Source organism: Rosa chinensis, chromosome 2, assembly GCF_002994745.2.
Source record: "Rosa chinensis cultivar Old Blush chromosome 2, RchiOBHm-V2, whole genome shotgun sequence".
Lineage (NCBI taxonomy): Eukaryota > Viridiplantae > Streptophyta > Magnoliopsida > Rosales > Rosaceae > Rosa > Rosa chinensis.
This window is the reverse complement of record NC_037089.1, coordinates 16,096,416-16,235,698: the sequence shown is the minus strand read 5'-3', so window position 1 is coordinate 16,235,698 and position 139,283 is coordinate 16,096,416. Positions and strand designations below refer to the sequence as shown.

At 39.1% G+C, this 139,283-nt stretch overlaps 12 protein-coding genes, 2 long non-coding RNA genes and 1 pseudogene across 21 annotated transcripts; 5 read left to right on the top strand and 10 right to left on the bottom strand.

The window, feature by feature from the left end:
- Positions 1-16,151: 16,151 nt before the first annotated feature.
- LOC112187107 (CDPK-related kinase 5) lies at positions 16,152-20,315 on the bottom strand. Its single transcript, XM_024325758.2, has 11 exons — positions 19,465-20,315; positions 19,129-19,259; positions 18,977-19,018; positions 18,744-18,852; positions 18,199-18,277; positions 17,805-18,101; positions 17,607-17,719; positions 17,291-17,398; positions 17,148-17,210; positions 16,895-17,062; positions 16,152-16,716 (listed from the first exon to the last, which is right to left on the bottom strand). Exons 1-11 carry the CDS (start codon positions 20,044-20,046, stop codon positions 16,576-16,578), a joined length of 1,833 nt encoding a protein of 610 aa, XP_024181526.1. The 5' UTR covers positions 20,047-20,315; the 3' UTR covers positions 16,152-16,575.
- A 7,944-nt stretch (positions 20,316-28,259) lies between these two features.
- LOC112183480 (phosphoglycerate mutase-like protein 4) lies at positions 28,260-30,755 on the bottom strand. Of its 2 annotated transcripts, none has more exons than XM_024321858.2 (7): positions 30,598-30,755; positions 30,419-30,491; positions 29,954-30,004; positions 29,743-29,853; positions 29,404-29,535; positions 29,018-29,093; positions 28,260-28,683 (listed from the first exon to the last, which is right to left on the bottom strand). In XM_024321858.2, the coding sequence occupies exons 1-7, from the start codon at positions 30,621-30,623 to the stop codon at positions 28,460-28,462; spliced, it is 693 nt and encodes a 230-aa protein (XP_024177626.1). In that variant the 5' UTR covers positions 30,624-30,755; the 3' UTR covers positions 28,260-28,459. The 2 variants fall into 2 exon arrangements, with proteins under 2 accessions (XP_024177626.1, XP_024177627.1); XM_024321859.2 differs by having other exon boundaries at positions 30,419-30,494; positions 30,613-30,730.
- An 11,372-nt stretch (positions 30,756-42,127) lies between these two features.
- On the top strand, positions 42,128-44,319 carry LOC112188924 (patatin-like protein 2). Of its 2 annotated transcripts, none has more exons than XM_024328161.2 (6): positions 42,128-42,363; positions 42,466-42,647; positions 42,818-43,010; positions 43,088-43,249; positions 43,476-43,763; positions 43,917-44,319. In XM_024328161.2, exons 1-6 carry the CDS (start codon positions 42,250-42,252, stop codon positions 44,139-44,141), a joined length of 1,164 nt encoding a protein of 387 aa, XP_024183929.1. In that variant the 5' UTR covers positions 42,128-42,249; the 3' UTR covers positions 44,142-44,319. The 2 variants fall into 2 exon arrangements, with proteins under 2 accessions (XP_024183929.1, XP_024183930.1); XM_024328162.2 differs by having other exon boundaries at positions 43,892-44,020.
- An 18,280-nt stretch (positions 44,320-62,599) lies between these two features.
- On the top strand, positions 62,600-64,909 carry LOC112183792 (patatin-like protein 2; the record flags this gene model as incomplete). The annotated part of the gene is made up of 6 exons (XM_024322127.2): positions 62,600-62,823; positions 62,914-63,095; positions 63,278-63,417; positions 64,263-64,327; positions 64,408-64,569; positions 64,760-64,909. Coding segments are annotated over exons 1-6 (813 nt in total), but the record flags the coding sequence as incomplete, so codon positions are not given.
- Positions 64,910-65,126: 217 nt separating this feature from the next.
- On the top strand, positions 65,127-67,505 carry LOC112189888 (patatin-like protein 2). Its single transcript, XM_024329270.2, has 6 exons — positions 65,127-65,415; positions 65,496-65,677; positions 65,889-66,075; positions 66,192-66,353; positions 66,540-66,827; positions 67,086-67,505. The coding sequence occupies exons 1-6, from the start codon at positions 65,302-65,304 to the stop codon at positions 67,308-67,310; spliced, it is 1,158 nt and encodes a 385-aa protein (XP_024185038.1). The 5' UTR covers positions 65,127-65,301; the 3' UTR covers positions 67,311-67,505.
- Positions 67,506-67,902: 397 nt separating this feature from the next.
- On the top strand, positions 67,903-70,274 carry LOC112190652 (patatin-like protein 2). Its single transcript, XM_024330098.2, is given in 6 exon segments — positions 67,903-68,236; positions 68,317-68,498; positions 68,709-68,901; positions 69,025-69,186; positions 69,376-69,663; positions 69,924-70,274. Coding segments are annotated over 6 exon segments (1,164 nt in total). The 5' UTR covers positions 67,903-68,122; the 3' UTR covers positions 70,149-70,274.
- Positions 70,275-73,332: 3,058 nt separating this feature from the next.
- Positions 73,333-77,213, bottom strand: LOC112190650 (peptidyl-prolyl cis-trans isomerase CYP40). Its single transcript, XM_024330097.2, has 10 exons — positions 76,570-77,213; positions 75,952-76,464; positions 75,751-75,838; positions 75,623-75,675; positions 74,692-74,796; positions 74,536-74,611; positions 74,196-74,233; positions 74,040-74,109; positions 73,841-73,942; positions 73,333-73,595 (listed from the first exon to the last, which is right to left on the bottom strand). The coding sequence occupies exons 1-8, from the start codon at positions 76,738-76,740 to the stop codon at positions 74,053-74,055; spliced, it is 1,101 nt and encodes a 366-aa protein (XP_024185865.1). The 5' UTR covers positions 76,741-77,213; the 3' UTR covers positions 73,333-73,595; positions 73,841-73,942; positions 74,040-74,052.
- A 1,401-nt stretch (positions 77,214-78,614) lies between these two features.
- LOC112190322 lies at positions 78,615-80,739 on the top strand. The gene is made up of 3 exons (XR_002932352.2): positions 78,615-78,745; positions 79,341-79,402; positions 80,544-80,739. It is a non-coding gene; the product is annotated as an uncharacterized LOC112190322 (long non-coding RNA).
- Positions 80,740-91,308: 10,569 nt separating this feature from the next.
- Positions 91,309-93,655, bottom strand: LOC112189005 (peroxidase 10). Of its 3 annotated transcripts, none has more exons than XR_002931685.2 (5): positions 93,350-93,654; positions 92,788-92,979; positions 92,535-92,700; positions 91,775-92,277; positions 91,309-91,648 (listed from the first exon to the last, which is right to left on the bottom strand). XR_002931685.2 is itself a non-coding variant. In XM_040515304.1 (5 exons), the coding sequence occupies exons 1-4, from the start codon at positions 93,569-93,571 to the stop codon at positions 91,868-91,870; spliced, it is 990 nt and encodes a 329-aa protein (XP_040371238.1). In that variant the 5' UTR covers positions 93,572-93,655; the 3' UTR covers positions 91,309-91,711; positions 91,838-91,867. The 3 variants fall into 3 exon arrangements, 2 of the variants coding, with proteins under 2 accessions (XP_040371238.1, XP_024184026.1); XM_040515304.1 differs by having other exon boundaries at positions 91,309-91,711; positions 91,838-92,277; positions 93,350-93,655; XM_024328258.2 differs by having other exon boundaries at positions 91,309-92,277.
- A 14,948-nt stretch (positions 93,656-108,603) lies between these two features.
- Positions 108,604-109,848, bottom strand: LOC112183791 (peroxidase 10). Its single transcript, XM_024322126.2, has 4 exons — positions 109,831-109,848; positions 109,484-109,675; positions 109,175-109,349; positions 108,604-109,015 (listed from the first exon to the last, which is right to left on the bottom strand). Exons 1-4 carry the CDS (start codon positions 109,846-109,848, stop codon positions 108,606-108,608), a joined length of 795 nt encoding a protein of 264 aa, XP_024177894.1. The 3' UTR covers positions 108,604-108,605.
- Positions 109,849-111,510: 1,662 nt separating this feature from the next.
- On the bottom strand, positions 111,511-112,111 carry LOC112190647. The gene is made up of 2 exons (XR_002932484.2): positions 111,869-112,111; positions 111,511-111,745 (listed from the first exon to the last, which is right to left on the bottom strand). It is a non-coding gene; the product is annotated as an uncharacterized LOC112190647 (long non-coding RNA).
- A 2,156-nt stretch (positions 112,112-114,267) lies between these two features.
- Positions 114,268-117,046, bottom strand: LOC112185492 (mitogen-activated protein kinase kinase kinase 5). 2 transcript variants are annotated; one of them, XM_024323746.2, is made up of 8 exons: positions 116,350-117,044; positions 116,173-116,251; positions 115,940-116,002; positions 115,674-115,837; positions 115,432-115,507; positions 115,253-115,318; positions 115,057-115,161; positions 114,268-114,741 (listed from the first exon to the last, which is right to left on the bottom strand). In XM_024323746.2, exons 1-8 carry the CDS (start codon positions 116,889-116,891, stop codon positions 114,565-114,567), a joined length of 1,272 nt encoding a protein of 423 aa, XP_024179514.1. In that variant the 5' UTR covers positions 116,892-117,044; the 3' UTR covers positions 114,268-114,564. The 2 variants fall into 2 exon arrangements, with proteins under 2 accessions (XP_024179514.1, XP_024179515.1); XM_024323747.2 differs by having other exon boundaries at positions 114,600-114,741; positions 115,057-115,103; positions 116,350-117,046.
- Positions 117,047-117,218: 172 nt separating this feature from the next.
- On the bottom strand, positions 117,219-122,337 carry LOC112185491 (annotated as a pseudogene).
- A 164-nt stretch (positions 122,338-122,501) lies between these two features.
- Positions 122,502-126,990, bottom strand: LOC112185490 (mitogen-activated protein kinase kinase kinase 5). 3 transcript variants are annotated; one of them, XM_024323744.2, is made up of 11 exons: positions 126,292-126,981; positions 125,419-125,967; positions 125,247-125,334; positions 124,830-124,892; positions 124,569-124,732; positions 124,292-124,367; positions 124,056-124,115; positions 123,847-123,972; positions 123,350-123,562; positions 123,140-123,244; positions 122,502-122,980 (listed from the first exon to the last, which is right to left on the bottom strand). In XM_024323744.2, the coding sequence occupies exons 1-10, from the start codon at positions 126,618-126,620 to the stop codon at positions 123,143-123,145; spliced, it is 1,770 nt and encodes a 589-aa protein (XP_024179512.1). In that variant the 5' UTR covers positions 126,621-126,981; the 3' UTR covers positions 122,502-122,980; positions 123,140-123,142. The 3 variants fall into 3 exon arrangements, with proteins under 3 accessions (XP_024179512.1, XP_024179511.1, XP_024179513.1); XM_024323743.2 differs by having other exon boundaries at positions 122,502-123,244; positions 126,292-126,976; XM_024323745.2 differs by lacking the exon at positions 122,502-122,980 and having other exon boundaries at positions 123,121-123,262; positions 126,292-126,990.
- Positions 126,991-127,827: 837 nt separating this feature from the next.
- Positions 127,828-129,791, bottom strand: LOC112185493 (50S ribosomal protein L25). Its single transcript, XM_024323748.2, has 3 exons — positions 129,333-129,791; positions 129,118-129,247; positions 127,828-128,274 (listed from the first exon to the last, which is right to left on the bottom strand). Exons 1-3 carry the CDS (start codon positions 129,729-129,731, stop codon positions 128,048-128,050), a joined length of 756 nt encoding a protein of 251 aa, XP_024179516.1. The 5' UTR covers positions 129,732-129,791; the 3' UTR covers positions 127,828-128,047.
- Positions 129,792-139,283: the final 9,492 nt, after the last annotated feature.

Below are 139,283 nucleotides of genomic sequence, written 5' to 3'. Positions count from 1 at the left end.
ACTCTTTTTTCTCTATTTTTTTAATTTTTTCTCTTTTTTTTTTCCTACTCTTTTTTCTCTTTTTTTTTAATTGGTTCTTTTTTATTCCTACTTTTTTTTAAACTCTTTTTCTCTATTTTTTTTTAATTTGTTCTCTTTTTTTTTTCCTACTCTTTTTTCTCTATTTTTTAAATTTGTTCTCTTTTTTTTTCCTACTCTTTTTTCTTTATTTTTTAGTTGGTTCTTTTTTATTCCTACTTTTTTTTAAACTCTTTTTTCTCTATTTTTTAATTTGTTCACTTTTTTTTTCCTACTCTTTTTTCTCTCTTTTTTTAACTCTGTCTTCTCTTTTTTTTTTATTTGTTCTCTTTTTTTAACACTCTTTTCTCTTTTTTTATTTTATTTGTTCTCTCTCTCTCTCTCTTTTTTTTTTTTTTTTATATATTTCTTTCTCTTTTCTATTTACCTCTTCTTCCTCTTCGTCCTCTCTGCTCTTCGGCCTTCCCTGATCGCAGCTCCAATTTTCGGCCACGCTTGGAAGCCGGAATGGTCGGGTTCTCTTCCCTTCAGATTCCGGCCCCTTCGTGGTGTCGGAGCTATATCAGAAGCTTTCTCTCGACGTCAATAACGTTTCTTTGGTGTTGGTTTGCTGAGATGATGAGCCAATAGAGATTCGAAGAGGATAAGATATTTTAGTTTTCCTGCGAGTTTCCATGTTTTGGTCTATTTAGCTGTTTTTGATAGTAACTTTAGAGAGAAATGTTTGAACTGTTTTGGCACCGAAGAAAGGGAGGTGGAACATGAATTGATTTGATTTGGGTGTGCTCCGATTTGGTTTGGAACCGCTGTATGGAGAGGGGTGATTAGGAGAGGTGGTGATGCTTGCTGGCATGACGGGGATGATGGATGGATGGTGGAATGGCCAGCACTTGCTTGGAACGGTGGGCACGCCAACGGTGATTAGGAGAGGTGGTGATGCTCGCCGAAAACTGGAGCTACGATCAAGGAGGAGGAAAAGAAGGCCGAAGAGCAGAGAGGAGGAAGAGGAAGAAGAGGTAAACAGAAAAGAGAAAGAAATAAAAAAGGGCTAATTACTGTTTAGTACCCTGTGGTTTTAGTCCAACATCAATTCAGTCCCTCGACTTTCAATTTCATCAAAAACACCCCTGCAATATCATTTTCTCGTCCAATAGGTCCCTCCGTCAGAATTCCGTCAATTTCAGCCGTTAATTGCTGACGTGGCAGTCCAACTCAGCAAAGGTGGGACCCACATGAAAGTCAAATACCGAAAATGACCCTGGCCAATCAGATATGGAAAAATCCAAAATAAACTCCAAATTTTGAGGTTTGGGAGACTCGAACCCACACCACCATGCATGCATAGCAAAGCCCCAACCACCATGCCACTTGCACAACATTAATATATGTCAAACAACATAATATATATATCTGTATACCAAACAAAATCTGGGAAAATCCGAAATAAAACCCAAATTTTGGAGTTAGGGAGATTCGAACCCAGACCACTATGCATGCAAAGCAAAGCCCCAACCACCATGCTACTTGCACAACATTGATAAATGTTGAACAATATAATATATATATATATCTGTATATGTCAACAAAATCTGGGATTTATTTTATATATTATGTCAATATATATATATACTATATTATATATATATTATGTCAATATATATATAATATATATTATATATATATTAATTATATAATATTATATATATATATATGTTGGCATAATATATTGACATAATATATTATATATATATATATATGTTGACATAATATATAATATATTAATTATATAATATATTTTATATATATATATATATGTTGCCATAATATATAATATATAATATACAATATAATATATATATTATATATATATATATATTGACATAATATATAAAATAAATCCCAGATTTTGTTGACATATACAGATATATATATTATGTTGTTCGACATATATCAATGTAGTGCAAATGGCATGGTGGTTGGGGCTTTGCTTTGCATGCATAGTGGTCTGGGTTCGAATCTCCCTAACTCCAAAATTTGGGTTTTATTTCGGATTTTCCCAAATTTTGTTTGGTATACAGATATATATATTATGTTGTTTGACATATATCAATGTTGTGCAAGTGGCATGGTGGTTTGGGCTTTGCTATGCATGCATGGTGGTGTGGGTTCGAGTCTCCCAAACCTCAAAACTTGGAGTTTATTTTGGATTTTCCATATCTGGTCGGCCAGGGTCATTTTCGGTATTTGACTTTCATGTGGGTCCCACCTTTGCTGAGTTGGACTGCCACGTCAGCAATTAACGGCTGAAATTGACGGAATTCTGACGGAGGGACCTATTGGACGAGAAAATGATATTGCAGGGGTGTTTTTGATGAAATTGAAAGTCGAGGGACTGAATTGATGTTGGACTAAAACCACAGGGTACTAAACAGTAATTAGCCCAATAAAAAAATAAAAAATAAAAAATAAAAAATAAAAATAAAAAACAAAAGAGAGAGAGAACAAATAAAAAAAGAGAGGAAAAAAGTTAAAAAAAAAAAGAGTAGGAAAAAAAAAAGAGAAAAGAGGGTTAAAAAAAAAAAAAGAGAACAAATAAATAAAAAAAGAGAAAAGAGGGTTAAAAAAAAAAAAAGAGAGAACAAATAAATAAATAAATAAAAGAGAAAAGAGAGTTAAAAAAAGGGGAAATGATCATTTACCCGATTTTAGGCTAAAAATTGCCCACTTGCTCCATCAACTGTTTTTTAACCCCATTTACCCAAAATACTCTAAGGGATTATTTCCCCTTTACCCAATTAATTCTTTTTTATTTATTTTTGGGACTTTTTTGCCCTCTCCTTCTTTCTCACTTAGAGAGAGAAATCATCCTCCACCTTGCTGTGCTCCGGTGACCAATGGCCGGTCGCCGACTCCGACGACCTGTGACCGGACTCCGGCTACCGGTCACCGGAATCCGACAACCGATGACCGGAATCCGGTCACCAGTAATCATATTATTGCCCCCCAGTAAGCATATTATTGCCCCCCAATACAAAGTCCAACGTCTCTACTGCCCCCCAATAGACCACCAAAAATGCACCATTTTATAAGATTCACAGATAATTTGACTTTAATACACAAACAACAACAGGTAACTTATCAAAACACCACACTATAGTGATCCCTGTTCCTCATATCGAAGTCTACTGGGGGCCAATAATGTGTCTACTGCCCCCAGTAGACCATCAAACAAACCCCACAGTTACATTGCAATTCCTTCCTCATTCTGGGAGTTCACAGTGTACAAAAAAAAAAAAAAAAAAAAAAGTGCTTCTGGCACCCAGAAATTGCTCTGGGCACCGGATTTGAAGGACCAGGGACGGAGGCACCGGCGCACGATTTGCTGAGAATAGGGACGGAGGCACCGGCGCACGATTTGTTAGCTTTGATTGCCTGAGAATAGGGTCTCAAGGCAGCCGGAGACTTATCTGTTTTTATAGCCTCCTTGATTCGAGCCTTAGTCCATAGCCGACTTTAGATCTCTGGCGAGCGAGGAGTACCAGATCCGCCGATTCTTGCCTGAAAGCTTTTATCCATCTCCAGAACCACATCCGCCTCAAGACCGCCGATCCCACACCCAAATCACCCAAATCATCGGATTCTTCGACCTCGTCGCCGAAACCGGAATCAGACCACACATCTCTCTCTGGAATCGAAACTGGAATCCTCCGGTGAAAGGTGCTTGTGCTGGACATCGAAGTCCTTGTGCCAGTGGTTCCATTTTCAATCTCTAGCTATCGGAGGCGATGCCAACCAGAACTGGAATCGGATTTTGGAAGAGAGAGAGAGAGAGAGACGCAAATGAGAACCTGAGAGTAGAAGAGAAAGATAGCTTGTAATTTGTTAATTATTTGGGGGTGCAATTTGTCTTTTGGTCTTAAATTGGGTAAATGGGAGTAAAAAACTCTTAGTGGAGTAAGTGGGCAATTTTTAGGCTAAAATTGGGTAAGTGGTCACAGCCCCTAAAAAAAAAAAGAGAAAAAAGAGTAAAAAAAAAAGAGAACAAATTAAAAAAATAGAGAAAAAAGAGTAAATTTTTTTTTGGGGGGTCAATAAGGGTAAAATAGTCATTTTACTGTTGAAATAGTGCCACGTCAGCAAGATAACAGATTTTTTAACAGAAAATTGACGGCAGGGACTTTTTAAATGAAATTGGAAAGTTCAGGGACTTTTTAGGTGAAATTGAAACGTCAGGGACTGAAACGTCGAGACCCTATAAGTATAGGGAGTAAACAGTATTTTGTCCTAACATCTTACATATACCAAGCATCATCATCATCTCAAATCTTGACGAAGGAGTTCAAGGAAGAAGCTAGAGCACAAGAGGATCTACCATATCATCTCATGACAAAGTTTCCATGATTAACCATTTCATCATCCTTCACTTGTGATCATCCTAGTCATTTATAAACTTTATTCTTTGATAGCTTAATGTTTTCCATTATGTTGATTGTAATACCTGGGAAATTCGTTATTATATTTTTGGAAATTTCATAAATTAATAAAGTGTTCATTAGTAGGATTTCGTGGTTCGAAGGTGGAACAAAATTATTTCGGACAATTATTCTTTCAAAATGCTTCGATTCAAGGTTGACTTTTCATATGTTAGGATTCTCTAAAAACTTCATTCACAAAAAGTCGTAGAGCGCGTCGATACGAGTTCGTGAACATAAGGGACGTAAGAATCGGAGTTTGTATGAAGAAATTATTGCCATCGGAAAAAGTTTCCATTTTGGTTAGATAGGAAAAAAAAATCAGAAAACCAAGTTTCCAAAAAGGGAAACTTTTTCTCTCTCCTCGGTCCCGACCCCAGATCATCCAGCCATTTTCCCCAGCCGAATTCTTCCTCCTCTGTTCACCGTTGGCCACGCCACTTGTTCCATTCTCTTTTCCTCACTCCCCTCTCCAAGTATGTGGAAGCTTTGCCGCTTGGGTCGGGATGTGGACGGCGCTACAACGGCTGGAAGTGGTATGGTGGAACTCTCAATTCTGGCCACCATAGCCGGCGATTCTTGGGGGCTTTTGGAGTCCAGAGGACATAGAAGCTTTCTCCAAAGGCAGCTTGCAACTATTCAACTCGTGGTGATCGAATTTTGAAGATTGGGAATCTATGCTTCTTCGGATTTCAAATCTTTCAAGGTAAATTCTGACCAAATGGCTTTGATTCAGACTTTATGCTAGTTATGAATGTTGATGTACAAGTTGAGAGGAAGAGTTTCGCATTGGTCTCGCCGCCTAATCCGGAGGTTGGCGGCAGCTCTGCCACTTTATGTGGTGGCATTTTACGGTGGCTTCCAGCCACCTCTGGGGCAGTTTCTGGCCATCATTGTGATCTACTCATCGATATGAGCATTTTGATAGATAGTTTGTAATTTTTGGAAATTGTATGAGCAAGTTATGATTTTTAAGGTTTTAGGGTTTTCAAATCGTTTTGGTTTTCAATCCGTGAGGATCCGGCAGTCCGATCAGCTTATAGTTTTGATATATTGATTGTATAAGTATTTCAGAGACCTCAAGTGATCTCAGATGAAGTTTCGCCTCGATTGACATTACTTTCGGGATTTTAGTGCAAACGGGGGTTTGGAACTTAATCGTTTTTGATTCGTGTACTAAGTTGTGACGTACATTCCTTAGGTGATTGACGGAGAGTAGTCGATACCTTATCTTTGTGGTGAGAGAAGACGCAGCGGGATTTTGAGGTGAGTAAATTTTACGTGGTTCATTTACGAACGAATTTACTTATTATTCGGAATTATGTGATAAATTGTAAAACATTTTCAGAAATGAATATTTGTTTTAAATTATATGAACTCGATCGATTACGGTTCATAGGACTGCGGTTCACAGGTATGGAAAATGAGTTTTAAAGTATAAAAATGAATTTCTCGATTTTCGTGATGTGTGAACTATAGTTGGTATTAGTAGGCATTCATGAGTGGATGACTACGTATATATATATTTACGTGAAATATATATCTGGATGGTGTGGCATTGTGATATATAGATTTTTGGTGATTTTATTCAGATTAATGAATTGAACATTTACTTATGTCGGAAACATATATGTATTGGTGGAATTGTTGTGATGCAAAGAATATTTGTGAGTGAGTTCATATATTGTTTTGGGGTATGACTTTTGGGGAAGCAATATGTCGCGAGAAATGGTATTTCTATTGTTTTGAAAAGTGTTTGAAGATGTGGGAGTCACAGGTTGTGATTTCTCCTTTTGGTGATTTGAGTAACGTTTTGGGTTCAGTGCGACTCGTTTAAATGTTTTGATCTAAGGTTCAGGTTGACCTAAGGATCTGGGGTTGAGGTTGTGACCTCAGGCAATATATCGAGAATCACGCCTTTGGCTGGGTGAGTGGTTACAATCAGTTAGAGCTCTAGTCTTCTGCCAACGACGTGTCCAAGTTGGACCGGATTTTTCATATTGATTTGTTAGGTTAACATTTCCTATGATTTTGTCATGGGGTGACTTGTAATTGTCCTTTTGGTAAAAAGGTGTTGAGTTTTGGAAGGGTTCATTAGCGTGAGTTGTTGATTTCTTTAATTAATTTCCTATTTCATTTCTATTGTTTGATTTCTTTATTTCTTTTTCTTTTTCACTTCTATTGTTGATTTGTAAGTAATCTCCTGCACTAAGCTATATGCAGGGATTACTATAATTTATATTTATTGATTTTAATGTAGTCTCTTGAACTAACTTTATGCAGGGATTGCTTTTTAATTGTGTGCTTTTTGGGTGATCTCCTGAACTAAGTTTCTATGCAGGGATTGCTGATTTTACTTAATTCATATATTGAGTATAGTTGTGGTTTGAGATCTGTAGTGAGTATGAAATGGGTTGCGATGTCATATTTTTGGAAAATGCTTATGTTGAGAGGAAATGAGTGGGATTTCATAGTTGTGTTGTTGAGACAAATGAAGGATGATCTAGTAGATTGTGGTAATTTAAAATGTTTAATTGAAGTCGTACAAAATTAGATACATGAATTGAGAGACAGAGCATGTGGGTTTAGTTTGAGTTAATTTACCTGAGCATGATATTATAGGATATGACCTTCATGTTTTTGTTGTGATAATTGCATATTGATTTTGTTAGACTGAGATGTTTTAAGCATGTGTTACATGATTATTTAGGTTTACTCATACCGGCTTGCAAAAGTTTATCGGGTTTGTTATTTCAACCCGGTGCACTATTCCATGGTGTAGTGGTTATTGTGCAGGTCGGAGTTACAGTCGTCGAAGTTGAAGTTTTATAGTTGTGTAGCTTGGAAGTAGAAGTGTATTGGTTTTGGTCTTCCGCTGTGTAGAGAGTTGGTGAGCGTGTTTACTTATTAAATTGTTATTCAGTTTAATTTGTAAACTCTTTGTAATGTAATATGTGACTCTAAAGAACGAGTCTGTATTGCTGTTGGTGAGCTCGATCGCTTTATGGGTTAGTTTAAAATGAAAAATTTTCTATGTGTTTTCTTGTGCTCGTTAAGTTTCATGTTTCTGATTCGAATTTTTTTATTCAAAATTCTGGGCGTGACAGTTTGGTATCAGATTGTAAGGTACATGTTTGGTGATAGTCAGTACTACTCGAGTGATGACCCGTGTGTAGCGGATCCCCATCATATACTCTTCGGTATTGATGTTATCATTGGGTATGTGGGAGTGTTAGGTGTCGTCTAGAACGTTAAGCCGTCAGAGCATAGGTCGGCTTTGTAAGTGAAGGGTGGGAGCTCTGTGTAGCTTCTTTTGAGTTTTAATCTTTTGAGGAATGAGAACCTCTAGATTGAAACTCTTGCTAGACTTGGAAGATTTTGCTTGCGGATGTGTATCTTCCTTATATTAGTGTCTTGGTTAATATGGTATTTGTTTTCGACTTATACTTGTGTTTAAGTTTTATACATGTATTAACCAAGCGTGTTATGCTCCATAGGTGATGGATCCTCCTAGAGGGAGGTAGGCCTTGAGGAGGGGGAAGAGCTAGGGGTAGAGGCAGGGTTCCTCCTGTGGAGGAGTTCTATAAGGAGGAGGTGGAGATGTCTTATGTTGTGTATGTTCCACCTATTGTGGATGTGATTGATGTCATTCCGCTAGTGAGATTGGTGAAGGAGATTACTAGGCTTGGAGCAGTCCATTTTCTGGGGGGTACAGACCACATGTTGGCTAATCAGTGGATCAGGAACATGGAGAACTACTTCCGGATGGTCGTCTGCACCGACCTTGAGAAGAGGGAGATAGTGATCTATTTGTTCCAGGATGAGGCACGAGTATAGTGGGAGGGCAAAGAGAGGGCTAGGGATGTGACTACCATGACTTGGGTGGATTTTGGGAGACTCTTCAGGGAGAAATACTTCCCGGCTTCAGTGTTGGAGCAGTTGGAGGTAGAGTTCCTCACTCTAGTTCAGGGAACTAAGAGTGTTAGGGATTATAAGGCGAAGTTCTCGTGGTTGTATAGTTTTGTGAGACCGTGGGATGCTCTGAGTTTGGCTAAGAAGTTTCAGCGGGGGCTGAATGCTTCTCTCAGGCATGATGTGGTACCTCTGGAGTTGCCTACTATGGCACTCATCTTGGCTAAGGCCATGGAACTTGAGCAGGATACCCAGCTTCACCAGATTGAGTTGGCGGCTTCGACAGATTCCCAGGGAAGGGCGAAGGCAGTGGCGGAGAGCAGTGGTTCGATGGGTCATCGAGAAGGGTCCTGGAAAAGACAACGGACCCATCAGTAAGCTCCAGCCGCAGAACCTATTAGGGTTATGCCTATCAGACAGGTAGCACCCTTGAGATGTTTTAACTGCAACGAGATGAGCCATACTTCCAGGGATTGCAAGAGGCCAAGGAACTTCATATGCTTTAGATGTGGCCAAGTAGGGCATTAATCCAAGGATTGTACCCAGGCACAGGGTAGAGGACCAGAGAATCAGCAGAGATAGTTGCCTCCTGGGCCAGGCTAGAGTGGTTGCTACTTGTTAGTGAAGTTCAGGTATGGAAGGTGCCTTATCAACATTAGATTCATGTTAGTGTAATGTCAGATTTTGGTGTACCTCTTTCTGTTCTGTTTGTTTGGTGTTGAGTTTTACCTAATGTCTGTGGTTAAACTCTTGTGTGTGATTTCTTGTTCAGTGTGTTGTTGTGAGTGGTAGGTTGCTTGATGCATTCCTTGTGTTGTAATTTTGAGAAATGATGATTGTGAAAGAATGTTGTGTTGTTGATTTGAGTTGAAATGAAGGTTTCATTTTGCAATTCTTGTTATGCTAGGGTTGCATTTTGGTGAAAGGATGCAGTTACTGTTGTGATAACAGGATTCTGGACTCTTGTGTAGTCTATGCATAGAGCTGTAATTTTGCAGATTTATTACAATTTTGGTAAAGTTGGAGATTCGATGTTTAGGTTAGCCATATCTCCAAGATTTCCTGTGGGGCAGTATTTTTCTTTGCGCCTAAGTTGAAGAAGAAGTCTATGATGGATCCAGTATGGTCGGTCGTAGTATAGTTGAAGTAGAATTGTTTTGACCATCGTTAGTATTCGGATTGTATTCTGTATGAACTACAGGAACCTTGATCGGGGGAAATTGACTTGTTCAATATCTTGTGGAGGCTTAATGACGAGAGCATTACTTGTAGGAGAGCAATGACTGGATTTGTGAATGAGTTGGTTGTACCTGATTGTTGGGTAAATGCGCTTAAATTTCGGGATGAAATTCCTTTAAGGGGGGTAGAATGTAATACCCGAAAAATTTGTTATTATATTCTTGGAATTTCCTGAAATTAATAAAGTGTTCGTTAGTAGGATTTCATGGTTCGAAGGTGGAACAAAATTATTTTGGACAATTATTCGTTCGAAGTGCTTCGATTCAAGGGTTGACTTTTTATACGTTAGGATTCTCTAAAAACTTCCTTCAGGAAAGTCGTAGAGCGTGTCGATACGAGTCCGTAGACATACGGAACGAGAGAATCGGAGTTCGTATGAAGCAGTTATAGACATCGGAAAAAGTTTTCATTTTGGTTAAATAGGAAAAATCCGGAAAAAAAAAATCAGAAAAACCAAGTTTCCAAAAAGGGAAACTTTTTCTCTCTCTTCAGTCCCGACCCCAGATTGCCCAGCCATTTTCGCCGTTTCTTCCTCCTCCGGCCACCATTGGCCACTTCACTTGTTCCATTCTCTTCGTCTCACTCCCCTCTCCAAGTCTGTGGAAGCTTTGCCGCCTGGATAGGGCTGTGGACGACACTACAACGGCTGGAAGTGGTGGCGGTGCTGCAATCGGCTACCTCGTTGGAACTCTCAACTTCGGTCACCATAGCCGGTGATTCTTGGGGGCTTTTGGAGCCCAGAGGACGTAGAAGCTTTCTCCCAAGGTAGCTTGCAATGATTCAACTTGTAGTGATCGAATTTTGAAGATTGGGAGTTTAGGGTTCTTCATATTTCAAATCTTTTGAGGTAAGTTCTGGCCAAATGGCTTTGATTCAGACTTTGTGCTAGTTATGAATGTTGATGTACATGTTGAGAGGAAGAGTTTAGTATAGGTCTCGCCACCTAATCTAGAGATCGGCGGCGGCTCTGTCACTTTCTGTGGCGCAGTTTTCTGGCAGCTTTCGGCCACCTCTAGGGCAGTTTTTGCTCCTTATTGTGATCTACTCGTCGATACGAGCATTTCGATATATAGTTTGTAATTTTTAGAAATCGTATGAGCAAGTTATGATTTATAGTGTTTTAGGGTTTTCGAATCGTTTCTGTTTTTGATCCGTGAGGATTCGGCCATCCGATCGACTTATAGTTTTGATATATTGATCGTAAAAGTATTCCGGAGACCTCGGGTGGTGTCGGATGAACTTTCACCTCGATTGGCATTACTTTCAGGATTTTAGTGCAAACGGGGGTTTGAAACTTAATCGTTTTTGATTCGTGTACTAAGTTGTGACGTAAATTCCTTAGGTGATTGACGGAGAGTAGTCGATACCTTATCTCTGCGGTAAGAGAAGACGCAGCGGGATTTTGAGGTGAGTAAATCTAACGTGGTCCATTAACGAACGAATTTACTTATTATTCGGAATTATGTGATAAATTGTAAATCATTTTTGGAAATGAATATTTATTTTAAATAATATGAACTCGATCGATTACGGTTCATAGGACTACGGTTCACAGGTATGGAAAATGAGTTTTTAAGTATAAAAATGAATTTCTCGATTTTCATGATGTGTGAACTATAGTTGTTATTAGTAGGCATTCCAGAGTGGATGACTACGTATATATGTATATTTACGTGAAATATATATCTGGATGATGTGGCATTGTGATATATAGATTTTTGGTGATTTTATTCAGATTATTGAATTGAACATTTACTTATGTCGGAAACATATATGTATTGGTGGAATTGTTGTGATGCAAACAATATTTGTGAGTGAGTTCATATATTGTTTTAGGGTATGACTTTTGGGGAAGCAATATGTCGTGAGAAATGGTATTTCTATTGTTTTGAAAAGTGTTTGAAGATGTGGGAGTCACAGGTTGTGATTTCTCCTTTTGGTGATTTGAGTAAAGTTTTGGGTCTAGTGTGACTCGTTTAAATGTTTTGATCTAAGGGTCAGGTTGACCTAACGATCCGAGGTTGAGGTTGTGACCTCAGGCAATATATCGAGAATCACGCCTTTGGCCGGGTGAGTGGTTACAATCAGTTAGAGCTCTAGTCTTCTGCCAACGTGTCCAGGTTGGACCGGATTTTTCATATTGATTTGTTAGGGTAACATTTCCTATGATTTTGTCATGGGGTTACTTGTAATTGTCCTTTTGGTAAAAAGATGTTGAGTTTTGGAAGGGTTCATTAGCGGGAGTTGGTGATTTCTTTAATTAATTTCCTTTTTCATTTATATTGTTTGATTTCTTTATTTCTTTTTCTTTTTCACTTCTATTGTTGATTTTTAAGTAATCTCCTGAACTAAGCTATATGCAGGGATTACTATAATGTGTATTTATTGTTTTTAATGTAGTCTCCTTAACTAAACTTTATGCAGGGATTAGTATGATTTCTATTTTGAATTGTGTGCTTTTGGGTGATCTCCTGAACTATGTTTCTTTGCAGGGATTGCTGATTTTACTTAATTCATATTGTGAGTATAGTTGAGGTTTGAGATCTGTAGTGAGTATGAAATGGGTTGCGATGTCATATTTTTGGCAAATGCTTATGTTGAGAGGAAATGAGTGGGATTTCATAGTTGTGTCGTTGAGACAAATGAAGGATGATCTGGTAGATTATGGTGATTTAAAATGTTTAATAGTTGCTTGGCTCATATTTTGAACCTCGTAGTTAGATCCGATCGACTTGTCTATTATGGATAAGTCGGTTGATTCAATTAGAAATGCAGTGAGGTATGTGAGGTCTTCTTCTTCTAGGCTCGATGAATTCAAGTTGTGTGTTGAGAAGGAAATTTTGGATTCCAACGGAGTTTGCATTCTTGATGTTCTGACTAGGTGGAACTCCACATTTCTAATGTTGGACACAACAATTGCATTGAAAAAGTCCTTTGTTCAGTTAGGTGAAGAGAATGTGCATCAATATAATGGATATTTCGATGAAGAAGATGTGATAGATGAAGATTTAGAAGTGGTGGAGGAAGTGAAGTCCAAAACTAGTAGGAAGAGGGTCGGACCACCTAATGATGACGATTGGGAAAGGGCTGCCATTTTCTGCCAGTTTTTATTAGTTTTCTACGACGTTACGTTGAGATTGATGGGCAACTTTGAAGCCTACTGCCCATTCAGCTTTCCATGACATTGTGGCAATAGAGGGTGAGATTGATGGACTGTGGCAGCCTGGAATGGCTTATGAGAATGAAACGGCATCGTTGATGGGTCGGATGGCAGTGAGGATGAAGAATAAGTTTCAAAAATATTTTGGCAACATCGATGATGTCAATCAGCTTCTTTTGGTTGCCTTAGTTCTTGATCCTAGGTATAAACTTCAAAATTTCACTCATATTTTCCAGACGGAGTTGGGCATGGATGATGGTGAAGCTAAAGAGAGGGAAGCAAAGGTCAAAGATCTGCTAGTAACCTTGACTGAAACATATGCAGCTTCAATGAATTCAGCCTCAAACCAAAAGGAGAAGGTCACCAATGGATCAAGGTATTCTGGTACGAGAGGTGCTAGTGGCAAGATGGCCGAAATGATGGATAATTGGGCGAAAGAACTTGAGAACAGCGATGAAATTGTGGTGGAGTGTGAAGTTGATCGATACATTATTGATCCCTTCGAGAGGCCTAAAGTGGGGGAAACCTTTGAAATTTTAACTTGGTGGAAGCACAGTGAATCGAAATATCCCAACTTGCAAGCTGTGGCAAAAGATGTGCTAGCCATTCAAGTCTCAACAGTAGCTTCTGAGTCATGCTTCAGCACAGGCAAGCGAGTAATCGATCCACACAAGAGTTCCTTAACTCCTAGGAGTGTTGAAACCCTTATATGCTTGAAAAATTGGCTTAAGAGTCCGGGAATAATGGGTCTAGTGTATGTTCCAACCATCAAGGAGGTGCTACTCTATGAAGACATTGAGAAAGGTCAGTTTTTAATTATTCAATTACTGCTGTTCATTATCTACACAACTTATTCAGTTGGTAACCGTTTGTATTTCTTTTAACTTGCAGAATATCAAGACAAAACCTCAACTCAGGCACCGTCTACAAGTACTGCTGCAAAGCTTCCAAAATCTGCAAAGTCTACTTCTAAAGGTGTGATTTGGTATTCGTGTTACTGATTGATTTGATTACTGATGGTGATAATTCGTGTTCTTTTGTTACTCATTTGGACATTTGGTTACTGATGGTTATAGTGTAAATGTGGTGTGATTTTGTTACTGATTTGGTGTGAGTGTGCTACTGTTAATCTACTCAAATTGATTTGGTTACTGATGGTGATAGCTAATGTGTAAATGTGGTGTGATTTTGTTACTGATTTGGTGTGAGTGTGCTACTGTTAATCTACTCAAAATGATTTGGTTACTGATGGTGATAACTAATATGTAAATGTGGTGTGATTTTGTTACTGATTTGGTGTGTGTGCTACTATTAATCTGCTGTTTTAGTGTGTAACTTGCAGTTCAGAAAATCAGAAATTAGCTTATGTGTGATACTAGTTGCTGCCTACTGCCATGCTGGTTTTGAAGTTGGGGTGGCTGTTTGGAGATGGAGCTCAACTGCAATTTGGAGATGAGGTTGTTATTTGTTAAGTTTGGTTTGGTTGGAACTCGGAAAAATGGAACATTTGTTTTGTTTGGAGTTTGGACAGTTTGGTTCTGATGTTGGAAGTTGGAGACTTGGAACATTAGAGATGTGATTGTGATTTGTTAAGTTGAATGTGATTGTGATTTGTTAAGTTGATTCGATGACATTAAGCCATCAATGTTATTTGATTATTTATGGCTTTTTCTAGAAGTTTTTACTGCTTTGTGATAGGATTTAACAGTGCAAGTTTTGTTGAGAAACAAGTTCTCCATGATTAGCAAGAAAACATACTTTCAGGCTTTTTTTTTCCAGAAATTCATATTTGGGCCCGAAAAGCCTGAAGGACCGGCCCATTTGTTAACGGTCCGGGCCTTCTCGATCTCTGGATGTTGAAAACTTAATATGGGCCCGGCCCAAATTGTTCGGGCTCGGTCCCGGGCCCAGTGAAATACGAAACGGGATCGGCCCGTGCTCAAGCCTTGTAAATTTTAACTTAGAGAATGAAGATGAAGAACCATCAACAAAGGTTCAGCAAAGTATCCTCCAATACCTTAGTTTTAGTATCCTCCAATACCTTATGAGAAAGTAAACCAACTAGTCTAAAAGAAAAGTTAAACATCTACCCCCCAAATAAAATTACAATAAAAGTAAATGGTTTTATTGTGAAGTTAAACGCATAGTTCATGATTTATGTTCAAAATTCAAAAACAGCCATAAATCACAATTATGCACCACAAATTGTACTATTGTTGCATTCAATGAAAATGGATCCACAGGCATTGCAATTGCATGCAACTTGCAACAAAGAGAAATTGGGAGGTATGTTTTAGTATTTTGTCATCAAGGATTAAAACAATTGCTCGTTTAAGGGCATACTGATAATGTGACTACACAACTTCTCAAACTCTTTGCAAATAAATATTGTAGTATTTGCAGCAACCACCCACCATCAACAAAATCAAACCTGCATACTTTCGTGGTTATCACTTATCCCTGACCTCGAAGCTTGGCATTCTTAATAGTTCAATCAACTTTCTCTTGTCTGTAATACCATAAAATTTAACCACTAACATATATTAACAAGGAATCCCAAATTATATATGAAGAGTAAAATGTCTGACATCACAGGCTATAGGTGTTTGATGCCAATAATATATATATATATCACAGGCTATAGGTGTTTGATGCCAATAATACAGTCCGGCTACGGTGCGGACGTCTGTACCGTGCGGATGGTACGAATTTCAAGTTTTCCCCCACTTTTCGATCACATTTTCACATCTTAATCGTTCAGTTTTTAGGTCCTAATGTATAGATCACTTCTGCAAAATTTCATCCAATTGGGTGATCGTTAAGGCATCCAAACTGCAAATTACAACAATGTACACGAACGGTTCCAGTTCGACAGATTTGGTTCGTTAGTGAAAATTGCAGTTTTCGATGCCTTAACGATCACCAAATTGGCTGAAATTTTGCAGAGATGATCTATACATTAGGACCTAAAAACTGAACGGTTAAGATTAAAATATGTGATCGGAAAGTGGGTGAAAACCGAAACCAAATCAATTACACAGAGAAGGATCGAAGTTGAATTGCATTGCACTCCGATGAAATTGCTCGTGTTGCAATAGTCCACTTTAAATCTCAGGCTCAATTTCACAACTCAGCTCAATGCCTCAAAGTGTGCCTAATCGGACTGAATCAAACCGACCAAAAACTCTTCTATTCTTCGAATTACACGGGAAATACAAATAAAATGATTTTCTTTTGACAAACCAAACAAGACCTTATCAAATGTCAAGCAAAGGAATTCAAATGCAACTTACTAGGGAAATATATAATCACATGTATGATATAAAAAACAGAGAATGAAGACTAGTGAGTGAGTTGGAATCACAATTATGTTGATATAAGCCTGTCAAACGTAGCTGGAATCATAGAAAGAGAGATACAGAGATAGAGAGAAATGATACAGGTAATAGCATGTCCTGCCAAGTCTATTATGTCAGAAACATGGTCTGTGATCGTCTAGTAAAACAGTTGGAGCACTATTCTATCTGCAACTAAACACACTAACTAAAACTACAAGATTTACAGTGGAAAAAAAAAAACCACAACTACGCTTCAACTCTGCTCCCAGTGTACACAAGCCGAAGCTTTTCATCAAATGATCGTGTTGGCTTACAGCCGTGAAAATCAAGACTATCAGGTCCAGGAAATTTCTTATTTAACCACCTCACTCTAACCATTGTTTTATTGGTCAAGACAGCATGGCCAATCTATACTTCTTGAACCTCATCGACACTGTCATTGAGCTTTTGCAACAACCCGGCCAGATACGCCATGCAACAATTTCACAAATCCAAGGAAACTCAGCTTCCCGTCGGTGTGCCTAATCCAATCATGAAGAACCGCATGAACAGGGACAGAAGGGCCAAGACCAAGTTCCTGAAACACACAATACCATAGATCAGGGTAAATTCATGCATATAGAAATTTTGACTCAGCTCAGAACTATTATTTATGATACTGCATGAGGCAGTGGCCATGGGAATCTAGTAGAAGCAGAGGCAATCTGATAGTAGAAGGATTCAAGAAAAGGTAGAAGAAAGATGCAACCACATACCGAAGCCAGTTCCTCAATGACAATAGCCCTGTTGCCTTCCTTGTCAAAAAGTTCATATGCACAACGAGCATGTTGCTCCCAATGGTCCAGAGCCTCAAGTTGGTGGACACTTAGTGCAGCTGTACAAAATTCCTCAAAATCCATCCTTCTGTATTGCAATGCATTAAGCTGCCAAAAAGAAGTATAATGTTGTAATAAGAATCAAGAACATGTCAATGTGAAAAACTGCCACTACCATAGTCAAAGCACCTACCGATGCTAGAAAATCAGCAATTCGTGCCTCCTTCATTGCATCAGTTGCATTTTTCATCAAGGCCTGAGAATATTAGGATGTTCAAGAGCATTAGCATTACTAACCACAAATCTCTAAGTCAAGATATTCTGAAGGAAACTGACCGTTTTGATGTTTTCTAAGCTTATTGTGCCATTTTTGTTTGGTTCTAAAAGCGCAAACTGCTCCTTCAAATAGCAAAGCTCATCAACAGTCAATGTCTTGGAAAGAGCCTGCAAAATGTCAATGTTGTGAGAACAAGATAGGCTACTAGAGGCTACGAAAAATTTGAGGAAATAAAAATAAACTGGTATTTGAAATACAGGAAAAAAAAAAAAAAAAAAAGTTTGCAATAAGAAACTTTAAGGGATAATAACCATCAATAGTTATAGCAGCAATACTAATATATACTTTCAACTGAAAATGGCAACATATACCCACCCTTAAAGCAGTTTTGCGGAGAGGTGATGAGCGCATATAAACCTTCATGAGCTTGAATATTAATATGTCCAGAGGAATTTTAACAGTGCTATAATTTTTAAGCCAGGGATGACCTGCAAGAGAAGGCAGTGAGTGACAGTTTCTGAAGTTAATCATGAGTTCATGACCAAGCATTTTGAGAGTGGATAAGGCACTCACTTAACGCTTGTGCAGCTGTCATTCTTTTCCGTGGGTCTTTATTCAATAGGCGCTTGACAAAATCTTTTGCCTCTGTAGAGAGAGTTGGCCAAGGTGTTTCATCAAAACTTGGATCAGCTTTTAGAACTGCCCGAAAAATGCCAGACTCAGTTCGAGCCCAAAATGGACGGCTGCCACACAATAGAATGTATGCAATCACACCTACGCTCCAGACATCAGCCTCTGTACCATAAGCCCTATGTAACACTTCGGGGGCTACATAGTATGCACTACCAACAATGTCGTTAAGCCTTTCATCTGCAAAGATTATTCACTCATCAGGAAACACTGACCAAATAGCTTTTACTAAAAGATCAAGTAATTGTGAGGATTATAAATAGAAGTATTGACCAACCTGGTTTCACAAAATCTGAAAGGCCAAAGTCTATAGCCTTCAACTGTGAATCTTCATCATTCGATGTAAACAGAAAATTCTGGTCCAGATATTAAGAACACTTAATGAGTACATAAAGGAAGAGAAATGGAAAGTGGCAACAACCAAATGCTGGGAGAGAAATTGCAACTATGTTACATAAATGAACAGCTAAAATATAAAGTTGGTCAGATTTTTCTGCTAAGCTTAGAACTTTTTGATCCGATAATGCATTCGTTAACTAATTATATTACCAATATGGATTCTTGCACAACTGCCCTTGTTACATTTTCTCATCACATAGTATTCTTCCAAATGGCAAAGAGAACAAAGGAATCGATAGCATGAATGAAATGACATCTTTTGAAATGGAGGTAAACATAGATGCCATATTACTTGAAGAGACAGAGGGCACTCTTACAAAAGCTACGACAGGGAAAGTAATAACATTGGACAAAGAATCTCAAGGGAATTTTAGATAGTGATGCATTGCAGCAAGTTTTGTAATCATCTAGAGGACAGCATACCTCTGGCTTAAGATCTCGATGGACCACGCCCTGGAGGTGGCAAAACGCGACAACATTTAATATTTGTATCATCACAGTCCTTGCATCTTCCTCTGTATATTTCCCACCCCTGCAGAAAAGAAATACTTAATGACTTGCAACCATTGTTTCCCATGACTTCACTACTTTGTAGTTCATCAAGAGCAACCAAAACATAACAGGTTCAATTCAAATCTAGAAGGCACAAAATATACCTTGCAAGTATCCTATCTAAGAGCTCCCCTCCTTCGCACAGTCTGAAATATGAAAATCAAACCAAGTCAGTTAACACTAAACTCCATAAAAAATGGTCACCCGAAATCACTGAATCACATAAATCAAACAAAACAAAGCAATCAGTGCTTACTCCATAACTATGTAGACATTATCATGGTCTTCGTATGCATCATAAAACTGAACTAGATTGCTATGCCCGGTCAAAGCTTTCAATATCTTGACTTCCCTTCTCACATCCTCAATGGCAATTGCAGTAGTCATCTGACAATAAAATCATCCATCACAATCAGCCAATAGTACACAAACACGATAAAAAAACATTTCTATATTTTTGTAATGATTACACATCAGAGATCATGTATATGCCAACAGATCCAATTCAAACAATGGAGTATCAACAACTGACTCGAAACAAACCCGAAAACGAGGCAGCAATTCAGTTAAAACTACGAAATTTTTTGCAAACCTTGACTTTGGGGATTACTTTGACAGCAACCTGCTGGCCCTTGAGCTCTCCCTTCTTGAAGGTAGCTTTGCAAGTATACCCAAAATGCCCTCGGCCAACCTCTTCACCGAGCTCATACTTGTTACTCAAATGCTTAGAGAACCCAAAGCTCTTATCAAGCCCAGTCACACCTCCCTCAACCTCACTCCCCTCCGGAATCGCCTCGTTCGGCTTCACCGTCCCGTGCCGCCGCGCCAGCAGCGCCCTTATGTGCTTCGCCGGCGACGGCGGCGGGAACGGCCGCTTGAAGAACCGGCTCGGCGTCGACTTCGCGCTGGCATTCGCCGGAGATCTCGCCGGAGACTTCTTCGAGGAGAAGAAGTAGTGCGCCGGACTCGGACTGTAGAACGGAAAAAAAGGCGACTTCTTGACGGCGATCACAGTCTCCTCCTCGACCTTCTCTCCGTTCTGCTCATTTCTAGGGTTTTCGACATCGCCGGAGCTCGAATTGACCTTCACCGGATCTTTCCCGACCTGAGAATCGGACTGCGGAGACGAAGTGATGGAGTTGGGGAACGAGGGTTTGGAGGTGCAGAGACCCATTTTGGTAAATTCACAACTCTCCTATATCCCCAAACAGACCAAGTCTGGGGATTTCAGCTCCAAAATTCCAGCGTCAGAGCATTAGATCAAAAACCAAGACCAGACTCCGACTCCGGAAACTTATCCGAACCTTGTGAATTCGAATTTCAAATTTTTCGAAGCCAATTTGAGGTTTTGGGTTTTCTGAAAAATTTGAGCAAAATGAAGACAGGGCTGGATAGAGAGAAGAAGGGAGGGATCCGAAGAAAGCGATAAAAAGGAGAAACGACGAAGCGTTTGCTTTATTATATTCTTTCCCCAACTAAAATATAAAGTTATTTAATTTTTAATTTTTATTTTTATTTTTAATCAGGGAGAATCTCCATTAAGTTAACAATAACCGACACATTCACTCAGTCTCGATTAAGATTCACAATAAATTAGTGAGTGAGTAACATATTCATTTAGTTAGTATTCAGACCGAGATTTATAAAGATATCCCAACAATATCAGACTAATTTCTGTCTCAAACGCACAAATCAGAAGACCCTTCAAATTTACTTGCCAAAAAATGGTAGGAGTGGAAATAAATTTAAATAAGTTTGATTCCAGATTAAGCATGGTATTTAAGTGAAAATTATTGTTTGCTTATGGTGGGAGTGGTCCCGTGGGTCCAGGCTGTACATTGATTAAGCCACGTGGCACGCACCAGGGTCGGTTGTATTCATTAATGGATATATAGTTTGGAATTTAATAAATAAAATTACCGATTGACCAATCAGCGACTAGATTGGGATAGGTAATTCTTAATTTTTTTTTTTTGGTTTCCGCTTGTAAAAAAAACAAAAGTAGAATATGGACGATTTAGATGAGGTAAAGTCAAAACAACGCCGTTTGTAGGGGTTTCTTCTTGGACAAGATACCTTTCGCCAAAATATTCGTGTTGTTTTTCAATAATAGCAAAAATGTTCGAATAAGATAAGTGAGGTTTGTCTTTAGAGATAAAAAGAGTTGAGGTTTTGTCTTGTAATAGAAAAGAAAGGGGCATTTGTCTACCAACATAGACGTATAAAGTGGAGGATGAAAATGTAGATACCTTGTCTATTACTTAAGAACCAAGTGATGCTAAAATACGTACACAATGTTCCATGTGTTGTGCATGGTTTTCATCTAAAACTTTCCATTACATGCTTGAGGTACAAGAATTTAGTGGATTTTCAAATCGATACTAGTAATGTCTTAAACAATATTTATGTCTTAATGATAACATATCTTCTTACCTGTAAGTTAACAGACTTAGTAGTTGAGGAATGACTAACAAACAACAGAAAGAGCATGGCTATTGAACCGATTCATCATGATAATACAATATTACTAATCAGTTTTTGAATAGATTTTTTTTTTTTTTTTTTTGTAAAAAAGTTAACCCTTTATTCGACGTGAATGTTGTCGTGGTATGTGTTGTTACTTGAAGCTAGTGCAATCAAATTTGATCCACAAGTCTTGGAACAACAATGTTGTACATCATCACCCAACTTTCGCAAGATTTTCGGTCTATATTCAATTCACCCGTAATTGTACAATGAAAAACAAGATAACAAGCATATGAACTTCCCGCATCAATATAGAAACCTTTTGGTATAAGATCGAGCTTTAAGTATTAAATGAGCCGTCAATTTGGAAATGAACTTTATACATATAATTGCACGAGGATTGTGACTAATATTACGCAATACGTACCACTTGATCCTCTGTCATCACAAACTTACTTGCCAAGAAAAGCATACTTGTGTGAAAATGGAAGCTGCGAGTTGAGGCTAAGATTGGACTTTGGAACCTTCGTATATAATTCACATGAAATTGATGAATGAGATGGAAGCTTCATTTTGGCTTTGTCTCCAAACAATTTGACAAATCTTATTACTCTTTATCTTTTAATAACTAACAGAGATTTAGTCAACTATTCTCATACTGATTAATTTGATCGATAGCAAAAGGTGAAAAGAGAAAAATAAACATGATTAGGACAAGGAAGGGTGTAATGAACTTGCTGGTCCTATAGGGTTCATCATTTTGGTTAAACTTGGGGGTAATGTCGAGTTGTCGTCTTATGTTTTGGAGGGTAAAGCACGTTCGTGTTAACGAAATGCTTAATACCATCATAAACCAGATGACTATATGTAAATCGAGTGAGTGAAGATTAATTATTGTCTAGAATGAAGAGGACTGAACAAAAGAAATAGGAAGGAGTACAAAAAGATCCATTTTATTGTTTGGTTCGCGAGTGAAATTGTGATGTAGGACGAGATTTTAGCCAATTTCAACAAAGAATCTCGAAAAGAAAGAAGCGTCTTCACATTAAGAAATAATTTGGATATTGGAAATTGGTATTCAAATAGGCTTTTTAATGTTTCCAATATAGTTATAGTCAATAAACCCTATGACGCTCTCTCTCTTTCTCTCCCAAGAGTAACCCTAAGGCCGTCATCGATCTTGCTTGATGGTGGTGCTGCAAACTTTCTGACTCTCAACAGAGAGGTTTCCCACCCACGTAGTGACTCGGGCTCTTGGAATTGGAAGGGGGGTAGCGCTTCTCTTTCTACTTCCCTCCTCGGCGGTGACCGAGATTGGTTTCGCCGGTGCTCCTTGAATTCATGTGTGGATCGGCTTCATCTTCTTGGCAGACCGAAGCCTTAGCTGGTGGTCTTGGCCGGGTTGTAGCAAGTCTCCTCGCCTCCATGGTTCGGCAGAGTAGGGACTTTTGGTGCCCGATCTGTCTTGCCGTGGGTGACAAAGAATTGGAAGCTGCTTAGCGCAAGGCTGGCTTCTTTACCGAGCTTGGTTTCTGCCGGCAGTGGCGGAGACGAATTAGTGTAGGCAGCTAACTATGGTGGTGTCGGTGCCGGAATGCACATAGGTTGCCCAACACTGAGGTGGAAATTTTCTTCTCCCCCAGGGTTTGCTCTCGTTGGGTTGGTTGGGCCTTGCATTGGGCTGCCTATTCATTGTGGGCCTTGGATTGGAGGATCTGCTGCATGGGCTTCCTTTTGGGCTAAGGTGGATTGGAGGTTTTATATTTGGGAAGTTCTGATGAATGAAGAGGGTGTGGATGGTGACACGTCATCCTCTACTCCACATGTTGCTTGATTTTTGATCTTGGTCGCAAAGACCAGTTGCTCTAAGGGTCATTTTTACTTTATTGCTTCGGAGTTTCTAGGTTTTTGTTTAAAATAATGGTGCGTAGACTTTCTAAAAAGTGGGTGTTCTGGGAGTATTTTGGGTTCTTGTTCTTGTTTAGAATAGGAGTTTTAGGGTACTCTAAAGAACGATTCTTTCTATTAACCCTATAGGGGTGTTTCGTTTTTGTACTGCTTGCTGAATCTATATAATCGGCTGACCTCTTTTGATAAAAAAAAAAAAAAAGAAGGCTTTTTAAGGCTATGTGCCCTATATAAGACACCTCTTAGATTGCAATTTTGATTGAAGTTATCAATAAAAAATCAAATATTAGAGAAGTTTCTCTATGTTTTTTACGGTTGTGTCTGTAATTACTAGTGGATTATAGCTCATCTCATATGACTTTCGACACTTGACGGAACCTCTTACTATCGTGTTCGCGCTTCCCACATCAAATTGCACGTCTTGTATCCCATGTCGCGCATTAGGATCGTTGAGCTAGAGCATGGGATCCAAAATTCAAATCTCAAATCTTAATGTGAGGATAAAGGTGTTTTTATTTTTGGTGAACCTCGATGAAACAAGGATAATTTGTTTGAATAAAAGAGAAACAAATTACAAAGAGGGGAGACTATACCAAATCTCTCGACAACATCAACATAAGTGAAAATTAGGAAGATCCATTCGGTCTTAATTACAAAAAGTATGAATAATAGGCGGAGCCAAATCCCATCATGACTAAACTTGAAAAAGTAGTTCTAAAATTTGCTAATGCATCCACGACTTGATTTTCTTCATGAACTATATGAGGCTCATAAAAGTGTTGAAATTAGAGAGTTTTGGATATGAAAACTGAAAAGTGACACAAGGCTCATGAAGTAATATATAGAGAGGGATTGTTTACTAATTATTAGGGCCAAATTGAGCCACCTTTGGATAGTGGCTAGCTAGTGTGGTGATGTTCGGGGCAATATCGCCATTATAGGGGGCAAAATGAACCATGCTTTTGCGTTGATTAATGAAAGTTTTTTTTATTTTTTTTAGAACAAAAAATAACCATTAATCTCAACAAATCTTACAATTGGGTTGGGGGGGGGGACATGAACCAAAATCCTAAGAAACCGCGGTTATAAAGACCATTAGGCCAAAGGGCCCAAACTCTAACCACCAGATGCCCATTTCCAAGGCTACTTTGAACATATGAACCCGAAAATTCCAGTAAAACCTCGTAATCAACCTCAAAGAAGGCAGCGTCCTCTTCAACACCGTGTCCGAAGGTACTAGACCATGTGTAAAGGATTGCTTACTACCAAATCGACAACAAAAGTAAACCAGAGTCGAACAAAATCATCCTCGTCCTCGGGAATGACACCATTTACATGGCATAACACCTAGACCAAATCCTATCTCAACAGAGTAGGAAACCCACCCTAGCTCAGAAGAGTAGCGACTTATTAAACCTAAACAAACTAAACAGAAAACCCTAATGAAAGCACAACTAAAACCAAAACAATTGGAAACCATGCAGCACCAGCAAGGCCCAAAAACAGAGGCCCAGCCCAACACCCACTTCCCCCAACAATAATCCAATAATGCAGCAAACCATTCCCGCCGCAGGCGAGCACCATCAACACCACCCTGTGGCCTCACCGCATCCTGATACAGCCCCTCCACCTTGCCAAAAAGCAAGCAGATTCTACACCCAGTTGACGACCTCATCCAGATCCAGAACCATAACAGAAACAGATCCCAACAGGGATCCCTTCTGCCGTGATTTGACCGCATCCACCATAAGCCAAATCGCCTAGTCAATGACACCATAACCCACCGCCGGGAAGAAAGAATTTGCCACAGCCCTAGAATCGCCGTAGCTCCCGATCCCAGAGGGACAGATCGAGATCTATCTGCCCAACCCAAGGTCGAGAGCCCACCCTCCTCCCCTGAACCACATTTATCTGCCCAACCAGCAACGACATCCCCTCCCAGGCCGGAACGCAATGGCGGGATCACCAGTAGCGTTCGGCCGAGAGAGAACGAACAAACTGCGGGTTTACCTTTTCTTCTTCGCTCGTGGCCGGGCGCTTTCTAAAGTGAATAATAGTTAAAGTTTTAGAACCCGCGTCTTAGGTACCAGGTTCCTTAAGGTCCAATGCAAGTTGAACATAAACTCAGGGTTTCTGACTGAGTAGATTGTGGGAATAAAATGTATTTTCCCAACTTTGGTTAAGGAATATCCACTCCATTGCTTCAGCAGATAAAAATGCCTTTTCTCATTCTAATGTGTAAACCCAACCTTGCAAATTTGCAATGGGGTCATTTGACTCTCTCTCTTTTTTTTTTTGATACGAATGGATTATTAATTTCCTTCAGTACTCCTTCAAATTTCAACTAACCATTTTTAATACCATCAATTTCAAATAAAATGCAATTGTCGTGCATACAAACCACTAAAAATTCATGAAGCAAGGGTTTTTCAAGAATCCCCCAGAGGCCACTTGGTTCCCCACTGAAAACCCTAAACTTCATCCAGGCTGAAAAAAAACATGAATTGATCATAAATCTTGCTACGCACCTAACATTAAGGTCATGATTCAGCCCCCCACTGATCCATACATTAAACATTTTCATATCCTATCATCCAAATTAAAGTGATGTACCTTATTGGTCCTTAGATCATGTTCCTAATATGATTTGAGATTTTTTTTTTTCCCCGCAATGGAGGTTCCTTAATGATGATGAATTTGTTGGAATTGTACAGCTTGATGCAAGTCAAGAACGTAAAAAAGAAAAAAAAATTGATAATTAAGCATTTCTTGACAATTTAAGAAACTGTATGAGTTTTATGATTTGATGCAAAAAGATAATTCGTCAAAAAAAAAAAAAAAATCTAACAGTACAAAGGAGATAATAATAGTTTACGGTATATACAAGTGGGTGATTCAGTACTAATAGAATCAATTCCTTATGAGATAAAATCATACACGAAAGATTTACTGGACTTTACATTATTCTATGTAATAGTGAACCTAGATGATTAAGGGGAGCACAATATGAAGTAATACCAATCGTTGCAAGTCACGCGACTTTTCCAACATGTATGGTAATAAGAAATTCATACTATTGACTAGAAACAATTTATTTATATTCCGAATTTTATGGATTATAGTTTTTTTTTCGATACAATTATATATATATATATATATATATATATATATATTATAGTTATACGTTTCTCCATACAAGACTCTTTCTTTTTACATTCTTTACTCCGTATTCGGCCACAAAAACTGCTAACACATACTAAACATTGAACCGTAACTATAATAATGAAGATCATGATGGTGATGATGAACTAGTCTAGTCTCAATCCACCTTCTTATGGGATTGGCGCCAAATTGAGGGTGACATTGTGATTTGTGACTCCTGTATCAAAATTGGCATGTACATTGTACCACATGTCCATGTTGAGCCCTCAGAAAAAATTGGGATTTGCCTCAAGATATGATGATGGACTTGGTTGAATACACCATTAAACTAAATACAATGATCGAGCTCATTCTCAAACGTTCAAGTTAAACTATTTTATAGTTGACTATCAAAAAGGAAATGAGGTATCATTATAGGTATAAATTAGGAATGGAATAGTTCCATGTTTGTTTTCCAAGTCAAAAGGGGGATGGATCATCCTTGAGCACAAGTCAAAAGGACCTCTCAATTGGAAAGTGAAAAGAGGAAAACACAAGGAAACCTGAAGATCCCAACTGCAAATTATAGTTTTCTCCACGTTCGGATAGCTCCAGAACTCATTTCATAATTCTGTGACGCGCATGCTTACCTTATCATGAGATTATAGGAAACAATAAGAAAAGTGAGGATGTTTATCATTGCCATTGAATCATTCTTCATCCAATTTCTTTTTGTGTAAGGTCAATGTGTTTATGATGCTGTCGAATTTCGAATTCTCTGCTCAGATTTTTGTATAGTTATGGTCAAAACTAGAATACGTACGTATAGTTGTGGTCTAACTACGTTACGTTGTTTCAAACTTCTGTCTACTTGTATTTTTTAAAAGAAACTCAAATTTCGAAACGCTTCATTTTAAATTATAGATGATGACCACGAGCTCTAATTCTAGGATTAAGCTTTGAAAGGCAAAAATGTTATCTGATTGCATGAATCTAGGTTTTACTTGTACGCGATGAGGAGTTAGGCCGTGAGGAGTTTCCGGATACCTAAGCACAAAGATCTCATATATGGAGAAACAAATTTGACAATGCACATCTGTTTGTGGTCACTATGACCTGGATTTTAAGCCAAGCCGGCACTCTCACCTGTGTCGTGAATAATTTCAACAAGTTTAGCTTTGATAGAGATTTGTCACTGATCTGATCTCAACAATCAGTCAGAACACAATTTGAACGATCTACTTGACAATCACCTAGTACCTACAAAGATGACACATATGGAGAAACAAATTTGAAATGCACATCTACTTGTGGTCACTACAGCCTGGATTTTAAGCTATGTCCGGCACTCCCACCTGTGTCATGAATAATTTCAACAAGTTTAGCTCTGATAGAGATTTGTCACTAATCTGATCTCAACAATCAGTCAGAAGACCCAGAACACAATTAGGATGATCTACTTGACAATCACCTAGTACCGACTTCACAGTTTCATAAACCAAGCCAGCAAATAATGACAAAAACCAACGGCCAAGGAGCAATTGACAATGGGAGCTACAACTGCTTTAAAAAAGCACAAGCATCCAAAAGAATTTTCATCTCAGAACACAACTGCATTCCAGTTTGGGAAATAGTTCCAGCTGCCATGAAGTTTCCTAACCGATATGGGGATCGATAGACTGCACCAGTTTCGTGATATATGACCTTTTAGTCATATCTGATGCTTGAACTTCCTCCAGTCGAAGCAAGGTGGTCCAGATGGTAAGTCAGCAGCATTTGAGCAACTTGATTTGCGGATGCAGGTAGGTCAAGCAGTTTACAAATAAATAGGAAGTAGTTGTGAAGGGTGAAGTTATAAATGAAGATACATCATTAAGAGACATATAGATCATTCACAAATTCGGACTCCTCAACTAAGCAGTTTGTATTTTGAGGAAATGTACAACTACACAGGGCACACCCATAAACATATAAGTCAATTCATCATATGGCTTTCACGAATCTGTTACTCAATCGTGTAAATTCCATTATTCTATTGATTCCTACAAATTGCAAGAGCACCTAAGCACGAACTAACCAGAAGTTGCGTCCCCTCCGAAACCTGATTCCAGATAATCTGTTTCCTTCAGATGACTAATATCACCCCAGGATTTTATGGTCCATTTGTCCTCATCATACAAGTGAAATGTGTTGATCGATGTATTGGCCACTTTCCCTAAGGAACTGCCATTTGGGCAAGCCCTCTGGTACAGTGATCTGATGACACCCCCATGAGTGACCACAACTACTCGCTCTCCTGCATTTAAACAAGCCAGAATATAAGCATTCAGATTGCAAGTCATGTGACTTTTGATCTAAACGTAAAATTGTTATTCTGGCTAAGTTAGACTTTGAGAGGCAAACATATTCAAAAGAATAGTTTATACAGAGATTGCATCATAATTGCAACTGAAAATAATGCTACATTTGACAACATAGTTGAACTGCAGTTTTCTTAAGTGCTCATCTGAATCTCAACAATTGAAAATAATATGGGGCCATTAAGTCTCACAAAATAACCAACACTTGATTAAACAGGGACTCTGCAAACTTCCATTATGGTAAAGAATATAAACCAGGAGACTCCATACCTTTGTGCTTACCGCCAATTCTCTCCAATGCAGATGTGCAGCGGTCATAAAGTTGATCAAGACTTTCTCCGCCACCCTGTGTGTAATATAGCAGAATATAAGTGAATTCCAACACTTCTATTGTAATCACTACTGCTAAAAATCATGCCTGTGATGTCTATAGGGTGTCTGTTATTTGTTATTACATTTTGGAAGATTATTCACCCTTTTAACATATATCACATGCTATGTAACACTAGTCCCTTACCGCAAAAACAGCAGAGCTGATATGCAAAAACACAGGTCATAAAACTTTACAATGGAGTACTTGTGCTATGTGACTTTTACCAACAGAGTTGAAATTCTGATTATGAGCTTGCGGCCCAAAGAACAAACAGATTGCTTACTGGAATATCTTGACATGTGCGGTGAGAAGTAAAGGCCTGGTAGGCCTTAGAACTAAGTTTGGCCGCTTCTCTAAATACAAGGCCTTGAAGATCGCCCAAGTGTCTTTCTCGTAAATCAGGATCTGTTACAACCTGAAATTTAATTCAACATTTCTCTTACATTATTTAATAGAAAAAACACTCTTAGCTAAATTACGGATTTGGCAGCAAAAGAAAAGAATTTGCTTGAATCCAACCCCAGTGTTTTGGCAGAATTTAAATGAGTTGATTACCAAAACACAGTAAACAAATCTTCTTTAATAGAAGCAACAGGGAGCGACTTCAAAACAAGTTACCTACATTTAGCCCACCGCACCTGGCTGCGATTATTTGAGCAGTCTCATAAGCTCGTTTCAAGTCAGACGAGTATACAAGAGAGATTTTAGGATCCTTGGATAATTTATTGCCCACCTTCAGGAAGTAAAACACAAATTGTCAGACATCAACAGGCAAAGTGTAGACTCAAAATCCTTCACATTTTTTCCTCAAACAGCTAGAATTAGCAACTTACTACCGCTGCTTGCTGCCTCCCAGCATCATTCAATTCAACATCCAGATGTCCCTGTTCAAAGAAACTAACTTTCAGTTTTCTTCTAATGAAACAAACGGTGAAATGCACATACAAACCCCGATCTTCCACTCATCTCTCACTCCGATTCTCAGATTACAACCGGCCTTGCACTTTAACTACATTCAATCATCTCAACTAATCCTCTGAATTCATGCACCTAACTACCGATTAAGCGTAATTTTGCCACTCCATAACCAACCTAAGCACCTCAAACTTTCCTTCTATAAATTTCGAAACATTTTTAGTTTGTTATAGCAGCCAATTAACCTCAACAATATAAGCAACTCTATACTCTATACTCCACTAATCAATCAACTTGCACGAACCAAAATAGTCAACAGAGTCGACAAAATCAAATGCATAATGCATAGAAAACTAACAGAAACCTCAAGTGAGAGAAACAACCTGGATTCTACCATCGGCGTTCCAGGCCGTTTCGCCATGACGCACTACCATGATCTCTGCATAATCTGCACCTCTGCATTGCATTCACCACACGAAATTTGAATTGCAATCCATTTATCTTCAATTGGATACGAAGACTTGAGATTGAAGAGAGTATTAGAGTGTTGAAGAGATCGGACCTGGAATCGGAGTCGGAATCGGCCATGTTGACTCTGCCGTTGCTATTCCGAGCGAAGTCGGAAAGAAGCAGAGGATTTGTGGTGAGCTTGGAGTATCCGAATCAACTGGAATTGAATTGAAGGGACTTGTACGTTGTTGTTTCTTACAGGCCGATCAGGTGGAATGTACAATTGGGCTGGCCTGGCCCGGCCCAAATACGAACGACGACGTCATCAAGAAAGCTCAATTTTTCAGAAGCCTTATTAAACTCTATGATCGATCAAGTCCTAGCTAATCTTGTAACCATTCATCAAAATCCAAACAAGTGTGGCATTTTCTGTATCTGAAAACGGTGTTTATGAGAATATAATGAAAGTTTGGTCCAATTAGGGCGTCATTTGTTACGAAGCAACATGTAGATGCCATTGGTAATGAAAGAGTGTTCACGTAGCTAGCTAGGGTGTTACCGTTATTTGAAAAAAGAAGAAAGCTAAAATCACACCCAGCAGCCGCTCTCGGTGGAGCAGCTGGTGGTACAACCTCCATGCCATTAATTTCTGGATGTGATCAATGCCATGATGTCTCGACTTAATTATGTGTATTTTGATGGGGTATTTACTTAATTGTATGATCATTTTCAATGTCATTAATTAAGAATATTAGTGTGTTCTAACCTACATGTATGATGATTAAGAATTGAAAGATTTGACGTGTAATGAAATATTGATTTCACCGATTTCTATCAAATTCTATGTTAGTTTATAACATTTCACTTTTATGAATATGGCTTTAGCTAGTGCTTCATTCAAACTAGAGGTGGCAAACGAGCCGCTAAACACGAGTAAAGCACGAGCCCGGCACGCTTAAAAGCGGTCCGGCACGGCCCAAGCCCGTTACTGGCCCGACACGACCCAAACACGTTAGAATAACAGGTCGGGTTGGGCCCGAGCATGGCATATTGTGGGCCGGCCCGTTACAAACACAAAATTTAATTTTGTTTTTAAAATATTAAAAAACTACAATGATGAGATTTGAATATGAGACCTCTTTATTTAAAATCTCATGACAATTTCACCAATGTTATTTATTTTATATTGTCAAAATAGTGAAACAAAACATTATATCCTTGTTTTGACATAAGTATTTTTTCTAAATATTAAATATTGTTTAAGTAAATCTCTATTCTGTGTCTGACCCAAACTCTAGGTTAATTGACCTAGTGGTAATAAGGTTACGTTAGAAGGATCTAGATTCCTATTCAATGTATGATTATTTTCCTTGTATGATTTGGATTCTATGCATTGTAATTCTCTATATAAAGAGTCCCCTATTATCAATGAGAATACACATCAAATTTCTCTCAATTACCGTTTCTCTAAAACACGTTATCAGCACAAAGCCCTAACCCTAAAACCCTAAAATTGTAGCCTTCAAAAACCCTAGCAACTACTGCCCGCAGCATCCCCGTAGCGGCCCGCAGCAGCTTAGTAGCATCCCTACAGTAGCCCCCACGTCGCAACTCAACACTAACCCTACCAAGTTAGTCTCGCTGCCCTTGCAGCGTCCGCGAACGCTCTCCTGCTCTCATGCTCGCTCGCCTGGGACCCCGCGATAACGAAGACCTCGCGACCTTGCGACACCACGACCCCGCGACACCGCGACCTTGCGACCTCCCAACTCCGCGACCTCAAGACTCTGCGACCTCTCGACTCCGCGACCTCGCGACTCACGGACCTCCGGACTCCGCGATGCAGCGACTCCATGACCACGCTGCAATCCTACAAGTCTGCGTGCTGGCACTCGGACTGAAGCTCGTCTCCAATCCTATGACAAGGACCAAATAAGTTCTGCAATCCTAAGAGGTATGTTTTACTAGAAGTTCCCGATTTTGAGTTTTTCCTCTTTTTTCTCTTCTTTGTCTCGGGGACTTGCAAACTCCCTTCTTCTACCCCCCTTTCTTCACCATAGAGGAGACCTAATTAAGCCGAACTGTGGGGGTTTGTGCTCACTCCAAGCTTGGAGCTTGTTGAGATCTCCAAACTTAGAGTTTATAGAGAATTTAGGATCGACCACTTACGCCATTGTTTCGATTTAATCCAATACCTTTTGGAATTGAATTTCTTGGAAGCAATTACGCTCAGAAATTCCTAATTTCTTGGAAGCGACTACGCTCAGAAATTTTATATGTTTTCGTGGTAGCTTTTTCCGCTCCGAAACTAACCCTTTTTCTTGTTCTCTTTTAGGATGAGTAACCTGAACAAATTGGACTTTGCTCCATTGGGAACAACTGACTCTGGATATCACAGGTGGGTTCGTGATGTCTGCCATCATCTCAAGGCCGATGGAATCTTGGATGCGATTCTCGATCCTAGCTAGGACGTGTTAACTGTTGAGCAAGCTCAAACTTTGGAAGCAAATAGAGCAGCCTTAGAAGCAAATAAGGTGAAAGCCATCTTCCTAATGACTCGTCATATGGATGATTCGCTCCAGTATGAGTGTATGAATGAAGAAGACCCCAGAAGGCTGTGGGTCTCACTCGAAGAAAAATTTGTCAATGTCCATGACTCCCTGCTTCCTAACCTAGAAGTGAGATGGCATAGCCTCCGCTTCTGTGATTTCAAGTCAGTTCTTGACTACAACTCGGAAGCACTTAGCATTAAATCCTTAATGGAATTCTGTGGTAAAGAGATCTCACAGATGCGATGTTGATTGAGAAGACTCTCTCTACCTTCCCCGTCTTTACATTGATGGTTACAGAACTATCAAATCGATGTTACTGCAAGGCGGATCACAAAGTTTCATGAGCTCATTGGAGCTATGAATGTCCCTGAAAAGCATGACAACATCCTTATGAAGAACTATAATTCAAGATCCGTGGAAACATAGTATATTCCAGAATCCAATTATAGTCACGCCCTTAAGAGAGGGCGCAAAGAGCGAAACCCTAATCTTAGGGATACTTCTGGATGTTCTGGTCCATATAATCGCTCTACTTGAGAAGGCAACCACCAAAATAGGTGAACACGGAACCGAAGAGGTCAACGTGGAAAGAGAGAGGGAGGCAATGTCTCTGGCCATGTTGGTGGCGTCACCAACACTAAGAGCCATCTAAATAACGCTTTCAAAGCGCCTCAATTAATGGAGTCTGAGCAAAGAGATGTATGTTCTCGATGTGGGGTATCTGATCATTGGGCACACATTTGTAGAGCTCGTGATGAAATTGTCACCGCCTACAAAGTATATTGTGAAACAAGAGAAGCTCACTATGTGGAACAAGAAGATCAAGATGATGATCTAGAGTGAAGGATTAAAGACTATAAATTTGGCTGGGATCAATAGATTGCCAATTTTGGCTAAGTCTTTATTTTTCCAAGAGATGTAATAGGCAATTGCCATATATTTTTGTAGTAAATGCCAATGGTTTAGTCTTTCTTCAAAGTAGGCTCACCCAAAGTAAGTGTGATGTCTAGGAAGGTTTTGAGATTAGTGGTACTTAAGCTAGCCTTGCTCCACCGACATCTCTCTACTCACCTGGTCACATTTATTTTGGAATTACCGAAAAAAGTTAGACGACTACCATTATTTTGCATTAGCTAGCATTTTGGATTAGATTTTCTTTGGTCAAAGAGACAATGATGTAACTCCGTTGGCTGATGAATCAAAATTTAAAATTTCTTTTTCTTATGACTCCATTTTGATTATGAGCATAGTACCTTTGTGACTACGATGGCTGGGCTATCAGTATTAATTCAAGGACATGGAATAGCCCAAGTTCCCCTGGCCAAATGACACCTTGATTACTGTCACATAAACTCTCTACGCTCCTAGGGCAAATCGCACCTATGAATAGCCAACGGATTCCATGCGAAAACGCATATGGAGAACGGAAATGAGTTCCTTTGCAATGCCTCTAACGATTGCGAACAAAGAGCATCTTAGAGACGTTTATGTGTCTCTCTAGTGGACTCTATGTCACTATTCGAGCTATTAAATCCAATGAAGTTATGAGAGAAGATCTCTTGGATTTAGACACATATTGGGTTTGTCACGACCGGATAGGTCATCTTGGTCCTGATATGATGATCCGTCTACTAAAGACTTCATATGGACATCATTCTCTCGAGCGAAACGAAGCATGAATCAAAAATTGATTCCTGGACTAAGTGTGACTACCGCTGCAGTCCACCACCAACCTAGGGCTGGCATAGTCCTTATCCATGACAGCATGCATGCCGTACATCATGGTGATGGCGCCCTAGGTGATGCTGCAATCACCAACTTTGCTTCAAATAGCATTTCAGATGCTCAGGTCTGACCAAAATCCTCAATGGTTGATTCTAAGGCCTTTAGCTCGTTTTATAAAGCCTGTTCCTTAGGGAAATTAGGACTGAGACCATCCTATGCAAAGGATATGAAAATACTCATTATGTTCTTACATAGAATCAGTGGGGATTCTATGGACTAGTTCAACCAACTTGCAGATGTTTAAATATCTCATGATGTTGGTTGACACGCAAACATGCTGGTCACGTGTTGTGCCATTGTTCAACTGTAAATGTTACTTATGCTACACTTCTAGCACATATCATATGACAACGGGCTCACTCCCCGGATCATCCTATTCCGTCAATTGGACTTAACAATGCTAGATAGTTTACATCGAAGACTTTCGATGGTTATTGCATTGGGACTGATGTTGGACATCATATTCCCATGAACACACCCAAATGGTCTCGCAGAAACGACTATGGTAGTCCGGAAATTGGTAATGTGCACCAATCTCACATCCGCTTGGGGTGATGCAATATCACATGCAGCTATGCTAATTCGTCTACGACCCACTGCCACTCAAACTATCTCTGCATTACAGCTAGTGACTGGGTACAAGTATCATACTTACTCATATTTGAGTGTGCCATTTATGTGCCAATTGCGCCGCCACAGCACCCTATGATGGGTCCTTACAAATGAATGGGCAACTACGTGGATTTGAAATTTCAACAATCGTCCACCACTTAATGCCCTTGCTAGGGGATCTCCTTACCGCTAGATTTGCTGATGTCACTTTGATGAGGCAGTCTTCCAGTCGTTAGGGGGAGATAAGAACACAGATGTTCAACAGGAACGACAGGAATTGTCGTGGTCTATCCCCACTATGTCTCATCTCGATCCCTATTAAAGTGACGAGATCACACATCTGCTGCAAATATGCCTGCAAGGAAGGACGTCCCTACCAGAGGACGTAGCGCCACCCTACACAGAGGTTGGCATGACGCCAATGCCAAAGAGAGTGGCACTTTGGCGTTACAGGCCATGGCCCCAGCTAAGATGCATGGGAGGCCCGTGGATTTGAAGGATACTTTGACACAACTCAATCCTTGAATCATCAACACTCAAAATCAGTCTCATGAGTATCTTCCGGGTTATGGTTATCATTGGGGGACGCCTCAACGTTAGTACCTATTCCTGAGAATATAGAGCTCTATGAAAATTACACTAGTGTACATGAGACGTGGGTTAGAAACTCCATCATAATTGATGATGTAGTCACGCATTTCGTTGCGCATGAGTTTATTGAGTCTGATGATATCGAACCACGCTCCATTGATGAATGAATACCAACATAAAGAAATTTGGCCTAAATGGAAAGATGCGATCCAGGTTAAGATGGATTTTCTAACGAAGATGAAGGTTTTCGAGCCAGTGATGCCAACACCTCCTAACATAAAACCTATTGACTAATAGGTCTTCGTTAGAAAGCGTGATGAGAAAAAGAGATGGCAATCTCGCCTTATGGTGCAAGGCTTCTCACAAAACGCCCTGAAATCGACTACGATGAGACATATTCTCTCGTAATAGATCTCATTGCACTCCACTACCTTGTCAGTTTGGTAGTTTCCAAATAACTGAACATGCAGCTTACAAATGTGGTCACTACGTATCTCTATGGGGATCTAGATACAGAATGTATATGAAGGTTCATGGTGAACTTCATTTACCCAAGTCAAGTGGCTTTAGACCACGGAGCTCGTTTACAATAAGGTTGAAACGCTCACTAAAGTGACTACTTGATTGGGAAGGGATATGCCCGCGCGTTTCCATAACAAGTTTCGGATTCTATCGTGATTCATGTTGGACATGATCTTCATTGGAAGCCCTTCAAGAGTTAAGGGAAACCACTAAATACTTGAAATCCGAGTTTGAGATGAAGGATTTTGGGAGAACATGATTATATCTCTGTTTGGAACTTGAGCATCGTGTTGATAGATGCTTAGGCATTTTGACAAGGTCAAACCTTCAAGCACTCCCATGATCTTTCGTAGTCTTGATCCTGAAAAGGATCCTCTTCGTCTGAAGGATGATGATGAAGATGTGCTAGAGGCAGAAGTTAGTACTTAGCTCAATGCACAAGACCGGACATCTCATTTGCAGTGAACTTGTTAGCTAAGGTATAGCTCTGAGCCAATGCGCCGCCATTGGATTGGTGTAAAAGATATCCTTCGGTACTTGAGATGTATGATTGATATGGGTTTGTTCTATCCCTATAGAGAGACGATGGATTCGGACCCATCCCACACCAGGAACGCCGCCAACATTGGCCTGCCTCACAAAGGTCGTTCCCAAATGGGTTATGTGTTCATTATGGGTAAAGACTGTGATATCTTGGAGGTCTATAGAATAGACCATAGTCGCTATATCTTCGAACAATGCAGAGATTATTGCTCTTCACGAAGTGGTTCGTGAATGTATATGGATTGGATCCATAATTATGCATGTTCGAACAATTGTGGTTTGAAGTCTACCACAGATGACCCTATGAGCATTTAGGATAATGTTGCTTGCTTTGAACAAATGAAGCAAATGCTACATCAAAAGCGACAACACCAACCATAATCAGCAACAACAGACTCTCCTCAAGATCAAGATGAACTAGGTTCGATCTGAGGACAGTATGGCAGACTTGCTCACTAAGTCATTGCCTAAATTCCACTTTCGAGAAACATGTTGGTAGCATCGTTTACGAAAGTTATCCGAACTCTCATGACCGTAGTCATCAGGGGGAGATGCAGACACTAGGGAGAGATGTCTATATGTATGGTCTCGAAACGTGAAGGGTGTGTTGTGTTTTTTTTCCCCTTCGACCGAGGTTATTTTTATCCCATTGGGTTTTTGTTACTGGGTAAGGTTTTTAGCAAGGCAACGAGAGAAGCACCGCATTTGGGCGACACAAGGGGGAGTGTTTAAGTAAATCTCTATTCTGTGTCTGGCCCAAACTCTAGGTTACTTGACCTAGTGGTAATAGAGTTACGTTAGAAGGATCTAAATTCCTATTCAATGTATGATTACTTTCCTTGTATGATTTGGATTCTATGCATTATAATCCTCTATATAAAGAGGCCCCTATTATCAATAAGAATACACATCAAATTCCTCTCAATTATCGTTTCTCTAAAACAAATATATGTTTTTTAATAAAGACTAACCTCATAATAATACCAACTATAGAACGAAGGAAAAAATAATATGATGCTAAATATTCATTATATTAATGAAGATTAATCTCACAATAATATACTAAAAAACAATATATTTTGAGTTATTTTTTTTTCTTTCTTTCTTATAGTGGAATATAAAAAATTATTAGAAAACTAATCTTAGAAAGCTAAGATTAAGAAAAACGTTGTAGAACTTAATTTATTTTAATTTTCTAAATAGTTAAATAAAATTAATGTTTATTTGTTCAAATTAAGATTTTAAAATCATTATTTATAGTGGGTAGGCACGAGCACGACCCGTTTATTGACCCGGCACGAGCATGGTCCAGCACGATATGGGCTTGGGCCATGGGCCGGACCGGGCTTAATGTTTAAGTAAATGGGCCGGCACGATAATAAATGGGCCGGCCCAAGCAAGGCACGAAGCACGACTAGGCCCGCTTAGAATGGGCCGGGCCGCCCGTTTGCCACCTCTAATTCAAAGTGAAAAACTGAAAGAAGCTCTCAAATGTGAATATAATTACAAACAGTAAGCAACTAGCTTATTACCAAACAAGAACGAGAAATTGCATGTATCATCGAGCATTGGGTCTCAATCCAACGAGGAATAATTGGGTGCTTTTTCTTCCAACATTGACATTCCCAGTTCTATAGCAGCGGAGGTTTTGGCAGTTATAACTGCTATTGAGTTTGTTTGGGTTTGTGATTGGAAACACATTTGGTTGGAGGTTGACTCGTCACTTGTGCTAGACTACCTACGCTCTCCTTTGCTTGTACCTTGGCAACTTCGTGTTCGTTGACTTAATTGTTTAAGTTGCATCGCAAATATGACATTTCGATCTTCTCATATTTTTCGTGAAGGGAATAAAGTTGCAGATGCCACCACAACAAATGTGGGCAACAGCCACATTTGTATTGCCACGAGCTGAAGGAAATGTGTAAATTGGAGTAGTTGGTGTCCATATCTCCCACGTACAAACACAAAGTGTGGGTATGTTTTATTTTATAATTGTTAAAATTTTCCTTCCTGCAAACCCGTACACGACATGGTCCTAACTTTATATATTTTCATTTTTTATTCATGAGTGGGAAACATAACCTGATATTTTCATTTTTTATATTAAAGTTAATGGGAAACATAACATGATATTCGTTTCTCATCTCTCTTATCTATTCTCTCATCTTCTTCCCTTCTCCTTGAACTCACTGAAATCATCAGTCCTTCTCTCAATCTTCTTTATTCTCTCATCTCTTCCCTTTAGTTACAGAGTTAAGTGCTGGAAATTAAATGGGTTTCTTCTTTTCCCTTGCTTTTTAATTACTTTGTTTTGGTTGTTAGTAAGGAAGTGGGTGGATTCAACACGGAGGTAGCCGCCATGTATTGTATTCCCTGCCTCCTAGATCTGGGACAACTCAACAGTAAAACTATTGTTCTTAGCTGTATGATATCAAATTTGGGAAGTCTCTTGTACAGATTAGATTCTTTGCTCTATATATGTATTCAGTTTGCTTTGATGTTAATACAACACCTGTTTGATTTTGAAGGTCACAGGTGGAGGCCTAGCTTGTGGAACTCCTCATATGATCAGTGCTACGATTGAAGGCCTTGCTTGTTGGCTTATGAGTTCTCTGACCTTGTTTTCAATTGCTAGCAATTTGCTACGATTAAAGTTCATTTCATTTAAAATTCCTTTTAGATCTGAACAATTGCTTTGGTGCGTTGTCATTTTCTGCTTTTCTTCTTTCTGGTGTTTGTCGTGTTCAGTCTCGGTATAGGTAAGTTTAATCCGAGTTTGGATCTGGCTCGAGCTGGTAGTGGTATACTTCCTTTGTGGGTGAGAGCTGCGGCCTTGCCTGTCTCGTTGGTGAGAAGTTGATGGGGCTAAGAAATTCTGGCTGATCTGCTGGTCGGTGGAGGTGGAGGTGGAGGTGGAGGTGGCCTTCGTCGGAGACTTGTGGGATTGGGTATAAAGGTGAGGCCCTCCTCATATGTTGTTGGGTGATGGTGATGGTGATGTTGAGGATGAGCTTGTTTCTTTAAAGCCACGGAGGAGGGAAATGGTTCTCGATTTGGGTGCGATTGTTGGTGGTGCGAATGGCAGCGGCATGGGTTTGGCTGACTAGATCGACCTTATCAGAATATGATTTCAGTGTTTGAATAAAGTATGGATCTACGCCTATCATCTCTAATCCAAGATCTCAAATTTCATCACTGAGTAGAGGCTGAAACCATGGCAATGAGCCAGTGACTGAATCCAAGCCGATCATCATTGAACCCATTCATCCCCAGAAAGATGAAATAAAATGATTATGATCAAGATATTAGCCGTCCATCCCAGGAATACTCGATATTGGACCAGAAGCAATTAAAAAATAAAAAACAATTATAATTAGATTCTTACCCACCGTTGTTGTTAGTGGACCCAATGTGTCAGAGTTTCTTCAGAAAAACCACAGACAAGTAAATCGAGACTATTTAAGGGGAAAACAACCCCTCTACAGAGCACTGACCCTGTTAAAAGTGGCTGTAGTGTGGCAATGGCTGTTAGACACACACATGTGTGTCCTTTGAGGTCTTTTTGTCACGCAAGCTGTGTGTGGCCTTTCCTCATAATTGTAGTAGTGTGCATTGGCTAATCATGGTACGTCCTTAACTCAACTGGTGTGGTGGGATGTGCCTCCTTTTATTTTGTCCTATTATAATAGTGACATTATGGGTCTTCCTCAGTTTTGGTTTAGCTAGTTTTGCTTCATTATTAGTTTGCTTCGAGAGGTTTTGGTTTTGTTCCCCTCTCTTGTTATCTACTTTTTCTTTGATTAATTCAATAGAGTGTTAGGGGAGGTTACTCCTCTCTTTCACTCATCTTTCAGCCAAAAAAAAATAAATCGATCGATGTTTATCCTTTCGACGTCACTGGAAATTTTTAAATGTGGAACATTTCTACCTATGAAACTATGTTTTCAATAAAAGATTAAAAAGATAAAATTAAGGTACAAATAAAAACATTTTAAATGAGCAAATTGAAGTGTGAAAACATTCATGCATGCATTTTCTATTTTTTCTGGTCCAAATCCATATTTTAAAAAAAATTAAAGAAGTGGTCAAATTATGGGCTTCCTGACTCCTCTCCAAGTACGTTAAAATAAACTTGAACCTTATGATATATACGCAGAACCTCCTCGTCTGCCAAGAACCAATACATTATTCAATTCATGGTGATATGTACCTAGAATTTTCTTGGTGTTGTGCTTAACTATATATCAAAGAACGTCATCATGAATTCATGATAGGTTTACACTACTTAACTAATCTGGTATAAGCATGTTTAGTACGTAGAAACTAGAACATGATTATATTTTTTCCGATCTAATGCTGGCAACCAAGTAACGTTTAGGAAGAGCCGAAGAGATTAACATGCATCGCGTTAAATTAAGAATATATTAGTTGCTCGATCCCTATCAGTACGTCTGAAGTTTGGTCTTCGAGTAGATAGTTAATTAAGGGCTTACTAATTAATTATACATGAATGTTAAGAATTCATTAACATTAATTAGTGGCTGTGGGTGGATAAGGTAGCCAACTAGCTAGCTTTCCTGGAAAAGAGACCTACTCCGGCTAGCTTTTCGTGGTTTCTTGGAAGCTATTATAATGGAATATGCTTTCTCTGCATTTGATATGAGCTAGCTACACTACACAGTATAAACCAAATATCACATTCTTGAACACCAACTAACATTTCATCGATCATGAGGTTGACGACGTAGTCCATGAAGTAGTATTGAATAAGTATAATAACCTTACTGATCTACATACCCAGGCAATTACTTTGATTAAAACTAAGACCTAGCAGATAGCGTAGAAGACTTGACTCAATCATTGAATTGAAAGAGGTGCCTAGGGTTAGCCGCCTCGGACCTAATATTATGGGTCATCATAAGCAGCAGGCCAGCAGCCAAGTCAATAAGATATCATAGGCTTTGTCTATTCTTCTTTTTTTCTGAAAAGTTGGTTGGGTTCTTGCTAGCTATAAATATCATAATGGTTTTGGAGTATGCTTCATAATTCATTCACAAACATACTACTTTCACAATCACGTAATCATTTATCCAAGTCACTACTATTGATATCGTTTTTCTGGAAATCAAGCTAGAAAACTAGGTTTTTTTGTTTTGAAAATGTCTACTGGTTTGGCAAAGAGAAAGATGGTGACAGTGTTAAGCATTGACGGAGGTGGTATTAGAGGCATCATCCCTGGCACTATCCTCGGCTTTCTCGAATCCAAGCTTCAGGTACTTGCATAATCTTCCATACTCCACAAAAATAACCATTCACTACTTGTCTACTTCCATATTTTACTTATTGTATCTGTCATCTGTATATTAATGATGTAGGATTTGGATGGCCCGAGTGCAAGACTTGCAGATTATTTTGATATAATCGCCGGAACTAGCACAGGTGGATTGGTCACCACCATGCTTACAGCTCCCAACAAGGACAATCGACCCATGTATGAAGCAAAGGACATCAATAACTTCTACTTGGAACAAACACCTAAGATTTTCCCCCAGAAGAGGTCAGTTGAGTTAACAAACTAGCATATATAGTATGTACACATGCAATATTTTGCCAATGAACATGATTCGGTGAATATCTTTGATCCTCTTTATTAAAAGAAAAAGATGATTCGGTGAATATTGTAGCGTACGTTATTCTTATTTATTCTTTATCTACATTGATATGCAGTCGAAAGAACTTCTTGACATCAATTCAAAGTTTGGTTGGAGCGGTGACCGGACCAAAATACGACGGGAATTACCTGCGCACATTGACGACCGGGCTGCTTGGCGACCTCACAATAAAAGAAACTCTAACCAATGTCATCATCCCAACGTTCGATATCAAACACCTTCAGCCTGTGATTTTCTCAACCATTGATGTAAGACAAACCATTAAGGCACTAATGCACTCTTCAATCTTCATATACATATTTGGGACTAATTTCTCTAACTACAGGCAAAAGAAAGTTCTTTGAAAAATGCAAAGCTTTCAGATATCTGCATCAGTACCTCTGCAGCTCCAACTTTTCTCCCCGCACACTACTTTGAGGTTACAGACAAACAGGGAAGAACTCGTTCTTTTGATCTCGTTGATGGTGGGGTCGCTGCAAATAATCCTGTAAGTAATCTATGCTTGTGATTCACTACTTTTGTCCGATAATATGAGGTGTTACGTTAATTGTTAAATTGTCAATTTGAATCTTAAATTTCATCACTTTACGTGAACTTTGTTTTATGTTGTGACATATATGCTAACGACGTACCACGCATTTATCTACCCATTGAACATATACCAAGTACCCTACTTATCTAATCGATCCATCGTAACTGTATAATATCTACAGACAATGATGGCCATAAGCCACATAAACAGAGAGATGTTGAAGCACGACTCAGAGCCATTGGATGCCACTCGGTTACTAGTGCTCTCATTGGGCACCGGCTCCGCCAAGTCTGAAGGGAAGTACACCGCAGCCGAGGCCTCAAAATGGGGTTTGATCAATTGGTTGTTTAACAATGGGAGCACACCTTTGGTTGACATGTTTGGCGATGCGAGTGCTGATATGGTTGACATTCATGTCTCCACTCTGTTCCAGTCCCTCAATTGCAACGATAACTACATACGCATTCAGGTGAACAGAGTTTGTCAACATAGTGCATGCATGTTTGCAATGCTTCTGTACGAACTACGAAGTGCTTTTAGTTCCAGAAGCACTTACTATGATTAATTATAGGATATATCAGGCTAATTAATATATAGTTTTATGATGTTGTGAAAATTATAGGATGATAATTTGATCGGTGAGGAGGCATCAGTGGACATTGCAACAGAGAAGAATCTGAAGAGGCTTGTCGAGATCGGAAATGCGCTGTTGAAGAAGCGATTGTCAAGGGTAAATCTCGATACTGGGAGGTACGAGGAATCTGAGGGAGAAGGTACCTACGAAGAAGCACTGGTCGATTTTGCCAAACGGCTCGCGGAGGGAAGGAAGCTCAGGCAAAAGAATTGAGAGATGGTCCCATGCATAAAGATGATGTTCTAGCTAGTGAACCACAATGTTGTTGTTTCATTTGAGGCTTCCCAATTTTCAGTTTCGTTAGGTTCACTTTTTTCTTGTATTTGTCATTTGTTTTCTTTTTGGTTGCTTTTTCTCAACGATTTGGTTTTATGTCCCCTTTATTCTTGTATTTTTTTCCTTTTTTTTTTCTTCAGAATAAAATTTAATAGGAGATGAGCTGGGATACTCCAAGCTATTCATTTGTTTATTGAAAAGAAAAGAAAAAAAAACCAGAATGCTATTGCGTGTATTCAATTATATGTGTCTTAAAAAACTCAATGGATTCTATTATTTGATTGGGAGAATTCCACAAATGGTCACTCAACTATCATTCATTCGACACTTTGGTCACTGAAGTTTCAAATATATCAATTTGGTCACTCAACTATTACACTGTCAATCACTTAAGTCACTTTGTTAATCTTTTTCATAAAAAAAAAATTATAAAAGATACTCTTTTAGTGACTGAAGTGATTGACAGTGTAATAGTTGAGTGACCAAAGTGATATATTTGAAACTTCAGTGACCAAAGTGTCGAATGAGTCATAGTTGAGTGACCATTTGTGAAATTTTTCCTATTTGATTTTAATTGATTTGCTACATTGGAAGAATTATTTAATTAAGGATAAACATCTGTTCGTTGATTTCTTTTGTTTCATCATTTTTCTCCAAATTGTCCATAACAATTGAAAGATACACATGCACACACACACATATATATAACAAAGCACCAATATTGAAGAGTTTTAATGAATATATTGTTGGACTTGCTCCTAGTATTTAATTACATACCTAATTGTTGGAGTGTCGAGAGTGGAGATGACTCTAGGGTGCCCATGAGTTTGGGTGCCCTAATCATATTCACATGGATTTGGGCTTTTGTCAAAACTACTTTAGCGGACTTGATTTGGGTCTTGGGCCGAATTTGGATCTGGATTTGGGATCCTGGTCGCTTAGAAATACGGATCTTGGATCCGAGATAGCTGCTCATATTGATCTGGTATTGGTTCTGGTTCTTAGGAGTTCATTTGCTAATTTTCGAATTTTTGACACCCTCGGTTACTTTCGAACTCATGGTGAGTGAATCACCTCTCCTAGGTGATCATTTCGCCGGTTATGGTTACTATTACATTTACACTGCTTTCGTGACATATGCAGTGCAGCGCTGGCGTTCGACATCAAGTCACATCCTGGTTACCTTTCATTCTAGATGCGTATGTGCATCTTATTATCATTTATTGTTTTTTCTTTATTATGGATGTGTTTGTGTATCTCGTTATGTTTTATTGCTTTCTTTCGATGCTTTTGCATCGCTCCATGTAACCTCTGTTATCATTTAATATAGTTTGTCATATTTCCTTTCAAAAAAAGAGAGAAAAGAATCTAGCAAACTAATATTCAAACTTTTATTCGTAGCTGCTGTTGTAACATTTTAATATTTTATTTATTATTGAAATTAATTTTGGGTGAATTTATTTTGTGTTTAAATTCAGAATTTATTTTAAATTTTATTTTATAACTCATGGTGTTTTATTTTGATTTTGATTTATTTTGGGTTTTAATTCTTGTAACCTATGGCTTTTGGTTACTACCTTATTAATGGTGGGGAGTGTCCTAAGAGCCTATAAATAGCACTATTTGTTGCATGCTCAAACACATCATTGCTTTTACGTAATACTATTACAATACACTACTATTCACCCATCAACTTTCTTTCCAAAAATTCCCCAAAGTGTCTTGTGTGTTTTTTGGCCAAAGAAAGGTGTTCTTTTGGTGGAGTTTTGGGTTCCTTCAATTTGTGCAGATTGGTGGGAGCCACACAACTTGTTGTTGGGCTGTTGTATCCTGGAGGGGACAAGTCAAGAGATTTCTGGTGCACCGACATTGTTCCGCAGAGGGCTTGAATCTCCTTAAAGAGAGCGAGATACCCGCGCCTCAGCCTTTTGTCAACGAGTTTCTCATATAGAAATTATAATTTTATTGTAGTTTCACCAACAATTTTAAGGAGATTCAACAACATGGAGCATGCACAAGAGAAACCGTTCGACAATATGGGAAATCTCAACGTGAGAAAGATGAGTATAACTATTTTTTTTTATCTCTTGACTTATTTCTCATATAATGTTTATGATTATAATGAACTACTCATTGTTATTCAAAGAAATATTGAGAAGTTTGGTAGATTAACTTGGAGAGAGTTCCAAAAATCCATGCGTCACAAACAAAAGAAGATTTTCTTGGAGACCTTGATCACTCGCTTCTGCGTTGAGGAGGAAGGAAGATGTCAAGATGTTCTTATGCAATATACAAACAATGACACCTCCAAGGTAAATTTAGCATCCTCCAATAATAATATGCCCAATGGTCATTTTCATAAAAATTCTCTTATGCAGCCAAAGAAGAAAAATATGAAAAAAGTTGGTAAGCCTCACCAACAGAATAAAGGCAAACCAAGCTATGTGAATAAGAACCAATATCCTCCTTCAGAAAACAAGCAACAATATACTTGTTGTTATGTTTGTGGCAAAAGTGGGCATATTGCTCGAAATTGCACTTATAAAAAACGTAAGGCTGTTCCTCAAGCTCACGTCACTGAAGAACCATATGTGGCAATGATAACTGATGTAAATATGGTTCAAAGTGTTGAAGGATGGTGGGCAGATTGTGGTGCTAATAGGCAAATCTGCTATGTTAAAGATTGGTTCAAGAAATACACTCCTTTTTAGGAGCCCAAAACAGTTATGCTTGGAGATTCACATACTACTCATGTGCTTGGAACTGGTGAGGTGGAACTCAAATTTACTTCTGGTAGGGTGATAACTTTGAAAGATGTGTTGCATACACCCTCCATGAAGAACAATTTGATGTCTAGTTATATTCTTAATAAGGCTGGTTTTAAACAAACTATGGAATCTGACCAATATGTGATCACCAAAAAAGGTGTATTTGTGGGCAAATGTTATGCTTGTGAAGGCATGTTCAAATTGAATGTTGAGAATAATAATAAAGCATCTACTTCAGTTTATATGCTCTCTTCTTTGAATTTTTGGCATGCACGTTTATGTCATATAAATAGTAGATATGTGGGAATCATGAGTAGCTTGGGTTTAATTCCTTCACTGCAAAAAGATTTTGAAAAATGTGAGACTTGCAGTAAAGCAAAAATTACTAGAAGGCCTCACAAAAATGTTGAAAGGAATACCGAGCTATTGGAATGAATTCATACAGACTTGTGTGAATTAGAGAGAATTTTAACTCGTGGAGGTAACATGTATTTTATCACTTTTATTGATGATTGTTCTAAATATGCTCGTGTCTATTTGTTGAAAAATAAAGTGATGCTTTTGCCAAAATAAAGAGTTCTTCCTTGAGGTTGAAAATCAATTCGGTAGAAAAATTAAAAGACTCCGAAGTGATAGAGGGAGAGAATATGATTCTTCTGAATTCAATACTTTTGTTCAATCTTTAGGAGTGATTCATGAAGTTACTCCACCTTATTCACCTACATCTAATGGTGTGGCAAAAAGAAAAAATAGAACTTTGATTGAGTTAACAAATGCCATGTTGATTGATTTAGGTGCTCCCTCTAATCTTTGGGGTGAAGCAGTTTTAACTGCTTGTTATGTGTTGAATAGAGTGCCACATAAAAATACAAAAATTACACCTTTTGATGTGTGGAAGGGGCATAAACCAAATTTGGGTTATCTTAGAGTTTGGGGTTGTCTAGCCTTTGTGAGGTTAACTGACCCTAAAAGACCAAAATTGGGCGCTAGAGCTACTACTTGTGTTTTCGTTGGATATGTTTTAAAAAGTACAGCCTATAGATTTCTTGATGTTGAAAATCATGTTGTGATTGAATCTGGTGATGCAATTTTTCATGAAGAAAAATTTCCTTTTAAATCAAAAAATAGTGGGGGTCAAGAATCTAGAGAAAATATTTTTTCCCAACCTAGTTCTTCTTCTTCTAATTTGCATATACAAGAAACTAATGAAAATGAACCTAGAAGAAGTAAGAGAGCTAGAGTTGAAATTTTTTTTGGCCCTAACTATTATGTTTATAATGTTGAGGAAAATCCTATTTCTTTACATGAAGTTTTATCATCACCAGATGCAAATTTCTGGAAAGAGGCTGTGAATGATGAAATTGAGTCTCTAATTTCTAATAATACTCGGAAATTAGTAGATTTACCAACAGGTTTTAAAACCATTGGGTGTAAATGAGTCCTTAGAAAAAAGCTCAAACTGGATGGAAGTGTAGACAAATATAAAGCTAGACTTGTTGCTAAAGGCTTTAAGCAAAAACATGATCTAGACTTTTTTGATACTTTTTCTCCGGTTACAAGGATTACATCCATTAGATTATTGATTGCTATTGCTGCAATTCATGATTTGATTATTCATCAAATGGATGTGAAAACAGCTTTTCTAAATGGTGATTTAGATGAAGAGATCTATATGGACCAACCAGAAGGTTTTATAGAACCTGGTCAAGAGCATAAGGTATGTAAGTTATCTAAATCCCTTTATGGTTTAAATCAGGCTCCTAAACAGTGGCATGAAAAATTTGATTCCTGCATGATTGAAAATGGTTATAAATCAAATGAATGTGACAAGTGCATATATTATAAATCTTGGAAAAATTCACATGTTATTATTAGTCTCTATGTGGATGATCTGTTAATTTTTGGCTCAAATTTGCATGTAATTGATGAGAAAAAAACTATGCTTAAGAGCAATTTTGATATGAAAGATCTTGGTGAGGCTAATGTTATTTTGAGCATGAAAATAACAAAAACATGTGATGGTATTTTTCTTGATCAGTCACATTATATTGAGAAAATTTTGAAGAAATATGATTATGTTGGCCACAAGCATGTGTCTACTCCTTTTGATTCTAGTGTTCACTTATTTCCTTTTGAAAGTGAAAATGATGTGATTAATCAAAAGGAATATGCTAGTATATTTGGCAATTTGCGCTATGCAACTGACTGCACTAAACCTGACATTGCATATGCAGTTGGAGTACTTAGCAGGTTCACAAGTAAACCAGGTAAAGAACATTGGCATGCAATTGAGCGTGTTGTGAAATATTTGCTTGGTAATAAAAATTATGGATTATTTTATAAAAAAATTTCCTGCTGTACTTGAAGGCTTTTGTGATCCGATTGGAATACTCTGTCAGGTGATTCTCTCTCTACCACTGGTTATATTTTTATAATAGGTTGTTGTGCTATTTGTTGGAAATCAAAGAAGCAAACAATAATATCTAATTCAACCATGGAAGCTGAACTTATTGCTCTAGCTTCAGCAAGTGAAGAAGCAAATTGGTTGAGAGATTTATTGCATGAAATTCCCTTGTGGGAAAAACCTATTCCACCTATATTGATTCATTGTAATAGCACTGCAGCTATTGGTAGAGTAAATAACCGTTATTATAACGGTAAATCTAGACCTATAAGAAGAAAACACAGTACTGTGAGATCATATTTGAGTGATGGAATTATTAATGTGAATTATGTTAAATCATGTGATAATCTTGCAGATCCTTTAACTAAGGGCTTGGCAAGAGAAAAGGTCTGGAATACATCGAGGGGGATGGGATTGAAGCCCATATCATCATGAGCCATATATGAGGACACCCAACCCGGTGATTAGAGATCCTAAAAACTGGGTTCAATGGGAAAAACGAATCATAAGGTGGCCGTAAGAAAAATGCACTATATTTTCTTACTCATCCCTATGATGTAAGTGCATTAATCTTGTAACGTATATGAAGGTTGACTTTACTTAAAACTCTTAATAAAATCTGTAGCTCATATGAGTGGGATGTTATAGTTACAAGAGCATCCTTAACGGATTTTATCTATATGAGTATGAGAGTGGGGCCGCTCTCTATGAGAATTGGGCTTATTCTTGAAATATACTCATGAAAACCGGGATAAGCACAAGGCCGTAATGTGGTGGCTAATAAAGCTCATATTAACACCTGGATTATTATGTGTGAGCAGTAGTTCTTATTTTTCCTTAAACAGTTGTAGTTCAAGTCGGAGACCACTATCAACTCTGAAGTAGGGACTGCTGTTTCACTAAGTGAAGGTTCAATGCAGAGCACACCTTCATGATGCATAATGGTTCGTCTTTGGCCGGTAACTTTGGTTTATATTTTTTTTTAAATATTAAAATGAGTGGGGGAATGTTGTAACATTTTAATATTTTATTTATTATTGAAATTAATTTTGGGTGAATTTATTTTGTGTTTAAATTCAGAATTTATTTTGAATTTTATTTTGTAACTCATGGTGTTTTATTTTGATTTTGATTTATTTTGGGTTTTAATTCTTGTAACCTATAGCTTTTGGTTACTATTTTATTAATGGTGGAGAGTGTCCTAAGAGCCTATAAATAGCACTATTTGTTGTATGCTCAAACACATCATTGCTTTTACTTAATACTATTACGATACACTACTATTCACCCATCAACTTTCTTTCCAAAAATTCCCCAAAGTGTCTTGTGTGTTTTTTGGGGAAAGAAAGGTGTTCTTTTGGTGGAGTTTTGGGTTCCTTCAATTTGTGCAGATTGGTGGGAGCCACACAACTTGTTGTTGGGCTGTTGTATCCTGGAGGGGACAAGTCAAGAGATTTCTGGTGCACCAGCATTGTTCCGCAGAGAGCTTGAATCTCCTTAAAGAGAGCGAGATACCCGCGCCTCAACCTTTCGTCAACGAGTTTCTCATATAGAAATTATAATTTTATTGTAATTTCACCAACAGCTGCTTAATGAGATGATCAAAAACGAGAAATTGCATGCATGAGGATTAATTAGGCTTAGTCCAATTAAGGACCAATTGAAGATGGATCTATGTTTATCCTTTCGCCCTCATTGTACCTAAGAAACTATGATTTCAACAAAGATAAGAAACAATTAATAAAACATTTGAATTGTTTTTTGGTAGTTTTTTTGCTTGATTGTTTGGTCAGATGTCTTTCGACTTTCTTACTTGAGAGGTTAGGTTCATAACCCCCCCCCCCCCCCCCCCCCCCCAAAAAAAAGTTTTTTTATTTTTTATTTTTTATTTTTTTTATCGGGTTAGTTGTTAGTAACTCACACACCCATGCAGTGGTATCCCAGCATCAGGACACCTACACCGACATTGCGGCGAAAGCCAGGCAAAGACAAACTAATCCACTGCACTGCAGACGTACGAACCCGAAGGGTCCCTCAAATCTGCTGGCCACGGGATGGAGCTGGGATTCGAACGCTAGACCTGGGGGGTTCCAGACTAGGCCATTCGACCAACACACCACACAACGTGGTTAAAAAAAAAAAAAAAATCAGTTAGTCATTTTTGTTAAAGTAAAATTGAGATTGGAATTTGTCTCCTCATTTCATTTCATAGTCCCTTTATATAGGGATAGAATTGCAACGGAAATATCAATTACATTAAATACATTGAATACTGATTGATCTATAATTGTGCTGATTGATGGTAATCACTGATTCCTTGATTTCCTCTCCGTCAGTCGCTTTGACGAAGGCACACAATGTGTTTTTCCTTTAACACTCCCCCTTGTGTCAAGTCAAAGACGAAATGGTGCATGAGTTGTTGCCTCCCTAAAAACCTTGCCAAGTAACAATAAAAACCCTGTGGGACAAAAAATACACCTTGGTCGAAGGAAAAGAGCACAACGCACCTTTTACATTTGAGGATGACATGTGTGTGTTAGACTCCCCTTAACGTCAACACCTCCCCCTGATCCTTACATTAATCAAGGGAGCTTGGAAAGTCTTCACATTCCTATGTTTTTCACATGTTTCTCAAATATGGCCTTAGGCAATGATTTGGCGAACAAATCTGCCACATTCTCCTCAGACCTTACTTGATTCACTTGAATCTTGAGGAGGGCCTGTTGTTGCTGATTGTAGAAAAACTTGGGTGATATGTGTTTTGTATTATCACCCTTGATATGCCCTAGCTTCATCTATTCGATGCAAGCTGCATTATCTTTATTAATGCAAGAAGGCTCTTCAGTGGTAGAACTCAAACCACTAGTCCCTCGAATATGTGTGATGATAGCTCTTAACCAAACACACTCATGAACCGCCTCATGTAGAGAAATGATCTCTGAGTGGTTCGAGGAGGTAGCCACAAGGGTTTGCTTGGTTGATCTCCAAGATATAGTCGTGTTCCCACTGGTAAATACATAACCAGTTTGGGAACGACCTTTATGTGGGTCAGAGAGATACCCAATATCAGCAAAACCAACCAAAACGTCATTTGGCCTTTCAGTGTAGTGAATGGCGCTTTCGCCATCAACATTTCCTTTAGGGATTGCAGTTCCATCTGCGGTCCCTCTTGTCTCTCTGTAGGGAAAGAACAGCCCCAAGTCAATGGTTCCTTTTAGGTATCGAAAATGTTCTTGATACCATTCCAGTGACGCTGCGTTAGCGCTGAGCTAAATCTAGCTAACAAGTTCACTGAGAATGCAATGTCTGGTCGAGTACATTGGGCTAAGTACAATAATGAGCCTATTGCACTTTGATAGGGAATTTCAGCTCCCAACACCTCTTCGTCATCTTCCTTTGGACGAAATGGATCTTTCCTTGCATCCAAGCTTTGACCAATCATGGGAGTGCTAGCAGGATGCGCTTTGTCCATGTTATCGCCTGACTTTTGGACATACGCAAACTGGTGGATTAGTATTCTACAAACTCGGTGTTCTAGTTCAAGGCCTAGATAGAATCGAGTTTTCCCAAGATCCTTCATCTCAAATTCGGATTTCAAGTGGCTCGCGGTTTCTCTTATTTCATCAAGAGTACCTATTATGTTCATATCATCGACATATACAGCTACAATTGCAAATTCGGAACTTGTTTTCTTTATGAATGCGCAGGGGCATACTTCATCGTTCTTATATCCCTTCCCAATTAAGTAGTCACTTAGACGGGTATACCACATCCGGCCGGATTGTTTCATTCCGTAAAGTGAGTGTTTCAACTTAATTGCAAACACACTTCGTGGTTTAAAGTCACTTGATTTGGGTAATGTAAGGTCATCAGGCACTTTCATATATATCTCTAAATCTAGATCCCTATAGAGATATGTAGTAACCACATTCATGAGCTGCATTTCCAGTCCTTCAGAAATTACTACTCTAACTAAGTAGCGGAATGTTATAACGTCCATTACGGGAGAGTATGTCTTCTCGTAGTCAATTCCAGGGCGTTGTGAGAAACCTTGCGCCACAAGGTGAGCCTTGTACCTCAGGACTTCATTCTTCTCATTATGCTTTCTGACAAAGACCTATTTATGTCTTACAGGCTTTACACTTGGTGGGGTTAACACTACCGGACCAAATACCTGTCTCTTTGTTAGAGAATCTAATTCTGCTTGGATTGTTTCTTTCCATTTAGGCCAATCTGCTCTTTGTTGACATTTTGCAACAGAGCGTGGTTCGATATCATCGTGCTCTATGATTCCTTAAGCAACAGTATATATGATCAATGTGTATGGAAGATCTTTCTATCAACTCATATGCACTCTCATAATCCTTTGAGATTTCTTTGTTCTCTGGAATCATTTTAAACATCGAAGCGTCCTCCAGTATTGATTCATGGATATAACTATAATCAGAGACAATCTCATGAGAGGGGTTCTCTACATTGATGATTCATGGTTTGTGCCTTACTCGCCCTCTTCTTCCTTGGGTGAGTGTCAATCGAACCAAGTGGCCTCCCCCTCTTCTTTTGGGGAGCCACTGCCTCAACCACACCTCCACTAAGTGTGGTTGCAATGCCTCTATCTGCGGCACCGTGCCCCTTATTGGGGACTTCTAACCTTGCAGGCACATTTGCAGCTGGTATATATGATCTCGTCACTTTTGCGATATTAGTAAACGCATCAGGCATCTAATCTGCTACGTTCTGATGATCGATCTTTTCACTTCACTTTGACATTGTGAAGTGCGGGGATCAAAATGAGACAGAGTGGGGATAAACCACGACAATTCCTGTCGTTCCCTGGGAAAATCCTTTTTCCTATCTTCCCCTAACGACGGGAAGACTGTCTCATCAAAGTGATAATCCGCAAGTCTAGCGGTAAAGAGATCGCCTGTCAAGGGTTCCAAGTAGCGGATAATTGTTGGGGATTCGTATCCAACATAAATACTTAATCGTCTCTGAGGACCCATTTTGGTGCGCTGTGGGGGCGCAATTGGCACATATACTGCGCAACCAAATATGCGTAAGTATGAAATGTCAGGCTCATATCCAGTTACCAACTGGTATGCAGAAAATGGTTGGCTAGTTATGGGTTTGAAATGAATAAGTAAAGTTGCGTGCAATATTGCATAACCCCATGCAGATATAGCCAGGTTGGTGCACATAACCAATGCCCTAGCCACCATCTGTAGCCTTTTGATGGTGGCTTCTGCGAGACCATTTTGTGTATGCACACGGGGTACATGATGCTCTACGTCGATCCCAATTGACATGCAACAATCATCAAATGCTTTTAATGTAAACTCTCTAGCGTTATCAAGCCTTATAGACTTGATAGGGTGATCAGGGTGGTGAGCCCTTAAACGTATAATCTGTGCTAGGAGTTTTGCAAATGCAGCATTTCTTGTGGACAATAAAATGACATGTGACCAGTGTGTCGAACTATCCACCAGAACCATAAAGTACTTAGAATGGTCCGCATTCTAGATGGATAGGTCCACAGATATCTCCTTGTATCCTTTGTAAGAATGGAATGTTTTATTTTATATCTTTAGCATAGGAAGGTCTCGATCCTTTTTTTGCTAAAGAGCTGGCGTTGCAAAACGAGTGATGTGCCTTTGAAATAGTTAATAAGGCATAATGGGAGGGAGGTAATGCTTTTGGTACTTCAGAAGGCAATGACTGCATTTGAGCAGTACTAGAACCGACACCTTGCAGTGTGACGGATTTTTGTCCCATTTTATTTTTCACTCGAAAGAAGGGATGTCCATATGAGTTCGTTAAAATACAGATCATCATGTCACGACCGGGGTGCCCTAGGCGGTCATGCCAAAGCCTATATGTGTCAGTGTCCCACATTTCATTGTTGGTGACAGCATAGGATTCAATGATCCAAATCGTAGTGAGGTACAGTCCACTAGATTGACTCATAAGTTTCTCTAAAATGTGTTTCCTTCCACATTCATTAGAGGTAATATAAAGGTATTCAGTTCCATTCTCACAGTGTGTTTTTACATGATAACCATTGGCATGAATATCTTTGATATTTAACAAGGTTCGATTAGCTCTTGGTGCATACAGAGCGTCTTTGACTTTAAATATATCTCATAGTCTTTAGAGTATTTCTATTTTAGTAGAATGATAATCTTTTCATTCTAATAATTTTTTTTCTAGATGTATTGCTTTACATCTTTATAGTGCTATTTCGAACCATGTAAATATGTGTAGTAAATAAAATCGAATAAACTCAGTGCTTCAGAATAAAATTTGAAATTTATTTATAAGCCAACGATAATCAAATCAAGGTCTTGTTCTAATTCATCAAACCATTATTGAAATAAACTTTAAGACCAAACAATAGTCTAATTAAAAATGAGGCATTATGCCTTCACAACTGTTTTTGGAAAATAAAATAAATAAAGCAGATCAGTCAAAGTTTGGGGCATCAGTTGACTGAGCAAGTTCCTTGTTGCCATTAAAGTCTGCAATTGTGAGGTTGACGTCTGGGTCATGGCCTCCTTCTTCCATATAGTGAGCCTCTTGTTCTTTAGATTCCCTATACCTCTTATAATTGGCTGCTACTTTATTGCTTGCTTGGCAGTTCTTGTACCAATGCCCAATGACTCCACATGTGACGTCCCGAACCCGAATTCACCGGGTTACTAGTCATTTGGACGGTAAACAACTTTTACTTTCACTTTTACTGTCGTTTCAATGCTTTTAGGGGGCCCTAAAAGTTGACTTTTTGTTCGGGTCAAAATTTGAGAAAATTTCCTTCATGAAAGTTGTAGAGGACGTTAAACCGAGCGCGTGCATATGTGGTGCGTAAAAATTGGACTTAGTATGTGAGAGTTATGGCCAAAAATGTAGAATTTACTGTTCATGGTAAGTTGTATTTATATATGGAAATTACTGTTGGTAGATTTCCATTTTTGGAAAATCTACCTAGCCCCCGGTAACTTTCTCTTCTCTCTCCCCGACCCTTCCTCCCTTTCGGCCGATCTCTTCCCCCTCCGATTTCTTCCTCCTCCGGCCGACCCAGAACGTAATCCGGCCACCCCCAAGCTCGGTTTCTTCCCCTTATCACGTCTGTGGAGGTATATTACGGTGATTTGGCCGGAGATGCTCGATTTGGAGCGGAGGAAGCTACGGTGGCAGTTAGCCATTTTTGCCGATCTCCGGCGATTCCGGCCACCTCTGGTCACCATTTTGCCGTCGAAGGTTTGGTTTTCCACGGAGATCATTTCGCCCCTAGCCTCGAATCAAGATTTGAAGTGTAGAGGCAGAATTGAAAATCTAGGGTTCTTGATTTTCTGGGTTTTCTTCACCGGTTGAATTCGACTGTTTAAAGGTAAAATTGGGATGTGTTGTAGTTGAGAAAATTGATCAGTGTGTTGTGTAGGTGCTGCTGTCAAAATATGGTGGCCATCGGAGGTGGTTGCCGCTTGCGCGTGGGTCCCACGCGCCGCCACTGTGGGTGGCGCGTGGAGGCGTGTTGGGCTGTGTTTTAATTCCAGTTTTGAGCCCATTAAATCCTTTAAATATTGTAGAGCTTATATATGAAATTTGGTGAATTTTGGAGAAGCTTGGAATTAATTATGAATTTTTGAAGTTTAGGGTTTCGATTATCGAATTACGAGAATCCGGCCGTCGGATATCTCTCGGTTCTGCCTTGGAACCTTTAAATTAACGAAATGGTATTAGTGGTATAATTTGGGTTGCATCCGAGGAGAAGTGGAGATGTAATTATGAGGATTTGATTTTGAGAATCGTATTTAATTGTTGAATAGTTATTCACGGAATATAATTGTGTACAGGGCGATGTACCGAGCTATTGCTCGACGAAGGAACTCGTATGCATGGTCGCCTAAATAGTACTGTGAGTGGACATTTGTTTTTAAATTAATTCCGCATGCAGTATTATTATTATTTTTCTTCCAATTGAGATTTAATTATGTTTTGAATATTTGAGATTTAGTTTATCGAGATTTATTTATGGATTACGAGATTAGTATTGAAATTCCTTCCCGAGGGCTTTTAGTAGATTTTTGAGATGGTCATTCATGAGTTATTGAATTGAGGAATGATTTTCGGGAAGTGACTGATTCAGAAAATATTATGAGAATTTTGGATTTCGAATATCGGTTTTTATGAGGATTCACGAGTATGAATGTTTCATCGAATTTTTGAGCATGATTGAATTATCGAGATTTATTGAGCTTTGAGCTCCGTACTTATCAGCCTTGAAGTTAGATTGAGTTTCTTTCCGAAAGCATTTATTGATTTACAAAGTATTTGATTTTATGCTTTCGAGGATGCTTTCGAGATTTTGAGGTTATTTTCAGTTTCTTGAGGAGGCTATTCAGTTTATTAAGGAGGCCAGTTTTGGCGCATGCGTATCTTACCTAGTTGGCAGTCCCTTCTAGGTAATGGTCTGGTTGGCAGTCCCTTCCAGACTACAGCTCGGTTGGCAGTCCCATCCGATGCGTCACCTGGTTGGCAGTCCCTTCCAGATGACATGAGGTAGTTGGTCGGCAGTCCCGTCTACTACCTGTGGTTAGTCGGCAGTCCCGTCTACCACATGTGGCTAGTTGGCAGTCCCATCTATCCACCGCCTCCTATTCCGGTTGGCAGTCCCTTCCGATGCGTCATCTGGGTGGCAGTCCCTCCTAGATGGCATGAGATGACCAGACAGCAGTCCTTTCTAGTCATCAAACGAGCCTCATGAAAATGATGTTTTTATAAGGATTGAGGATGAGATTTTAAGAGACTTCAAGATGTTCTTGTTACGTGATTGAGATTTCAGTAAAGAGGATGATTAAGAGTGTGTTCAAGATTGTTACTGCATGCGAGGTTTTAGAGAATAACTTGGGAAAGCATTAAGTTTTACTTATTCATTTGAAATTACTTATTTTTCGTCCACTCACTCTAACGGATTTTAAATGTTTTCCCCTGGGCCCTTCGGTTTTTAATGCCCAGTTTGCAGGCCAGTTTAGCTTGAGGTCGAGCGTACTTGGGGTTGAGGCATAGCTGTCATAGCTTCCGCATTATAAAAGTATTGGTCGTTTATCTTGTATTCTACCTTCTTGTACGCCTGAGAAATAGATTGCTCTGATATCTCTTGAGATTAATATTCTTAAGTTTCAGAATTGTTTTGTGATATGAGAGATGTTGTGATATAGAGAGCAGGGTGGCTCCAGGAGAATAAGGATGGATGATTTAGAAGTGTAATTGTTTGTTTACAGGTTTTGGGTTGTCCATTTTTAGGGGAAGTTCTGTCAAATTTTTTGGTAGAATTTCTTCTAAGGTGGGCCCCGCAGGGCCTTTTCGGATTTCAGGGTGAAATCCGGGGCGGGTCCTGTCAACCTATAGCATGGTTCATTTCCAACTCTATCTTGTTTGACTGAAGGGTTCTTAGGTGCCCTTTGCACCTTGTTTCCATGACCACTAGGGCCAGCACCACCATATCTGCGCCATACATTGGGAGGGCCTCCACGGCCCATATCACGACCCCCATGTCCCTTGCCACGTGGTGCATTATTGCCACTTGGGTAGGGATCAGCACGTCCAATCCCCTTTGCATTGAGGTTCTTTCCACCTTTCACTTTGCCATAATTAGCCTCAGGAATTTTTTTTATCCCAACAGGCCTGACATTGTTGTTCAAAAGAACCTCATTATACCTCTCAGCCACTTGCAGTAGGTTGATTAGCTTATTGAATGTTGTGATTTTTTTGTTGTCATAATCCAGCCTATACTGGTTCGCTAGTATAATTGCTGAAGTAGGAAAAGTAGAAAGAGTCTTCTGGATCATATCATCTTCTGTGAGTTCATTTCCACAGAAATTTAGACGTGCCTTTAGGCGCAACATATCCTTGTTGAAGTCATTGACCTTTTTATAGTCAAGCAAGCGGATTTCATTCCACTGAACGGTTAGTTCTGGGAGTAAAGTGTCATGAATGTTCCCAAAACGTCCCTTAAGGGCATCCCACAGTTCTTTAGGTGTCTTGAACTGAAGGTACTCCCAGCGTAGGCTAGGATCAATATGTTGCCTCAGAAATATTAAGGCATTTGCTTTCACCTTGTCAGACGGTCCACCGTCTTTGGGGTCAGTGGAAATTCTGATGGTGGCAGTGTAGTCTTTTGCCACGAAGGCAGTTTCTACATCGGAAACCTAACGGTGGTACTCAAGTCCGTCTGAGTCCAAAATATCAAATTCAGGTTGAGTTGTATCAGCCATCTACATAAACAAGAGGGAAGATATAAATTACGCAGTCATAAAGACATCCACGTGAATTATTTTCCAAAAAATATGAATTAGAGTTCAAGACCAAGATTAGTAATGGTCACATTTTTTCTTCGATGCTATGTGAAAATGCTTTATCACGGTAAGTGTGTGCGCATGAATTTTCTTTATCATGACAAAATGGAGTTTATATGTTGCATTCTAAATAAGGAATAATCATAGCATGTAATAAAGAATAAAACATAGCATATATAAAAATAAATGCTTTGGCATGCTCAAATTGCACAAATATACAACAAAATATATACTAAATATATCACGCGTAAAAATAAAATATAAACAATAGTCTTTATGCGTGGGAATAATTATATAAGCGTAAAAAAAAACATGCTCAAAATTTCATAATAAAGCATAAACAATAAAATATATAATCATGCTTTAAAGCTAATCATATAAAACATAAATAACAAAGCATGCTTTAAGAGGATCAATATTATCTAACTAAACATGCTCAAAAGTTCATGATGAAAACATAAACAATAAAACATAAAGCATGCTCAAGAAAATAAATAATTAAATATATCATAGTATGAAATTAAATAAATTAAAGAGAACATACTTGGTTTCGAAAAAAAATAAAACAATGATCCCAGCAGCAGGTGACCAGTGATTGGGGCTGCTGGGATCTGGGCCGAGGCTGGAGGGGTGATCAAACCGCGGGGCCGAGGCTGGAGGGAGCGCGCTGGGCAGAGGCAGCAGCGACGAGATCGAGATCGAGGCTGTGCAGGCGCGGGTGGGCGGGGCTATGCATCTGAGGCGTGCTGCTGGGATCGGTGCTCCGTGCGATTCAGGTGGGCTATGCGTGCTGGGCAAGAGGCCGGTGGTGTGCTGCAGGCGGGGTGAGGCCAGTGTGTTGCAGGCGGCAAGGTTGTAGGCTAGGTGAGACCGGTCTGGACGAGCAGGGCTGGAGCGCGCTGGGCTAGGCGGTGTAGCAGTGAGGTGGGCTAGGCTGGAAGCCGGTGGGACGTGCAAGGCAGAGGTGCTGCTTGGTGAGAGCAGCTGGGATCAAGTGCTGCTGGGATAGAGGCCGATCGACTACAAGGGAGGTCGATCTGCTTCTGGAGAGAGATTTTTTTTTTTTGGTTGCGGCGGAAAAGAAGAAATACTTTTTCTTCTTAGGGTTTTGGTTTTTTTTTTTTTTTTTTCTCGATAGAAAGAAACTAGAAAACTAGAGTTTTTTTTCTTTGCTAATGGCTCTGAGCGTGCTGATAACGTGTTAAAGTACAATTGAGATTGGAATTGGTCTCCTCATCATTTCATTTCATAGTCCCTTTATATAGGGATAGAATTACAACGGAAATATCAATAACATTAAATACATTGAATGCTGATTGATCTATAATTGTGCTGATTGATGGTAATCGATGATTCCTTGATTTCCTCTTCGTCAGTCGCTTTGACGAAGGCACACAATGTGTTTTTCCTTTAACAATTTTTTCTTTCTTCTTTTTTTAATAAATTTGGGGGAATTAATTTGTCCTCAAAAAGAAAAAAAAGAAAAGAGACCGACAAGTAATAAAACATTGTAAATGATCGAACATATTGAATTGTATTCATCGGAAACATTCATGCATATGCAATCTCCATTTTCTCCAGTCCAAACCCTATATTTAAGAATATATCTATACTATTATTAAGAGAAGAGAGTTTGTCAGCCAAAACAGAAAAATTTTACCAATATATCCCTCAAATATTAAAAAACATTTCACAAATGGTCAATTCAGTTTTGCAGAAAAAATAGATTAACTGGTAGTTATTGGAGAGAGAAAATAGTGGGAGAAAAAAGTGGAGATTGCATGTGGAATAATTTCTTTTTAATTTACTTAAATTTTAGGTGGTTTAACAAATTTTTTGTCTAGCTACTTCCTCTCGAAATATTAACTTCTTTCCTACAAGATTAAAACTAGTACATAATACATGAGTTGAATGACTTAAATCACATATAACCCAAATCCCAAAACATACTATTTGTATACCCTCACTCAGAAAATATACAAGAAGCTAGGGGAGGAAGGAAGGAAGGAAAGCTCAGGCAAAGGAATTGCGAGTCCCACGAAGATGATGTTCTGGCCAGTGTACCAGAATGTTACAGTATCCAATAATATGCCAATCAAATAAACTCGTGGATTCATATTATTTCTATTTTAAAATGGAAGAATTAATATTAATCTTCTAAATAAGAATATCCAATCTGTTAGTTGACTATATATCTTGTTTCATCATTGAAACAAATTATCTCCAAATTGTTCATCATGACAACTTGAAATATGAAAGAAAGCACCAGTACGTACTAGCAAACGTAAATTAAATAGTGTATGTGCATGTGAATAGTATATACATATATATAACTGGATCGAAAATTTTCTTGACCATACCAAGGCATCGTGCATAGTTGGCGATCTCCTAACATATATAACTTGTTAATTTGTTATACATTATTAGCTCATTATTTTACAATAAATTAATTTTCTAAAATCTGTAATTAAAACATCTGATATAAAAAATAAGTTGGTTGTGCCATACGGGAAATCTTGACACAACAGCCACGAAAAATTAAAAATTTAGTGGATAATTTAGTCAGAAAATTTTGTCTAGGAATCTAACAAAATGTCCAGAAGCTCGAGGGGTTGTTACAGATAACTTAATCCGAAAGTGATTAATCTATGTTTTCTTGCACCATGCAACCCCTACTCTCATTATTTAGGTTGAAATGATTCATAATCGATCATGTTCAAATATCTAAGAAAAATATCCATAACGTTGAAGATTGGAACTTAATTAATTAATTGGAATATCATGAGGTTGGCAATGATTTTTTTTTTCCTTCCATTTTTTATAAAAGACTTGTGAGGACTACTATCAATTGATCAAGTAAGTTATTATAAACATCACAAGTGATCTGGGTTTTCATATTCAAAACTCACATCTGCAAAGGTTGCACTCATCAAACATCATAGTCTTGATTTAGGATCTATATCACAAACTAAACTAACGTCATGCCGACTAGCTTGGAAAAAAGAAAGATGGTGACAGTGCTAAGCATTGATGGAGGTGGAATTAAAGGAATCATACCCGGCACCCTTATTGCCTTTCTTGAAACCAAGCTTCAGGTGTCCTATATATTAACATTCACTTCCATCTTTTATATGTGTTTTGGTTGCTCATTTATAACTTGGTTTCTCTCTGTACATCAAATGCAGGATTTGGATGGTCCGAGTGCAAGACTTGCAGATTATTTTGATATAATTGCCGGAATAAGCACAGGGGGGTTGGTCACTACCATGCTTACAGCTCCCAACAAGGACAATCGACCCATGTATGAAGCAAAGGACATCAACAACTTCTACTTTGAACAGACACCCAAGATCTTCCCTCAAAATAGGTCAGTACGTAGAATGATCTAGATCTATCAACTAGCTAGAAGAAGTAATTTTGTGTAATATGTACTAAAGTTACACTGACTAAATAATGTGGGATCAGTATCACATACGGCTACCAAAATTAAGTAAATAAAATTTGGCGAGTATAACGGTATATTAATTCTTTATCTGCATCGATATGTAGTCAAAAAAACTTCTTGACATCGATTCAAAGTGCGGTTGGTGCCGTGATGGGCCCAAAATACGATGGGAAGTACCTGCGCACAATGACGAACAAGCTGCTCGGTGACCTTACTCTCAAGCAAACTCTAACCAATGTGATCAGTGGCGGACGCAGAAATTTTTGTGAGTGGGGGCAAAAAAAAAGGTTGAACAAATAAATATAAAATACTACAATGAATGAAGCATAATTTTTCAATCTTTTGATAATATTTTCAATGAATACATATTTTAACTTCCTAGCAGATAAAATGACTTTAAATTAATATATTTCTTGATACATAATTTTTTTTTTTTAAATCAAATAAGGGACACATAATTTATTTCCATCTATTTACTGTAAAATACACTCGCTATATTTCGTAACCAAAGAAAAAAAAATACAAAATCAGCGTGCATTAAAAAGAAACACACTGGACACAAGTAATCCAATCTTCTTGTATAAAAACCAAACAATGTAAGAGATTTTTTTTTTTTTTTGAGAATAGTAAAAGATATTTCAAAGTAATTCAAACTAGTCATGAAGATTGGATTGCTCGTGTAAGTTTCCATAGGTATCAGGCTAGCACGTATTCTAAGCTAGCTAGCTAGCCTAGTCCTTGATGAAGTTTCTTTTTCATTTGTTGTTGGAAAAGGCGTGCCTTGTGGAGTTGTGGGTATTAATCTAATGCTTTGTTCAATTTGAACTTGGAAATGCAGAAAGAGCAGCTAACTTTCCCGTGTAAGATTATAAAAGCTAAATGCTTGAACACATTTACAAGTGTAATTAAGTTTCTTTAGTTTAATCGTTGTGAGGCAGTAGATTACACTTCCTCTGGGGGCAGGGCAGCATTATCTCTGGGGGCAAACCAATGAACATAACATATATATATATATATGAAGCTGCTGCGCAAATGAAAAAAATCCACTGGGGGCAGCTGCCCCCACTCGTCCCAACGTGCGTCCGCCAGTGAATGTGATCATCCCAGCCTTTGATATCAAACACCTTCAGCCTGTGATTTTCTCAACCATCGATGTAAGATAACCATAAATTAAGCCATTAATCAATGTAGATTGATTTTGAATGGTACTCAAGACTAAATTCTGTAAGTACAGGCAAAAGAAAGTTCTCTGAAAAATCCAAAGCTTTCGGATATCTGTATCAGTACCTCTGCAGCTCCAACTTTTCTCCCCGCACACTACTTCGAGGTCAAGGACAGCCAGGGAACAACCCGTACTTTTGATCTCGTCGATGGTGGGGTTGCCGCAAACAACCCTGTAAGAATTTTAGGTTTGTAAAAGTATCATTTTCGTCCAACAATTAATTGTGTCAATCAGATTGTCATCTTGAATTATATATCACATCACGTGTGACATACTAACAAGATGATAACATAGCATCTTAGATATCTAGCAATATCGCCCTATATGTATCTAGTCTATTGTAATGGCGGCATAATATCTACAGACAATGATGGCCATAAGCCACATAAACAGAGAGATGTTGAAGCACGGCTCAGAACCAATGGATGCTAATCGGTTGCTAGTGCTATCATTGGGCACAGGCACTGCCAAGTTCGAAGGGAAGTACAGTGCAACCAAGGCCTCAAAATGGGGTTTGATCAAAATATCAAACAAAAGAAAAACCGAAAAAGGAAAGAGGAAAAAGAATAAAGAAAAAGAGCATCCACTTGTACACTTGTACACACAATACAGTGAAGATTGGAACTTAATTAGTTGAAATGTCTTGACTTGATTAATTATTGAGGTTGACGACGATAAAGAAAGACTTATGAGGGCCGCCATGAGTCCATGACTGCACTTTCAATTGATTAAGTTATTATATTCTCTGTGTTCCTTCCTGCTAGCTATAAACTTCACAACTGATCTGGCAGGGTTTCAGAATCAAATACCACATCTATGTGACTTGGAATTTTCAAAAATTAAGGAGTTTAAGTACATTCAGTTTCATCAGCAAGCTCTTTGATTTGGAAACAGAGTTGGCATATAATGTCGATTGGTTTGGCAAAGAGAAAGATGGTGACAGTTCTGAGCATTGATGGAGGGGGCATTAGAGGCATAATTCCCAGCACCATCCTCGGCTTTCTCGAATCTAAGCTTCAGGTAGACAGTTTGATTCTCAATCTTTCGTGTATATGCATGTATATTTTCTTATAACCAATATCTAATTTGGTATATGGTAGGATTTGGATGGAGCAAATGCAAGAATTGCAGATTACTTTGACATAATCGCCGGAACTAGCACTGGTGGGTTGGTCACCACCATGCTTACAGCTCCCAACAAGAACAATCGACCCATGTATGAGGCAAAGGACATCAACAACTTTTATTTAGAACACTGTCCCCAGATTTTCCCTCAAAAAAGGTCAGTTGATCATCTAGAGCAACTCTAATAACTTTATGGCATCATATATATTGGTTAATTAGTCCTACTTATTGTTTATCCCATAAGTTGCGACCAAATTTGCTCAGCAAATAAGATTTGAATAATTGAAACACTACTAATATGTAATGTACGTACAACCTTAGGGAGTGTAGGAGTACTACTAATTTATCTTGATCTGAAATCTGTATAGTCGGAAAAACTTCTTCACATCGATCACAAATGCAACGAAACCGGGCCCAAAATACGATGGGAAGTATCTGCGCTCATTGACAAACGGGCTGCTTGGTGACCTCACTCTCAAGCAGACTTTAACCAATGTGGTCATTCCAACTTTTGATATCAAACACCTTCAGCCTGTGGTTTTCACAACCATTGACGTAAGACAATTCACTTCATATGATTTAGAATTCATTGCTAATACATGTACTAATTTGTAGCTAAGTAGCCAGTTATACATATTAATACGCTAGAGGTTAAATTTATGGTAGTACAGGCAAAAGAAAATTCATTGAAGAACGCAAAGCTTTCAGATGTCTGCATCAGTACCTCTGCAGCTCCATCTTATCTCCCCCCACACTACTTTGAAGTCAAGGATGATCAGGGAAATATCCGCACGTTTGATCTTGTCGATGGTGGGGTTGCTGCAAACAACCCTGTAAGTAATTCTGTTTGCCAACACAATCTACATGTTATGTTGTCACGTTATCAATATGAGCTCAAACGAGTCCTTGTTTTAATCTTTGGTACCAGTTTATCGGTTTGAGGACATATTGCAATTTCTCGGTAATTTACCATAGTGCTGGAACTAAGGATCTAATGGGTGTATTACATGAATGAACAGACAATGATGGCCATAAGCCACATAAACAGAGAGATGTTGAAGAACAACTCAGAACCGATGGATGCGACTCGGTTGCAAGTGCTGTCATTGGGCACCGGTGCTGCCAAGTATGCAGAGAAGTACAGTGCAGTCGACGCATCAAAATGGGGTTTGGTGAATTGGATGTTTCATAATGGGAGCACACCTTTGCTGGACATTTTTGGCGATGCAAGTTCTGATATGGTTGACTTTCATGTCTCCACTCTCTTCCAGTCCCTCAATGTCAAGGACAATTACCTAAGAATTCAGGTACCTAAAATCACAGACATAACATGTGTTACTGCGCTGTTGCTTACTAGACAAGTTTATCCTGAATCATATGTTTAAACAAATACTGATTACCTGACCAATTGTTGTAGTAAACCCAAATAATTTCCTAATGGGGGTTGGAAAATTGCCAGTGCCCTTGTTAACAGATTGAGCACATAAGATAGGTTGTGCGAGTACTTTTAATTTTGTGGCTGCTAGCATGAGGCTAATAGTTTCTTGATGTTCTGAAAATTATAGGATGACACATTGAGCGGTGAAGAATCATCAGTGGATATTGCAACCGAGAAGAATCTGGAAAGCCTTGTGGTGATCGGAAACGGGTTGCTAAAGAAGCCAGTGTCAAGGGTGAATATGGATACAGGGAGGTATGAGAAATGTGAGGGAGAAGCCACCTATGAAGAAGCACTAGTCCATTTTGCCATACAGCTCTCGGAGGAAAGGAAGCTCAGACAAACCAATTGAAAAGCAACACATACCTTCATTGATTAATTGCTTTCCAAACACATGTGGAGTTAGATTTCTAAGCTCACATGTTCAATAACATCATAAATTTTATTTGAATAAGGTCTCAAGGTCAAACAAATAAAAATGAGAATGTTACTATAAAATATGAGGTGCACCGAGAGTGTTACTAATTAAGCTTTTGGACAATCACCTCGATCGCATCATATTAGAATCTCAATTAGTACATATCCTTTCCTAGATAACACCGTTAAAAGAAGTAGAAAAAGAAATTAGATCGGTGCCCGGTCGACCATAAAATCTTTAGTCATGGTGTAGGAATCTGGCAAAATGTGTACAAGCTATCTATAGAGTGTTCGTTGCACGAATTAATTTGGAGTAAACTAGTTCATTATTTATAGTATATGCTTCATTTTCATCATGTTCTCCCAGCATTAATTTGCACCAAAATTTCAAATAAAAGAAAAAGGAAAAAGAACAAAGAATAAAGAAAAAAGAGCATCAACACACAATACAGTGAAGATTGGAACTTAATTAGTTGGAATGTCTTGACTTGATTACGAGGTTGACGACGATAAAAAAAGACTTCTGAGAGCCGGCCGCCATGACTGCTCTGTCAATTTATCAAGTTATTATATTCTTTGTGTTCCATCCTGCTAGCTGTAAACTTCACAACTGATCTGGCTGGGTTTCAGCATCAAATACCACATCAATGTGACTTGGAGTGTAATTTCAAACTAAAGAGTTTTAACTTTTAACTACATTCAATTTCATCAACAAGGTCTTTGATTTAGAAACAGAGTTGGTATATAATGTCCATTGGTTTGGCAAAGAGAAAGATGGTGACAGTTCTGAGCATTGATGGAGGTGGCATTAGAGGCATAATTCCCGGCACCATCCTCGGCTTTCTCGAATCTAAGCTTCAGGTAGACAATATGATTCTCAATCTTTCGTGTATATGCATGTAAATTTTCTTATAATTATGATCTAATTTGGTATATGGTAGGATTGGGATGGAGAAAATGCAAGAATTGCAGATTATTTTGACATAATCGCCGGAACTAGCACCGGGGGATTGGTCACCACCATGCTTACAGCTCCCAGTAAGAACAACCGGCCATTGTATGAAGCAAAGGACATCAACAACTTTTATTTAGAACACTAACCCCAGATTTTCCCTCAAAAAAGGTATGTTGATCATCTAGAGCAACTCTACTAATTAGCTTTATGCATGGCATCATACATAATAGTTAATCAGTCCTACTTTATGTTTATCCCATAAATTTGTTCGGCAATAAGATTTGAATAAATGAAGCACTTGCGTAACATGTAATGTACAACTTTAGGGACTGTAGCAGTACTAACTTTTCTAGTTTTCTTGATCTGAAATCTATACAGTAGGAAAAAGAAAAACTTCTTCGCATCGATAACAAATGCGATGAAGCGGGGGCCAAAATACGATGGGATGTATCTGCGCTCATTGATAAACGGGCTCCTTGGTGATCTCACTCTCAAGCAGACTTTAACCAATGTGGTCATTCCAAGTTTTGATATCAAACACCTTCAGCCTGTGGTTTTCTCAACCATCGATGTAAGACATTTCACTCTTCACATATGATTTGGGATTCATTGCTAATACATGCACTAGTTTCTAGCTTAAATAGCCGGTTATGCATATTAATACGTTATTATAGGTTTTTTTATGGTAGTACAGGCAAAAGAAAATTCATTGAAGAACGCAAAGCTTTCAGATGTCTGCATCAGTACCTCTGCAGCTCCATATTATCTCCCTCCACACTACTTCGAAGTCAAGGATGACCAGGGAAATATCCGCAAATTTGATCTTGTCGATGGTGGGGTTGCTGCAAATAATCCTGTTAGTAGTTTTGTTTGAAAACATTCTAATATGTTATGTTGTCACATTATCAAAATGAGCTTAGACGAGTCCTTGTTATATATATTTTTTTGTATCTGATTAACGGTTTGATAACATATTGCAATTTCTCAGTAATTTACCAAAGTGCTGCAATTAAGGAACTAATGGATTTTATTCCATGAATGAAAGACAATGTTGGCCATAAGCCACATAAACAGAGAGATGTTGAAGAACAACTCAGAACCAATAAATGCGAATCGCTTGCAAGTGCTGTCATTGGGCACTGGCGCTGCCAAGTTTGAGGAGAAGTACAGTGCAGTCGAGGCATCAAAATGGGGTTTGGTGAATTGGATGTTTAATAATGGGAGCACACCTTTGCTGGACATTTTTGGGGATGCAAGTTCTGATATGGTTGGCTTTCATGTCTCCACTCTCTTCCAGTCCCTCCATCTCAAGGACAATTACCTACGAATTCAGGTACCTATAGTTACACACAAAAATGTAAAACTGCGCTGTGCATACTAGACAAGGTCAACCTGAATTATATGTTTAAACAAATACTGATTACCTGACCAATTGTTCAGTACGTAGTAAACCCAATGAATTTCCTAATGGGGGTGGGAAAATTGTCAGTGCCCCTTCTTAACAGATTGAGCTCATAAGATAGGTTGTTTGACTTTCAAGTTTGAGGTGGCTCGCATGAGTCTAGTAGTTTCATGATGTTCTGAAAATTATAGGATGACACACTGAGCGGAGATGAATCATCAGTGGATATTGCAACCGAGAAGAATCTGAAAAGCCTTGTGGAGATCGGAAATGTGTTGCTGAAGAAGCCAGTGTCAAGGGTAAATCTCGATACTGGGAGGTACGAGGAATCTGAGGGAGACGGTACCTACGAAGAAGCACTGGTCGATTTTGCCAAAGGGCTCGCGGAGGGAAAGAAGCTCGGGCAAAAGAATTGAAAAGCAACACATACCTTCATTGATTAATTGCTTTCCAAACTCATGTTGAGTTAGATTTCTAAACTCATATGTTCAATAACATCATAAATTTTAGTTGAATAAGGTCTCAAGTTCAAATTCCCATTTCTCTCCGGATCCTGTCCTTGGAGCCCAAAAATCAATACCCTATCAAACTGGAGGGCTGGCTTCAGCAAATGAATAAAATGAACCGGGATAGACTGTCAATATCGATATTGACAAATTTATAGTAGGTAAGTGATGACGAGGGCTTTATAGTATATAAGACAGATGACAAGATATGCCAATTATTAGCACATTATGCCGCACCACTTTCATGAGCACATACAGTGACCAGCTCGTTAACAACAAAGCACACTTTGGAATATGGTCTGCCATAGTAAGGATTGGTTGGAATTCTCACCAAACAAAACGTTGCCAACTAAAAAAAGGTTGCCATAAAAAATAAAGCACAAGCAAGAAGCTAGTTAAAGAACAAAACAAGAAGAGGATGCTTTAAAAGTAGACAATCAGTGCAGAGGAAAGGCAGAACTTCCCAGAACTCCATTAATGCAAAGAAAAAATTGAATGGAATCATCATATGATGAGTCAAGATCACCCCACTTGAAGTACAAACCGAGCAAGTGGGACGAAAGCCAAGACAAGCCAGTGGGGTCTAAGATGGCAGAACTGATCAAAACCAAGGCAGAGCTCAAGAAAGCTAGAGAGAGCACCATGCAGCTATGGCTAGACTCCAAGCCTCTCATCGACGAGCTTGAAATGCTGAAATCTGGCCTTGCAAGAGCTGAAAACCAGTGCGCCACGCCCAATACTACTATGATCTCCGAGCTGAAATCACAGCTGGATGAAACCCACGCATCCATCAAGGCCAAAAAGGAGGACGAACTAAAGGCGGGAAACATGATCGATGAAACAAATCAGGCTTTGGATCAAACACGTCGAGAGATTGTAAGCATCAACTTGGAGACAGATGAAGAACGGAAAGCAATAGCAAGAATGACACAAGACATGCAGCTGAGGAGACAGACTCTACGAACGCTGCATCTTACACTTCGAGCTGTAAGAATCGAAAAGGATGCTATTGCCGCATCAGCAGCAGAAGCTCTTCAGTACATGAACTATTCAGAAATGGATAATTCTAGAGTCAACATCAGCCACGAAGAGTACCCTGGCTTGATGAAAAGAGCTCAAGACGAAAACTCTCTTTCAGACTGGCGTATTGTGGTTTGTACAGAACAGAAGCTTACAGCTGAGGCAAGCCGAGACAAAGCTTCGGCAAAACTAAACGAATTGTACTCTCAGCTAACATTAAGAGTAGGAGAAATCAAAGAAGAAGAATATTATGGAGGTGGGCAGACCCCGAGAATTGAGAACGAAGACCAGATGATCACAACGGAGAATCAGCGAAGAGTATTACCAAAGCCAACTCCAAGACATCCAAGACAACAGCGGAGAATAAGGCGTGAGAACTACATGAAGCTGGCTGCAAAAGTGAAACCATCTTATTTGCAACAAATAAAACTCTTTTTTGGAGGCGTTTGCCTCAGACCCAACAAGTAAGAAGCATAAAAAAACTGTTCAGATGATTTCATACAAATTCGGAAAGTAGAAATCCAGTTGTGAACAAGAATAAAGTACTATAGTGGTGAATGCACTTCAGAACAAAATTTGATTGAAAGTCGAATATTCTGATTTTCTCCCTCAAATAAATTGGGCTTGTTTTCTTGCCCTTCCTATGAAACAGAACAAGTCCTGCGAAGATGCCAACATTTTCTAACAAAGACAATCTTATACTCAATCGGAAACAATCAAAACAACAAGGTCAGGGAAGGAGGGACGCTAACAAGCCAAAGTACTTAGCCAGGCTAATGATTAAGTACTAGTGCACCATATCTATGCCAAAGGATTGTGAATGCCTGCACGTACTTGTTTAGTAGTAGTTATACTAATGCCTCTGCTCATTATTTAACCGTGAATGCAAGAAAAATATCCCTGTAGGGGAACAGTGGTAATTCTTTGTTACATGCACAAAAATATGGACTGTACTTGAATACGGACAATCAAAAACAAAGAATGCAAAAGAAACAAGCTAACTCTCACTTAATCAGACAGGAGGATCAGTCTTAGTCTAAATATTCCAACACTGCTGGCAGCAAGTGCGCAGCAAGGGGAACTTCGAGCAAAGTATCCTTCCTCAAGTTTCCCTCAATACTGAATTGAAGATGAATTTGGTTACCAAATGTTTCACCTGGAAGTTATAAAGGGAGTCTTCACAGGAGGACAGAAAAAAATTAAAGAGGTATTGGGTACCTCCCAGTTGAGGAGATAAAGAATTTCAGATACACCGACGTTTGTTGTGTAGGGACGACAAAACTTCCAAATACACCAACAAGCTTCTTGATTTCAGCAAAGCACTCTGAAACACTATACAACTGCTCATGAAGATTGTTCATTTCTGTCCTTTTCTTTTGGTACGGAAAATCGGAAATGATGCGTCCTCACTTGGACATCGACTCCAAAATCTTGGGTATCAGCTGCACCATTGAGTCATCACTAGACTCCAAGCCTCTCAACGACCGCTCGAGAGGCGGACACCCAGCCTTGCATGCTCTAGAAGCTTGAATTACAGCTCAAGACAACCAACACATGCATTTTTTTTGGATGGTAACCAACACATGCATTGAGACCAAAGGGAAACAACTTAAGGCACTAATCATTAATGAAATTAATCACATTTTGGATTATATGGGGCAGATGAAGAACGAATAGTCGTGCGTCTGAGGAGATTCTACAAACCCAGCAACTTATCCTTGGAGGTATATGAATTGGAAAGGTATATGAAATGGGAGTACTACCCAACCTAAACAGAAAAGGCTGAAAATTGAAATTCTTTCAGTCTGGCATGTTCTGCCTTCCACCAAACGAAGTCGCGATGAGGCAAGCCAAATCAACACTTTTGTGAATGTATTCTTAGAGAAGATCAAGAGTAAGGAAATTATAGAAGATAACAGAGATGAACACAGTTCAGAACAAGGTAATAGCAAACACCAGATCCTAGAATTGGGGTGGTAGGCCAAGTGAACACCAGACAAAATATGCTAACCAGAGTTCAGAACAAGGTAATAGCTAGGCCAAGTCGGACAGAAGAAGGGAAATACTAAGAAGCTGGCAGCAAAAAGGAAACTATCCGTTTTGCAACAAATAAGCTATCCGTTCTGCAACAAATACGAATTTTCCAGAAAATAAGAAAACTGTTTAAATAGTTTAATATAAATTCAGAAAGTAGAAATTCAGTTTTAACTGCATTTAAGTGCTACAGACTAGTCTAAGAAAAGGTCAAAGTACTTGAACAAAATTTGATTGAAGCTTGAGTGTTTCTGATATTTCCCCTCAAGTCTTCTGATTGTTTCCTTGCACTTCCTACAAAGCCTGAAAATAGAACGAACTCCATCAAATGTCAAAAATAGATATTTACATATATTATAACATACGGCATGATATCACTATCTTAACTATAGAGACCAACATATGATCAGAGTGACGTAATTAACAATGTTAAATTAGTTATGATAAGAACAAAGATATTTTATATGAATATCCCTGACCAACAATAAAGACCTACATACAAAAGTCCAGCCATAGATAATCTAATAACAGGACACACATATTGATACCTGGTATTTCATAGTGCCGATTAAGACTGCAGAAGGAACCAGTTGACTATGTAATTTAGCAAGTGCAAAAGGAATCAAAGTCCATCCATACATGTGCAGCCTCTACATAGCATGAAGTCAGGAACAAACAGTCAGCCCCAGAATTTTGATAGTCACATAGCAGTACTAATGAAAATAAGAACATAAAAACGAAACTCACCTTATGACTGCCATCATTGGTTAAACATTCGAGAATATGCTCTCTTTTCTCTCTCACTCCTATCAGCTACCTGTAAAAAAATGCTCAACCTTCAAATCACTCACTGGAAGAAAATACCAACTGTCAGGAATCTAAAAACACATGAAGCTCCCTCACCTTCTTTTTAGCAACCAGAAGCTCTTTCTTAATTCCCCCTGCAATAAGAAACTTGATGAGAGGACAGGAATTTATCACTGCTAAGCTGACTTCTAGTCATCAACTATAAACGCACCAAGTTTTAATAAATTAACCTATTCAATAAAAAAAACTGGCAACCTGATCCTGAAATCACTTCCCACTACATTGGTTTGATATTGGGAAACTTGCGCTACTTAAGTTTAACTAACTTCAGAAGAAACATAATTATTACATAGGATTCCTAACTTCTTTGGGGTAACTTCTATGAGAAATTCTTTAACAGGTCTGGGAGTTATGTAAAATATCTAGCGCTACTGACCATCATTTGGTTCCAATTCCAGTGCCTTCTTGAAGCTTTCAACCGCAGAGTCGATGTCATTTAGTGCCATATATGTCTGCATCCAGCAAGATGCAAAAAGAGTTGGATGATAAACAGCCAAGCGAGCATTATTAAATCAATTGAAGATTATTTTACCTGGCCTTGGCGAAACAACGCCTTCACATTGTCCTCCCAATCACGCAATGCAAAGTCTGTATCCAACAATGCTCCTTCTAGGTCTCCTAATTTCAATCTACAAGCCTGAAAACATAAATTCATGAGTTAATCAATTAGAAATAGGGATATGTGTCTACTTTAAGCTTCTGAACACTACCAAGTTAATCTTCAGAAAGTATTAACAGCTAAAAACACCTATTACAATTATATTTGTAGTTAGCCACTCATCACACCCAAGACTTCTACACCTTATCTACTACAAGGGTGACTTCAAAGGCTTTCATTAACGTCATCACTTGATATACTAGAGTTATAATAGAACATGCAACAAGGTTGAGGTGGTGGTGTGGTACACCCGTAGTCATTTCATTAGGACCCCCAGATATCATGTCATTCAACTATACTTCTGCATGTAGTTCCCATGACACTTGAAGAAGGTGGAATTCCATTCTAATAGAGAAGAACCGTGAGCTAAGAAAGTCACCACCTTTGTGTGTACTCAATATGCAGTCCAAGATTCAAAAGATATCAAAACGCAGCCTCAAGCGAACTTCTGCTTAATATATGTAAGCATGCCCCTAATGTCAGCTATAACTAAATCTTAAAGATCACTTCAGAACTCAAAGTGATTAATTAAACAGACAGGCCTCCAGCTTGAAAACCTTCAGTAGTGACCAGTAGCTAAAGGTTTCCTAGGAAAAATAGTAAATAAGACCTCCCACAGAATGGTTTTGCACCAAAGTCCCTTTACCAACAATAAAGCTATCAAATTACTCTAAAAAGAAAACAAAACAATGAATTGCATCGCTTGAAGTTGCAAAACTAAGAACACTACAAATGCAAAGCAGAGTACATCTTATTAGTTACTCGTCAAAAGTACACTTATTTTAGCTTCAAGAAGGTATCTTACTGAGCTATTAGTAAATATCTGAGACTTTGTCTGCCGCAGAGAGGAGCTGTTCTCTGCACAATCACAAACACAAAGTCATCAGACACTGAAAGTACGGGATACTCTAAGGAAAAAGGCAAATGGCTCACCTTCATTGATATCTTCCAACTCCCAGCACAAATCCAAGTATCGCAAAGCCTTGCGATACTTTCTCAGGGCCATCTTATAGTCTTGCTTCTGTAAAAGGGTCGGACACAAACAGATTATATATCATACCAATGTGACTGAACAAAAAGTACCACAAACTTAAAAGCACAAAACCATCCCAGCAAATCCGCGAAACAATATACCTTGAACTGCTCATTTCCAAGTGCCTTGATCACATTCACAGCACTAACCCACCAAGATATCTCCTCATGTTTCGCATCAAGATCAACGGGCCAATCAGGATAAACATCCCCATCCTTAAAAAAATTACACACCCCATCATCAGCCCCCTCAGCAAGTTCCCCACAATCCGCAATCAAAACCTCCTGAGTGGGAAAATGCTCCCCATCATCTTTAGTACTCACATGCTCAATGGACCTGGCCACCCCCATTCCCTTAATCACCCTCCCAAACACAACATGCTTCCCATCCAGATGGGGAGTCCGAGTAGTGGAAATAAAGAACTGTGAGCCATTACTATCCGGCCCAGTATTCGCCATGGACACCATCCCCTTCCTCTCATGCTTAATCTCAAAATTCTCATCCTCGAATTTCGAGCCGTAAATCGACTCTCCCCCACTCCCACTCCCATTCCCAGCTGAGATGTCTCCCCCTTGTATCATAAACCCTTTGATAATGCGGTGGAAACCAACCCCCTACAACACCAACACCAAAATTGCAAAATTAAATTGGAAAAACCAAATTCGAAAATTTTTAAAAATTAAACCTTTAGTAGTAGTAGGTTAAAAGAGCCCGCCCACCTTGAAATGAAGAGGGACGCCGGTGTTGGGAGCAATGCCCTTCTCACCGGTGCACAGCGCTCTGAAATTCTCCGCGGTTTTCGGAACGACGTCGTTGTAGAGCTCAATGACGATTCTTCCTTCCGGTTCTCCTCCTATGGTTACGTCAAGGTAACATCTTGGTCTCACCATCTTCTCTGTTTTCGAAACCAGTAGAGAGACTAAAAAAGACTGAGAATTGTAAAACCCTAATCCCGCTTTTTATAAAAATTTGAACTGGGTGGGTCTGGGTTCTGGGTTCTGGGTCTGACTAGCAGGGGCGACTCAGTGTGACTCGGACCCGGGTGGGTTGGCTCGAGTAGAGTAATAAAAGCAGGCAGAGAGGCGTGCCGAATGTCTCTGTCTGGCTGCTAAAGTCCGCGGTGTGTTTTTTTACTACTTGCCCCGATGACGGGGGTTGGGTTAGGGTGCGGCGCGGGTGTACGGGAAGGGACGCTGATTCCTAGGCGGCCGTGGAGTTGGGAATGTCGCCAGGTGGTAGAGGTGGGTTTTGGTCCAATTGCGCTAGTTTGGTTTATAATTGAGGGTGGGACGAGTTTTTGGTCCAGTAGAGGAGATAGAAACAGAGCAGGGCAAAGACACTATTTCTGCAGTGTTTGATGATGATTCAGGGTGTGCAGAAAAAGAGTAGCTTTAAGTACGGTGGTTCAAATCATGAATTTTCATTGGTGGATCAAGATGGGGATTTTGATTACAATTGGGGGGCATGACCATATTGTCTACTTGAAATATTACCAACCTTTCTAGGGCAATTTTTTTTTTTTTTGGCCTTTAATCGTTTTCAGTTTTTGGTTCATCTCGGTAGGTAATTTTAATAATACAAAAATTGTGGGCAGTTCGTTAAAGATTATGTGTGTAAAAATCAAACAAAATTCAAGACCGTAACTTTTGAGGAGATAGAACTTTTAATATAACTTAATTCTAACTCAAATATCTGTTTGAGAGTTTCTATTAAGCCATCTCCAATCCAAAGGGTTAAAGGGTCAAATGGCTAAATTTTAACAATTTTCATCTCCAACCCAAATAGTTAAGGGTTAAAGGGCTATTTTTTAGGGCTAAAATGCAAGTTAGGGCAACTCCAATCATAGGCTCGATTTGGGGGTGTTATTCTCATTTTAGCACCCCCTTGTTGTACTATTCGTATAGGACTCAATTCTCATCTTCAACCATGATGTGCTATATGGGAGTGTTATTTTCACTATTCTTGACTAAAATATAATATGAGTATAATTTTGATAAATATTATATTAAAAATATGTTAATTTAATAACTTCTTTACTGTGTCTCCAAGAATCCCCTCTTGAAGCCATTTTTTACAAGACAAAATATATATATATATATATATATATATATATATATATAAGAACAAGAAGATGGGTTAATGAATGAAAAATTGTGAAGGAGCTGGAGGATATTTGGTGTGAGGAAATAGAAAAGAATGGGTTGGTATTTATAGAATTTCTTACAATTTACTGTTCCAACGGGTATGTTTTTTTCCCTCAATTTTCTTGTAATTTTTTTAATTTTTTTGGAACAAAAAGGAAATAATAACTCTTCAATTAATAAGAGCCGTTGATAAGTTTTTTCCCCTCAAATCTGAGTCATCAGATTGAAAATGGATATGTTGAGTAAAAAAAAAAAAAAAAGGGGCACATTGGACCGTCTATATTTAAACCTGATCAATCAGGACCGCTGATGTAACGTCTCGTATCTTAATTTATCCGTTTACTAGTCATTTGGACGGTAAACGACAACTATTTTCACTTTTACTATGGTTTCGGTACTTTTAGTGGCCCTAAAAGTTGATTTTTTGTTTGGGTTAAAATTTGAGAAAATTTCCTTCATGAAAGTTGTAGGAGACGTTAAACCGAGCGCGTGCATATGTGGTACGTAAAAATCGGAGTTCGTATGCCAAAGTTATGAGTATTTTCGTGTGAGGGGTATTTTGGTCATTTCAGCACACATTAATTATAAGGGGCATCAGCCCCATTACCCCCATCCTTTACGACAGAAACCAGAAAGAAAGAAAAAAAGAGAGAGAGAAGGAAGGAAGAGAGAGAGAAAGAGAGAGAAAGAAAGAAGGAAAGAAAGAAAGGGAGATCCGTCCAAACCGTCGACATTTTGGAGAAACCTCAAGGTATAAAGTTTTTCTTTACCTCATGATCTTTCTTTTGAGTATAATTTTGCATATATATCGAAGGATTTTAGAGATTGCAAATCCGGCACTATTCACAATTTGGGGTTTACTGTTTTCTTAATTGTTGAGGTAGTTCTAGTTGTTTTCTGAGCTTGGTGTAGTTGAGAAAAATGCTAGGAAGGTTGAGATGAAGCTGCTGCCAAAATTTGGTGACCATCGGAGAAGTTGGCCGCCTCATGAACAGTGGCGCCGCGTGAATAGTGCAGCGCGTGAATAGTGACTTAAATTCTGTGTTTAGCTAATTAAATCACATAATTAAGGTAGAGTTTGTATGTGTGATTTTGGTGAAGATTGGAGAAGTTTTGAATCGATTATAAATTTCTGAAATTTAGAATTTCGATTATCGATTTACGAGAATCCGACCGTTGGAATTCTCTCGAATTTGCCCTAGAACTTGTAAATTAATGGAATGTTGTTAGTGGTAAAGTTTGGGTTGGATCGGAGAAGGAAATAGAGATGTTGGCTTGTGAGGAATTGATTTTAGGAATCGTATTAAATTATTGAAGAATTATTCACAGAATATAATTGTGTACAGGACGACGTACCGAGTTATTGCTCGACAAAGGAACTCGTATGCGTGATCGCCTATATAGTACTGTGAGTGGACCTTCGCTTTAAATAAGGATGCATGCAATTGTTTTTCCCATATTAATTATTTAGTTATTTAATTCCATGTGATTATATTTTGTTTGCAGAAAATTATTATTAATTTGTCTTGTTTTGATTTGGGAACTGAAGTAGTGACTTAAACTATTGTTTTAATTTATCGAGCATATTAAACGGATTTAAATATTTTATTACTATGTCAATGGGATTTTTGAATCAAAGTTTATTATGCTCGATTTGGAGAATATGATTATTACATGGTTTCCAGCGATTTGTTTTCCGAGGAATTTTCGGGATCAAATATATATATATTTTTTATCGCCGACTTTGGATTTCTAGAAGACTTTCGAGATGAGTTTTCGATGGAGTTGGATTTCTCATTTATTTATTGACTTTCGGTTTTGGCATTGGGAATGCCTAATTAATGATTTTTGGATTTGGCTTGTTTCTTGGAGTTTTTGAGAGATTTTTGGAATTGGGATTTGCTTATACTAATTTCCGGTTTTGGTTACGGATTTGAGAATACTTTGGCGTGCGGGGTCACGTCATTGGAATATATATATTTTCTCGTGAGAGATTGGGGGAAGTCTTTCGGATTTTATGGATTTTGAATGTTTTCCTCACCATACTCGGGTTATTCGTTTAGGTCTCCTCCTCACTTACTTTGTGTTTGTGAGTGGCAGTTGAGGTAGCTTATTCTCCTCCTCACTTACTTTGTGTTTGTGAGTGGCAGTCGAGGTGATTTATTCTCCTCCTCACGTGAGTGGTAGTCGAGGTTATTAGTCTCCTCCTCACACAATCTATGTGTGGGTGGCAGTCGAGGTTAGGGGTTCCTTTACCCATATGGTGACATCCCTTCCCTATATCTTTTATTTGTTACTTTACTTGACTAGCGGGGCTAGTCCGATTCTTTTAGCCAGCGGGGACTGGTATGTTTTCACGAGACTTTGAGTTTTAAAGACATACGTTTTATAAACGTTGCATGCATCGAAGTTTTACGAATTTAAATTCGTGGGGAAGTAATACAACTTCTTTTCTTTTAAATTATTTATTTAGTCGTTTATTTTTGTCCACTCACTCTAACGTGTTTTTCAATTACTTTCCCCTGGGCCATTCGGTTTCAAATGCCCAGTTTGCAGGCGAAATTAGTTGAGGTCGGGCGTACATTGGAGTTGAGGCATAGTCAACAACATGGCTTCCGCATTTTTATTTGATATAGGTGTTCCTTGATTACCTTTCCTTGCTGTTAGAATTGCTCTGATTACCTGAGGAAATTAATGTTATTTAAGTTCTGATTTGTGTTATGTGATTTATGGTTGATGTTGTAATTTGGGGAGCATGGTGGCTCCAGGAGAATAAGGATGGATGATTTAGAAGTGTAAATGTTTTCCTACAGGTTTTTGGTAGCCTACTTTTAGGGGAAGTTCCGCCAAATTTTTGGTAGAATTTCTTCTAAGGTGGGCCCCGCAGGGCCACTTCGGATTTAAGGGTGAAATCCGGGGCAGGTCCTGTCAGCTGACAGAAAATGCTCGCGGGCCCCACGTCTGCGCAGATGAAAAAGCCCCTCACTTTCTCTCTCCAGCTCCTTGGCGCGCGTGTTGACCTTCTTCCCTTCAAATGGCGCGCGAGTCTCCTTCCTTCTCTACCCCTAGCGCGTTCCTCCCTCTTTTGGGCTGAGACAGCCCACATGTTGGCCCCCATGAACAGTGTCGAGTCCTGGTCTTGGAAATGCCTCAAATATGAGACTACAAATGAGCCCAAGTCTCATATTTATATGACCAGAACCAAAAACTCATGGTTGGAGAAGCAAAGTCTTATATAATTGGCAAAAAAATAATTTGGCACCCAATGGTTGGAGTTGCCCTTAAAGAGCTAAATATAACCCTTGATTTAGCCCTATAGCCCTTTAAAGTTAAAGTGCAAGTTGCCCAAATAAATTGTTATAATTGTTCAAGTAAATCTCTATTTTGTGTTTAGCTCAAACTCTAGGTTACTTGACCTAGTGGTAATAGGGTTTAGAAGGATCTAGATATTTCTATTCAATGTATGATTACCTTTCCTTGTACGATTTAGGTTCTATGCATTGTAATCCTCTATATAAAGATGCCCCTATTGTCAATGAGAATACACAACAATTTTCTCTCAATTTCTGATTTCCTAAAACACATTATCAGCACAAGCCATAACCCTAGCCTTAAAAACCGAAACCCTAAAATCGTAGCCTTCAAAACCCTAGCAACTACCGCCCGCAGTATCCCCGCAACATCCCCGCAACATCCTCGCAGCAACCCCGCAGCAGATCCCACGTCGCAACTCAATGCTAACTCCACCACGTTAGCCTCGCTGCCCCTGCAGAGCTCGCGAATGTTTGCCTGCTCTCACTCTCGCTCGCCCGTGAGCCCTCGCGACCCCGCTACACTTAGTCCCTGTGAGAGGGCCCTGCATCCGCTGCCCCCGCAGCCCTATACTAGCTCGCTTGTTGCCCCCGCAGCCCTACGCTCGCTCACTACCCCCACAGCTCCTACGGGCCCCTGCGCTCGCTGCTCCCCGCGTGCATACCCTGCATCTGCTGCCCTAGCAGCCCCGCAGACCCAGCCGCCTACCCCCGCAGCTCCCGCGTTCAGCTAGCCTCGCCCAAGGCTCGCCTGCCTCTCACATCCCCGCAGCCTGTTTTCCAACACGCGTGTGTTCTCAAGCCTCGTATCAAAAAGTAAGTTTTTAAGATTAAAGTTCCCGTTTTTGAAGTTTTTCATTCTTTTCTTCTTTTCTTCGGGGACTTGCAACCTCCCTTTCTTCTTCATAGGGGAGACCAAAAAGCCGAACTGTGGGGGTTCGTGCTCACTCCAAGCTTGGAGCTTGTAGAGTCCTCCAAACTTAGAGCTCGTTGAGATAAAAATGATCGACCACAAACATCATTGTTTCGATCTAATCTAACCCCTCTTGGAATAGAATTTCTTGGAAGCGACTACGCTCGGAAATTCCCAATTTCTTGGAAGCGACTACTCTCATAAATTTTTATTGTTTTCGTGGTAACCTATTTTGCTGCGAAACTAACCCTATTTTCTTGTTGTTTTTCAGGATGAGTAACCTGAACAAGTTGAGCTTTGCTCCACTAGAGACAACAGGCACAGGATACCACAAGTGGGTCTGTGATGTGCGCCAGCATCTTAAGGATGATGGGATCCTAAGTACGATCCAAGAGCCAAGTCAGGACGTGCTTACTCCTCAACAAGCTGCTACTTTTGAAGCAAATAGAGCTATGAGAGAGGCGAATGAAGCTAAAGCCATCATTCTCATGACAAGGCACATGAATGACACGCTCCAGAATGAATACCTCAATGAGGAAGACCTAAGAAAACTATGGGTAGAACTCGAGCAGCGTTTTGGCAACGTCTGTGATTCCCTGCTTCCAGACTTAGAAGTGAGATGGCATAGCCTCCGCTTATGTGATTTCAAGTCTGTACTTGACTACAATTCGGAAGCACTTCGTATCAAGTCTTTGATGGAATTCTGTGGGCAGAAAATCACTGATACGATGTTGATCGAGAAGACTCTCTCTACCTTCCCCGTCTCTGCATTGATGGTAACCAAGAACTATCAGATTGATGTCAATGCTAGACGCATCACAAGATTTCATGAGCTTATTGGTGCCATGAACGTGGCTGAAAAGCACGATAACATACTTGTGAAGAACTATAACTCTAGACCCGTGGGAGCCAAGTCAGTTCCGGAGTCTAATTATAGTCACGCCCCTAAGAGAGGTCGCAAGGAGCGAAACCCTAAGGATAGGGATAATTCTCGCCCTAAAGAGGAAGGAAACCGCTAAGATAGGCGTGCACGGAACCGTGGTGGTAAACGTGTGAAGAAAGAGAGGCCAAGCCTCCGGTTATGGTAGTAAAGCTACTGTTTGGCTCCAGTTTTCCTTGAGCTGGTCAACAGTCTCTTTTCTTGCGCGGGCGTGCCAGCACCTTTCGGGTGCAGTCGTCAGGGGTGTCTCTTGACCTGACTTCTTTCAAGCGATTGTGGAAGAGGAGAGCACCAACCTCGTAGTGGGAATCTTTGTGCCTCGTGGCGAGGACTTTTGCTGAGCTTCTTCAAAATCACAATCGATACTCGATGTTGTAGATCGAGCAGAGCGAGAACTACTAGGAAGTGAGGAGAACTTGCTAAAGCGTGACTTTAGCTTGGCTGGAAGGTTTGGTGGCACTAACAGTCGGCTCTTGAGGAGACTAGGACTGGAGTGTGACTACCGGTAAGAGAAGGAGAGGGTTGCTCTAGAGAGGCTTGGATAATCTTAGAGATTATTGTTGTGAATTGTGTGTTGAAGTGTTTCATTGTAACCTCTATTTATAGACTACCATGCCAAAGCGTTTATTCTTAAACAAATGATAGTAGAGATAAGAAATGATGATTTTTGGAGATAAGGAAGCATAATTAGAGATAAAGAATGATGAATTTCGGAGATAAGGAGATAAGGAAGCATAATTGGAGATAAGGAATGATGAATTTTGGAGATAAGGAAGCACTTTCGGATCCTTTATTCCTTCAATTATATATCCATCAAGAATTCAGATTTTGACCGTGACTTCTTCATAACAAATATTCCACTATGAGTGTAGATCATCCTGGTAAAATTTCAGAGCTTTTGGTATAGTGGTTGGGCCGGAAACTCTGTTGGACCTCTTACAGGTCCAGTTTTCCAGTTTTGCTTCTGCAGAAAATTGGACTGATTGTTTGAAGGCTTTCCACTCAAAAATAGCTCTGGAACTCTTCATAAGAAATGATCCTTGGGCTTTCTAGATTTAATCTGGACAATTTTAGCTCATTTGGATTTCATTTGATTAATCTTCCGCCCCTCCTTCCTTGTTTAGCTCGGTTTCTCCTAGTCGAAGTAGGAAAAAGTGCTAAAGTTGACTTTTCATGCTTCCATGCTTCCATAGTAGGCTTTATTTAGCCTCTAAATATATATTTTGAACTTGTCGACAATATATAGCTTGAGCCACTGACATTGGCTCAATTTCTCCAAGACGTGCCTTGTCAGGCCAAAATGCTCATTTTGGATCCAAACAGCTACCAAGGAAAGAAACCGTCCCCAAAACGCTTCTAAAGCTCCTCGATCAAGGGAACCTAACCATAAAGATGCTTGTCTTAGATGTGGACTACCTGGACATTGGGCAAGGGCGTGTAAAGCATCCCAAAATGTTGCAAACGCATACAAGATGTATTGTGAAGCAAGGGAGCCAAATTACATTGAACAAGAAGATCAAGATGGCGATCTCGATCTAAGGGTGGAAGAGTTTAGTCTTTCTTCAAAGTAGGCGTACTCAATACAAATGTGATGTCTAGGAAGGTTTTGAGATTAGTGGTACGTAAGAGAGTCTTGCTCCACCAACATCTCTTTACTCAACTGGTCTCATTTGCGTTGGAATTACTGAAAGAAGTTAGACGACTGCCATTGTTTTGCATTAGCTAGTTTTTGGATTAGATTTTCTCTAGTGAAAGAGACAATGATGTAATCTCGTTGGCTTATTAATAAAAGTTGAGTTCTTTTCTTCATGACTCCTTTTTAATTACGAGCTTTTACTTTTAGGAATGGATTCTGGAGAACTACAATGTCTTGTGGATAGTGCGACTACGCACACGATTCTACACCATAGGCAATTATTCTTAGAGATGTTGCCTACACATTCCTCTGTGACTACGATGGCTGGGCCATCAAGTTTAGTTCAAGGACATGGAATGACCCAATTCCTATTGTCAAATGACACCTTGATTAAAGTCGCAGAAGCTCTCTACGCTCCTAAGGCAAATCGAACCTTATTGAGCTTTAAAGATATAAGAGCCAACAGATTCCATGCGGAAACGCATACTGAAAAAGGAAAAGAGTTCCTTTGCATTACCTCTAATGATTGCGGACGTAAGCGCATCTTAGAGAAGCTTATGTGTCAATCTAGTGGACTTTATGTCACTGCAATTCGACCAATTGAATCCAATAATGTCATAAGAGAAGATCTCTTGGATTCAGACACATATTGGCTTTAGCATGACCGATTAGGACATCCTGGTCATGATATAATGATCCGTACACTAAAGACTTCACACGAACATCCATTTTTCAGAATGAGAAGAAGCAAGAATCGAAAATTGATTCCAGGACTTAGTGAGACAGTAGCCACTGCAGCTCTCTGGGGAAGCCATAGGGCTGCCCAAGTCCCATGTGACAACGCCATAAATGGCGCTACCCATGGCCATGACGCCATGGATGTCCCTCCCCATGGTCAAGACGCCATGGATGCCACTTTCCATGGTTTTAACACCATGATGGGTGATGTAGTCACACATTTTGTTTCTAATAGCGCTACAGACTCTCAAGCCCAACCAAAATCCTCATTGATTGCTTCTAAGGCCCCTCTCTCATTTTGCAAAGCCTGTTCATATCGGAAATTAGGACCGAGACCGTCCTACGCAAAGGATCCCAAAATACTCATTCCGTTCTTACAAAGAATCTAAGGGGATATCTGTGGACAAATTCAACCATCATGCAGACCTTTTAAATACTTTATGGTATTGGTTGATGCATCAACACGCTGGTCACATGTCGCGTTGTTGTCCACTCGAAATGCTGCTTATGCTAAACTCCTCGCCCAGATTATCTGTCTACCGGCTCACTACCCTGACCATTCAATTAAGTCAATTCTACTTGATAATGCTGGGGAGTTTACATTGAAAACGTTCGATGATTATTGCATGTCACTGGGGATTGATGTAGAGCATCCAGTTCCCCATATTCATACCAAAAATGGTCTTGCAGAAGCCGCTATCAAACGACTACAGATGATAGCACGGACATTGGTTATGCTCACCAATCTCCCTGTTTCTGCTTGAGGATTTGCAATATTGCATGCAGTGATGCTAATTCGTCTATGACCCACTACAACCCAATCTTACTCTGTGTTACAGCTAGTGACTGGGTACGAGCCTGATATCTCGCATTTGCGCATTTTTGGGTGTGCCATTTATGTGCCTATTACGCCACCATAGCGTACTAAGATGGGTCCACAACGACGAATGGGCATCTATGTTGGCGATGAATCTCCAACTATCGTCCGCTATCTTGAACCCTTGACAGGTGATCTCTTCACCGCTAGATTTGCGGATTGTCACTTTGATGAGACAGTCTTCCCATCGTTAGGGGGAGATAAGAACACAGATGTTCAACAGGACAACAGGAACGACAGGAATTGTTGTGGTCTATCTCCACTATGTCTCATCTCGATCCCCGTACCGTACAGTCCGAACTTGAAGTGCGAAGAATAATCGAGCTCCAGAACGTAGCAGATACTCTGCCTGATGTGTTTTCTGATGTTGCCAAAGTGACGAGATCACACATACCTGCTGCAAACGTGCCTACAAGGATTGATGTCCCGAGTACTACACATAACGCCACTCCTGTGACACCAGGAGATGGCGCCATTGCCCAGAATTGCAATGATGTGGCGTTTATGGCCGCAGGTCCCGCGAGGAAGCGTGGTAGACTAATTGGTTCGAAGGATACTCGCCCTAGAAAGAGAGTGAATGAGGCACAAACAAATCCTTTGATCATCGATACTCAAAATCCGTCCCATGAGAATGTTTCGGATTATGGTTATGTCCAAGAGACATCATTGGGGGACGCCTCAATGTCAGGACCTATCCCTGAGAACGTAGAGATCTCTGTAAATTACACTAGTGTACATGGCAAGTGGGAAAGAAACTCCATCATCATTGATGATGTATTTGCGTATTCAGTGGTGTGTGAGATTATTGAGACCGATGACATCGAACCACACTCCGTTGATGAATGCCAATGTAGAGCTGACTGGCCAAAATGGATATATGCGATTCAGGCATAACTTGATTCTCTAGCGAAAAGAAAGGTATTTGGCAAAGTTGTACCAATACCGCCCAACACCAAACCAGTTGGTCACAAATGGGTATTCATTAAAAAGCGTAATGAGAGAAACGAGATTGTAAGGTACAAGGCTCGCCTTGTGGCGCAAGGCTTTTCACAACGCCCTGAAATCGACTACGAGGAGACTTATTCTCCCGTAATGGACGTCATAAAGTTCCGCTACCTTATCAGTTTGCTAGTTTCCAAAAAACTAAACATGCAGCTTATGGATGTGGTTACTGCGTATCTATATGGGGATCTAGATACGAAAATAACATGAAGGTTCCTGATGGACTTCAGTTACCCAAATCAAGTGGCTCTAAACCACAGAGTGCGTTTGCTATAAGGTTGAAACGCTCACTATATCGATTGAAACAACCCGGACGGATGTGATATAACCGTCTAAGTGACTACTTGATTGGTAAGGGATATGTCAACAATGAACTATGCCTATATGTGTTCATAAAAACGACAAGTTCCGCATTTGCAATAGTAACGGTTTATGTCGACGACATGAATATAATTGGCACCCTTAAAGAGTTAAAGGAAACCACTGAACACTTGAAATCCGAGTTTGAGATGAAAGATCTTGGGAATACACGGTTTTGCCTCGGTTTGGAACTTGAGTACCGTAGAGCTGGTATCTCGATTCATCAATCAGCTTATACCCAAAAGATGCTTAGGAGTTTCAACACTGACAAGATTAAGCCTTCAAGCACCCCAATGGTCGTTCGTAGTCTTGATCGAAAGAAGGATCCATTTCATCCAAAAGATGACGATGAAGAAGTGTTAGAGGCAGAAGTGCCCTACCTAAGTGCAATAGGCGCATTATTGTACTTAGCACAATGCACAAGACCGGACATCTCATTCGTTGTGAACTTGCTAGCTAGATATAGCTCTGCGCCAACACGACGCCATTGGACTGGTGTTAAAGATATCTTTCGATACCTATAAGTGGTACGATCGATATGGGCTTGTTCTATCCCTACAAAGAGACGATGGATTCGGACCCATCAAGTGCCAGGGACGCCACACATAGTGTACTGCGTTCCCTCTCCCCACCCCAAAATAATATAAGTGTTTTGGAAGGTTTTGCTGATGCTGGATACCTCTCTAACCCATATAAAGGTCGCTCCCAAACTGGTTATGTATTCACCATGGGAAAGACCACTATATCTTGGAAGTCTACAAAGCAGACCTTAATCGCCACCTCTTTTCAAATCATGCAGAGATTATTGCTCTTCACGAAGCAGTTCGTGAATGTATATGGCTTCGATCCATAGTTACGCATGTTCAAAGAAATTGTGGTATGAAGTCTACCACAGATGAGCCAACAAGCATTTATGAGGATAATGCTGCTTGCATTGAACAAATGAAGCAAGACTACATCAAAGGCGACAACATCAAGCACATATCGCCCAAATTCTTCTACAATCAGCAACAACAGAAGCTCCTCAAGATCAAAGTAAACCAGGTTCAATCTGAGGACAATGTGGCAGACTTGTTTACTAAGTCATTGCCCAAATCCACGTTTGAGAGACATGTGGAAAGAATTGGCTTGCAGAAGTTATCTAAACTCTCATGATCGTAGTCATCAGGGGGAGGCGCAGACATCAGGGGGAGATGTCTACATGATTCGTCTCGAAGTGTGAAGGGTGTATTGTGCTCTTTTTCCCCTTCGACCGAGGTTATTTTTTGTCCTACTGGGTTTTTGTTACTCGGCAAGGTTTTTAGCGAGGCAATGAGAGAAGCACTGCGTTTGGACAACACAAGGGGGAGTGTTTAAGTAAATCTCTATTTTGTGTTTAGCCCAAACTCTAGGTTACTTGACCTAGAGGTAATAGGATTTAGAAGGATCTAGATATTCCTATTCAATGTATAAGGTATGATTCAGGTTCTATGCGTTGTAATCCTCTATATAAAGAGGCTCCTATTATCAATGAGAATACACAGCAATTTTCTCTCAATTTCTGATTCCCTAAAACAATAATCTAATTATGCTTTATGATTGTTTTCATATAATTTTAGTTATTCAATTTTCCTTGTAACTTTAAGTTATTATGAAATAAATGCTTGATAAAAGCATTAAACCATGCGTCATATTTTCAATATTTGTTTTATTTATTACAAAAACATTTAAAAAGGAACAAAAGAAAGTGGTGAAAAATTGCTTCATATCCATTTCTAAATTTCACAAACAAATCATGACGAAACACGTGGCCTTGAAGTCACATCCGAGAATTTAAAAATATTCCATCAAGATAACATATGTCACATATATAAAATCGTATAAGAAATCTACAACTTTGCTTGTGAAGCAACACATGGAATTTAAAAAGTACAACCGGAAAAATATTTTTTATCATAAAAATTTAACATTTTTCGATACCTAAAAGGAATCATTGACTTGGGACTGTTCTTTCCCTACAAAGAGACAAGAGGGACCGCAGATGGAACTGCAATCCTTAAAGGAAATGTTGATGGCGAAAACGCCACTCACTACACTAAAACACCAAATGACGTTGTGGTCGGTTTTGCTAATGTTGGGTACCTCTCTGACCCACATAAAGGTCGTTCCCAAACTGGTTATGTATTTACCATTAGGAACACGGCGATATCTTGGAGACCAACCAAGCAAACCCTTGTGGCTACCTCCTCGAACCACTCAAAGATCATTGCTCTACATGAGGTGGTTCATGAGAGTGTATGGTTAAGAGCTATCATCACACATATTCGAGGGACTAGTGGTTTGAGTTCTACCACTGAAGAGCCTACTTGCATTTATGAAGATAATGCAGCTTGCATCGAACAGATGAAACTATGATATATCAAGGGTGATAATACAAAACACATATCGCCAAAGTTTTTCTACAATCAGCAACAACAGGCCCTCCTCAAGATTTAAGTGAATCAAATAAGGTCTGAGGAGAATGTGGCAGATTTGTTCACCAAATCATTACCTAAGGCCATATTTTAGAAACATGTGAAAAACATAGGAACGCGAAGACTTTCCAAGCTCCCCTGATTAATGTAAGTATAAGGGGAGGTGTAGACGTCAGAGGGAGTCTAACACACACATGTCATCCTCAAATGTAAAAGGTGCGTTGTGCTCTTTTCCTTCGACCAATGTGTATTCTTTTGTCCCACAAGGTTTTTATTGTTACTTGGCAAGGTTTTTAGTGAGGCAACAACTCATGCACTATTTCGTCTTTGACTTGGCACAAGGGGGAGTGTTAAAGGAAAAACATATTATGTGCCTTCGTCAAAGCGACTGACGGAGAGGGAATCAAGGAATCAATGATTACCATCAATCAACACGATTACGAATCAATCATCATTTAATGTCATCATTGTAATTGATATTTCCGTTGTAATTCTCTCCCTATATAAAGGGACTATGAAATGAAATGAGTAGACCAATTCCAATTCTCATTTTACTTTTACAAAATTTCATATTTTTCTATGAAAGTATGAAGTAAAAAATTCATTGTTGGTGACATACAAATTTCACATAAATTTTAGAGAAATTTCGGACAAAATTTTGGTGTAAATTTTTAAATATATTTTGTGTGTATAGATATTTCGGAAATTAAGAATTTCGCGGAAATGTATGGAAAATTTCATGAAACTCCTTACGAAAATGATATAGCATATGAATTTCGTTTCGGTACTTCAAAATTATTGAAATTCCTGCAGTTTCGGAGAAATTTGAAACCTTGTTTGAAACGAACTCCAATAGTCCAATTTGTACATATAGATGTGAGACTTTTGTATAAAGAAGTAGCATGCTTATTGGATACTCGTTACTTTCAACATCATCATTTTACAACATCACTTGCAGCCATCAGAGTTTTTTTTTTTTTTTTTTTTTGTAAATTAAATAGATGATTAGGCGATATTAGTTTCTCTGCGATAGCCGATTTGGGGTGACTGACACTCACCCACAATCTCAAAAGAAAGGGGGCCATCGCAACTGGGAACCCACACCGCCCATCCCTCTATTTTATGTTATTAATAAAAGAAAAGAAAATACAAGAAGAGAGAGGAGGACATGAACCAAAACCTCTTTGAGAACAAAATGAAGTAAAGTACTCAAAGTAAGCACTAAGCAATAGTTACAAACTGATGGATAGAAGAAGGACATGCAATAACCATGCATATATATGTGACCACGCAGCAACCACATATATGGAACACACCTATAGTTCATCAGCAACCATGCAGCAAAAACCACCATAACCCAAGCCCACCTTTTCATGAAGTCTATCAAGCACTACAGAATTAGTTAATACGGAAATTCGGTAAACCTTGCAGATGGTGAACAAATAATGAGGGCAAGAGTCCTACCAATAATGCCCCTCATGATCCACCACATAGTTAGCTAAGCAGAGTTCTTTTCTCTAATTCACAACCCTACAATTCTTCCGGTAAACCTTGCAGATGGTGAACAAATAATGAGGGCAAGAGTCCTACCAATAATGCCCCTCATGATCCACCACATAGTTAGCTAAGCAGAGTTCTTTTCTCTAATTCACAACCCTACAATTCTTCCTGATTTGACCACTTTGTCCAGTGAGCACACCTATATTTGCCATCTTCACCATGGATTCTCCAAAGTCCTTGTTAAACAGATAAGGAAATCTGCTATAGCCGATAACCATTGAAGCAGTCCTATTGTCCCCCATAAGGACCTGGTCCGACTGGAGAAGCCCAGAATTGTTCACCAGTCTTTTGAAGTAAACATTATCAAACTTGGTTGAAGTGACAGGATCCAGTGGAGCCAGTTTGGTGTCAGAGTCAGCTTGATTTGGGCACACGCTTTGTAGATTTGTAAGAAATGATGTGTCTAATGTTGGGTCTGGTTTGCCAGAGTCATCAAAGTTGAACAGTCTTGGCTTGAATGTGAAGCATTGAGCAAAGCCAATAGTGTGTGCACCTGCAAATAGGGTTTAGGTTAATATACTTTGTTCGAGTAACCACTGCATCGATAACAAGTGTAGCCCGTAGCCGAGACTTGAGACTCAGTTGAGAGTAGTTTGCTTAAAATTAAAAAGAAAAAAGAAAGAAGAAGAAAAACAAGTAATTTGAACTTAAAGTACCATTGTATAGAGAGGGTTCATCTACGAATATAGCTACTATACTAAAAAGTACCATTGTATCGATAATGAATGCGTTTGGTAACAGGAACCAAACCTGAGAGGACAACAACATCCTTTATGTTAAGGCCTTTGGCTGTGAACTTTGCAGTGATGTTTTCCAAGGGCTCAAATGGTGATGGCAGATCATCATTAGCTGCATCTTCACTTGCGGTAGTGCCGTCTCGGCGACCCAGGGCTACAGGCCAAAATGGCCCTCCACTCTGATGAAGAAAACTCGTAAAAAATGTGTAACGAAAAAACTCTCACGACTCACTTTCTCATGAAAAAATGCATAGTAAAGTTCTTACAAAGTAAACAGCTGAAGTTGCTGCAAGGGTGAGTATATCAGTACAAGAAACAGTGGATGGGCAAGCTTCCTCCAAATTTGACTTGATTTTGTCAATCACCTCAAAGCCTCTCGCTGAATCTTTGTTGGGAAATGCATTTTTCTCCCCCTTAAGAGTGCTAGTATCATCAAGTAACACAGATGCATCACATCCCTGCTTTACACAAAATGGAACAAATCAAGAAACAATGCATGTAGTGGATTTGGCATGTATATATAAAAATATTGTTAAATATTAGAAAACAAATGTTATTTATTTTTATGAAAGAAAAAAATGTTATTTATTTATTATTTAACTAAAAAAATCTCGACATAAACTATAACAGACCCAACAAATGAATAGTCTCCTCTAATATCATATATATTTCATTTAATAGGAGTCCTAAAGTCAGTTCATCAACCTTGATACCAATAAAAATTGTTCAGGAGGCCTAACATGTTGTACGCTAAAGACTTAGAATTTCAAGTGAGATATTTGATTCAATCTATTCTAATAGAGCGATAAAAAGGGAGATCGATATTACATTAACAAAGCAATCATGGAAGTGAAGCCGCAACAGTGAGGCTGCAATCCTAGAATCGTTTGCAATAGCTGACCAAACGCCTTGTTGAACAATCTTGCTCAAGTTGGGACAAGAGGAATCATAGAACCTATAATTAAGCTGAGAGGAGACAAGAGGAGGGCTTATGAACAAGAAGCAAAATAAGGTAACATAGGTAAGAAGTTTATAGCAAGTGCGCTCCATTTCTAACTATATTATCACTATCTTAGCTAATTAATAGTGTGTGACAAGTAGTGGTAAGTACCAAGTAGAAGAAGTATATTTATAGTCAGAGTGATCGAGATGGTTAAAGACTCAAAGAGAAGTGCACGAAATTAAGCGCATGCAGATAAATTATATACGTTCTCTAGGGCTAAAGTGGGAGAGGCACTAGATATTTGTCTTATATAGTTGAATTTGGTACAATTGCACAAAGTGGTATGATGATGTATTTTTGTTTAGAGAAAGAACACACTTGGTTACTCTAAGTTGACTTAAATGTGTTCATGCCAGAGAAAATATTAATTGAAAGGCATGTTGTCATTGTCCTCTGGGCCTCGGTAATTTCTAACTGGTTAGCTCTAGCTTGGAGATAAGTTTTAAGTTGCCGAAAGTGCCATTTTTGTGCAAATGGTGTTTGTTATGTCGAGTAGTGGAATAAGTATACGTATGCACTACAATGTGGGCTGCGCGCTAAAATGAAAATATCAAAAGTTGACCAAAAAAAAAAATGTAAATATTGTTTAAGTATAATGTATTTGAGAGAGATTGATGAGAGAGATGTGTGTTTATTATTGAGAATAGGAGCCCTATATATAGGGATTCCAAAGTGCTAGTTCTAATGTTACAAGGAATACCAATCCGTGTAGGATTGGGAAATCTAGAACCTTCTCTCCTATTGCTACTCCTAGTTTGATAAGGCACACTAAATCGATATTCCTTCAACACTCCCCCTTGTGCCGCTTCAAACTTGGTGGTGACGCTTCATCTGTTGCCTCGTTAAAAACCTTGCCAGGTAACAAAAACCCTGTGGGATAAAAATAACCCTGGTCGAAGGACAAAAAGAGCACAACACGTCCTTCACTCTTCGAGATCGAACATGTAGACATCATAACTCCCCCTGATGTCGATATCTCCCCCTGATTGCTATAATCGTGGGAGTTCGGATAACTTTCTCAATCCGATGCTCTTCACATGTTTCTCGAAGGTGGATTTAGGTAACGACTTAGTGAATAAGTCCGCTACATTATCCTCTGATCGGATTTGATTCACTTCAATCTTTAGAAGTGATTGTTGTTGCTGATTATAAAAGAACTTAGGCGATATATGCTTGGTGTTGTCGCCCTTGATGAAACCTAACTTCATTTGTTCAATACAAGCTGCATTATCCTCATAAATGCATGTAGGTACATTTGTGGTAGACTTCAAACCACAACTTCCTTGAATGTGTCGAATTACAGACCTTAGCCATACACATTCACGTACAGCTTCATGTAGAGCAATAATCTCTGCATGATTTGAGGAAGTAGCAACAAGGGTCTGTTTTGTAGACCTCCAAGATATCGCAGTGCTTCCCATGGTAAAGACATAACCAGTTTGGGAGCGACCTTTGTGAGGGTCAGAGAGGTACCCTGCATCAGCAAAACCCATCAAGACATCATTGTCGTTTTGATGGAGGGAGATAGGAGAACGCCGGCCACCATGAGCGGTGGCGGCGCCGGCGGCGGCAACATGGCCGGCGGCCATTCCATGGACGGGGGCGTTTTGCCTTTTGGGGTCCAATCCCAATTTTTCGTCATTCATTTTCTCTCTGTAGGGATAGAATAGGCCCATATCAATCGTACCTCTTAGGTATCGAAAGATTGTCTTTATACCAATCCAATGGCGGCGTGTTGGCGCAGAGCTATGTCGAGCTAACAAGTTCACTGCGAATGAGATATCCGGTCTTGTGCATTGAGCTAAGTACAATAATGCACCTATTGCACTCAAATAGGGCACCTCGGCCTCTAATGGTTCTTCGTCCTCATCCCTTGGACGAAACAGATCTTTTCCGGGCTCAAGACTACGGCCGATCATGGGAGTACTCGGAGGCTTTGCTTTATCTTCGTTAAAGCGCCTTAGGATTTTCTGAGTATATGCAGACTGATGGATCAAGATTCCATCACTACGGTGCTCGAGTTCTAAACCGAGACAAAACTGTGTTTTCCCAAGATCTTTCATCTCAAATTCGGATTTCAAGTATTTAGCAGTTTCCTTCAACTCATCTAGAGTTCCAATTAGGTTCATGTCATCGACATAAACTGCTACGATTGCAAATCCGGAACTTGTTCTTTTAATGAACACGCATGGGCATATTTCATTGTTAATATATCCCTTCCCAATCAAGTAGTCACTTAGACGGTTATACCACATCCGTCCGGATTGTTTTTATCCATATAGTGAGCGTTTTAGTCTTATTGAAAACGCGCTCCGTGGTTTAAAGCCACTTGATTTGGGTAATTGAAGTCCATCTGGAACCTTCATATATATCTCTGAATCTAGATCCCCATAGAGATATGCTGTAACCACATCCATAAGCTGCATGTCAAGTTTTTCGGAAACTACCAAACTGACAAGGTAGCGGAACGTTATAACGTCCATTACGGGAGAATATGTCTCCTCGTAGTCAATTCCAGGGCGTTGTGAGAAACCTTGCGCCACAAGGCGGGCTTTGTATCTAACAACCTCATTTTTCTCATTACGCTTTCTAACAAAGACCCATTTATGGCCAACAGGTTTTACATTTGGGGGTGTCTGCGTTACAGGCCCAAATACCTGTCTCTTTGTTAGTGAATCCAATTCAACCTGGATCGCATCTTTCCATTTAGGCCAATCCGCTCTTCGTTGACATTCTTCAACAGAGCGAGGTTCGATATCATCATATTCTATAATTCCTTTTGCAATATGATATGCAAATGCATCATCAATCGCCATAGAATTTCTATCCATCATCTCATGTACACTAGTGTAATTTATGGAGATCTCTCTATTCTCTGGAGTTGGTTCTGACATTGGAGCGTCCCCCAATGATGTCTCTTGGACATAACCATAATCCGGAATATTCTCATGAGATGGATTATTTACATCGATGATTAATGGATTGTTTTGTGCCGAACTAGCTTTCTTTCTTGGGCGAGAATCCATCGAACCTATGGGCCTCCCGCGTTTCTTTGCGGGAGCCGTGGGCCTAGCCATAACGTCACCATCATTGAGAGGTGAGACGTTGGCGCCATGCTCATGCATTCTTGAGTTGGCGTCATGTCCTCTACTTTTAGGGACATCAATCCTTGCAGGCACGTTTGCAGCAGGTATGTGTGATCTTGTCACTTTAGCGATATCAGAAAACGCATCAGGCATCGAATCTGCTACGTTCTGAAGATCGATAATTCTCCTCACTTCAATTTCTGACTGTGCGGTTCGGGGATCAAGATGAGACATAGTGGGGACAGACCACGACAATTCCTGTCGTTCCTGTTGAACATTTATGTTCCTATCTCCCCCTAACGACGGGAAGACTGTCTCATCGAAGTGACAATCCGCAAATCTAACGGTAAAGAGATCGCCTGTCAAGGGTTCTATGTAGCGGATAATTGTTGGAGAATCATATCCAACATAAAGGCCTAATCGTCTTTGAGGACCCATTTTGGTGCGCTGTGGCGGCGCAATAGGCACATAGACTGCACACCCAAATATGCGTAAGTGTGAGACATCAGGCTCATACCCAGTAACCATCTGGGACGCAGAGAAGGGTTGAGTGGCAGTGGGCCTCAGACGAATAAGCACAGCTGCATGCAATATTGCATAGCCCCAAGCAGAAATAGGGAGATTGGTGCGCATCACCAATGCTCGAGCAACCATTTGTAGTCATTTAATGGTGGCTTCTGCGAGACCATTTTGGGTATGAACATGAGGAACAGGATGTTCAACATCAATCCCAATGGACATGCAATAATCATCAAAAGTCTTTGATGTAAACTCCCCAGCATTGTCTAATCTTATAGACTTAATGGGATGATCAGGGTGGTGAGCCCGTAACTTAATTATTTGTGCTAGGAGTTTAGCAAATGCAGCGTTCCTGGTGGACAATAGCATGACATGTGACCAGCGTGTCGATGCATCAACCAACACCATAAAATATCTAAATGGTCCGCATGGTGGTTGAATAGGTCCACAAATATCACCTTGGATTCTTTGTAAGAATGGTATATTTTCTTTGGTGTCCTTTGCATAGGATGGTCTCGATCCTAACTTTGCTAAAGAGCAGGCTTTGCAGAACGAATGATGGGCTTTGGAAACAACCAATGAGGATTTTGGTTGAGCCATGAAGTCACAATGGACCTGAGAAGTAAAAATTGGAGTCAAGGGAGCAGGGGTGGCGTCAAGGCCACCCTTGGGCCGCAGGGGGATGGCGGCGCCGACCGGGGATGGCCGGACTTGAGGGGGAAAGGCGCCGTGAGGCGCAGGTGCTCCTCCTTGATCCAAAATTCGAGTTTTACTTCCTTTCGTTCTGAAAAAGGGATGTCCGTGTGAAGTCTTTAATATACGGATCATCATGTCACGACCTGGGTGTCCCAAACGGTCGTGCCAAAGCCTATACGTGTCGAAATCCCATAAATCATCTCTCATGACATGGTTGGATTCAATGACTCGAATAGTGGTTGCATACAACCCACTAGAGCGACACATAAGTTTCTCTAATACTCGTTTATGTCCGTAGTCATTAGAGGTGATGCAAAGGAACTCTTGTCCATTCTCACAATGTGTTTCCACATGAAAACCATTGGCTCTTATATCTTTGAAGCTCAATAGGGTTCTTCCTGCCCTAGGAGCATAAAGAGCTTCGGTGACATTCAAAGTAGTGCCATTAGGCAACATAAATTGAGCTGGTCCTCGACCATGAATCAATTGAGATGGTCCAGCCATCGTAGTCACAGAAGATCGAGTAGGCGCCATCCATAGGAATAGCTGTCTATTTCGAAGGATGGTATGTGTAGTGGCACTGTCCACGAGGCATTCGAGCTCTCCGGGAAACATACTGAAAAAATAAAGTTCGAATTTAGAATATTATGTCCAAGACATTTGGATAAAATAAGTCGACACTTTATTAATGATAGCCAATGATTACATCAAAGTTTCTTGACTAAAATCTAATCCAATATAAAATCAAATAGTAGACAAATCGTAGTCACTTAATCCGTTCGGTAATTTCAATTTGGTTGTGACCAGGTAAGGTAAGGCGAGATTTTGGTGGAGCGTTGCTCACTTTTAAAACCGTTCTCTCAGATCAAACCTTGCCTAGACATCACAAGTACTCTTGAGTACGCCTAGAGGGAAAAAGTTAATACAATAAGTCATTTTATTGATTTAAGGCATAATTGCCATTACATGATTCTTGGAAAAGTAAAGGACTATACTAATCAAAATCTGCAGCATCCTTGTGCAATTCTTTGTCAGATTTGAAGTCCGCTATGGTGAGATTGGCGTGTGCATCATCACCTTCTTCTTCTACATCTTCGGCAAGATAGGTCTCATGTTCTCGAAATTCTCTATATGCCTTGTAATGTGCAGCCAATTGTTTGCTTGCATTGCATTGCTTGAACCAATGTTCAATAGATCCACATCTATGGCATGCATCATTACGATTTCCTCCCTTGAATTGAGATGCATCTTGTGCATGAGGACGAGATTGGCGTCCGTGTTGGACATTGGCGCCACCCCTATGGCCGGAGGCCTTGTGTCCCCCTCTCCCACGTTGGCTTTTGTTGCCACGTGTTCCCGCTCCATTATGGCGGTTTCCTTCCTTTGTAGGGCGGTTATATGGACAAAAACGTCCGTTATGTCCCTTATTGTTAGGGTTCCGCTCCTTACGCCCTCCTTTGCGTGCATGATTATAATTCGCCTCCTGAACGCTCTTAGTTCCGATAGGCCTTGAATTATAATTTCTCACGAGGATATTATCATGTTTTTCAGCTACAGACATCACAGTAATGAGCTGATGAAATCTCGTGATCCGTCTAGTATCAAATTCCGTTCGATATTGCTTTGAGAGCAAAATTGCTGAGACGGGGAAGGTGGAGAGAGTTTTCTCAATTAGTTCTTGCTCTGTGACGGGTTGTCCACAGAACCCCAACATGGTTTTGAGGCGTAGAACTTCTGAATTATATTCAGCTACAGACTTGAAGTCGGCGAATCGTAGATTGCCCCATTGAACTTTCAAGTCAGGGAGGAGGGTATCCTTGATATTACCAAATCGCTCTTCTAGCGCAACCCATAATTCTCTAGCATCCTTGATTGCCATGTACTCCAATCGGAGTGATTTATCCATGTGGCGCCTCATCAAGATGAGGGCGGTGGCATTATTCGTAGCCGTACGTTCAAATATGAGAGTAGGATTAGGAGCTTGAATTAAGGGTAGGATCCCTTTTGAAGTGAGATGGTGCTCAACATCCGTGGCCCAACTATGATATTCCGAGCCAGTTGAGGTAAGTGCAGGAAAGTCAAGTTTCGACATCCTGAAGTAAGAAGAAGAAATATATTAGTTTCGGAGTTAAAACTTCCACGACAACTAAATATTAAGATTTCCGAGCTATGCTACCAAGAAATCGATTTCCAAGAAAATTGGATTAGACCGAAACAATGATGTTTATAAGGTCATAAATCGATGCTTGCGGACGCTCTTAGTCCGAAGTCTTATGAACGCTCTTAGTTCGTTAATTGCGTGAATCCCCACGATTCTGCTTTTCAATGATCGAACCCACGTTATAAGAAAGGTGGGATGTAGAAGAAGGGAGGTTTTCAAGTCCCCGAGAAAAGAAGAAGAAATATAAATTCCGAATTATAGGAACTTCAAAACTTACTCTTTTGAATACTTACTTGTATTTGGATCACGCGTGTGTCGATGCAGGCGTGATGGAGCGAAGCAATCCTAGTAGAGGCGTGCAGCGAATGCGGGGCAGCAGGGGCTGCGGTGGTAGTAGTGGTGCAGGAGCAGCGGAGGCAAACTGCAGGAGCAGCAGCAGTGGTGTAGGGCTGCAGGTGCACGGGTACGTAGGCGGAGCAGCAGCGTGCGCAGGTGTGCGCAGGGAAGTAGGATGCGCAGGTGTGCGCGGTGCAGCAGTAGGCGCACGGGCGCGCGGGGGGCAGCAGTAGGCGCACGGGCGCGCGCGGGGCAGTTTTGATGAAGAGGAATTCGGGTTTTGTTTTTGGTTTTTGCTTTGCGGCTTAGAGTCGTGCTGATAACGTGTTTAAGTATAATGTATTTGAGAGAGATTGATGAGAGAGATGTGTGTTTATTATTGAGAATAGGAGCCCTATATATAGGGATTATAAAGTGCTAGTTCTAATGTTACAAGGAATACCAATCCGTGTAGGATTGGGAAATCTAGAACCTTCTCTCCTATTGCTACTCCTAGTTTGATAAGGCACACTAAATCGATATTCCTTCAACAAATATCAAATTAAGTCGTACAAGATCATGAACTCCCTCAAGCGAGCAAAGAGGGAATGAGCCGGATCGTGCTGCTTTTGCTCCTTTTGTGGCGGTGCTGACGCTGTTTCAGCGTTATCTTTCTTGCAGATAATGAGTTTGGGTGGTTATGGATTCGTCTGGTTTACTGCAGAGTTTTACTTTTGTTTGTGTATGTAGTTTGGACTTAATTGTTTGCTTTTCCTTTGCGGTATGTAATTTTAGGCTCCTTTGTCCGGTCTTTATTGTTCTTTTTTCTATTAACGATATAGTTTGTTTCGCCACAAAAAAAAAGGTAACAGACTTTGAAGAGCAACTATGTAATGAAGAACGAGAAATGCTAAAAGATACAGAGAGAAAACCTTTAGAAAAAGTTGTTTCATGCACCAAATTAACAAGCTAAATCATCAACAATAGTCAATAGCAAAGTTCAATCATTTGGCCAGGCTTCCGATCAATTGCTTCTCATTTTATTTAAAATTGTCGATGGTTGATTGGGAATGGTAAATCTGTGTCATTTTGAAATGATAAATGACTTCAAGCTCCTTATGCTATTATTCTGTGGAATCATCATTACATCTATTTTTACACTGTCCTTTTGCCCAACGGGTTTGGAGATGGTTGGCTGCTCAATTAGGAACTTCTTTTTCTTCTGTTGACTCTCTGTTGAACTTTTGGGTGAGATATTGTCAAAAGCCTTTCTCTTCTCAACTCTTTAATTTGTGGCTAGCAACTGGCATGTTTACTTTTATGGCAATATGGAAGGCTCAGAATAGGCTCAAGTTTGTTAATCGTCTCCCTATCATTTCTACTATGTGTTGTTCAATTTTGGCATGGATTTGTCAAATTAGTCTGTTTGCTCCTGGTCACTGTAAGGGTGTTTTGGATGCCCAATTATTGTCTTCTCTTGGAATTGTTCCTAAACGTGGTAAGGCTCCCAAAATTCACCATTTTTTTGAAAATGGCCAATTTTTCCTTGGGTCAAAGTAAACACTGATGGTTTGGCGAAAGGCAATCCAGGCTCGGCAGCTTGCGAGGGTGTATGTCGAGATGCCTGAGGTGGTTTTTTAGGGAGTTTTTGTCAGTCATTGGCTAGAATTCTTCCTTCTATTCTGAACTTTATGCATCTTGGCTATCGAAATTGCCTATGCTAGAGGGTGGTTCTATTTATGGTTGGAAAGTGATTCTATTAGTGTGGTAGCTTACTTCTCTTCTAGATCATTTTCTCCTCCATGGAATTTAAGAGTTTGTTGGCGCAATTGTCTATCTAAAGTACATGAAATGAATTTTCGATGTAGTCATATTTTTAGAGAAGGTAATGTTTTAGCTGACAAGATGGCAAATCTGGGAATCTCAAACACAATGTTTACTTGGTATGATAATCCTCCTAATGAGCTCCACAAGTTTCTACAAGTTGATTATTTGGGTTTTCCAAATTATCGTTTTTCATAGTGGAAGGGTTGCCTTACTTTTATGGGTGGAAACAGCATGAAAGATAAGGAGTGCCTATTTTTCTTGTCTTTCAGTACTATGTTTGTTTTGGAAGCGGTCTTGGCCTAATCCCCCGCTTCTCAAAGGATCTTAGATATCTTCTATACTTTGCAATTTTGTATTTTCTCTTGGCAAGGTTTGGTTTAGCCTCCCTTGCTATGTATCTTGTTTTTCTTGTTAATAAACTCATATAAGGGCGCTGAGTTAGCTCTTATATCGTCCTTAAAAACAAAAAAAGGTTCAATCATTATTGATTTGTATCATGTGAATGATGATAAGTTGATAACATATGACAGATGATAACAATGCTTTTCCAAAGCTTTCGTCCTAAACCGCATTATTTTAATAAGGGTCCTTGACCCAATGCCCAAATTTAGGTCAAGATACTCCCACTTAACCTAGTAAGAAATTTTTATTCTCATTCACCCATTTAGAGACAAAAAGTCGATTTTGGGCTCTGATTAATTAAAAAATAACACACTGCCATTCGCTCTCTCTTTTCTTACTCCCAGATCTCTCTCTCCTCTCTCTCAGCAACGGTGCGTCTCCTCTTGGAGCGACGCCGACGAGGACAACGTCGACGAGGTCCGAACCCTGACGTCCATGACCTTGACCTCTTCATCTTAATCCTCCGATCTCCACCCTGCATTTGATGTCTGAGACGCTGACCTCTGCGCCTTCTACGCTGGATTTATCTAGCTCCAGCGCCGACTTTGAGCTCCGGTGAGTTTGGTAACAATGACATTGATGCGTCGGTGGTTCCTTGGTTTGGGTCCGCCGCCGAAATGGGTAGCCTAATCTAAAGTTTGCTACTATTCTTAGGTAAAATTCACTTTATGATGGTATTTTCTGGTGATCTGTTATTGTTATTTGTTCCTTACTTGTTAGATTTGAGCAATTTGAGTCGAATTGCGCGGTTGTCATGGTGCAGACAAATTCAAATGGGTGTAGAGGATGCAAGTTATGAGATGCCCACACTTGTCCAGATGCAAGCAATTCCGGCTGCTTTGGGTGGCAATGCTATTAATGCTTAGGTCCACCACATTGGTAGGCATCTAAATTGGGAGAAGAGGATAGAGCAATTGTGTTTGTATGTCAAGAGAATAAGAACTTGTTTCCAAAATTGATTGAAATTTTAAGATTTTCTGTGCAGCTATACCTAGGTAGCTTGTTAGATCATGGTATACGACATGCCCATAGTCCATTGGCCGAGGCAAGAAGAAAAGAAAGTATGATTAAATGAGTAATGAACTAATGGGGTAATAGTCGTCTATCTTCCTCGAAACGTCTATTGGGGGCAATAGACGTCTATTGGGAGGCAATAGACGTTTTAAAATTGATATAATTTCTTCGTTTTTTCTTTAATCAAAGTTTTATCTGTCTAATTTTAGGAAGATTAGTTCTTATTCCGGCTACCGAAAGTTCTATTATGGGGCAATAAACGTCTATTAGGGGGCAATACATGGCTGATAGTCGTCCATTAGCGACAATAGACGTCTATTGGGGGGCAATAGAGGTCTATTGGGTGCAAAAAAACTTTCCGGTGAGATTTTCAGCAAATTCCGGTAGGCGGTAGCTGGTGACCGGAATCCTGCGAAAGTTGACCGAATTCCGGCGGCCAATGACCAGACGCCGGTGAAGTCTCCCATGGTTTCTCTCTCTAAGTAACAAAGGGGTAAGGGTAAAATGGTATTAAAAAATTAAAAAAAAAATTAATGGGGTATTAGGGAAGACCTCCTTAGAGTGTTTTGGGTAAGAGAGAATTAATTAAAAACTGAGCATAGGCAGTAAGCCAGTCAAGCTGCAATTCAATTAATCAAAACATTCAATTCCCACTCAGTCATTCACAGAGGCCAAAACAAGCTGCAATTCAATTAATCAAAACATTCAATTCCTATTCAGTCATTCACAGAGGCCAAAACCAGCTGCAATTCAATTAATCAAATTCACAGAGGCCAAAACAAGCTGCAATTCAATTAATCAAAACATTCAATTCCCAAAACAGAGGCTAAATATCATTATCTGAAAACAATACAGTAACTCAGTAAGCAAAGTCCAACACAGCTCCAAGCCTCCAACAATCGTGAATCAAAAACACCAAAATCCAAAACTTGAGAAGAGATACACAAGTACAAAACATTCACAGTTTGATACTTTGAGACAATGACTCAATGCCCAGCATTCCAGCAACTTAACAAGACTCACAATGTATTGCAGAATCACCGAGCTTGAACTCCTTGAAGCCTTGAACCCAGAAATCGAACCCAGAAAGCCCTGAAAAGTGTGAACCCAGAAATTGTGAGATTGAACAATGAAATCCAGAAATTTGATTGAAAGTTTGAAAAATTGAAAGACAAAAACCCATAAATCGAACCAAAGTTTGCTGCTTGAGGAGTGGCTTGACAGCTTGAGGAGGAGTCGAAGAAGCAAACCAAGAGTGAATGAGTGATGACTGGAAAGTGAAAACCCATAATGAGTTCATGAGATTGTGAGAATCATGATTCCGAATTCGATTGAATCATTGAAAACCCAGAAATTCATTGTCACCGGGGTCTCCGACAGTTGGAGAGAGGTTGAGCCGCTGAGAGCCTGTGAATCGTGCGGCCGGACAGCAGAGAGAGGGAGAGACTGAGACTCTGAGTCTCTGAGAGAAAGAGACTGAGAGAGGGCGACTCCAGTTTTGGTTCAAAACGTGAAAACGGCGACTTAGTTCATGATAGGGTTCTGTCTTCGATTCTTCGATTTGGGAATTGGGATAAATTGGCTTCAGTCTAGAAAAAAAAAAAGGGGTGAAATCGCCTAATCGCTCCCGCCTAGCTCCCGCCTAGCACCGCTTAGCCGATTTTCTCCTCATCGCCTAGCTCTCTCGACTAGGCTGAAATCGGAACGGCGTGGGGTGGAGACGCCTAGCGCCTAGGCGGCCACCTAGCCCGATTTTTAGAACATTGCAAACATTACATATGTTGCATTCCATGATATAAATAACACAAAACTCGAGCTTCGTGAAACATTGTATAAAAAGGTAATGCCGGTTTGCGCAGCACAATGCCACGTCATTATATGCTCCTAACACAACAGGATCACCTTCTTCAGAAGCAACTTCAAAACAAAGGAGATAACTAGATAACTAAAGTCAGACCAGTACTTTTTTGGCACCATAAACTCGGAGGAAATAGGAAAGAATTTCCTTTCATGCACTGTATCGGAAAAGATCAGAGCGCGTACTTTTTTGGCACCATAAACTCGGAGGAAATAGGAAAGAATTTCCTTTCATGCACTGTATCGGAAAAGATCAGAGCGCGTATGATGGGCTTTTGGTTGTAACTTTGGAGATGTAGAAAGCAGCGAATAAAAAAGGGATCGGAGATGAGACCAAGCCAACTCTTGGAGACACACTAGCATTGAACAGCAGACTCGTAGGGAAGTCAAGAACTCAAGACAAGCTTTCAACTAGTATAGGGTCAGGGAGATCATCAATAGAACAAACTTGGATGTTTATCATACATTCATTTTACATCTAGCTAACCATGAAGACAGCTTCTTTTGGCAAGTCTCAAGGCCACTAAGACAAACTTGGATAATTGCAATTAGTTTCTTTTAAGATGGAATTAGTGACAGGTAAGGAATTAACTAATTATTGAGATTATCCCAACAGAGGTCGACAAGAATAATAACTCTACTAGGTATGTGAAAGTTTGAGAATGTATGTAGAATGGGAGTTTGTTTAATTCCCAACAAAGAATAAGGAGATGAGATTTGAACTCCAAACCTTTTTTAACATTGAATTCGAGAGTCACTCCTCGAGCAGTATGAAAAAGTTCTCACTTGTTTGAAATTGAGAATTAGTTCTGGAGCAATATCCGAAAACAATTTGAAAGTGAAATGCATGATACTACTCTTTCAGCTTCATCTTACTGATGTAGGACGAGAATGGACCCAGTTTAGCCGAAAAATCATAAAGTAAAGAAGCGGCGTAGAATCAAGAAAAGTGATTGGAAAATAGGTAACTCACGTGTAATCAGGTTACTAGCCGCTGGAATATTCAAGAAGATTTGGTTTTGGACTTTTCGGGTTTCTCGTGCGAAAAGTCAGGTTTTGATTTGAATCAGATTTGACTAACTTTTGGCCAGAATGTCCGTTTGAGACGCATGATACCTTTCCATAATGGGAACGACGAGATCTTCAAGACTCACTTTAGTGAGCCCTATCAGATTTAGGCCAAAATGTATAGTCTTAATTATCCGATTCGTGATTTAATATTTTTTGGCTAGTTTTACATTCTTTTTATTTTAGGTTTTCTAGTTTATTTTGGATTTGTTTTGTTTTAATCCCTAAAGCCCAGGATTTCATTGTTAGTCGCCCTAGGGTTTCTTTTCCCATATATAAGCAACCTTAAACGGCTGCAGAACGATCTTTTATTATATTATCAATCAAAATTGAGAGTTTTCTCTTTTATCTCTGGTGGACTCCAGAATCTTTATTTTAGGTTTATTGCTGGTAAACCTAGTTATCAATCCGACTGCGTCAGGTGGTATCAGAGCAGGTCTTCCCTGTCTCTTTTATTTGCCTTAGTAGCAATGGGTGAAGTTACGAAATCAGATATTGAAGCTCTTACAACAGCGTTTACTGCTGCCATCAATTCCATGAATAATCAAATTGGAGAAATTCGTGGATTGTTGGGTGAGAGGAACAACAACAACAATAATCGGAATAGAGGCGGGGAAGGAGGCCAGCGAGTTAGAGCTCCACGTGGTGGTGGAGGTGATATTAATTATGATTCCGAGGATCTCATAACTAAGGCTGATATTCCTTACTTTTCTGGTCACATGAGCATGGAGGATTTTCTGGATTGGCAGGTTGAAGTGGATAGATTCTTTGAGATCATAGAGGTTCCAAAATACAAGCAAGCTAAGATGGTTTCTCGGAAGCTAAAAAAAGATGCTGCTTATTGGTGGGATCAATTGCAGAGTTCTCGTCAGAGGCAAGGAAAAGAGCGTGTTCGAACATGGAGGAAGATGAAAGGTCTTCTTAACGAAAATTTTTTGCCTAGAGATTTTTGTTTCAAGAATTATCCTCCTAAGGTTTTTGAGAATAAGTTAAAGTCCAAAGAGTTTGCTTTGCCTGTTGAGAGTAATAGTTTAACTGAAGAGAAGATAGAAAATTTTTCAACAAAAGAAGCCCCACAAGAAATCATCCATGATGAAGAAGAGATTAAATATGAAATTGCTCGTGTTGACATGGTTATTAATAATGAAGAAGTTTTCGAGCCTGAAATAAATCATTCAGAACCAGATGTCATTCAAGAATGCAACGTTGAGAGCTGAGAAGAATATACTAAGGTTGCCTATGAAAGCCAAAATGCATATGACAAACTCATCTTTGGCGTTGGGTTCATGATTGTGCCATCAGAGTATGCAGAAGATCCGGCCAATAATCTACAAGTTCAATTGTCTAATTTTTTCTCAGGTCTTTTGTCTCCCTATTCTTGTCCTTTATTCAAGAGGAACTCGAGGGCGAGTTCTTTCATAGTGGGAGGAGAATGATGTATGACGAGAATGGATCCAGTTTAGCCGAAAAACCATAAAAGTAAAGAAGCGGCGTAGAATCAAGAAAAGTGATTGGAAAATAGGTAACTCACGTGTAATCAGGTTACTAGCCGCTGGAATATTCAAGAAGATTTGGTTTTGGACTTTTCGGGTTTCTCGTGCGAAAAGTCAGGTTTTGATTTGAATCAGATTTGACTAACTTTTGGCCAGAATGTCCGTTTGAGACGCATGATACCTTTCCATAATGGGAACGACGAGATCTTCAAGACTCACTTTAGTGAGCCCTATTTAGTGAGCCCTATCAGATTTAGGCCAAAATGTATAGTCTTAATTATCCGATTCGTGATTTAATATTTTTAGGCTAGTTTTTTTTTTTTTTGATCAAAAGATTTTTAGGCTAGTTTTACATTCTTTTTATTTTAGGTTTTCTAGTTTATTTTGGATTTGTTTTGTTTTAATCCGTGGGCTTTAGGATTTCATTGTTAGTCGCCCTAGGGTTTCTTTTCCCATATATAAGCAACCTTAAACGGCTGCAAAACGATTTTTTATTATATTATCAATCAAAATTGAGAGTTTTCTCTTTTATCTCTGGTGGACTCCAGAATCTTTATTTTAAGATCTTTATTTTAGGTTTATTGCTGGTAAACCTAGTTATCAATCCGACTGCATCACTTACAACCACACTAATATAGTTATTCTAATTCACCACCCTACAATTCTTCCTAATTTGTCCATTTTGTCCAGTAAGCACACCTATATTTGCCATCTTCACCATTGATGCTCCAAAGTCCTTGTTGAACAGATTTGGAAATCTGCTATAGCTGATGACCATTGAAGCAGTTGTACTGTCCCCCATAAGGACCTCGTCTGACTGTAGAGGCCCAGATTTGTTCACCAGTCTTTTGAAGTGAACGTTATCAAACCTGTTGGAAGTGACAGGATCAAGAGGAGCTAATTTGGTATCAGAATCAGCTTGATTTGGGCACACGTTTTGTAGTTTTGTTAGAAGTGATGTGTCTAATAGCGGGTCAGGCTTGCCCGAGTCACTAAAGTTGAACAGTCTTGTCTTGAATGTGAAGCACTGAGCAAAGCCTATGGTGTGTGCAACTGCATATCATGGACTATTTTTTAGGGAAAAAACCCAAAATAACATATTATGCTCCTAAGCATGAATAGTTATTGTGATGATCGTATTATAAAAAAAATATTAAAAAATTTATTGGGATGATCGAGTGTCACTAATATATGATGGTATAAGAATCAAACCTGAGAGGACAACAACATCCCTTAAATCAAGGCCTTTTGCTGCAAACTTTGCAGTGATGTTTATCATGTTTTCCAAGGGCTCAAAAGGTGATGGCAAGTCGTCATTAGCTGCATCTTCACTTGCTGTTGTGCAATCTCGGCGACCCAGTGCTACAGGCCAATATGGCCCTCCGCTCTGAAAAATAAATCTCGTAGATATATAGTCTATTAGCTAGTTAGCCGATAACAACTGGAAAATTCTCACGACTCATCTTCTAGTTTGTTTTACCGGGTTGTTTTGATAAAATTCATATGAAGTATAGTTCTTACAAAATAAACAGCTGAGGTTGCAGCAAGAGTGAGTATGTCAGTACAGGAAACAGTGCATGGGCAAGCTTCCTCCAGTGCTAACTTGATTTTGTCAATCACTTCATAGCCTCTGACTGAATCTTTGTTGGGCAAAGCATTTTTCTCCCCCTTAAGAGTGCTAGTATCGTCAAGAAGTATAGATGCGTCACATCCCTGCTTCGACAAATTGAAAGCAAATAAGAAATTAACAATGCCCGTAGACGACTTGGGGGTGTATATAATAAAAACCACAGTCAACCAAGGTTACTAAATGTTGTTAAGTTACTAATGGTCGTATGTACTTATTGTTGAAAATATACACATCTCACATGGGAAAAATGAGACATTGTCTATGAGTTTATAAGGATTTGGGCCACTCCATCCATTGCCAATTGGTTTTGGATGTGAACCCCATATTACTTTATCATGGTATCAAAGCGGGTTACCCACATGTGCATACCTAACGGCCACACGGGCTCCACATCACCCAAAGTTGTTCACGTGTATGACTTGAAAATTCGCCACACGTGCGGGGGTGTGTTGAGAATATATACATTCCACATGGGAAAAATAGGACCTTGCCTATGTGTTTATAAGGATTTGAGACACTCCATCCATTGAACAATCTTGCTCAAGTTGAGACAAGAGGAATCATAGAACTTATAATTGAGCTGAGAGGAAACAAAAGGAGGGCTTAGGAACAAGAGGCAAAGCAAGACAACATAGAAAAGCTTGTGGGTAATGTACTCCATTTGTTGAAAGTGAACAAAGTTTCTAATCATATTATCACTGGCTAATAATGTGTGACAAGTACTAGTGTAAGTAAAGTCGCTTTTTTTTTTTTTTTTTTTTTTGAATAAAGGCTGATGCTTATTTATAGGCAGAAAAGTGCATGAAATTAAGCACATGTAGTTCAATTATATATGTTCTCTAAGGAGAGTGGGAGAGACACTAGAAACTTGTAAATGCACTATAAGTGATATGGTGATGTATTTTTGTTCTAACTGGGTAGGTCTAGCCTGGACGTGGTGCTGAAAGTGCCAATTATACACGCAACATGGTGCATATTATGCCAATAGTGGAATAGGCATACTCACGCACTATAATGTGGAATAGTAAAATGTATCATGAACTCGAGCAAACAAAGATGGATGGACTTTGACGATCAAGTATGTCACAGATCACCAATGCCAGTGGGGAAGTAGGAGTGGATTGCTAAGTTAGGATAAATCTAGTTCATTGCAACATTTTTCCACTATAAGTTTCTTGTTTTTATTGTAACTCATTATCTATTAATTAGGAGCCCCAATTGGTATATCTTGGATCCGAGATATCTTTCTTATACTATGATAAGTTTAGTTGTTGTTGACAACAATGGTGACCCAAGTTTCATTTTGTCACGGTTGCTTATTGAGTAACAGTTACAATGCAATGATTCAAGCACACAACATGAGTTGAGCGTTAGAACTCGTGTGTGTAGATTTGCTGGATATAGAAATATATGATTCGCATTTATTGAGATTTTTCTTGATATGTTCTGATACACTCGAATTGAGCTTGATTCAGCCTGCTTAGTTGATTTGATATGCTTTTAATTTACCCAGATTTTTCTCACCATGATTTTGGGTTCCCCAAGACTTAACTTGATCATTTCCTTTTTTACATAATCATGTATCCGATATTTCATTTATTCTTCATAATTGCTCTAAAATTTTGAAATTTTCCAGGATTTCTGCGAATCTTAATCCTACTGCAATTACGTTACAACATGGCACACAACACCAAGAGGCCCGAGTCAAAGTTAACCCCCAACAACTGAGACGTTAGACATTGAACCTTGTAATTGACTGTTAGCTAGTCCCTCTTTCTCAGCATCAACAAACCAAATCAATGACATGATCGCAGATTCTGATGGGATATGCCTTCTATAGAAGCCAGCTAGTTATATAGTAAAGCTATTTCAAGCTAGGAATTCAGAATCTAGAACCGGTTCCAATTCCACAAACACATCCCAGAAATTCCAATACTCAAAATTAGATCAAAAGGGTATTACAAAAGAATCATCATCAAAGAAAGAAGAAAATAAACTTCAAATTTAAAGATAAAGCATCAAGTTTGATACACTAATATGAACAGTGAAAGAGGAACAAGTTAATTTAAGCTTGTAGTCATCCACATGTCTAACAGAAACCGCAGAACAAGTAATCAAGAATGGTCTCGGTGCAGTCAAAGCAGCAAGAGCAACTGCATATATCCACAGATACATACACAAAAAGGAAGAAAAAAATTGTATAAGCAATATGATACAGCAAGTTCATCATCAAAGAATGAAAAAAATAAACAAGAAATTAATCGATAATCGAGTACCAGTCGTTGATGACTTTGTCCTGTTCATCTTCTTGGTAGGTGGTTGAAGTCTCTATGGCTTGTGCTTGTGGAGGTTCCATCTCTCTGTTTCTCTCTGATGGATACTAGAAGAAGAAGAAGATATAATGTTATAATGAGTTCAACCACGTGAAAGCACTAGTAGGAAACAGATTGGCTGCTAGCTTTTTAAAGAATTGAAAGATATGTGACGAGGCCAAAAGGGATTCGTCTTTTTATTTAGCAATAATGTTGCTTTCTTCATTTTGATTCTTCACCAAATGGAAATCCATCCAAATCAAAAGTCACTAGCTAAAGTATGTCAATGCTTGCTTGGATTGCTCGAGACTTAACGTGGACCACTACTAGTAATGGGTGAAAAGGCCATATCCATGTAATTAATATGGTGGAGAAAAGATATTAAATTTTCCGCCTATATATGAATAGAATTGTCTATTTACTATCATCTACTCTGAAATTTAATTATTACAATCATCAATATGTTATTCAAGTAAATAGACAAAAGGATTTCTAATTTGATCGATTGTTTTCTATTCCTTGGATGATGATCTCAAAAATTACACATTGCACAATTGAAAGGAGAGGCAACCTAACATTCCTCATGGAAATTTCCATATAATGATGTTTGCGTTGACTAAAATTCTAAAAGAAACTGCTTCCAAAAAGAATATTCTGCTAGAAAAGCTGAATTTAAACAAACAAACAAAAAAATTCTTCATTCAATCATTTTTTAATATAGCCAAATAAGTCAACTAAACCCGGCTTCCACCTCCACCCAAACATGAACTAATCACATTCAAGATAAGTAGACCGCTTCTGATCATGTAAAGATGAAAGATAATCCAGCCAGTTAACAAAACCTTGATTCCAAGAATGCATAGAAAAACTAGGAAAAGTCAACTTCCAAACTTCTTTAGTGAACTGATAATGTAAAAAGAGATGATCCAAATCCTCAACTTGGGAATGACAAAAAGAACAGCTTCTATCAATATACAGATTTGAGAAAATTCTATCTCTTGTAGAGAGTTTATTTCTTATCATCTGCCAGGCTGGAGGCAAATTAGTTTCCCACATCCTCAGAAGTAACTTATTTTTTGAATGAGCAACAGTACGTTGAACAAGAAGATTGGAAGCAGATTTAATAGTAAATTTACCATTCCCAGTAGGACCTCAAATCATATTATCCTCCTGATAAAAATAAGGGAGAGGAAGAGCAATAATTTTCTCTTCTATATCAGAAGGAAGAACAGCATTAAGCTTTTGCACATTCCAAGTATTATTAGATATATAATCCGAAACAAGGTCATTTGTATTGATAGCATGTCTTTGATTCTCGTGAATAAAATTAATCAGAGGAAAAGGCAGGATCCAATTAAAAAGCCAAAAATTATTATGTCTACCATCACCAACAATCCATCTAATACCGTCAGAAAGTACAGGTCTTGAATCAAGAACACCTTTCCAAGCACAGAAAGAAGAAGCAGTTTTCTTAGCAGTCCAAAAGGAATTCTTCTCAGATACTTAGCTCGAACAATTTTAACCCATCAATTGTGATGGTCAGTAAGAACTTTCCATCCTAACATAGTTAGAGCTGCCTTATTAAAATGAGCAGAAGATCTAATGTCTAGCTAGACCACCTTTCTCTTTAGGAGTACAAACTTGAGACCAAGCAATAGGAGAACAATGATCATTGCCCCAAAAGAATTTTCTACACTCATTATTCAAAGCAGAAGTATCAGTATTAGGGCACTTAAAGCAAGAGAGGACATGATTTGGTAAACTAGAAAGATTGGCTTTGATCAGAGTAAGCTTACCACCTCGAGAAAGTAAAGCAACTTTCCAACCAGCAAGTTTCTTTTGCATTTTTTAAAATAAGGTCTTTCGAATTAATAGGATCTTTCCAAAAGACAATATTATTCAAAAAATTATTGGGGAGTAGTAATAAAATTATTGGGAGGCAATAATATGATTATTGGGTATTATTAGGGGCAATAATAAGATTATTTATTTGGATAAACCTCCTAAAAGTTTTAAAATTAAAAACATCTTCATTTTTTACTAATTATTGATCCCCAATAAACTTTTTATTGGGGGGCAATAACTTTTTTATTTGGGGGCAATAATATCCTCCAATGACCTATAAGATCTCCGGCAAATGATGAAAGGAATCCGGCGGCCATTGACCAGAATCTGGAAACCGGTGACCTGAGTCGGGCCCCCGTTGACCGGAGTCCAGTGAAGTTGACAAATAGAGGGAGCGCAAAATTGTCTCAAAAATATACAAAAAGTAATTAAAAAAAATATTTAATTGGGTATTAGGGCAAAAAATATGTAATTTGTTGGGTAAGTGAGAAATCTTATAAGATACTTGGGTAAGTGAGGTTAATGTAGCTCAAAATTGGATAAATGGACAGTTTCCCTATAACCTAAGTAACGGCTAGCCATAGGCCCATAGTTGTTTTATGCTGAATCTGTAGAGTAGTGCTCAAACCATACAATTTAAACCAAACTTGGTTATTTGCTCATGCCACTGGAGTGGCCTGTTCTAGAGATATGTGAACTCATTTCTTATTGTTTTGGGCCTCTGGCCATCCACTGTACTAAAAATGAAAAATTAAAAAAAAACACAGATTGCTTTTGCCAATTAGTAAGACAAGGCACTTCTGTTTAGATGGAATTCATCCCCTGGATGAACTTGTTAAGAATGGATGTTCTAATAACATGGCAGCAGTAGGCCTATCTGCAGGATTTATTCGCAAGCAGCATTCTACGAAATTCTTGCCCTCCAATGACAATGTTCCCGGAAGCTCTGGATTATCCTCATTCCCACTAGAAGTTTTAAACAAGGCTTCCATCTGCATTGATATAATAGACTTTAGAAAACCGGTAGGAGATTTCATGATGTGTAGAATGTGTCACACGAAACTCGTATCCATGTCAAGACTCGATAGGCAGATCAAAGGAGCTAGATTCAATGAAGAGCTAGATTTTACCGAATTTTACAGGACCAAGTATATCCTAGAAGGATGAACAGTATCTGATCACTTGCTACCTTCAAGGCATCAACTATATCAACAAGAAACTAGACCTTTGGACCTTCACATATTTGACTACATTCAAAGAACAAGATGTAATAAGTAGTTTTATGGTTAAATACATGATGTGCTTACACTTTCATATGCGTTCTGATGAGCTCTTCCGGTCAGCATTTCAATAACTGTGCAACCCAAACTCCAAATATCAGCAGCAAGACTCTGCCTCCCAGAAATAATTAACTACAGGAAGAACATTGTATTGGTACGTGTGTATTATATACAGGCAACATAGCCCGGATCCTAGACAACCACACTGGTTAGAAACAGTTACCTCTGGAGCCATCCAGTAGTATGGATTTCCCCCCTCTAGAGATGTATTCCCTTCATGCCCTGAAAGCTACGCGAAATGGCAACAACTATACTGTAATCAGTGAATGAATCAATCTGCTAACCAAAGAAATAGAAGATCATCAGAGTTGAGAATGAAGAAATTAAAGATCTAGTACTTACTAATCGTGCCATCCCAAAGTCAGCTAGCTTGACAATTCCACTTGAATCGACAAGCAAATTAGCCCCTTTGATGCTCCTATATATATCAACCGAAAAATATAATAAATACTTACAGATCCAAAAAAGGTGAAGTGCTTATTCTTATTTGCAACATCAAATCTAGCATCAAATTCCATTTTTCCTAGATTATTAAACTTCATGCAGAGGGTGACACATGAGATTCTATCAACATGTGATTTTACCTGTGTGCTATGTGTTCGCTATGCATGTAAGCCAACCCAGACATTATCTGCCGAGTAAAATTACGAACAATAGATTCTGTTATGGCTCCATAACGTTCATTCATATATCTGCTCAAAGAGCCAGGGTGGACATACTCCTGATATATATAAAATCGATCACCAACCTGCATATACACGAAAGTATATACGATTCATTTCAGGCATAATATTCCAATGGACAAACATGATGTTGGAAATGCCTAAACGTGAAGGAGCACACCACTCACCATTTGGCTTCCATAAAACTCCACAATGTTAGGATGCCTCAGCTTGGTGAGCACTCTAATTTCCTGTAAAAAGAAGCATCAGCTAAGAAGCCTAGTGATATCCTAACACACAGCATCATCCACAAACTCATACATTCAAAGAAGCTAGCACCACGCGACAGTCTAGTAAAACACACTAAATGAAGCTAATTCTATATGGGGAAAGGTAGAAAGCCATCTCTATGCATACAAACCGTCTCTAAACATTTTGCGGAAATTGAGCCATTGGGAGATAAGTCAACTTCCTTCATTGAACATAAAGCTCCAGTTACTCTGTTACATAAGAAAATTAGACCCTAATCGATCACTTTTACGAAGGAAGTAGAAACTGTACGTTATCATCAGCTCTACATAGATCTGTATGTACATACCTATTGCCGGCAACATAGCGAGGTCCGAACGGGCCACTCCCAATAAGCTTTCCCTTTTGAAACTCGATCAGATTATGCACCACAACTGTCTCTTCTTTACCAACACCATTGTCTTCAATTCTCCTCACCGTAGTCAGTGTTTCCTTCACCACCACCAAGGTCTCCATCCCGGCCCTTATTCCCTGCACGCTGAGTATAGCCAACAATCTGTTGAGAGATTTGTCTAGGTCCATTAACTTGTTGGCGTATCCATATTTCTTGTAGCTGGTCCATAAACCAACCTTGGAGCACTTTCGAACAAGCTCTGCGCCGTTCTCCATTTGCTTCTTGAAACTTTGTAGCTCCTCCTCTGGACGTCCCAAGTCCCTGTTGTGCTTGGCTATGTCAGTGATCAGTGGTTGTAACGATTCCATGGTGGAGCTGAGATCTCCGAGAAGGGGTTTAAACATTGTAGTCTTGTTCATCACTTCCTTAATCACATCATACAGGATATTAAATGGTAATCCCAGAGCTGCCCCTGCAACAAGCTCACCTCCGGCCATTGTTGAGTCTTCACAACAAGATTTGAAATAAAACTAATGAAGCAAACTCTTCAACTGATCGAAACTCTTCCACAAAAACAAAAACAAAAAAGGAAAACAGGGCAGTCCGGGACTCAGGGTCAAGAAAAACTACACAACACAATGTTATTCTTCAGTGGGAAGTTTCGAAGCAGCTACAGTCCACGCGCTTCCGAGTTGTCCAAAACTCATTTCATAATGTGTATACTTGAAAAATGACAAGTCAACGACTAAATATATATGCTCCAAATCATTGGATCTCTTTAGTCATTTTAGAGCATTCGGTCGTGTCTGTTTCAAGTTTCAACGAAAAAATTCGGCCGGAAATGTTTTCATTATTGCTCTTTCAACTTTGGAGTACATTAATCCATCCAAGTAATCAAAGAGAACAAGGGTTGCAAAGAATCACATCAAGCAGCTAGACTCTTAATAGCATCAAGTTGACATATATCAATGCGAAACAAGCTTTGCAAAATCAATGAATAGTTTAATACCATCAATTATGTTTAGTGTTTATCTCCACTCTCTCGTCTGTATAACAATATAAAGTTTGCAAAATAAGCGGAAAATTATGAGAACCAAGAAATTAAAGTATCAATGTGGCATACATATTGGAAGTCATTTAAGAAATAACTTCAGTTGGAAGTTTTTTATTTAGGATGGATATACGAAATCACAATATGGTGTGGTACTATACTAATATAGTACTAAAACTTGTGAGCTTCTGTCAAACTTAGCAGGAAGCATAAAAGCAGAGAGAAAGATACAGGGAGAGAGAATGATACCACATAATCGTGGGCATGTCTGGCCAGTCTATAGTCTAGTACTACTTTACTAAGCATTCCATCTGAGCTTCATCAAACTTTAATCACATATTGCTTCATTGGTAAAGACTCAAGACAGCATGGCAAATCTGTTGGAGAGAAAAGATCACATATTGGAAAAGTGACAAAATATAATATAACTTTGCTTATGGATTTTAATCACAAAAGGTCTCGGTACAATTAAGTAAGAGCCACCCACTTATAAATTATATCATATTTTGTCACTTTTTCAATGTGGGATCTTTCCTCTCCAACACGGGCACGTGCAACATAGTTCTAGGTATGCATGTGGAATTAATTGACAAACATAATTCCACATTGGAAATCGGGTCACAAGTCCCATATTAGAAACTTGACCAATCACATAACAATCCAAGGCCCACATCGGACACTTGGCAATAATCCAATCCGAAATTTCCGATGGCCAATTTAATGAACTCAAACTAGGTCCAAAATTGGAGAGAAGATTGGTAAATCAATTAATGAATGAACCCATCACCTATCGGGTGGTTAAGTTGGGACAATATCGGTACAATGATGGGTCACGGGCCACGTTTGTCACTGTTTATCGTGATATCAGAGCGGGTTACCCACGTGTGCATGCCTAACTGCCACACGGGCTCCACGTCACCCAAAAGTTGTCCACGTGTATGGCTTAAAAATTCGCCACACGTGCGGGGGCGTGTTAAGAATATATACATCCCACATGGGAAAAAACGGGACATTGCCTATGAGTTTATAAGGGTTTGGGTCACTCCATCTATTGCCAATTGGTTTAGATGTGAACCCCAGATTACTTTATCAAAACCTTTAGTTCTTGAATCTCATTGCAACGTACTATCATTCACCTTTCGCAAGGTGCGGCCAGAAACCCCATGCAACAACTTGACAAACCCAACGAAACTAAGTTTCCCATCAGTTTGCCTAATCCAATCACGAAGAAAAGCATGAACAAGGACAGAAGGGCCGAGGTCAAGCTCCTGCAAAAATGTACACACATACATGTTGCGCAAGAATTTATTGTTAGTTCAAAGCTCACCAATAATATCAACTAAAGTATGGCTCCATGAGAGAGGCGAAAGTGAATCAAGTAGATGCAGAAAGCAACCCAATAGTAGAAGGATTCAACAAAAGGTATAGGAAAGACGCAAATATAATCCATATGCACACATACCGAAGCCAGCTCCTCCGTGATAACAACCTTGTTGCCATCCTTATCAAAAAGTTCATAGGCATAACGAGATTGTTGCTCCCATTGATCAAGAGCCTCAAGTTGGTGGACACACAATGTGGCTGCACAAAATTCCTTAAACGCCATTCTTCTGTATTGCAATGCATTAAGCTACCAAAGAGGCAACAAGGATCTAATAAGAGATAACAACATACTAGTTAATCAACTGCACAACCATAGTCAAGGCACCTACTGATGCTAGAAGATCCTCATATCGTCCCTCTTTCATTGCATCAGTTGCATTTTTCATCAAGGCCTGACAATAAAAAAAGTTCGGGAGCATTACCAACAGTAGGTTGATTTTAGTAAGTAAAGAGAAACTGAAGGAAACCAACCGTTTTAATATTTTCTAAGCCTATTGTGCCACTGCCGTCTGGTTCCAGTTGTTCAAACTGCTCCTCCATATAAGAAAGGTCTTCCGGAGTCAATGTCTTGGAAAGAGCCTGCCAAAAAGCCAACATTGAGAGAACTAAAGGAAGTTATGAAAAAGGAAACGAGGAAAAAAAAAAAAGATCATGTAAAATTGATACTTGAAAGGGTTAGCAAGAACAAACTTGAAGGAATAAGAACTTCTAATAGTTACCCCAGAACAATGTCGGTATAAACTTATAATTGAAAATACTATCATATACACACCCCTAAAGCAGATTTCCGGAGAGTTGATGAATGCATATAAGCCTTCATGAGTTTGAATGTTAGAATATCCAGAGGAACTCTAAGATCATTATAGTTTCTAAGCCAGAGATGATCTGCAATAGAAAGCAGTGGGTGACACATTGAACTATAAACATGATGAAACATTTGTTTGGAGTGTATGAGGGACTCACGTAGAGCTTGAGCAGCAGTCATTCTTTTTCGATGGTCTTTATTCAATAGGCGCTTAACAAAATCTTTTGCTTCAGTAGACAGAGATGGCCAAGGTGATTCATCGAAACTTGGATCACTTCTCAGAACAGCACGAAAAATGCCAGATGCAGTTTGAGCCCAAAATGGACGGGTGCCAGTCAATAAAACATAAGCAATCACCCCTACATTCCACATATCAGCCTCTGTACTGTAAGACCTATGTAGAACTTCTGGGGCTACATGGTACTTAGTACCAACAATGTCGTTAAGCCTTTGATCTGCACATATAATTCATATGAAAACTTTGACCAAATTTACAGATATAAAACAGCAAGTCCATAGTCCATGTGTTGAAGAAGAGTTGACCAACCAGGTTTGACATAATCTGACAAGCCAAAGTCTATAGCCTTCATCTGTGAATCTTCATCACTCGATATAAACATAAAATTCTGATCCGGTAATTAAGAATACTTGAATGAGTACATGAAAAGAAAAGAATGCAAATATTTGGAGGAAAAAAAATAAGTGCAACTGTGCAATATGTTGCTGTATATTGCTGAACAGGTTATTAAGTAAAACAAATTAACAATCATATTCGCCAGTATTTCTGACATCCTGCACGATTAAATTTCAATCAAGAAGGCAATGTACCTCAGGTTTAAGATCCCTATGAACCACACACTGGAGGTGGCAAAATGCCACAACACTTCATATTTGTATCATGACGGTCCTTGCATCATCCTCGGGGTATTTCCCACCCCTGCAGGAAAGAAAAGAAAAAAAAATCTTAAAATTACATCAGTTGGTGATCGATGACTTTCAAACATTATTTCACATGAATTTCTTGCTTCCAAGTCCCTCAAGTGGATTCAAGATGCATTCATTCATATCTAGCAGCCACTGAAGAAATACCTTGCAAGTATACTATCTAGGAGCTCCCCTCCTGCACAATATCTGAAAAATATGGGAAATGTTCAAGTCCAGTAACACAAAAATTATACAAGAAAGTGATGGATCCCATCATTGAATCACGTAATCCTTTGTTCCTTACTCCATCACTATGTAGACATTGTCATGGTCTTCATATGCATCATAAAATTTTACTATATTGTTATGTCCTTTCAAAGCCCTCAATATCTTTACTTCCCTTCTCACATCATCAATGGCAATAGCAGTAGCCATCTGTCAAAAGAAACATACATCAAAACCATAAAATAAGATATGAGTCATGGAAATACCACTCTACAAATTACCAGACAAATGGCACAAATGCACTAGAATAAAACGAAAACTGCATGTCCGAACAACATAATGAAAGAGGATGCAGCAGTTTGAATACCCCTGACCCAAGTTATGTTTGCAAGAAGAACTTGGCTAATATCACAAAACTGATGCAAATAATGGTGAGAAAACCATCCTTGCAGATAAAACATGACCTCTTTCTGGTATAAACTATAAGATCATAAAACCAAATAGTTTGTCTTTCGTACAAAATTATCACAGTCATTAAAAGTAGAGATCGGTTGGTCTGTCCAAGGTCCAATTTGAACAGCCAATGGACAGTATTTAGCATAAGTAGTAGTCCTCAAAATAGATAGAACCCACAATAGTAAATTTAACTTCACTAGAACAAATGAATCGAAGGTAGCAAACCTTGGCTTTGGAGATGACCTTGACAGCAGCATGGTGGCCCTCAAGCTTTCCCTTCTTAAAAGTAGCTATGCAAGTGTAGGAAAAATGCCCGAACCCAACCATACTTCCAAGCTCATACATTTTAATCAAATTCTTTGAGAACCCAAAGCTCTTATCTAGCCCCGTTCCGCCCTCAACCTGTTCTCCAAGCTCCTTAACCTGTTCTCCAGTCACATACCCGAAACTCTTCTGAAGCCTTGTCATGCTACCCTGCTCCTTCCACTTAAAAAACCCCAGCACCCTTGCTAGAAGCGCCCTCATATGCTTTGCTGGTGAAGGAACTGAGAACGGCCTCTTGAAGAATCGGGATGGAGGTTCATGTACTTCGCATTTACCTTTAATGTCAGGTTGATTTTCTTCAATTCCCTCGACCTCCTGCTCTATGTCTATTGTTGAAACCAATGTGTCCTTCATCTTATTCCTTGTTCCCTGCACATTCAGAAGATCCAATCCTGCTGCAGGCAATGGAGGTTTGAGTACTTCACAGGACACTTGGATTCAAGTTGTTTTGAAACTCCGTCGCAGTTAGACGATATAGCGGCGGATCAAATTGCCTGGCTTGCTCCCGTTGGTGGTCAGGCGAGGCAGAGATCGATGATAGTGGTTGGTAACTTATGAGTCAAGTCAATTGGTATATGGTTTAATAATTAATATCATGTAGACCTCCTTTGATCTTTCTTCCTTTTTTCCTGTGTTTTTCAGTATGTCATCGCTTTCCCTTCTTAAAAGTAGCTTTAAATTGGTGTGGGGCTTTTAAGTTTAGCTACGCAACGCTCAAGTCAAAAATATTTACTGTACTTGGTTACTCTAAGTTTTGGAGTTCTAAGGGTTTGAAACTTTTGAACATAATGACTGTCTGGTAAATACAAAAGGATTATAAAACTAAATGGTCTCTTCCATCGACTTGGCATATATCAGCGGAAACAAAATCGTCTACGATGAAGCAAAAAGAAAGAAACACAGAAACTGAAAAACCATGTCACATTTGAGCCCATCTTATACAGACGTTAAATTTTTTACTCCAACAATTGAACATGAAGTGAAAGCATTGTATATGACCTTCAGAAGGCCTTGTCAAAAGACTAGTTCTTCTGCTGAAGCTCTAAACTTAGTTATGTGGTGTACAAAAAGTGCTGCTTCTAATTTCCACAGAAAGAGAAACTTCCACCATCGAAATAGGATGAGGGAAAGAACCTACTATAGTAATACTCTATGGCTGGAAATCACCTACCACAACATCAATCTTCTGTTAAGCCTACAATTCGGGAGCCGCTTTCTCTTTAGACCAAAGGCAGCTGTAATCCTTTCCCTTCCCATACGGTCTTCTGAAAATGCCGCATTACTTTTCAGCACCATGGTCTGACACAGCACACAGAGCATTTGCAGAAGGGTGGTGTTTTGATTGCAAGCCAAGCTAGATGATGTATTCTGGGACGCGCCTTAAAGGCAGGATGAAGGGAAGATAATGGAGCTGGACTCTGTTTAAACCGGAGGTTTCAGAAGGAGATTGTCACTGAAGAGAAGATTTTGCAAGAAGTTGGATCCGGCAGAATGCAAGGCTTGGCAATTACGAAATGCGGAATGCACTCATCTGTGGTCCAAGTATGCAAATGGAGTATACAGAGTGCAAATCTTACCACTCAGAGAGCCGCCTTTCCCGTAGTTAATTGCATGCCAATGCTGGGAATCATCAATGAACTATCAAGTCTTCTTTCAAGTTCAATTGGAGTCTGGGGTCTTTCCTGTCAACATAACACAGACTGTAAAACAAATAAATACAATTGAATTTTCTTCGCCAATGACTACAATTTAACTAAACAAGTGGGGTGGCAAGGCCTTATAGTTACCAAGAAATTCATCCCATTAGAGGCATTATAGGTCGTAGATGGGACTTCCTGCAGCTGGGAGTTTTTTATAAATCGATGTTCTAATAGCATTGCAGCAGTTGACCTCTCAGCAGGATTTCTTTGGAAGCAGCACCTAAGGAAGTCCTTACCCTCAGGTGACAATGTTTCTGGAAATGGTGGAGTATCCTTCATAACTTTAAACATAGCTGCAGCCTGCATTAATATACAAGAGTTTAGCATTCAAAGGGGGTTTAGATGCAGTCAGAAAACAATATATACATGCAACTTGAACCAGAATATATCATTCAGAATGGTCAAGAGGCCAAACTAGAAAGGATTAGGTAAAGTCAGACCCAGCATCTCACTAGGCACATTACGAGTTTCAACTGTTTGACAAGAAATTAGACCTTGGACACAAACAATGAAACAACTGACTAGCCTCGTTCAAAGCACAAGAAGAAAAGTTTCATGACTATAGAAATACATAATGTGCTTACCCCTTCATACTCACTCCATGGAGGTTTTCCTGTGAACATTTCAATTATAGTACAACCCAAACTCCATATATCAACAGCAAGAGCCAAATCAGAGCTGTTATCTTTATGCATCTCAGATTGCATCAGCTGTTGGATAAAAACTGTATCAGTATCAGAAAGCATAGGACGCATAGCCCTCTACACACAACATATTGATTAGAAAAGGTTACCTCTGGAGCCATCCAGTATGGACTTCCCTTTAGGGAAAGATTCCCTACATGTCCTGAAAGCTACACAACAAGTAATTGAAACTATGTAAGCGCAGGATCATAGTAATTAACATATCCTACAAAGCAATACAATGGCATAATGCAAAGAGACATCAACTCGATAACATGTCAAGGAGCAAAAGGGGTATGATCAATGAGAACCTAAGAAAATGAGTGAAGAAAGAACCAGAACTCACATGTTTGGCCATTCCAAAGTCAGCTAGCTTGACAACCCCACATGAATCCACAAGCAAATTAGCCCCTTTGATGTCCCTATCAAAAGAAACAAAAATGATATGCATTAAAATTGACCCAAAGCACAATGCTATAGGCCCTTTTGCCGAAAACAAATCTTGCTTATTTCAAAATGACAAAAATTGGGCATAGGTTAATGACTTGTTTTTATTTGCTACATCAAGTCTAATCTCAGATTCCAATTTTGCTAGAAAAACTTTATGTTTATGCTGAGAGTACCTGTGTATTGTTTTTGTGCTGTGCAAGTAAGCCAACCCAGAGACTATATGGCGAGTAAAACTGCGAACAACAGCTTCTGTCATGGCTCCACAGTGTTCATGAACATATTTGTTAATAGAACCAGGATGAACATACTCCAGATATATAAAAAACCGATCTTCAACCTGCGTATACATGAAAGTATTTTGTATTTTGTTTCAGGAGTAGTCCAATGGAAGAACATGAGCCTGGATGCTTAATATAAAAGCAGACGTTACTCACAATTTCACTTCCATAGTACTGCACAATATTAGGATGCTTGAGCTGGCTGAGGACTTTGATTTCCTGATAAAAAGATGGTATGAGTAATAACCACAGTGACAACCTAGCAGAATACATCCTTTAATACAATGTATGTAGAAATTTCATCTAATGTCTACATCCCTATTTCTGAAATAGTTATATGCAGATTTTACCAGCATACAAAACCAATATTTCTAGTCCAATAAGCAATTTACACAAACAACTCAGAAGTTGAGAAGTGCAAGAAACTGAAAGCATCCATACGACATACTGATACGACAGAGGTTCAACTGATAATCTAGAAAAAGTTATCCAGGGAAGCTAAACCTACAAGTCACAAGGTAAAAACATTGGCTATGCATACTTAGAAAAATGTGAAAGATACTGGATAATAACCTGCTGTAGCTGCTTTATACACTCTGCTGATTTCGGGTCATCAGGAAGTAGTTCAACTTCCTTCATTGCACATAAAGCTCCAGTTTCTCTGTTAACAAAAACAAAAAAGTTAATCAGCAATTACCGCAAGCAAAGAAGAGCTATCATCACCTGTACAAGGAACTGTATGTACCTATTGGTAGCAACATAAACACTGCCAAAGGTGCCACGACCAATAAGCTTTCCCTTTTGCCATTGCCCTTTAATCGGCTGGGGCTCTGGCTTAGGTGTGAGTGGAGGTTGTGGTGATGGTACACTAGGTGAAGGAAGGCTTGCTCCAGGAGGCAGAGGCAATGGATGGACTTCTAGCCGGGGATGCAATGGGGATGATGCTTGTGGGGGTCGAAGGGGACTTCTAGCCGTGGGACTGTTTATAGGGGAACTTTCATTACTAAATACATCTGATGAGGCAGGGGGAGGTTGAGTCATATCATTAGTAGTCATCTCCGGTGCAGACCAGACTTGATTTCTGGACGGAGCCCACAAATCAGCAGCACTTGGTCTGCGTGGGCTGAATCTAGGACTTGCGCATGGACTAGTGGGTGCACTTCTAACAGGAACATCGAGCCTGAAGTCATGTTCAGGGATCTGTAAACGATTTCGATCTTGATTCTTCCTCCTAGACGACACTGTCTCACGTACTCGAACGTTATTCTTTGGAGTGTCTCGCCAAGAAAACACACTGAAACACATTTTCAACACCAAACTCATAGCATAAGTCATCAGCATATGTACAAATGATGAAACTTTCTAAAGCTAAAATCTGCAACAAATTATGCAATCACACCAATATGAAGATCTGAGGTGCTTGTAAATTAACAATCTCCGTACCATTTATCATTTGTTCCTCCAAAACGAGCCAAGATAATATACGCATCCATTGAACACAAATTTAAAGAATATAAATTCAAAGAAAAAATTGCTTTCTTTTTTTTTTTTGTGCAATCAATGAGCAAATAAGAATAGCTTTTTCTCGAAAATCAAATTGGGAAATCTATTTATTTACCTGGGAGCCGGGGAGAGGAAGCAGTTCTCATGTCCCCATGACTTACAGCGAGAACACCTCGTCTCTCGGCGGATGGCCGATTCCGGCAAAGGAAGCGGCTGCGGACTGGCCAGCGCGGATTCCGACCCCGGCGCGCTGGAGCATTTGGTTATAGCTCCACCGTCATTGTCTCTCCCCAAATTGAGCAGTTTCCTCGACTGCGCGGCCTTCCTCCTCGACCGGAAAATCCACCCGCCGTCCTCCCTGGCCTTCTTTTTTGGCGACGAAGACGAAGCAGATGATGATGAGGAAGCAAAGCTAGGCAACCAACGCATGGTTGTGGCTAGCATTGATCATTACAATGGATCTTCTCCGGAGGACGAGGCCATGACGCCGGCGGCACAAGACGGTGTCGTTCTGGTTGGTTTTTTTTTTTTTTGAGAGAGAGAGAGAGAGAGAAACGCGGTTTGCTACAAAATCTCAGTTTTTAATCCCACGCCGAACGGGAAGGTGGTGTGTGCGTTGCTGTTGCCTTCATAAAAATTGAGAGGTCAATATCTCTCCTCTTCAACCCCAAGTCAAGTTCGCCGCGCCTCCATTAACAGCACACTTTTAACGTGTCTTTGGGTTCTCCTTTGCAAAATTTTCCCATTTCTTTGTTACGTCCGTTATTTCCGTTATTGCGCCTGTCAGATTATTTTGCATGATACAAAGTTAGTTACTCATGCAAATGGTTAGTTACAGTGATTGAACAGATGTACGGCCACAATGTGTTTGATGGTGATCATCGTAATCAAACGGCTAATCTTTCGCCTTAAGAGCATTACGAACCCTAGCTAGACCCCGTTAGCCATGCAATGCGAAATGCATTAATCATTAACAGAAGGCTTTTAATGAACGATTAGGAGCTGTAACGTCGTTGCGCTGATGCCGTAAGATTGGCTAAATTTTTCTCCCACGGCTTGACATTGAGAAGTTGACTGTGAGTCTTTGAGAAAGTGTTGTGAAGCTTCATGGGAGATGTGTTAGTCTACCCATCTCTCGTCAAAATGACTTTTCTTTTCCCTTGATTCTTCTCCCCTGGAAATCTTAGGCTTACAATCCTATAATGTATATTGATGGAGACACAAATGAACTGATTATAGTGTGACTGGGTTTGCTATAGTAGACGCAAATAATTCAAGATATTATTGTGAAAGAGAGAAAGGAATGAATATAGTGTCGGCTCGGTTTGCTATGGTAGATACGTAATAAAATTCTCTTGCTGGATCTGTAAATATTCTAATTCCATGACGTTACATGTCTTACATCAAACATACACCATCCAACGTGAATAACACGAAACGGAATATCAGCCTAAACGGAATATCAGCCTAAAGCTCAACATTGACCAATAAAAGAAAAGGCTCCGGCTGCAAGCATTTCCATAACTACAGAATTTGATGGAAACATGAAATGACAGATTCACTGTGAAAATATGATAATAGAGGCAGAAACGCGAATGAAACTTGCTCATATATGCCGTGGTAAACTCCTGATAAGCACTTAAACTGAAGCTAAAAGCAGAGAAAGCAAATGATTCTATTCGAAGTGCTAAAAGAGGACCCAACTTGTGTCTGATTAATAATTTATGATCTAAACAACAATGTCAAACTCTCTCCTACATGAGAATCTCATAACACCACCTCAATCAGTAGCCTAGTGAAATAAAAGCTTATTCTTGAACTTCTTGTGATTCTTGCTACCAAATTCGGTTACAAAGCTTTCAAGATTGTGCTTAAACTCCTGCCGGTTCTGGGGTTTCCAACTTAGTTGCAACTATCTTACATATAGGCATGACATCGTTCTTGCTCAGAAGCTTCAGGGATGGATGAACCTTAACATCTGGAAGGCACACCCTATCTCCTATATCTAGATTGCTGATATCCACCTCAATTTTGGGAGGAATATGTTCGGCTGGGCAAAGGTACTTTAGACTTGTTCTAATTTTGTTCAGGTGGCCGCCTGTTTTGGCATGAACAAGTCATAATCAGTGTTCGTGTTGCATAAAGACCAGCAATAATTAATCTACAAACAACTTTAAATGCCTGCATGATAATGATACGCCAGTTACATATAATCTTTCTCTAACATGCATGTAGCGACCAAGTATAACCCCCCTTATACAGAGCCTAATGAAGAACTAAAGGCAGTATCAACATTATGCATTAAACAAGAGGATTCGGATTAGATTCGACCCCTGCACCTTCACATCTTGATGAATTTTCTTCATGTTTATCTTGACACTTAAGTTCTTAGCATAGTTTAGGGGTTTACTTAACCAGGGGATTAACAGTTTTTTTTTTTTTTGTAACTTTCATAGTTCGAGTCTCAAAAACTAATCGTCCATTGCACTCCACTAGATGTACACTTGATTAGCTAAATACAACACCAGCTTCTCAAATTCTAGACTTCTCTGTCTTCTCATTTATTCCCTGCTTCTTCTTGCCTATTCTTCCAAATTTCTACATCCATTTCTTCTTCCCCTTCACTATTTCTCTCTTACTTCTCAGAGTTAATGCTCCTGTCACACCACATCCTAGGAACTAAAACAATGATAAGCTTTTAAGCACGGACACTTTAAACACCAAAAGTAGCTGCAGTTTTGTGTTTTGTTATACCTAACACTCTAACAGTTCAAGATACACAGACGATAAAGATCACTTCCTGCCTAATATGCTACCTATCACTCAATAATCCAACTTCAATATATACATGCAAGTGTGTATAACACCATTTTACAAGTTTTAACACTCTAACTATTGATCATGGTAATAGCTAAACATTGTGTGGTAAAAGACATTTTACCTTTTTTGAGACCTGGGCAAACATCTTCACCTTTAAAAGTAACCGGAACATCCACCTTCAACTCGGAGCCCTCATCGGCCCAAACAAACACCAAATTCAGTATCTTCCCACTCTCTTCGTCCCTATGAATCTACACAATCACAATTTCACAATCCCAATTTTAAAATCCGACATAAATTTCACAATTTCTTATCAAAAACAGGATGGGGGCTTGCCTTGACAGGTAGGACGTTTCCGGATTCGAGCAGAACCGACGACCCGGACCCGGCTCGGATCTGGAGCGGAAATGTGGTGGAGCAGAAATACGGGAGCTCAATGGAGTTGAGAATGGCCTGAATCTGCTTCCTCTCGGTGGTCAGCAAGTGTTTTCTGGCGATGTACCGGCCGGTGGGCTTGGGGCTGTTTTCCGGTGGAGGCTGAGCGAAGACGACGGCGGGGATTCGACCCTGGGCTCTGTCTTTGGCTGAGATTCGGTTTCCGGTGAACTCTCTGGGGATGGCTTGGATGGTGTGGTAGAGAGAAGCTTGGGATTGGAGAGAGGGGTGTGAGGCGGAGGGAGGGTTTGACAGAAGCGACCGGAGGCCTCCGCCGGCTGAGCGCCACCACCTCACCATTTTCGGTTTGTTGTTGTTGTTTTCGTTCTGGGTTGTTCGACGAGGGTTTTGTGTGGGGTTTAAGGGCTTTGGGCCTATATTGGGTTTAACTCTCGGTTGAAGGAGCTGAGTTCCTCATGGTCACATTTCTTTTTTAATTTTCTTGGGTTGGACTTTGGGCCACACTACTTTTGTTTTTGAAAGGAAGATGGTTAATCCATTCTTAAAGAGTCATTACTTAGATTAACATTATTTTAATGGAGGCGTTTTTGTGAAGGTGAGAAACATGCAACAATTGGTGTTATCCCGTGCTGTATTTAGGATTGTCAATGGGTCATGTCTGGTTCGGGTTGAATTTGATAATCCTTTTAAACTAAATAAACAGGTTCATCACTTGCAACTCTTAAAATTACCTATCTTTTATGAATCGTGCGTGTAAAATTACATACATTATAATTTGACTTTTTAAATAAACAAGTTACAAAGATTCTTTTTTTTTTGATAGATTGACAAACAAATGACACGATTTTTTATCCCTTGGGTTCAATTGTAGGTGACTTTTGGTTTGGATTGGACCTATGAGGCCGGGCCACTTGGGCATATGTCTCTTAGATGTGGGTTGTGTCGTTATTTCTTTTTCGCTGGAGCCTTCTCGATGTTAAGGATCATACACTCTTTTGTCTGGTTTATATAAGAAGTTTTATCATCGAGTTTTCCTACAAAAGCATTACACACTAATGCACACGCTTCATTGATCGACTTTAGACTAAGAGCAAGTCCACCCGTTGGGGGTAAATGTCAAGGTCGAAAAGTCAAGGGGTCGACCAGTCAAGGAACTGTTCAATGTCACTAGGCTTGAGTTTCCACCAGTTCTGTTTCTTGACCAGTCAGTTATTGTTCATTGATTTATTTATTTTATTTTTAAATTGTAAAATTGAAATATATTTGATGTAAATAGATGGTAATAATGGAGATTTATGGATAACCTACTAACAAAATTATTAATTATTTTAAGTGAATAAAATAAGACATAGAATTTATTTTATTTTTAAATCTTTTACAATTTTTTTGTTACCGTTTTTTTATTACCGTTATATATACACATATTTATTAATTGAATACTCGGGAATATTTATATGAATTTTTCACATCGTGAAATCTGTACTTTTTTGACTCGATAATAAAGTATGCGATGCGACGAGTCCGTGAGAATTTTTGAGGAATATTTTGGATACTCAAACTAATTTCTATGCATTTCGGAAGTTTTGAAATTTTGGAAAACATGTAAATGAAAAAGAAAATAGGTGTGGTGCGATCAGGACCGTCGAATCTTCTAATGATTCATCTGAGCCGCCCAAAATTAATAAATGGGGTCAGATCAGGTCAAACCCGCTAGAACCCTCGACCGGTGCGATGACCTTGCTACCCGAAAGAAGACCCGACCAAAAATTCCTTTTCCGGCAGTAAAAAGACTGCGGACCACCGCATTGGGTTCGGCTCGTCATCGCCGACTTCTTCCCGGTCACGGCTCAGCCATAAATGGAGCAAGGGGGGAGAATCGAGCACATGAGGTATAGACACCGCAGTTGGGTTTATGCTTTTTCCGGCTACTCCGATCACCATTGTTGATGCATGAGGTATAGACACTAATCTTCTCTTCACGCTCTACACATTCATATACTTGGTTTCGATTATAGTCGAGTTTTGGTGAAATTGATGTTTTGGGTGGCATCGGCTTGGCGGTCCGGCGTCTTCTCCGCTACGAGACAGAAGACTGGCATCGACGTGCAGAGATCTCTCGACCGAGTTGCTGACGTTAGCCACGACCTGGAGCTGTTGCCGAGCTAGCAACCGACGAGCTTTAGTCAAGAAATTGGTCAGGGGCTTGGCCTTTTTCTTGGCCTCGGTCACCAAAAGTCAAGGTTTGGCCAGTCATTTTTCCACCAGTGAAAGCCATTTTTTCTCCACCTCGATCACCACCTCGATCACCTTTGCCCAGCTGGCGACTGGTCAAGAAGGCACCGGTGGACTTGCTTTAACGGAGCTTATTCCATACATCAACAGGGTACTGATCATGATGACATGACTGTGAGTCAAAGGCAAAAGTCGATAATGGTTGGATCACACCGACAATTAGACTTTAAAAGCATGATGTAATACTTAATACTCTATATGTGCATAGAATAATTTTCGCTTAAACAAGTGACATACTTGTATATCAAAAAGGAAAGTTTCTGTTCACATCGTTGCCGACGGACCCCCTTAACCTGGTCAATTTTACATGGGAAAGAGAAACATACATAACTTGGAAAATCATTAACGAATAGGAGAAAAAGTTGCTTTGGTTTGCTGAACACTATCATGGCATATAAATCTCACAAATAATATTCATACAAATGCCACCATTTCCAGGTCGTTGAATTCAATCAACAGAGAAAACTTTAACAATTGATTGGCATTCCATGTCAAATCGATGCACGTGACTAATAATAAAAAGTCAAGCAGCAAAAGGGATTTAAATGGGGGAAAGAAGATCGAGAAAAAGGAGGCGAATAAAGAAAAAGGTTTGAGATCGATCATCGACAGAATGGTTGATATGCATGCAGGGGTGGCCTGGAAATCCAACAAAGTCCATGTTGCCCTAATTTTAATACTACTGTTACTACTGTGAGATTGAATATTTGAATATATTTTCAGGTGGTTGATCATCTTGATTCTGGAGAGCTGAGACCACCAAGGTGGCCTAATCCACATCCACATTTAACACCAATTTTCCATGCCTTTCCAAATCGTGAAGTCCAAGCTTTTTTCACTTGGCAAAACCAGGCGATTGGACTCGCGGACTGAATATATAAAGTTATAAACTGCAAAGTGAAGAAGAAGCTAAGCTTAGCCGCAATGATGGATTAATGGGTTACCTAGATTTCACTTGTGCATACTATAGCACTTGGTTTTGGAGTTGATCATACGTTTTGTAAACCTGCTAGCTACTTTATATACTATAAGAACCAATTAAGAAAGATTCGAAATTGGCTAGCCTAGTCGTTTTTGATTTTCCAGCAATGTATACTCTTATTTCATTAGAGTGCACGTATAACTCATCAATTTTGTGATGTGATATTTATTTATGTATTATATAAACGGTATACCTATGATTTTTTCTTTTATTTTTCAAACTCGTTATTTTGTGAAAGTAGTGACTATGATTGATTGTACCCCTTATCGTTGTACATATATAACTCCGCTATAAATTTTCATCATACGGCCATTTATTGTTTTACCAATGAATGGATCACTGTTTTGAACTTTTGACTTTACTTCATTCCTGATGATGGTTTACAAAAGTTAACTTGCCCAAGTCATCTGGATTGTCAAAATTTTTTTTTCCCTAAAATGTGATGGAGAACTAGCATCATTTTCATCCAGACATGTCGATTGCACAATGCCACAATCTACTTGAAAATGATAATTCTGCATTTTTCAATCCCATTAGTGTTGGAATATTACACTTAAGAAATAACAACGTACGTTGAAATATTGAATTATCTTATGCCCGGTACTAGAATAATTAATAATTTCTACTGTAGGAAATTCAATGAAAGGGACCCCGATAGAGTTTATTTCATGGACTCATCGCTCCTAGAGAAGTGTGTACGCCACAAATACAAAGTTGTATCTCACCATCTAACAATTTAAGAGTAACAAATACAAAGGTGTACATCGGCTATTCTATACTAAATTACTAATACACTCCATAAGTTTTGTTAATTTGGTACATTTTTAGCTATGCATTCATTCCATACTATTATATCGACTTGAAATAACTAGCTAGCTGGTCAAAATATGTTCTAATGTTCTATAATTGACCACACTAGGGCACTGCTATCTCTTACGTGTTAACCTCTTACTATAACACATCGGATTCCTGGGAAAGGAAATATATGCTCTCACCTACTGCAAGGAGCTCTCTGACACCGTAGAAACACAACTTGAATGAAATGTTCGTCTTTGGCTTTCTTATGATAGTGATTTTCACATTCTCGATCCATCGACACTAGTTGAGCCTACCTATATATACGTGTTCTGTGGCATTAAAGCTGTCGAATTTTTGTTTGTTTCTTATATTGGAGAAGTTCGAATTCATGTCATAGTTCTAGTCTATTGGGTTATTGTACGTCTCTTGTCAAGTGAGGTTGAATCAGATTTTAAATATATGCTACTAATAAAGTAGAAATTTTGTAGTAGGGTCGATTACATTTCACTACCATTGTCATCTGTCTATCTGTCTAGTCCGCTTTACAATTCACTATAATAAAATATGAGTGATATTCGCACTCCTCATTTTACAATCCACACTCCATATTTATTTTTTCAATATCTTCAAGTCATTTTCTTTTGTTGTGTAGATTGTAAAAATGTAATGTTGAGGTACTAAAAAAAAAAACATAGAGTGTGTATTGTAAAATTAGGAGTGTGAATTTCACTTCTTTAATAAAAGAGTAAAACCCACCAATAGGGTCAAAACTTTTCTTCACCGGACAAAATGATACCCAACTTTCAAAAGTGATCAAAATGATACCTAAATTTTTAAAAGTGATCAAAATGATACCTAAATTTTTAAAAACAAATCAACTTGATACCCAACTTTCAAAAGTGATCAAAATGATACCTAAAGTTTTAAAAACAAATCAATTTGATACCTCGGTTTAATTTTTTGTAACTTTTTGTTAAAATTGATCACGTGTGGTGCAGTATTTTATGGGGTTATAATAATATTTTACACAAAAAACTATTTTTCAATTATTTTTTATTTTACTTTGTTAATTCTCTTCTTCTTCTTCTATCTCTGCCTCTCTCTCTCTTCCCATTTTTCTTTGTTTCTTTAGAAGTTGGGAAACATCCGAACTTTATTTGTTTCTACGATTGATGGTAGAATTGAAATTGAATGGAATATTTTTTTTTTAATTCTATAGAAGAAGAAGATTGGGTTATAGATGATTGATGGCCCTCTGACCACAAATAACTTCAATTTTTGTGCTTGATTTTGCATTTGATTTAACAAAGAAGTTAAAAAAAAAAGGCTAAATACTGACTACTACGTAGTTTGGGTCTAAAATCAATTCAATCTCTAAACTTCTAATTTCATTAAGAACACCCTTGCAGTTTCAATTTTGAACTAATAGGTCCAATTTGTTAGTCTTCAGACAATTGAGTCATTTAACTTATTGACGTGGCTCATATATGGCCTATGTTTTATGATGTGGTGTTGAGGTGGCCTGCATAGTCAATTTTGGAGTGAGTCATACTATTAGAAATCTATTAAATAAATAGTTTTTCAACAAATAATCCAACTATAACTTGAACTCATAACAGAATATTAATGAATTGGACCTATTAGATCAAAATTGAAAATACAGGGGTGTTTTTATTGAAATTAGAAGTCCAGGGACTGAATTGATTTTGGACCTAAACCACAGAGTAGTAACTAGTATTTAGCCCTAAAAAATAAACTGAGGTATCAAATTGATTTGTTTTTAAAACTTTAGGTATCATTTTGATCACTTTTGAAAGTTGGGTATCAAGTTGATTTGTTTTTAAAAATTTAGGTATCATTTTGATCACTTTTAAAAATTTAGATATCATTTTGATCACTTTTGAAAGTTGGGTATCATTTTGTCCAGTGAAGAAAAGTTTTGACCCTAGTGGTGGGTTTTACTCCTTAATAAAATGGTACTCAATCCTACATCTTCTAATTTGAAAATAATCAAAATATATAACCGTTAACTACTTAAATATGAGAATATGAATCTCATAAGAGAAAATGAGGACATTGTCTATGTATTTATAAGAATTTGGCTCATGAACTCCATCAATTGCTGATTAATTTTGGTTACGAAGCCGAGATTATATGTACGTATTTGGTATCAAGTAGACAACAAATCAACCCTAAAAAGCTGCATAATGGTCTCCTCCAATATTTTATACTAGCAAATTGATCAAATAGTAAAGAAAATTGTACGTGATTGAAGTTTTTCTAATTTCCATATTTAAGGAAAAGGAGGTGAGAAATAAGGACAAGAAAGCAGAAAGAGAAGATTTTTATTTTTTGAGTGGTTCTACTTAGACCTCCAAAATTGTTATTTGGACCTCCCATACGTAGTACACCTCTAATTTGTTTTTTAGAATACTTGAAAAGCTAAGTAGACCTCCTTATTTTTACCAAAACGCTCTTGAACATGCTATACAACAATTTGTTATACTACTTTTTATTTCTATCTTCAACCACCAGAAGAAAAATGAATCAAAATCACATGACAGTTATCTCTTATGAGTATGTTTTTTCTCCACCAAAATTAATTAGATAATTGGTTCTCTATCTTGATATGTTGTTGGAACCCCTGTGAATTTGCTAAAAGAAGGATTTCAAAAGTTTTGGGTTGGAAGATCGAGTAATAACTATATCATAATATTTAATTAATTTAGTTTAAGAAAATTTCAAATCAAATTGTTTTGAATTTACCTTTATAATAAATGATGGGTCATGTATAGAAATGATTATTTTTACTTAATTATTTTAAGTAAATTATAAAACTATATAGGCAATATAAGGAAATATCGGGAGAAAAAAAAATTAATTGAATGTTATATTTAGTAAGAATAGTATTTATTTATTTACTTACTTAATTTTCATTTATCTCTCTTTGTCCTTATTTATCTTTTCATATAAGTTGATAAAGTCAATTAATAATTGAAAAAAAATTGGAGTTGATGTTTGGATATTTTGAGATCTAACTAGAACGGCCCTTATTTTTTATGATTGCCATAGAAAAGGAAAAACAGCTGAGAAATGAGGACAAAAGGGCGGAAAGAGACGAGGAGGGACAGAATGGGTCTTTGATGGTACGCATAAACATTAATTGAAATTGAACCCTCTGCACGCAATTGCTCAACAAACGCGTCCTGTAACACTGCACAAACCAAACCCACACCAGACAGGCAGAAAGGCCGGACTAGCCTCTTGTCTCTGGGCGCATATGCAGTCACTCTCAGCCTCAGGTTCAGGTTCAGGCTCAGGCTCAGGCTCAGGCTCAGGCAGAGACCCCCTTCCCCTCTCCCTCTGTCTCTCTCAGTGGTCTGGTCTGGTTTGCATGACCATGCCACCACAACAACTGGCCATCTCTCCTCCCTCCATTTTGTCTTACCTCGCCCTCTCACCGGCCCCACCCTCATCGTTTCCACCACTCGACTGACACCACGTTCGCTCTGACTAGCAAGGTATCGTCCCGTTAAAGAGAAGTGATCGATCCTACGTACACGTACAATAGGGCTCGCAATAGCGTTGGTTTGCACAGAGGGTGATGATGTGGGACGCTGCGTTTAACTGTTTTACCTATTATATATTATATATGCATGCATGAGTGATGAGGCTAGGCAGCTTCCATCACCTGGGGATATTCACTATTGCAATCCCTGTTCGATCGATCAATAGCTAGCTGAGCTAGTCAAACACTCAAACTCTTAGGGTTATGATTTGATAGGTCTTTTTCTCTGAAAAGATATGCTTTCGATCGATCGGTTATATATTCACTTGGATAAAAGAATGACAGTACTCGCAGTTTGAAACGTTCAGTATTTAGACGTGACATATTTACATATTCAATCTAAACGAGAGAAGATCATTTGCGCTCCCTTGATCATAATTACGTACGTTATGAAATAATTTACAGATTTTTTTGTTAATCATTTTGCAGCCGTGATATATGAAAAATTCCTCGCAAAAGTAGAAGATTGAGATTGTGTGCTAAATGAAATCATTTTTTTGAAGATAAATGTCATAATCGTTTACTTAAAATAATTCAATGTTCATTCGACAAGGATTTGATGAGTATGAAAATCACAGTCCCTTTTAAATTCAAACACAACATAATTGACTGGGGATAACATAGCGTTCATTAAATTCAAATTTTTCAATCCAATCTAATTAGTTGCATGCTTAATTATTTGATCCACTGTTGAAATTTGGAAGCTATAGAAACTTGATGGAATGATATTTTCAAAATTATCATACATACACTTTGATCTAGTATATATCAAACATAATTGACATGAAAAGAAGAAAACTTGTTTTCACACGTTTGTTTATCACTGTAGTGATTCGATTTGATTTGATGATATTGTTTTCTCACTTCTAAAACCGATCACTTACGTTGAATTAGGTACTAATTTATCAAATATTAGTTCTTTTAATCAAATAAAAACCATATGCTTCTAAGTACGCTCGTACTTTCTTTAGATTAATTAATCGTGTGATTAAGCTTGTATATTAGTATATGTGCTCGTACAACTACAATGTGAATGTGATTTGTGAGTAATAGTTTAAGTGTGAATAGAGTCGCTCTCGCTTCCTAGGGTTGTATAGAAAATTGATGGGTTAGGTCACACTACTCACGAAACAAGTAAAGGCCTACCACCGTATCAAAACCAACACGTGGCACACTGTTCATGCTTAAATTAGACCAACCAGGTTATAGTGCCGGGGCCAGCCTGACGCTGACTTATATAGACTCGTATACACCCTAATGCCGCTGATTAATTTGGTAGGAAGAGGCCTAATTATTATATAGTTCGAGACAATCACGTATGTGTAATTAGAATCAGCGAGACGCCAACAGCCTATATAAGGGGATGGAAGGAAAGAAAAATTAGAAAAAATGAATAAATTAAGATAAGATCATAGTCGCTACATACATCAACAAGATTGTCGAACACGTTAATTCGAAACTACTGAATAATTAAATGAGAAAAAGAGGGCCAGAGGGGGCATGATTGACCGGTTGGGCGGTAGATAAGTGAAGCGACGTGATTAGCCGGTGGCTGGTGGACATGGCCTGACGGCTGAGGAGGCTCGAACCCATCAGTCCCTAGGGGGAAGCTTAAGGTTCCGTCACTTCAACAACGATCGACAGTGAACACGTGTATCCAGTGGGGGTCGTGGTACGGAAGGTTGTGACCGGCAATTGCCGGTGGTGCTACAGCCCATACCACACCACCTGACTGATGAGCCCGTCTGTATTTGTCTCTGTCTGGGGGCTCGTGCGTCGCTGATGCAAGGAAGGTTGAAGAAGAGGGGCAGTAATGAGCAAATCGAGAAAGGGGAAAAACGGTTTGACTGTTTTGCCCTTCCCCTCCGGTCTGAGTGTTTTTGAAAGAGACAACTGTCAAATCACGAAGGCGAGAGGGGGGAGTGGTAATTTGGTAAAATTGGACGATGAGGTTAACGCGCATGGTATCCGGACGTACTGTTTTGGCCGGGGATGGTGATAACTATTGCCACTGGCCACCAAGGTCCACTCTCCAATTACGTAAATGCCCTTTTAACTACCATCAAGTTCAAAGGTACGTAAAATAGATTAGACTTATTTAAAATAAGTATTTGGTGAACATCTAGTAAATAGTTAAATACTTAGAGCAACTTCAATAGCTTTCCTATAATTTTCGTATAATAGAAAAGCAAAAGTCAAATCTTTAGCATATTTTTCTTTTCCAACTCTAACAGATTCCCTATTTTGCAGC

What these genes read in the sequence shown, in the direction of transcription:
- LOC112187107 (XM_024325758.2), bottom strand. Translation starts at nt 20,046, where the DNA reads ATGGGTCTCTGCACCTCCAAACCCTCGTTCCCCAACTCCATCACTTCG. An exon ending in GACAGCTGCACAAGCGTTAA is followed by an intron (nt 17,720 to 17,804) that starts GTGAGTGCCTTA and finishes CTTCTCTTGCAG; the next exon opens with GTCATCCCTGGCTTAAAAAT. An exon ending in GCTTAGAAAACATCAAAACG is followed by an intron (nt 17,211 to 17,290) that starts GTCAGTTTCCTT and finishes TAATATTCTCAG; the next exon opens with GCCTTGATGAAAAATGCAAC.
- LOC112183480 (XM_024321858.2), bottom strand. Translation starts at nt 30,623, where the DNA reads ATGGCCGATTCCGACTCCGATTCCAG. An exon ending in ACGCCGATGGTAGAATCCAG is followed by an intron (nt 30,005 to 30,418) that starts GTTGTTTCTCTC and finishes TTCTTTGAACAG; the next exon opens with GGACATCTGGATGTTGAATT. An exon ending in GGAGGCAGCAAGCAGCGGTA is followed by an intron (nt 29,854 to 29,953) that starts GTAAGTTGCTAA and finishes TACTTCCTGAAG; the next exon opens with GTGGGCAATAAATTATCCAA.
- LOC112188924 (XM_024328161.2), top strand. Translation starts at nt 42,250, where the DNA reads ATGTCTACTGGTTTGGCAAAGAGAAAGATGGTGACAGTGTTAAGCATT. An exon ending in AAGATTTTCCCCCAGAAGAG is followed by an intron (nt 42,648 to 42,817) that starts GTCAGTTGAGTT and finishes ATTGATATGCAG; the next exon opens with TCGAAAGAACTTCTTGACAT. An exon ending in TGATTTTCTCAACCATTGAT is followed by an intron (nt 43,011 to 43,087) that starts GTAAGACAAACC and finishes CTCTAACTACAG; the next exon opens with GCAAAAGAAAGTTCTTTGAA.
- LOC112189888 (XM_024329270.2), top strand. Translation starts at nt 65,302, where the DNA reads ATGTCGATTGGTTTGGCAAAGAGAAAGATGGTGACAGTTCTGAGCATT. An exon ending in GGGTTGCTGCAAACAACCCT is followed by an intron (nt 66,354 to 66,539) that starts GTAAGTAATTCT and finishes ATGAATGAACAG; the next exon opens with ACAATGATGGCCATAAGCCA. An exon ending in ACAATTACCTAAGAATTCAG is followed by an intron (nt 66,828 to 67,085) that starts GTACCTAAAATC and finishes TGAAAATTATAG; the next exon opens with GATGACACATTGAGCGGTGA.
- LOC112190650 (XM_024330097.2), bottom strand. Translation starts at nt 76,740, where the DNA reads ATGGTGAGACCAAGATGTTACCTTGACGTAACCATAGGAGGAGAACCG. An exon ending in GTTGGAAGATATCAATGAAG is followed by an intron (nt 75,676 to 75,750) that starts GTGAGCCATTTG and finishes GTGATTGTGCAG; the next exon opens with AGAACAGCTCCTCTCTGCGG. An exon ending in GGAATTGGAACCAAATGATG is followed by an intron (nt 74,234 to 74,535) that starts GTCAGTAGCGCT and finishes TTCTTATTGCAG; the next exon opens with GGGGAATTAAGAAAGAGCTT.
- LOC112189005 (XM_040515304.1), bottom strand. Translation starts at nt 93,571, where the DNA reads ATGGAGCGCACTTGCTATAAACTTCTTACCTATGTTACCTTATTTTGC. An exon ending in TCCATGATTGCTTTGTTAAT is followed by an intron (nt 92,980 to 93,349) that starts GTAATATCGATC and finishes TGTGTAAAGCAG; the next exon opens with GGATGTGATGCATCTGTGTT. An exon ending in GGATGTTGTTGTCCTCTCAG is followed by an intron (nt 92,278 to 92,534) that starts GTTTGGTTCCTG and finishes CCCTATTTGCAG; the next exon opens with GTGCACACACTATTGGCTTT.
- LOC112183791 (XM_024322126.2), bottom strand. An exon ending in CAACCTCAGCTGTTTATTTT is followed by an intron (nt 109,350 to 109,483) that starts GTAAGAACTATA and finishes TTTATTTTTCAG; the next exon opens with AGCGGAGGGCCATATTGGCC. An exon ending in GGATGTTGTTGTCCTCTCAG is followed by an intron (nt 109,016 to 109,174) that starts GTTTGATTCTTA and finishes CATGATATGCAG; the next exon opens with TTGCACACACCATAGGCTTT.
- LOC112185492 (XM_024323746.2), bottom strand. Translation starts at nt 116,891, where the DNA reads ATGGCCGGAGGTGAGCTTGTTGCAGGGGCAGCTCTGGGATTACCATTT. An exon ending in CCGCAAAATGTTTAGAGACG is followed by an intron (nt 116,003 to 116,172) that starts GTTTGTATGCAT and finishes TTCTTTTTACAG; the next exon opens with GAAATTAGAGTGCTCACCAA. An exon ending in AGCGAACACATAGCACACAG is followed by an intron (nt 115,508 to 115,673) that starts GTAAAATCACAT and finishes TGATATATATAG; the next exon opens with GAGCATCAAAGGGGCTAATT.
- LOC112185490 (XM_024323744.2), bottom strand. Translation starts at nt 126,620, where the DNA reads ATGCTAGCCACAACCATGCGTTGGTTGCCTAGCTTTGCTTCCTCATCA. An exon ending in AGCACAAAAACAATACACAG is followed by an intron (nt 124,368 to 124,568) that starts GTACTCTCAGCA and finishes TTCTTTTGATAG; the next exon opens with GGACATCAAAGGGGCTAATT. An exon ending in CATGGAGTGAGTATGAAGGG is followed by an intron (nt 123,563 to 123,846) that starts GTAAGCACATTA and finishes ATATTAATGCAG; the next exon opens with GCTGCAGCTATGTTTAAAGT.
- LOC112185493 (XM_024323748.2), bottom strand. Translation starts at nt 129,731, where the DNA reads ATGGTGAGGTGGTGGCGCTCAGCCGGCGGAGGCCTCCGGTCGCTTCTG. An exon ending in GAAACGTCCTACCTGTCAAG is followed by an intron (nt 129,248 to 129,332) that starts GCAAGCCCCCAT and finishes GTGATTGTGTAG; the next exon opens with ATTCATAGGGACGAAGAGAG. An exon ending in TTGCCCAGGTCTCAAAAAAG is followed by an intron (nt 128,275 to 129,117) that starts GTAAAATGTCTT and finishes ATGCCAAAACAG; the next exon opens with GCGGCCACCTGAACAAAATT.